At 47.5% G+C, this 144,179-nt stretch overlaps 1 protein-coding gene and 1 long non-coding RNA gene across 2 annotated transcripts; both read left to right on the top strand.

The window, feature by feature from the left end:
- The first annotated feature begins 45,151 nt into the window (after positions 1–45,151).
- On the top strand, positions 45,152–86,329 carry Gasp (Chitin binding Peritrophin-A domain-containing protein Gasp). The gene is made up of 4 exons (XM_077650710.1): positions 45,152–45,486; positions 80,209–80,418; positions 81,085–81,472; positions 85,261–86,329. Exons 1-4 carry the CDS (start codon positions 45,441–45,443, stop codon positions 85,364–85,366), a joined length of 750 nt encoding a protein of 249 aa, XP_077506836.1. The 5' UTR covers positions 45,152–45,440; the 3' UTR covers positions 85,367–86,329.
- Positions 86,330–133,970: 47,641 nt separating this feature from the next.
- LOC144104642 (uncharacterized) lies at positions 133,971–138,638 on the top strand. Its single transcript, XR_013308602.1, has 2 exons — positions 133,971–134,081; positions 138,499–138,638. It is a non-coding gene; the product is annotated as an uncharacterized LOC144104642 (long non-coding RNA).
- Positions 138,639–144,179: the final 5,541 nt, after the last annotated feature.

Below are 144,179 nucleotides of genomic sequence, written 5' to 3'. Positions count from 1 at the left end.
GTTGAAGGCATTTTTGTCGACTTGGTCAAAGCTTTCGTCACTGTACCACATCCACAACTCCTCCACAAATTTGACTCTATTCTATATAACCCTTCCCTATTTGCTTGGATATCCCGCTTCCTAACTCATCCTTCTCAGCCGGTGCATTTCAATTCATCTATCCCCCCCCCCCCCCGGTTAGTGTTTCATCCGGCGTTCCGCAATGTTCTGTATTATGCCCGCTTCTTTTCTTATTATATATTAATGGTCTGCCACGTTCCGTGTCCGTTAAAATTCGTATTTACGCCGATGACTGCGTCCTGTATCATAGCATTAACACACCACTTGACCATGAATTGCTTAATGACTCAATTGCTCATTTTTGTCGGTGGTGTAAGCAATGGAAATGAGCATCAATTTCTCTAAAGGCTTCCATGTCCTTTTCTAGACGCCCACCTCCTTCACTTCTCACGTACAATTTTCACTGTGGGGGTTTAGAAAGGGTAACAGCATTTAAATACCTCGGTCTTTATTTTTCTCATGACATCTCATGGTCGAATAATACTGATATCATATGTAACAAAGCTCTTAAACATCTCAGGTATCTCCATCGTACATCGCGCAAGGCGCCAAAGAATACCAAACCGCTGACATATAAAACATTTATCCGCCCCATTCTTGAATACGGCTGTATCATATCGAATCACCATAAGAAATGCGGTATTAAAAATTATAATTTGTTCAAAAGAGGTCAGTACGCTTCATCTTTAACAATCACGGCCGATCTTTTTCCCCTTCTTCCCATTATGCAGCATAAATTCTCAAAGCACTATCATCTCGCCACTGCCTAGAATGTTTGAAGTCATTATACAAATGCTTCATTCTCAGCGCCTTCCTTCACAAAAAAATTATTTGAACTTTAGCATACTTTCCATTACTAGAATTTTCCATAGCCTGAACCTTTCCCATTTCTTTTGACACACTGAGTTCAAACACAGCTTGTTTCCCCTGGCCATTGAACTCTGGAATTCACTGCCTGGAACCGTCTTTCAGCGATCGCTTGGTAGTGACATTTTTATTTATTTTTTCTCTATTTTCACACGTTTGTATTTTTCTACATGACTTTTTTTCTCTCCCTGCCCACTCCTGCTATAGGCTTATTAAGGCTGCAGTATGTATAAATAAATTAATCATACATATTTACAGTAGATGTCAATGGATGTGATTTGTTGATCGCAGGCCCCCTGCAGTAGTTTCACTTTCAAAGCTTCCACTGTCTCGTGCTTGACATGCTTCGGTTTAAAAGAAAGACGCACGCACCAATTGAATCGAGGAAACTATGCAACTCAGCAGGGAATATTCACTAACTTCAATTCAATTCTTTTATTTCTTGTTTTCAGAGGATGTTACTCGACAAAAAGGCGTGAGAACGGAGTCATGCTCCCTTACAAATTGGCATCCATACATACACGGCTATGGCGAAAATGTTTCCTAGGTCGGGAACAAAGATAAAACGCACAAATATTACCAACATTTTAAGAAGTTATGGAGGACAAAGCAAGAATCGAAAATAAAATTGAGTAGACATGAATAAACAGTTGTCATCGAAAACAAATTATTCAGGAACGACAAAATCATATTACACACTTCACGTAGGGAAACACGAGAAAAATAATTTAATCTTAGAAACAGTATTACAAAAAAAACGGCCGTGGCTTAACTTGGTTAAGCCTGGTGATTGCGAAGCAATAGTGTGTTATTTTCGGATCAGCTGGTAGTATGGCTGGTGGTAGTCTTGGGTTATGCTAGTGTTACGGCTTACAGTGAATCATCTAAGAGTAAGTCATCCGTCGAATCCGTGTATGCCGACAAACACTTCCCTCACCAGCGTGCCCATTACAAAATCTTCCAGCATCGATTGGCCGACGGTGCGGTAACACTCCATTTTCTCCGCGTCGTAAGATATGCCCATTCGGTGCTTGCAGTAGCGTTCGTTAAAGTACGGTAGCGTTACGCCGTAATAAATGTTGGGGTTATTGTCCCCGTCCAAAATGCGATACAGTTTGTTGTACGTCTCCTCGTCGTCTTCACGATGCATTAGCGGTAGCTTGTATGTTTCGGCCACGTTGTAGATGGCCAAGTTGTCTGCATAACACCCCCATCATTCGTCGGTCATCTTAAGTTTGCCCCACTTGTGCATCTGCGTGTCCGGCGTGTCGCTGGTTGCCCCGGGGTCCGGCGGTAGACCCATCTTGCATCTTACAATGTCGTTCTTGTAGCGCGGTACGCGCTCGTACGCGTCGCCTATAGAGACCTCGTCCAGGTAGCAAAACGCGTTTTTATTGTTTTTGTTGAACATGGTTCGAGTCGAGCCGCTGCTGCTGCTGTTCCGGGTTTCTTGAACACGCCTCTGCTGTTTAGTCGCGTTCCAGCGTTCTGAACTAGTAGAAGGAGACTCACTGTCGGGCAAACTCATAATTTCTTCCCTTGCTTCTGCTGTTTCCACAGAGGAGGTTGCACGTTGTCGCCGAGCTGCATACTGGGCACGCCGCTTAGAAAATCGTTCTTCTCGTTCTTCTTCCGTCTCCGTAGCTCGCTGATGCTTCCTCTTTGCATTCTGCCGAGCTGCCTTGTTCGTAGGCACCATTGTAACATGTGGCTGTATGACTGCCTTGGCGAGAGGAGCGGAGCTGTTTTATACAGCTGGTGTGACGTCACTCTGACCGTAGCGCCCCTGGTGAGAGGAACGGGAGTTAGGCCGCCGTTGGTGGCTACCGCCTCGCCTCGCGACGGCGTGAGATGGGGCCCGGTTTTTACACAGCTGGTGTGACGTCACACCGACCGTAGCGCCCCTGGTGAGAGGAGCGGGAGTTAGGCCGCCGTTGGTGGCTACCGCCTCGCCTCGCGACGGCGTGAGATGGGGCCCCGTTTTTACACAGCTGGTGTGACGTCACTCTAGGTCACGTGGTGTGACGTCACGCAGCGATGTCACGCGAAAGGTCAATGGTGCCTACCACCGCCTCGCCACGGAACGGGCTGAAGTGCGACCTAAAGTAGTATTGCTTCGCAATAAAAGGATCAAAAGTCTTTTGCTCCAACTGATTTAACAAAAAGCTGAGTGTGTATGATAATGATTCCTTGCAGTGGTCTTGGCAACAAGATTTCATCTTTTCCAGCTTTGCGATTTTCATTAAGACGTTATGACTGGTTTTGAAGCGACAGCTTCACTCTTTCTTGCGGCAACTTTCAAGGTCAACAACCTTTCACGTTGACCTTGAGGCAGGCTTCACACGCCTGACGTCATGCTATGCGAATGGCTACAGCTGGAGCCGAGCCTCCGCCATACCACGTGACATGACCACGTGATTAGCCGCATACAGCGCGCGCCTGTGCACTCTCGCTTCAGTCAGAGCCGTTGGGGGCTGGACTCTGTGGGGCGATGGAGGCCGGTCTTTCGCTCCTCTCATTAGGTACAACTGAATTAAACCCCAGCCATTTTCAACAGAGGACTTCAAGCATGCCAGTAACCCCTGTAACTATACATTTTGAAAATAAGAGCAATATCATACCGGAAAAAAAGATCATGTCAAGCATAATAGTAAGGAATATTTGCAATACATTCCAAAGGCTTTTCTTTTTTAGAAAGTGCAGATTAGACAAGTTTGTGACGCCAGTTATGCCCCAAACGTGGTAACAGTATTGGAGCAAGGACAACACTGGGGAATTGTGAAGCGTGATTTTCAGTTTTTCAGGAATAACGCTTTTTAATCTGCTTAAAACTCTAATGCAGAGACTACTTTAGAACAAAGATGTTCCATGTGTTTATTCTATGTAAAGCGCATGCAAAAGACGACACCAAGGATCGTTACATAATTAACAATTTTCAATGTATTTTTGCCTAGGCATATATTAGGTGCCTCGGAAATGCGCTTTTCTTTCGTTAAGTATAACACAATCTTTGTATTATTTTCAATTATTCCAATATTATTTACATCAACGCATGTCTGAATGTAGGCCAATATTTATTTGCACAAAGTTCGATGTTACGTTCGCAATTGTCTGTAAGAAAAACAGATGTATCATCCGCACAGGATACAAATTGTGCGTTGGTTGTGCGGTGGATTATGTCGTTTATATAAATATAAAAATCAGCCCGCCTACATTATTCCCTGGCGGTAACCAGGAGTTATTAGGTTGTGAAGATGACTTAACATCGTTTAGTGCTGTATATTGCGTCCAATACTTGAAATATGATTTCAGCACGGCTTTCGCGTTTCCACTGTTACCGTATTTGCGAAGCTTGTAAAGGAGAATTTTTTGATTGACTGAATCAAAGATTCAAAAGCCTTTGAGAAGTCTAAGTATATACCTGTTACCAACGTCTTCTTCATAAGAATTTCGATGAATATTTGTTCCTTAGTTAGAAGAGCTGTTTCAGTAGAGCGATGTGGCCTGAAACAATGCTGAAGGTCGTGCAGCAATTTATTGGGCCGAAGCTTTTCTTGCCTCATCGTTGTGCTCAAGACCTATCCGCAGGAAACGTGCACTTGAAGTGTCCGATCCACCTGGCTATCAAATAAAATGAAAGAAAAAGAAATTTCAACAAAGATGGGATTGGAGTCCACGAGAGTAGAGCCATAAGGATGAGCAGTCCATCGCCTTATCCACTCGACCACCTAGCTTTTTTCCTTATTGCCTGTTTTGACAGTTTACAACAGATAACAAACATATTGTTACGTACTCAGCAGGCACTGAGTAAGTCTGGGGGATCTATTTCAAAGGTTTAGTGACGGGGACGGAAAGCTCAACCCGGCCAGGCCGACCAGCTTCTTTTTCCTCTACGCTTCCGATTTCCTCCGCTTCGTCGTCGACATGAGGCACGTTGCACTTCTCCATCCGAAGACGAAGCCTCCCACGGCGAGCTAAGCAGTGTCTCGAGGGCTGAATCGTTTGAGCCGAGCAATATGCACCACCTGGGTCTTTCGTAAGCATGGGCCACTGTCAGTAAGGCGCGAGACGGCGCAGTTCAAATCACTGATGTGCTCAAGCCCAACAAAAGGGCCAGTGTAGGGGGACAGGAGCTTCTGACACAAACCACGCTTCTCGAGCGGCGTCCACAACCACACTCGATCGCCAGGGTCAAAGGAGATGTTGGGCTGGCGGCGGAGGTCGTAGCATTGTTCAGAGCGCTGTTGTGGGGCCAAAATGCGGAGGCGGGCAATTCGACTCTCTTCTTCAGCTGGGCAGACTGTGGCGGCGATGGAAGGCTCGTCGTGGGTAGAAAAAGGAAGGATGGTGTCGATTCACCGGCAGGAAACGCGAGCGTAAAGAAGGTAACAGGCTGTAACCAGTTGTTTCATGTTTTTCAGTGTTGTACGCATATGTAATAAAAGGGAAGATTCATCTCAGTTCTTATGGTCAGAATCGACGTACTATCAGCGTCAAATGAATCGCAGACAAGAGAATTTAAACGTGAACTGCAAAACTGGAAGATGTCGCACAAGCAAAGCAGCATACAAGAACGGCTGCTATTCGCATCGCGGACGGAAAGACCGCTCTTTGGAAGTGGTAATATGACACGCCTGTTTTTCCTCTCCAGCCGCAATTATTTTTGTTTCTTTCTGCTAGCGCCAGAGTTCCTTTCTTCGCGTTTGATTTGACGTTGATGGTACATTGCCACAAAAGCGGTGAGCGTGTGGTTTGTGCGTTCGACGAGACCGTTCGTTTGTGGATGATACGGTATCGAGTGACGAAAACTGCATTCGCAGCGACGAAGAAGTTCTTCAAAAACATCCGCAGTAAACTGACGCCCACGATCACTGATGATAACGTGAGGAGGTCCATGACGGAGAATAAGAAAGCGCAGAATAAAAGTAGACATATTGGAAGCAGTGGCTGACCGTATGGCGGCTGTTTGACAGTATCCTGTTAGGTGGTCAACACACCACGATAACCTAGCAGTTATAATTCTCAGACTGCGTAAAAGGGCCTAACAGGTCGGTGCCCACTTGCTCAAATGGTGTGGTCGGAGGTGTGACAGGGTGCAGCTGGCATGGCGAAAACGATGTAGGGAGCTTAAAACGCTCGTACTGCACACAGCTGGCTACGTATTGTTGAATTGTTTGATGCATTTTGGGCCAGTAAAACGTTCTTGTGTGCGGTGAAGGGTCCGGGAAACTCCCAAGTGGCCAGACGTGGCATCGTCGTGCTTCAGTTGGAGAACAAGGATGCGAAGGATTTCCGGCACGGCGAGAAAAAAACCGTGCACCGCCGGCCGTGAAATTCTTCTTGTAAAGCAAACCTGCTCGAATACAGAAACGGGCAAGAGGTGAATGACTGACTGCCGGCGTCGAAGAGCGCCGTTAACGTCGTGTCCTTACGCTGTTCAGTCTTCAACTGCTTAGCATCAGGAAACGTGGGTGATACAGAAGCGAGGTAGTCGTCGAAGTTGTCGCCATCACAACCAGTCGTCGGAAGCGACAAGCGCGAGAGACAGTCAGCGTCGGCGTGCTGACGACCGGTTTTGTACACGGCAGTGAAGATGAAATCTTATAGCCGCAAAGCCCAACGGGAGAGTCGGCCACATGGGTCAAGGAGGTTCACGAGCCAACAGAGCGAATGATGATCGGTGACGATGGCAAAAGCATTGCCGTACAGGTAGGAACGACACCGCTGAGCAGCAAAAACTACCGCGAGACACTCTTTTTCGGTAACTGTGTAGTTTCGTTCCGACTTGCTCAACAGCCGACTGGCATAAGCGATCACATGCTCATCTCCGCCGTGGCGCTTGATGAGCAAAGCGCCAACTCCAACACCACTGGCGTCGGTGTGAACTTCGGTGGGAGCAGACGGGCAGAAATTGCGCAGGATAGGGCTTGACGTCCGGAGAAATTTCAGATGGCGGAATGCAGGCTCAAAGTCAGGGGTCCACTGGAATGGCACGTCTTTTTGTGGGAGGCACGTGAGAGGCGAGGCGACGTCGGCAAACCGCGGAAAAAAACAGCGAAATTACGAGCATAGCCATAAAAAAACTGCGAAGTTCCTTGACAGATTTCGGCGCTGTGATGTTGGTGAGAATCTCAACTTTCTGAGGATCCGGCCGGATGCCGCCCTTATCAACCAAGCGACCGCGAGGACAATTATTTGGCGTTCGCCAAAGCGACACTTCATAGAGTTAAGGACCAGGCCCGCTCTTTCAATGCAGTCGAGGATGAAAGTGAGGCGGCTGTTATGTTCGCTAGATATCTTCCCAAAGATCACGTTACAATATGTTCTGCACTGCACTCTCATGTATCAAGAGCGGCCATGTGTTTCATTCACGTGAGGAAATCAAAACTGTTTCAAGCAACGCAACTCTCCCATCAAGTCGATAAATACATCTCCAAAACATAGCTGCTTGTACACTTCATGCCGCTTCGACAAAAAGAGGGTGTTTTACAAGGCATATGTCGTAACATGAAACCGGATATAGCGAACACATTGGATATTACGATGGTGTAGTATATAGTAACTTGAAACCGAAACGAACTCGAGAAGCATGCGGTGATTGTGTTTAGCTAGACAGCTTAACAGGACGGCACGAAGGTTATAGCTTCGATGCACGTAGGGGGACTTAAGTGCTCCCTTGAATTTTTTTGGTGTAGGTATACCATCCTTGTATGTAATAAATTCCCAATACTTTTTGAGAGTACTGGCGATATTGAAATAGGGCGGTGAATATGAAGGTTATTTCTTTCACCACGTTTAAATATAGGTACCCCTCTCGCTTTTTGCATTTTTTGCGAAATACACCAGTTGAAAGTATTAGAGTGTACACATGTGTTAAGACAGGGCAGATCACGTAAAGTACATACTTCACTGGGGCAACCTGAATTCCGTTCGAGTCTTTCGATTTGCCGTTTTTAATAACATTAATAGATGGATATACTTCGTCACACTCTGTTGGGCATAGAAAAAATGAGGATGCAGAAGAGTTCAGCTTTTTTTTTCAGATATCAGATCTCCAGATTCTCTCTTTAAAGATCATAGTGATGCAGTGCATGTATTTTTATATTTTTGAACATTGGACTTAGTTTACTGCGCAGTGAGGTGAACTCCGAATATTAATGGATCCTTTGTTGTTTATGAACTGCGCGTATAGATCATTTTTGAGGCTGAAAGTTTTTAGTAGCTAGTATGCCACCCACGGTTTATGTGTGCCGCGTGGCCTCTTTATTTTCTTTAAAGGGAAATATAAGTGATAGGTGTGATTAAAATTGTCGATGGAATGTTAATAGGCCGTTTCTGCACAAACAGTATCGTAGACGGTTGTCCAGGTTTGTTGGCTGATTGCATTGCGCTCAAGATGATGCATGTTTTTTCAACCAATATAAATATGCCGACATGATCGCTTATGTCGATGTAAACTGTGTCTTTAGTACCCAGTTAAGTTTGATATGAATATATCTAATAAATAAGTAGTCTTTTATGTTACACGCGTCGGTTTTAAGATCACTTTGGTAACCCCATAAGATGTAATCAATAACTGAATTTCTTTTTGAGCGTAAGCTGGTACCAACATCTTCACATCAATGTCTTCACTCCATATTAGGTCCAGTGCTTCCTCTATCATCAGGCAGAAAAATTTGTCTAAGAAAGAATTGAACTTCATCATGTCTCCCGACTGTGGTCTATACACAACAGAGAAAATACGTCCTTTATTGCGCAAACTCAAAACCTCATAACCAGGTGTCACTGTGCTAAATTCTTCAATGCTCTCGCACTGGATACTTTCCTTGACAAGGAGCCCAACGCCACCACCTCGCTTATCTTGCTGACTTTGGAAAATAACGCTTAACCATAGGGATGTAACATGCACTATTATTGTCTGTACCACATTTCCGTGAGCATAATAACATCAAAAGAAGCACGCATAGCTTAAAGAAGAATTGTCATATCATCTTCTTTGTTATCGAAGGAACGAACGTCAAGATGAAAAAACGACAAATTAGTCTTTCTGTTACTAGTTCCTTAACTTCACATGGGTTATGGCTCCATATTTAGTTTTTTGTTTGCTTTCCTAGGAGGTAAAACAAACATGTTTAAACAATCATAGCTAGGCCATCAGCGTGTGTTACACGAAGGACATTTTCTGTTTCAGGTTTACGCAGCAAGAGCTTTCCATTACTCGTCCAGATGTATTTCCAATCACATTCTTTCTTCTCAGCATTCCTTTTAGCAAAGAGGCGCTTCAAGCTCGGACAGAGGTGTTCTTTTACGTAAACAGTTCTATAAAGCTCAATCTCAAGTTCTAGAGACTTTATGTTACAATTTTTTGCTTTTTTAAAGAAGCAGTCACGTTTTGCCCTTCGTGCGAACTGAATGGCAGTGATTGGTAGCCTGTCTACATCTCGAGTTGGAATGCGGCTGCACACCTCAATGTCGCTGTCCTCATATCACGGTTCTTTAGTTATTTCCAGTGCATTTTCGCTCTGAGTTTCCTGACACCTTTTGCTTCAACGTTGAGGGACCTTGAGTACTGTTCATTCTGAACAAGTGAACTTTATGGTCCCGCATTTCAAAAGAAAGACATCAAGCTCTTCCTGCAACTCTGATAGTTTTTTTCAGTTCCACATTTTCTGCCTCAACTAGACTTACTGAGTTCCTCATTTCCTCATTAAAATGGTTCAGGAAAGTAAGACTAGATATTGCTTCCCTTATATCCCTTGTGAGATCACCCTCCATGCTTTTACGCAAGTCATGGAATTCGTGTTTGAGCTCACGCTTGAAGCCCTCGAACAGCTTATTTAATTCTTTAGACATCTCTGAGCTGCAACGTTCCAATAACACAACACCACAGAGGGCGATAAAAACTTGCGACCTGAGCTGTGTATGTAAGCGGTCAAAAACAGCCAAGCAGCCGGACTCTACGTAAAAGGACAGCACCAGCAGCAGCAACATATACGGCATAAATATTCAAATGCTAGGATTCACATAAGTGCTGGCCACCAACTTGCGCGGTAACTGAGTAAGCTCAGTCGATTTTGGATGCCGCAACTGCTGCTGGCAACTAAAGGGGGGTTCAAAAAACTGTGTATTTTGTTTGACCAAGATATTTTGATGAAATCAAATTTGAACAAATTATATATATATATATATATATATATATATATATATATATATATATATATATATATATATATATATATATATATATATATATATATATATATATATATATATATATATATATATATATATATATATATATATAATTCAGGGAAAAAGACTTCTTGGCACGGTCAGTAATAATAATAATAACTGGTTTTGGGGGGGAAAGGAAATGGCGCAGTATCTGTCTCATATATCGTTGGACACCTGAACCCCGCCGTAAGGGAAGGGATAAAGGAGGGAGTGCAAGAAGAAAGGAAGAAGAGGTGCCGTAGTGGAGGGCTCCGGAATAATTTCGACCACCTGGGGATCTTTAACGTGCACTGACATAGCACAGCACACGGGTGCCTTAGCGTTTTTCCTCCATAAAAACGCAGCCGCCGCGGTCGGGTTGGAACCCGGGAACTCCGGATCAGTAGTCGAGCGCCCTAACCACTGAGACACCGCGGCGGGTGCACGGTCAGTAATAGTGACTACACAGAGACCAACGTTTGAAACAATGTAATTTGACGTTTCAGCCGTGGAACGGCCTTCATCAGAATAGCAGAATAGGAACGGAGGACACAGAATATGACGGTGGGTGCACAAAAAACGTACAAACCTATAATGCACAGAAGATTAAAAACGTACCACACACGTGACTAAAACGCGATATGTAGGTACAGCAATGTGGCTCACAATGGCTGAACAGGAGGGGTACGTTGCGAAAATTAGTGCGTTAACAATCTTAGCTATAAAATGCGAGGACAGATGATTAAACGTGTCATGCTTACAGTGCAAAGATGAGAAACCAGAATTACTGGACAGCAAAACTTAAGAGGCGAGAAGTTGTACACATTAAAAACAATAAAATAACACACGGTAATTAAAAAACACAGGTCACGATAAAGCAGCATAAACGGTAACAGTATTAGCTTTTATTACATCCTGACAAAAAATTTACTCATGACGCTATCTGCCTGTTCTGTCGGAGCACAAAATAAAGAAGAAATAAGAAGCATACCCATGCGGCGATATAATAAGATGAACGTAGCGAAATTTTAGCTATACGATGCAGCAGCAAGTTAGACATACAGGTGCGATTAAACGCAAACGCGGGGTGCGATATACATGAAGAAAAAGCACAAACAGAATAGCACTTAACATCGTTGAATATCAGGGTGTTTGAACTGGTAGGGTGCTCAATTTCTCTTTGCTTTCGTTCAAACCAGAAGATACGGTATTAAAGTTATAGATAAGGAAAGACTCTCTAATTTCTCGGTTGTGATCAGATTTATATAATAATAATAATTGGTTTTTGGGGGAAAGGAAATGGCGCAGTATCTGTCTCGTATATCGTTGGACACCTGAACCGCGCCGTAAGGGAAGGGATAAAGGAGGGAGTGAAAGAAGAAAGGAAGAGAGAGGTGCCGTAGTGGAAGGCTCCGGAATAATTTCGACCACCTGTGGATCTTTAACGTGCGCTGACATCGCACAGCACAGATTTAAATGCAGATTCCAGAATAGTAGATGTAATATGATCAAATGAACGACCTGGGAGCTGAACATGTCTTGATAGGGGCAAGTTTGGAAGGGACTTAACATGGGCTCTGTGGTTATTGAAGCGTAATTTATAGGAGGTTTCTGTCTGGCCTACATATTGAAGGTTACATATGGTACACTGGAGCAGGTAAATGACGTTCGCACTATCACAGTTGAAGTCACCCTGAATTTTTAAATAGAAGTTAGAACCCGTACTGCTAACGCTCTGAGACGTAGTCATATGCGGACAAACTTAGCAGCGGCTCTTGTTGCCAGGGTGGCACCTGTGGGTTGCGGATCAGTAGTTTTTGAAGAAGTTAGTATGCCCTGTAGGTTTCTAGATCTTCTATAAACAGCCCTTGGTGGCTCTACGAATATTTCCTTCAGGCGAACACTTGGCATGATTTTCATTCATTATTACAGCGCAAAGACGGCCGTCTTTGCGCTGTAATAATGAATGGAGGTAACCAACTCGCCCAAAATGTTGTATTATGGAACTTGGCATGAGAATATTATGGTGTTTTTTTTGAGATTGCTGAAACTTTTGATGAGGGTGCATAATGAGTGAGGACAAGGTTGTTATTCGAGTAGGAAGTATCTTGTTTTTTTTTTAGCGAGTAGAATCCTTCGGTATTGTGTACCTGCGCGCCCTATGGCGTCATCGATCAGCTGAGGGGGTAATTTTGTTTAATGAGCGCGCTACGAAGTGTGGCGCAGTTGCTTTTGAAGTAAGATTGTTTCGAGCAGATACGTTTGAACCTAAGTTTTTAACTGCAGGGGATGCTGGTTTAAACATGTTTGACATGGCTAATATCAAAGTGCAAATATTGCTGGGGGTCAGTAGGTTTTCGGTACACCGTTGTATTCAATCTGTCTTCGTGAAGCGAAAAGGTGACGTCAAGAAAATTCACTAAACATCTAGAGTACGTATGGGAAAATGATATAGAATGATGCAGGTTGTTTAAATCGGCTATACACGAATGCAGCTCGGCTTCGCCATGGGGCCAAATAAGAAATATGTCACCAATGTAACGCCCATAGTAGAATGGTAATAATGACCGGCTTTTCAAAAATTTGGTTTCCAACAAACCCATAGATGTGTTTGCATAATTAGGGCCAATGCGCGTGCCCATAGAACTGCCACTAATTTGAACATAATGCTTTCCCTCAAACTCAAAGTTATAAAGTTCTAATATCAGTTTAACTAACATGGCCAGTGTACCACCGTCCACTATCTTTTCAATGCGAGCTTCATTGTAGACGGCCACGACTGCCCGAAAACCATCTGCATGCGGAATGTTCGTATAGAGGGAAGTGACGTCGAGGGTGACAAGCAAAGAACCCTGAGGAATGACAAGATCAACTATATCGGACAGGAAGTTGGTAGTGTCCTTTAAGTAGGAGGGAAATGTGGGCGGAATTCTTTTATATAGCGTATCGACGTAACGGGATAGATTTTTCGAAACAGTGCCGACAGCAGAAACGATGGGTCGACCCGGAATGTTTACTTTATGGATTTTTGGTAACAAGAAGAATCTACCAGCAACCGGGCTATGCGGAATGATTGAGCGAAAAACGTTTTCTGTAATTTGGTTATCATTACAAAGGTCTAGCAATGTATTCCTGAGAATTTCTTTGAACTGATTTGTAGGGTCATAGTCTAGAAGTCGTTAAAAAGAACTGTCTGTTAGCCGCCTGTGTGCCTCTGCGACATAATCACTCTTGTTCATTACAACCACAGCTCCACCCTTGTCAGCAGGCTTAATGATGATTTCATTACGAGATGATCACTGTTCCATTGCTTATGTTTCACGAACTGGTATGGTTTGGTATATGGGTGTTTAACGTCCCAAAGCGACTCAGGCTATGACAGACGCCGTAGTGAAGGGCTCCGGAAATTTCGACCACCTGGGGTTCTTTAACGTGCACTGACATCGCACAGTGCACGGGCCTCTAGAATTTCGCCTTCATTTAAATTCGACCGCCGTGGCCGGGATCGAACCCGCGTCTTTGGAACCAGCAGCCGAGCGCCATAACCACTCAGCCACCCCGGCGGCTGCGAACTGAAAGATTACGGTGGAAAGGTACCTTACTCTTTTACAGTTGTAAACTACCTTTTTGCACAGCGCCGATGTACAACTCAAGCCACTTTTCCCGCTTTGTTGGAGCTGCCCAGTGCTTGTACGACGGCAATGAATTTCGCGAGGCATTAGAATTAGGTTTGTCGTAAATTCTCGAAGGCGCAGGTTGCGGGCAAAATTGTCCAAATTTTTCAGCAGCTGGACCTCGCTGTAGCCACCTATAGAGGGGCAAAAACTAAGGCCACGGGGAAACACGTTGTTTTCTTCCAAGGTTAATTTGCTAACAGAGAGATTTATTACGCTCGAATTATATTGACTACTAAGTTCTTTGTTGATGGCGGTCACTTCTGAGAAAGCATAGGGGCAATCTGCGGCTGTTGAATGAGGACCGAATTCATAACCATTAAGTTGTTGCTCGGAAAAGAGCACTCCACGTTGTCACGAAGTTACTTTCTTGTTTTTAAGGCGCTAAGTTCATTTAGTTTTTTGGTTTCATATTTTTCTAATGCAGCTGATTCGACACAACCGAGTCCAAGGACATCATGTTCACAGAACGCGGCAGACCAACAATGCGACGTCCGCGGCGAATGTGAAGCTGGATGAGGATCTGTCTTCTAGGCCTTAACAATATATATATATATATATATATATATATATATATATATATATATATATATATATATATATATATATATATATATATACATTCGCCGATATATATACACATACACACACACACATATACACATTAGAATGGGAGTCGTGCCTGTGTTATCTCGACGACATCGTGATATTTTCACCCGACTTTGCCACTCATCTAACCCGGCTGAAGCACTTCTCAACATGCCTCACGGACGCCGGCCTTCAACTGAACTTAAGAAAGTGTCGATTTGCTGCTCGTGAGCTGGCAATTTTAGGCCACGTTGTGTCAAAAGAGGGCGTCCGCCCCGCCACCGCCAATCTTCGTGCTGTGACTGCGTTTTCAAAGCCTACTTGAAATAATGAATTGCGCAGCTTCCTAGGCCTCTGTTCCTATTTTCGACGCTTTATTCGCAACATTGCGGCCATTGCTGCCCCTTTAACACAGCTTCTCGGCAGAAATGTGGATTTTTGGAGTTGGTCGCCTGCCTGCGACGACGCCTACAACACCTTGCCAGTCTACTCACGGCACCACCCATCTTGCGTGACTTCGACCCGCAAGCCCCAACAGAAGTACACACGAACGCCAGTGGCATTGGCCTCGGGGCTGTGCTCGCCCAACGCAAGTCTGGATTCGAGGAATATGTTATTGCTTACGCCAGCCGCACCCTCACGAAATCTCAATCGAACTACTCCGTGACGGAAAAAGAGTGCTTGGCCATCGTCTGGCTTTTGGAAAGATTTGACCTTATCTCTATGGCCGTCCGTTTGACGTGGTCACCGACCACCATGCCCTATGTTGGCTTTCTTCGCTCAAAGGTCCCTCCGGTCGCCTGGCTCGATGGGCTCTCCGTCTCCAAGAGTATAACATACGTGTCTTATATCGGTCGTGCCGCAAGCATCAGGACGCTGATGCCCTGTCCCGCTTCCCGATACCGGCCGAGCTTGCCAGCCTCTCCGGTCTCGAATCCTCTGCGCCTTTGCTCACCACCTGCGACATGCCTTCTGAGCAGCGTAAAGATGAATGGATTGCCTCTATTCTTGACTTTCTCTCCGACCCATCTAAGCCTCCAGATTCCCGCGCCCTTCGTCGCCAAGCCTCACATTTTACAATTCGCGATGATCTACTCTATCGGCGCAACTATAACTCTGACGGGTGGAAATGGCTTCTCGTCATCCCCGACATCTCCGGTCCCAAATCTGCACCTGTTTCCACGCTGACCCGCAATGCGGCCACGCTGGAGTCTTCAAGACGTACAATCACATCCGTCTCCGGTACTTCTGGCGAGGCATGTATAATTTCATCCTGAAGTACGTTCGCTCCTGCCCGTCCAGCCAACGCCGTAAGCAACTGCCTCATCCCTCTGCTGGCAAGTTGCAGCCACTGCAGTGTCCTCCACGCCCCTTCGACCGTGTTGGCATCGATATATACGGCCCTCTGCAATACACCGCTGCTGGCAACCGCTGGGTCATTGTTGCCATTGACCACCTGACCCGGTATGCAGAAACCGCCACGCTCCCAGCTGCTACAGCTCGTGAAGTGGCGTCCTTCATATTGCAGCGCTTTATACTTCGCTACGGTGCTCCCCGCGAACTCCTCAAAGACAAAGGAAGCGTATTGTTGCCTGATGTGGTTAAAGCTCTACTCGCCGAGTGCAATATCAGTCATCGGACTTGTACAGCTTACCATCCGCAAACAAACGGTCTAACTGAACGATTTAATCGCACTCTGAGCGACATGCTGGCGATGTACGTTGCTGCCAACCACATGAACTGAGACCTCGTTCTACCCTATATTACGTACGCCTGCAACACTGCTACTCAGTCCACCACCGGTTTCTCTCCATTTTTTCTGCTCTACGGCCGACATCCATCCTCTCCCATCGACACAGTTCTTCCATACCGCCCTTCCTCATCTGGGTGTACAACGATTTCTGAAGCTGCCCAGCACGCCGAAGACTGCCGCCAGATTGTACGGTCGCTCATGGCAGACACAAAGGGGCGCCAGAAACACCGCCATGACGACGGTCAGCTTGATCCGGATTTCCCACCTAATTCACTTGTCTGGCTGTGGATTCCTTCCACTGCTTCCGGCCTCTCAAAGAAACTTCTTTCGCAATACCATGGCCCCTAGCGCGTCCTGGAGCGCACATCCTCCGTGAACTACCTTGTTGAGCCCCTCACACCGTCTTCCGATCTTCGCCGACGTGGTCGCGAGACCGTGCATGTCCAACGACTCAAGCCATACTATGACCCGGTTGTGTTGTCGGCACCCTGAGACCCCAGGATGGCTCCTTTTTTTCCCCGGGGCCATTGTGAGGAAGAAGAAGGGCATTATCCTATATTTACTGAGGAAAAGAAGAACAAGAGGTAGCCTCACTGCCATCGCTTAGACCGAGCGCCTGCTGACCTGAACAGACGAGAGACTCGGTCGCCGCCGTGGTTTCGCCACCGCCTCAGCATTAACCTAAGCCCCCGTTACAACACACACACACACACACACACACACACACACACACACACACACACACACACACACACACACACACACACACACACACACACACACACGCACGCACGCACGCACGCACACGCACACGCACACACACACACACACATACATACATACATACATACATACATACATACATACATACATACATACATACATACATACATACATACATACATACATACATACATACAGCTTCGAAGCAGTCGTCGCATTGTTGTTCTGCCGTCTTCTGTGCCCATGATGTCCCTGGACGTGTGTGTATATGTATGGTTTATTGTTTATGGGGGTTTAACATCCGAAAGCGACTCAGGCTTTAAGGGACGCTGTAGTGAAGGGCTCCGGAAATTTCGACCACCTGGGGTTCTTTAACGTGAACTGACATCTCAAATTACGTGGTCCTCTAGAACTTCGCCTTCATCGAAATTCAACTGCCGCGGCGGCTTTACACACACACACACACACACACACACACACACACACACACACACACACACACACACACACACACACACACACACACACACACACATATATATATATATATATATATATATATTTCTTTCCCTGGGCCTCCTCCTGCTGGCACTACTCCCTCTGTCATGGTTGAGCAGCTTCTCGAGTGACTCGAGCAGGCAATACTTCAGATCGGAGCCCGCGTCGAGCAGGGGGAACGCTCTGACCCTCCCCTTCAGCTGATCGAGCATATCCTGTGTATTGAGCACTCACTGACTACCCCCATTGAACTTCTCACGTCACGCACTGAAGCAGGCTCGGTGGAATCTTTTTGCTTCCGAAAGTATTACCCTCGCTTCGTCCCGAGCAGCCAGCTAGCTCGCTGAAGATGGCAGGCACTAATTCGAGCGTCGCTACATTTCCTGTGACCTCTTGTGAATGGGGCTTGGTGCTTCGGTTGTGGAACCGCCAGCGCTTTCGCCAGAAGAAAAAATAGCCTGCCTAAGTATCTTTCTGCCTGTGTTATACAGTCCGAGGGATTTCTTTTCTAGGAATCCCGGTGCTACCCCCGCCCCCTGCAAGGCTATGTAACGTACTGTGCCCACGCCCTCCCTGAGAGACACCATCTTGTGATCCGTAAATGGCATGTTGGAGTCGAGCTCATTCTCAACGACCAGGGTGCTCCTCACGCGGTCATTTCTACACTCTCATTCAGACCCATCATATAGGCCCCCAACACTGGCCCCCTCGTCCCAATTTGAATAGGTAACAGCGTAGACCGCGACACCTACCCAGATCTCACCCTGTCTCGGGAAACCCACCCTTGTGTGTGGACGAACCTGCAGTAGCAAAACGGCAGTGACCGCTGCATTATCCTCTACTACCCTCAAAACTCGCGATTTCTGTACAAGGGTACGCTCGATTATGCTCACCAACTGACCGGCGTTCCGCGAGCACACTGCTGTTCCACCAGCCGATTCCCTGCACATAGTGATGCAAGACATTACACAGAGGCTCCATGCGCATACTAAGACAGTTAGGGATATACCGGAGGCTCCACAAATGGACCCCCACCTCCTCCTTCTCTCCTGGTAGGCGAGGCAATTGCTAAACAAGCGCTGGACCTATAGCAGCGACACAACAGGCGGCTGCAAAGGCATATCACCCTTCTTGCAACTGCGGCTTTTCGATATGCAAACCAATTTGTTAGTAACAATTGGCATTCCCGCTGCGACAAGGTTAACGGCACGCTAGGGCACTTCCCACACGTGGCACCTTCTGCATTTCATACATTCGGGCCATGCTAAAGCAGACCGTCTCCATCCCAGTCCTGCCTCCCTCACGATCGGTCTCTTGCACAACTTGCAAACCGCAACCTCCCTCCCCCTGATACCCCGAAGTGCGTTTACTACTCAGGCAGTCCCAACTCCTCCGCCCCCCCCCCCACCCCTTCCCCATCTCAGACAAACTCCACGGCCAACCCAACCCGGTTCGTTCTTCCATTCACATCACGGGACTCTCTCCAGGACAGGGGTAACTCTACTATCTAATAGCCATCAAAATAATGAAACAGACTGTTTTATACCGGTGCTCATTTAGGGCAGAAACGTGATGGCTAACGAAAACGGTTCAACTTAAATTAAGGACAGCACAGCGAGCTATGGAAAGAAAAATGATAGGTGTAACGCCAAGAGACAGGAAAAGTTCAGAGTGGGTCAGGGACCAAACACGGGTTGATGACATCCTTTTCGAAATTAAGAGGAAGAAATGTGCTTGGGCAACGCATGTAATCCGACGGCAAGACAACCGATGGTCATTAAGAGTAACGGACTGGAATCCAAGAGAAGGCAAGCATAGCAGGGGCGGCAGGAAGTTAGGTAGGGGGATGAGGTTAAGAGGTTTGCAGGAATAGGATGTAGCAAAGGCATTTGTCTTGCTATGGGCGTTGTCAGGCTGAAGATAATGACACTATACGCGCTCAACAACTGATGAAATCAGGTCATGTATATCCTGGCACGCCTTACGAATCGCCTTCGGGAAGCGGACACTCTTCAGTTGGCCCTGATAAAAATGCTCTATACACTTTCCATAGACTTTTTGTAGGCTCTGCCCAATTGCAAAACCCAGCATCTTCCTGCGTGATACCAGTATGTTTTTCCGCTGGTTTTGGCTTGAGGCGCTAGCGCTCGGCAAGTTTTACTGCAGCAGCGATGTGAAGACAATGTTTGCTGTGGCACTATGGTGGAAAATGCTGGGATTCGGTTTACCACGCTGGATGTGCCACTGATATCCCTCATGAATGGGAGGAGCGCACTAGTCCCAGTATTATTTTGGAAATCGCCAGCAGTCCTCAAACTTGGAGGTGAGGCATCAGCCAAATGAAAGATATTATGCAAGTAAACGCTGCTTTCCTGAAATTCATTGCGCACCTGAATAGCGTATGAAGACAAGTTCGTTTTTTTTCGATTGTTTAGAAGAACAAGTCGATAACTTTCCGCTAGCGTGACCGACGTAGCACTGGCCATCACATCAGTCGTTGTCTAACATCGTATAACAAAAATGAAAAGAATAATGCAGGCTATCGTCAGAAATTTATAAAAAACTATGGTTGACGACCCTGAGACAAGTAGTTATCGCCGAAATATGCATAACTAGCTACAACGCAGGCTTTCAACTAGGCCTATGAAGTAGTTAGCGAACGCCGGCTATCTTTCCGCGTCGGTGAAGTGGAAGCAGCAGTTGGAAAAAAGTAAAACCAGGCAAAGAATAGACTACCGAACCATGAATTACTGCATAAAAAAGACATATAGCGCCTATTTTGCACAATGTCCAGCGTGATTGTTCGCTTCTGCACTCCTTCTTGCACTACACGTCAACAAGCCGAGCCCTCGATTGTTCCAGGCTTTCTGATGTGTTTACATATAAGGTTTACTTGGAATAAATTGTCCTCCTCGCTTTTCCTGTGGGCTGGCTGCGACGTTACGCCAAGCATTATGCCAGAAAGTTTTAAACCAGATAGATCGCTGTGAGTAGCGATAATTTTTATTTATTTATTTGTACATACTGCAGCCCCTACAGAGGCTACCGAAGGAGTGGACATATACATTCAAAAACTAAAGACATGGTAACGCAAAAATTAAAAACATCAAAGTTGAATACGTAGGGAACATTGCACAAATTGGGAGCATGGGTACAGTAAATAGAGATATTACGAATCAGTTCTGGCCTGTATAAATTTGTCTATAGGTAGGGAACGCACTGGACCGTTCAACGTATTCCAGTATTCGATGATGGGTGGAAAGAAACTGTATTTAAACACATTAGCGCGAGCAAAATAAGGTGAAAAATTAGGATTATCATATCTTCTAGTGGACGATGGTATGGCTCTCGTGATGTACCTGTCGCTTGAGAGTCGATAGTGCGAATTAAAGACACAGTGCACAAATTTTAACGATTCTAGTTGCCGACGACTAGCGAGGGTATGATTTGTAATGATTTCAGGGCAGAAGAGGGTGAAAAATCACTGCGATATTTATTACATATGAACACCTCACTTACATATGAACACCTCACTACATAAGAACACCTCACCTCACAATTAACACCTCCCTTTAATATATTTGCTGTTCGCATGCATGCGTAAAAGTTCTGCAAGGCAACAATCACATAACCAGTATTTTTTTTGTTCCTCCCATATACCTGCTGCTTCGGAGCCGATTATCCACTTATGTATACCATACCACGTTTCGAAACACAAACACTAAAAAGTGATGGCCGATTTGCGCAGTCAGGCCAAATGCGAATTAGGCGCGCTAGCAATTCCGTTTTTACTTTGGTTCCTGTGTTCATCTCCAGTGTTCACAGATGCGGAATTTCTCATTCTCGACATCCGTAGATCCCTGCGAGCCTTCCTAGCACTTCTGGCACAGTGGTGCAGCGGTCTAGTGATGCACCACTGCCCTTCTATGGAAGGTGCTGCCATCGGTGGGACTTGGCTTGCTTGGTTTGCGTTGTGATCCAGGTTGCTCTACTCGAGCAGCCTCTCACGAATAATTGATCTGCAGCTTGACACGTTGGACAGGCTGCTCACCTGCCAGCATGCAAATCACATCATATTTTTAGTCGCGTGAAAAGAACAAAACCAAAGGTGTTAACTCAGGCTAATATAATTCGTCGGAATGACAATAAATTTGCCGCCTTACGGCGACTGTTGCTGATGCTTGGAAATCAGAGCATTGTTGGCGATCACCCCTCTTTTCATCCAGTATTCTTAAATCCTGTGCTATTGAGTATCAATTGCGCATGCAGCTGCTCACGTAATTCAGCATATTATACACTATATGCTCTTAGGTGCACCATTTCATACAAAACGTCACACAACACTGTTTGAGTAAAAACGGTAGCAAACGTGAGAAGGACGATTGCCCATGTGCTAATTAAAATGATGCAGCAAAATGCCACGGGAAACGGCCGGCACAGATACCTTTCTTCATGATAATTCCTATAACGAAGTATATAAAAACATATTGAGGGGAAGAGGAATCAGGCGATCGCCGTGCGTCGAAGGCGGTAGCACATTAATTAAGCTTTCGACGCGTGAGTAGGATCCGTATAGCGTTGTCCAAAAACCAAGCAAGAAACTTCTGAAAGCAGGCGGCGGCGCCGAGAAGGGAGTAGGCGCCACCAAGCTAAATCTTCCTCCAAGATAAAGAAAACATGTTTTAACCAAGGCACCACGCGCTACGGACAATGAATTTATAGGAAACTCTAATGGAATGGAAAGTGTGTGTGCGCGTGTGTGTGTTCCGGCGTTTTGTGTTGTATACTCTGCGTGTTCCGCGGCGTTGTGTGCTATGCCCGAAGTGCGGCCTGTGGACACCCTTCGCGCCAAGGGCGTGCGTGCCATATTTGTAAGCTTTCTTTTTTTGCAGGGTTTAATTCGTGTGCATTGTAACAACCTTTTTCAAAGCCATATAGATACTCCTCTGGACTAACCATGTAGCACTGTGAAGAAGACTGGTCTCCTATCTAAAGGTCAGTTAACCTTTATGTTTTTAAGCGTGTGTCAGTCTAGATTATAAGCATATAACTTCTGGTTCATACTGCATATATATATATATATATATATATATATATATATATATATATATATATATATATATATATATATATATATATATATATATATATATATATATATATATATATATATATATATATATATATATATTGAAAGGGGGTTTAATAGCTCAGGCACCACCAGAACCAGGAAGGCAGAACCAGGCGCAGAACGAGGCCTTCTAGGCGTCCGCGGTTATTCTAGAGCCCGGCAGCAGCACGCGCTCAGCGATAGCACTGCCGCTACCTCGTTGTCACATCTTCGTCTTTACAATGGCCCCCGGGGATGAAAGGAGCCATCCTGGCGACTCAAGGCGTAGTGCAGATCAAGGGGTCATGGTAAGGCTTGAGGCGACTGACATGCACCGTTTCACGGCCACGACGGCGAAGGTCAGAGGAGGGTCAGAGGGTCAGAGGAGGCTCTAGAATAACCGCGGACGCCTAGAAGGCCTCGTTCTGCGCCCGGTAAACATGCTTGTGGAACAGCGCAAGGACCCCTGGATTACATCTCTCGTGCACCATCTGTCTGGGCCCCCTACGGCAGCTGCCTCTCGCTCACTTCGGCGACAAGCCCGCCACTTCACTCTGCATGACGGTCTCCTCTATCGTCGCAATTACATGCCCGACGGTCGAAAATGGCTCCTCGTCATCCCTCTCCAACTACGAGGTCTGCGCCTCTGTCCATGCCGACCCCCAGACTGCTCATGCTGGTGTTTTGAAAACCTACACTCGACTTCGGCACCGGTACTACTGGCGTGGAATGTACAGCTTTTTACGCAAGTACATTCACTCATGCATTGCGTGCCAACGCCGCAAGTCTCCGCCACAGCGCCTTTCTGGCCCATTGCAGCCATTACCTTGCCCTGCCCGTCCCTTTGATCGCGTCGGCATCGACCTTTACGGGCCCCTGCCCTCTACCCCTTCGGGTCACCGTTGGGTTATAGTCGCCATAGACCATCGCAAGCGCTATGCTGAAACGGCGGCTCTTCCGGCGGCTACAGCGCAGAACGAGGCCTTCTAGGCGTCCGCGGTTACCTCGTTGTCACATCTTCGTCTTTACAATATATATATATATATATATATATATATATATATATATATATATATATATATATATATATATATATATATATATATATATATATATATATATTAGCAGACAAGGCAAAGGAAATCAGGGGGCTCGTTTGAAAAATATATGAAGGAAGCCAAGTCACTGAAACCAATGTGCATAGGGGAATGTTTCTATTTATTGTTCTAATTTCTAGTGGCAATCAATGGGAGAATAATACTTCGATTACTCTTTCGATTAAAGAAAATTACTTATAAAGCAGTAAAAAAACAATCATACGGCCGGTGGGATCCAAACCCACGACCACCGGACATCGCGTCCGGTGCTCTACAAACTGAGCTACGGTGACGACTGTCCAATCTGCTGCTCTCGTGAGTATTTATATTTTGCGTGCAAGCGAACCTTGAGAGTATTCACCAGCGCCACCCTTGTCAAACCAGCCCCCTCATTTGCTTTGCCTTGTCTGCTAATAGCGTAACGAGGGTCCCGATTCTGGCAGTCTTGATGCGATAGGTAGCATAAGAGGGTCCTCGCACAGTTTCCGTTTTCGCCGTTAGATGACGTTTCACGTCACACTCGCGGTAATACAGGACGTGCTACATCCACCGCTATGGATGAGGGTGGCGCTGCTGAACACTCTCAAGGTTCGCTTACACGCAGTAAACATAAATACCCACGAAAGCAGCAGATTGGACAGCTGTCACCGTAGCTCAGTTGGCAGAGCACCGGACGCGATGTTCGGAGGTCGTTGGTTCCGATCCCACCGGTGGCATGGTTGTTTTTTTCTGCTGTTTTACAAGTAATTTTCTTTAAACGCAAGATTAATCGAAGTATTATTGTCCCGATGCACCAACACTACGAATTGAAAAAATAGAAACAATGATCTTGGTTTCGGTGCCTGTTGGCTTCCTACACACATTTATATATAGCAACCTGCCCACCGTATCAGGCGGCAGCCCATTTAATCGTGAGAGGCTGCTCGGGAACAGCAACCAGGGTCGCAACCCATGTCTGCACCAGCCATAGAAGGCCCCTGGCGCGTCGCCACACCGCTGCGCCACTGCGCCAGGAGTGGTAGCAAGACTACCAGGGATCTATGAAAGGGGAGAAGGGACAATTCCGCATATATCTACATTAACCCATCATGGCTATCCGAACAACAGCCGTCTGTGAACATTGGATCTGAGCTCCGGACCAAAGAGAAAACCAAACTGCTAGAGCACCTTATTCGCATTTAACCTAACTGCGGAAATTGACCTTTTTCTTTCTCGCGTTCAATATTTCGGGGAATTTTACATCATTACGAGGCAATCGACAGCCTTTCAGTACCTTCCTCCAACGCGCAACTGGTTCTTGGCCTCTATTCGGTGCTGATAGCCTCATCTAAGCAGAAAGCCTGATGCTTTTTTGTTCGAGTTCTATTTTTAGCATAGCAATGCGTCGTTACAGTTAAACTTTAGATGGCGCAGCGCTATCGGGATTCTTCTTTTTAAATCCGGCAGTCGAGTGCAAGCCAGCAACTATCACTTATCTGGCTCACTTCTGTGATTTTAAGGTTATATAGCATGCAATAGCAAAACGTACCATTCTTTTCCTACTTCTATCCATCTCAACATGGATTCTAAAGTTGGTTTATCCACTGTTTGACAACTCACTGAAACGGTTCGTAATTTCTGTTTCTCTTTGGATGCCCGCGAAAATATTGACATCATCTGCATAGATTTTGCTCACGAATTCTAGTAGGCCCCAAATTGTAAATTGCTTTTTTTAAATTCCGCAATGCAGGTAATCTGATATTGCTAACTGAATTGAAGCCTATTTCAGTGATCGTGTACAATCGTCCGTTTTGGGAACTGTATGTCGAATTCATTAGATGTTTTGTCTGGTGGGACCACAAGGAACAGTGCTGGGACCGTTACTGCCTTTATTATGTTTTTTTCATTTAGTTTGACAGAACTGGGTGTACAATACAGGACCGAATATAACACATGAGTGCAAAGCACTGCCAAGGTCCACGAGGCAAAAGGCGTTTAATGCACGCCTGGCGACGCCTCGTCTCCGGATTATTGCATCAGGACAGACAAGTGGCCGGTCGCGCCAAGGACAAGAACGAATAATGAGGCAGCAATAACTGTACAGCTACAAAACAATTAGGAAAGATGCAGTACAAGAATCATTGAGGAGGTAGAATACAATACAAGGGCACAACACAAGGTACAGTACAATACCAGACAAAGAACAAATCAAAACAGCATACATCTCAACATGGGTAGTTCATTATGTTTTATCTAATAAAAATTTTAACTTGTCTTTTAAAACTGTTTACTGAGTTGAAACTGCAAACTGTTTCAACTATTCCGTGAAACATGTTTAAAAGTGCAGGGATTTTACAATTAATCGACTGCTTCCCATAAGATGTTCTGATCAGGTTATATCAATGATATCCCTGGCGTTGTTGAATCGCCTGTAAACATAAAACTTTTCGCCGGACGATTCTTTTATTTCCTCCGAGTGGCTGACACACGTGATTAAAGTAAAATCAGCCGATGACTGCAAGGCTGATGTGACTTATGCGCTGAGGGTTCGTGGAATTACTAAAAACGACGTTTGCTCATACCACAAGAAGCAAAATGCGGTTTCTTTAACTATAAAATTGGTGAAATCTCTGTGTCCAGTGTGTGTAGCTCTAAGTATTCAGGAGTGATAATTCAGCATGATCTGCGCTGGCGCACCCATGTGGAGGAGGTCTGCTCTAAAGGATACAGGAAACTGCGCTATTTGAGAAAAAAAAATCAGCATGTACCATCGAATTTGAAGTTAATTGCCTATAATACATTTATTGGCCCGGTTTTAGAGTATGCCTCCATTATTTGGAGCCCTCGCCAAGGGTACTTACGAGAGAAACTCTAAAAAGGTCAAAAAACCGCAGTGCGTTTTTGTTGGTTCGTGTTATCGGAGGACCGATTCCGTATCAAACATGCTGAAATTTTTCGATCTGCAGCGGTTAGAAACAAGACGAGAAAAACAACTGCTGAAATTAATTTTTTTCGGATAACTAGGAATAAAATAAGAATCAAAAAGAACATACACAAGCGAAACAAAAGACGTGATATTCCAGTTCTTTTTTTAGTTTATTTTTATTGCGCCCTAAAATTTGCTAACGAAATTGGTAGGATAATATTATCAGACTTTTTTCACAGTACCAACCAATGTTGATCATTATATTAAGCGGCAATTTTTCCCACTAGAACTTTATTCAAGAACTGCTTTCCGCGCAGCGGAAAGGTGTCGGCGATTGTATTTTTTTTTTATTAGAAAATTAGGCGACAATTTCAAGAATGCCTTTCATAATAACCTGACGCATCAGAACTTCACACGCAAGCCTCTTCGGGCGATCACTTCTTGATCACGCCGAACCATGGAGGCCAGGACGCTGTCAATGAACGTTCAGCCCAGGGTCCCCACTCTTGCAGCAGCTTCTCGACTTTGTACTAGGGGCTGCTGGCATTTTTGTCGCTCTAGACGACGTAAGACGTTCATCCAGTTATATAAAATTGAAATAACAGCGGTGGGATGCTTTGACAATTTCACAAGGTCCACCGTCTTCTTCTTCACCCAATCTTTCACAAGCGCCAAAAAGTGCTCCAGGGTGCAATTGTTTTGAAATACACATTAAAATCACAGATTCTTGCGTGCCTATGGGAGCATCACCTTTTCAAGTGTGCCCTGATCAACCCCTTCGCTCGTGTACCCTGAATACACTCAGGGAGGAAAATTCCACGAACAGAGAATCAGGCCGTGTGCTATTAGGTTCCCACCACTGTGGTTTAACGTGGTAAGCTGACAGCAAGGTCCAATTGCGTTTGAGGCGACGTATGCAAGGTAATCCCATCTTACCCGCACGACAATACCTTTGATTCATCTACTTATATCACTCTTTTTCATTCGTGATCTATGCACAGCGGAGTGTTCCTTTACCTACCATCATCCTAGAAACCCATTTTTTTTCACAGAAAAAGGGAGGGGGGGGGGGTAGCTGGGCTCCTACCGACATTTTTTCTATTTAATACAATTTGATTACCATCGGTCGTCGTCTGAGCGACAGAAATGCCAGCAGCGCCTAGTACATTGCACGTGGACGTCTCACAGTCCATGCTGTTACAGTAGAGCCAACAAGGTCAAACTTCTGTAACGTCATTAACGGTCATTCTAGAGTTTTAGGCTCACGTGAACAATGTTTTCTCCACAACTTGGTTGATCCTTCTGGCAGTCTCGTGGAAGATCTGCAAACCAACCCTCCTCTAAGCCTGTATCTCTTCATAAATTATCATGGCGAAGACTGCGCCACTCTGAAATGCAGTGCCATCACATAGTTCCTGCCGCACACCTCACACTCCGCTCATTGCTTATAAAAATGTCCAGTAATGCGTGTAACCGCAAAATATGTCCCCTGAAAGTCACAGTTCTTTAAAAAATTCATTTAGACACTCTATAGAATATCCATAAAGTTCTATTTATAAACCCTAGAACACTCAAGACGAAAACACGATACAAATCCTATAGGAGGTCTATGCACAATCTATAGATTTAGAGCCATACACTTTTAACAGACCTTTTGTCTGGAGACAGTCTATAGACTATGAATGGACAAAAAGAAATATCTGTAGGAAGGAAATAATGTCTATAAGAAGCCTATATACTGTCTACAGACATTTTGGTAAGGAGCTTAAATATAACAAAATAGAACACAAGGAAAATGAACGCAGTGAGAAGCACCCATGTAGGGACAAAAATGAAAAACGAACGTAAAGCAAACAATTACACCTCCAAAACTCCAGACGGCAGAACAGAGCGTCATTGCATCATACATTAATCAGAAATAGCAGCTTGGTATTTTATGTCTGTGATATTTTGAATTCGTGCAAAAAAATTGGAATATCGTATCCTTTTCCCTCACTACTATAAATTCTCCTGTCTCTAAAACACGGCACGCGTTTCAACCACAGTGCCACAATACAGCCTTATCATGCACGCACAGATGGCTCCTGACATTCTTTTTTCCTCCTTGTTTTAGTTTGTGGAATGACCTTCTAGACTGCGCTGCAGCAACACAAAAGGTCACTTTGAATCTTTTTTAGACTCTGGGCAGAAACAAGTAAGAATTTCTTGTACCTTCATTAGCATGCTCTCACGCTTGTTTTTTTAAATCGTTGCTGATTCCATGTTCTTGTTTTGACCATATTTTGCAATGATGTAATGTCGGTGTCTGAAATTTTTCTTTTGGTTATTTTTTTGAAAAAGAAACCTTTCCTGTAATAGCCCTCCGTTGAGGGGGCTAGAGTATTCGCATAAAAATATATATAATTAAATAAACTGGTTGGCGTACGATTTTCTTTAGCAAATTCTATTTAAAACCTCCGAATTGCGAATGCGTCCGACTTATTTATTTAGTTGATACTGCAGATGATATTACAGCCCCAAACAATGAGAAACAAACTAAAATGAACAACTAAAAAAAGCATGCAGCATCTCATGTGCTGTCAGTCGTCGTGTAGATGAATTCGACTCTGTTATGGTACGCGTGAAGAAGGAAAATTTAAAGGTGTCAGTTCGAGCAAAGTATGGAGCAAATGAACCGGAATAGTGGCAACGTCCTGAGGCTTCTCGGTAAAATAATGCATAGGGTGCAGTAGCAAGCGCCAATTTGTTATATATGAGGAAGGAAAGGAATTCACCAGGAATATTTTTGCTTCATGCCTCAAGGCGTTGGATACTGTTAGATTTGATTGGCAAAGATGGAGAAATAAATTTTACGGTTTTATTTTGAACTCTTTCAAATTTTTATATTAATTTTAGTATGCGAATTCCACGCGACGAGTGCATACTAGAGGTTATGCCTGATTACAGGGACATCAATGGAAGGGGCGTCTTTTCGGATTGGGATTTTTCATCGCAACGCCACTAGGCTTGGCGGCAGTGGAATGAGGCCGATGACCATCTCTCTTCTGTTCTTCGCCCAGGTTCTGCTGCTTTGGTCTGCTCCGGCGCACGCCAGCGATGAGCTCACGGCGAAGCGAGACCAACCAGCCTACTACAATCTCGACAAGTTTCACCAACGTGCGGCTTTTCCCGCTGAGTTGCCGGTGGTCCACGAATTTACTTGGACAGCGCAAGGGTCAGGGACATCAATGGAAGGAGCGTCTTTTTCCGGGACTTTCGAATCCCAGGCATGACGTCACTCTCAATCTCAGAAGAAAAATGTGCGTTTGCTAACATAAATGCTCAAAGCCTGCGTTTGTCTCTTTCTCAGTTTCGCCTTTCGTGCGCTGTGCCTTCATTTAGTACCATGTACCGACTAGCCCAGACAAACACCTTATTGCAGCTCGTTAATAAAACAGGACTGCTTTGAAATAGCTTCACTCCAATATGATCCTCACGTCGCCGTAATAACAGAACCTTGGCTTCGCAGTGAAATATTACACGACGAAGTTTTTCCTCCCACTTATCAGGTATTCCGATACGACAGTGCCGTTTTTTTTTTCGGGGAGGGGAGGAGGGGGGGGGGAGGTGTGGCTGTGCTTATTAAGAATTCAATAGATGCTTTCATTCTAGGCGATGTCGCTGACCTTGAATGCTTGTGCCTAAACCGACATTCTTGGGTTATAGCTTTGCTCTGTATGCAATCTACAGGGCTCCTGATTCCTCACCAAGCTTCTTAAGCAAACTGCAAATGCATATGCCAATATATCAAAAGAGCTGAACTCTTCTAATTGGTGATTTCATTTTACCTGGCGTGAACTGGGAACTGTTTTAAACATATTTGCATCTTAACCAACGCATCCGTGTCATGTTTGATTTAATGCTAGCGCATGATTTGATTCAAGTTGTGGATAAGCCAACACGCGTATATGGTTCGAAGAGTTCTGTTCTAGATTTGGTTTTTATAAAACGTGATATCGCGGAATATTCTGTACAAGTTTGGCAGGGGCTCTCTGATCATTATTGAGTAGATGTTAGCTTTCCTCTTTTATCGCCTAAGAAACGTCGAAATTGTTCGATTAAATCTTTCTTAGAATACTCCCGTGCCAATGACGACTGCATATATAGAAAGCTGTCGGACTGAATTTGGGGAGACTGACCCTGCCTCCTGTGGGACCGTTTTAAGCGCATGTGTCATTACTGCACTGAAACCTTTGTGTAGAACAATCGAAATAAAGTAAGCAAACAGACGCCATGCATGACGTGTGACTTCATACATCAGAAGCGCAAAATAAAACGATTTAAAAAGCAGCGAGCGCAACCTGGCATATTCAAGAAATTAGAGAAGAATCTTTCACATTCATCCCAAGATTCCAAAAACCACTAATTTTAGCCCGTCTCTACCAAATTTATAAAGAACGCACCAGAAGAAATCTGGAATTACATAAGCGCAAAAAAGGCTGTTGTGTCACAGATATCAGTCAACAGTTCCATAATGACAGACCAGAGAGCCATTGCGCAGCATGTTAGAACCTATTTTCAAAACATCTTTTAAAATTCCACTTCATGTTCCCCTACAGTCGCACAGTTTCATGACACCGAAGTGAATGTTTATTCTTATGCTGAGATATTTTCTATGTTACTGAGCTTGAAAACCAAAAAAAGGACGTAGCCCTGATAACATTCCAAACATTTTTCTGCGAAGGTATGCCGAATCATTGCAAAGTTCTTGTATGCAGTGTTTCAAGCATCCTTTGCGAACTGAGAAATTGCCAGGTGCCTGGAGGACCACCCAAATAGTCCATGTACCTAACAAGGGAGACCGCTTAATGCTATGAAAATACTGCCCAATCTTCCTTATTTATTTTTGCTGTAAACTAATTGAACACGTTATTGCCGATCGCATAAATGAATTCCTAAATCGGCACTAATTTTTATCCAAATTTCAGCATCTTTTTCGTAAAGGACATTCAACAGTAACCCAATTGATAACAATTGTTCTCTCTCTTGCATTGACCTTAAACACTAATGGCCAAATTGACCTAATATTCTTAGATTTTAGCTAGGCTTTCGACAAATTCCCTCATGATAAATTAGTTCTAAAGCTTAAATCTAGTGGTCTTCCTGAGATATTAGTTCCCTAATTTCAGAATATTTAACTAATCGTAAGCACTATGTCTCTCTTGATGGAGAGGAATCGGACGCTTTTGCAGTCACTTCTGGAGTGCCTGAAGGGAGTGTACTTAGACCTTTATTATTTTTGCTGTATATTAATGACATCATCTGCACAACTTTTCCTGGCGTAGAGATTTATTTATTTGCGGATCATTGCTTGCTGTACCGAGACATTACATGTTCAAATCACCAGATTAAACTAAATGCCTCTCTTACCTATATGCTTTAATGGTGCCAGAAATGAGACATGGCTCTAAAAAAAAAAAACTTCCTTCGCGTGACACGTGAAAAAATATTTTTGACCATAGGTATCATCTTGGGCAAACTCCTCTACGTGAAACTCCCAGCTTTAGATACCTAGGTGTAACGTTAACTAACAATCTCTCCTGGAATTCACGTGTGGAAAATATCTGCTCGTCCGCCTTTGGCAAACTATGTTTCGCAAACTATGAAATATGCATGCGTAGTGTTGAATCCTTGTTATAATACCAATATTAAGAAAGTTGAAAGAATCGAAAGAAAAGCCGTAAGATTTATTTATTCTAAATTTTCACCGTTTGATTCTTCGCCTGAGCTAATGAAATGTAACTGCATCCAACCTCTTGAGGCAAAAAGAAGAAACACCTGACAAAAATTTCTTTCCTTGCACATAAATAACAAATTGGGACTTGATCCTGCACCCTACTTATCATTTTTAGCTACACGCATCACACGTCACCATCATCCCGGTTCACTTACCCCGTACTTTGCTAAACTGACCCTTTTAAATTTTGCTTTTTCCCGCGTACCATCAGCGAGTGCAATTCACCGACACGATGAATGTCAGCACATAGTCATTCTGCATGGCTTTTTTATCTTTAGTTTTTCTTTTTTACTTGCAGCCCTTGTATCTGTAATATCTAACATGTATTTGTTCTGCTTGAATCTGTAACATGATATGCAGTCAGAAATAAATAAATAAAAATAAGCTAGAAGTTAAGCCAGAGCGAGGGCTTTGAAAAGCTGATTGCGCAAAAAAACATAGCTTGCAAAATCCGGACGTGCCGATATTTTCTACATGCGAATTTTAGGACATATCTTCAAGTAATGTTGTACCCATTCATTTATAGCTAGAGACTTCATACAATGCTGATTGTCCAAGGTGATACCTGTGATCAAGCAGAATTTTTTTACGTGTCACGCAAATAAAGTTTGTTTTCTCTTTGCTTAGGTCCTTGCCCCATTCCTTGCACCATGCAAGGATGTTAGAGCGATATCTAGGTGAATCTGGTGATCGGAATATGTAATGTCATGATACAGCACGCAATTATCTGCAAACAAACAAATCTTTGGCTCAGGAAGGTTTGTGTCAACAATACCTTTATTGTACACTGTAAATTATAAAAAGTATACGCCCCATTATTTTAATTTATTTATTTACATATACTTCAGTCATACAGACCAAGCAATGGAGGGGGAGGGCAAAATTCAAAATGCAAAATACAATCACACACTACGCAAATCTAGCATTCCTAGGCAACAAACAATGGAAAGAAACAGAGTGGGTTGATAACACTAGCTTGACAGAGAGGCTAATACACTTTTCAAACGCAGGGGCATCACGAGCCGAAAAGACATTTTCTTGATGTGAATTCCATGCTGTGATTATTCGCGGAACTGGGTTTTTGAATGTATTTATGCGTGCAACGTGTGGGGTAAGGTTATGGTTGTGGCTATTGCGTGTCTGTCATGTAGATCAGGAAAATAGATAAGAAGCAGGATTAACATTAAACTGGCCGAAGTATAGTGAGTGCAGAAATGTAAATCTTTCAAGTGCTCTCCTTTTTTCCAAAGCAGATATGTTCTTGATAGACAACAGAAAGGAAGGCGAGATAGAGCTATCAGAGCTATGATAAGCGTTAAAGATGAAACAGACGGCTTTTATTTGAAACATTTTAGATTTTTTATATCTTTTTTAGGAACGGATCCCATGCGCGAGAAGCCTTCTGAAGTTTCTGACGAATTAGGGTGTTGAAAACAAACTTTTTAAGCTCATACGGAAGGTTTTTTAATTTGAATTTTAGAAGGCCAACACTTCTAGAAGCAGACGAGCAAATGTTGTTAATGTGATAGGACCGTGAAAGGCGACTTGTGATGGATACTGCAAGATATTTCTATTCGCTCACCTGTACCAGTGGAAGATCCTTTATTGTGTAATTAAAACTTTTGGTGCCTTTTTATTAGTAACCTGAAGAAGAACAGATTTGTGGCTGTCTATTTCCATGGACCAAAGGGTGCACTACTCTAGAACAAAATTCGGGTTTGATTACAGGCATTCTTTGTACGTAGCGCTGCTAAAGTTTTTGAAAACAATTGAGTCGTCTGCAAATAGTCTAATATAGACTTCGGACGTATTTGCGAAGTTAACAAAATCATTGATATAAATGAGGAATAAAACAGGCCCAAGTACGCTACCCTGAGGTATACCTGATGCAAAGGATGAAATACCTGAACTAGATTTTTTTACATCAACGAACTGTATTCTGTTGGAGAAGATAGGTTTGAATCCATTCGAGAAGTGCTATTGGAAGACCAATATTCTGAAGTTTAAAGATGAGCTTACTGTGAATGCACGATCAAACACCTTGATAAAATAAAAAAATGGCATCAACCAGTCTAGCATTATCGATCTCTGAAGCAAATTCATTACAGTATTGAAGAGCTGAGTAACAGTAGATAAACCTTTTCTAAAACCATGCTGAAAAGGAGGCATAATGTTAATACTTTCCAGAAATGACATAATGTACTAAATACAACATGCGGCATAAGCTTGCGGGTAAAACCATGTTGAAAGGGAGACAGAATGTTATTTTCCAGAAATGACATAAGGTAATTTGATGAAACATGCTGCATAAGCTTGCAGGTACAGAAAGTCAGTGATATGGGACGAGAATTGTTAACATTCAAACGATCACCTTTCTTAAAAATGGGAGCTATACAAAATTCTACGACGAAAATTTTGAGTATTGAAATACTGCAAGCGATTATTATGGAAATATTGAAAGTAATGGTCCATCCTTCCGATGCGAAGCAGAATCTTTCTTTAGCAGTGTTCCCATAACAGGCATTATTGAGCAGTTTAGACTGCCATAGTAAACCAATGGGTCATCATTTTGGCGACAGCAAAAAGTTAATAGCAAAAAATTTCAAGCCTGCCGATGGGAGATCTACGAATATATTGATTGTTGCATTAAAATCTTCCTGTGTACGGAAAATTGCGTCCATAAACTGGTTCCCGTTCAAAAATGCTTTTGTCCAGATTTGTTGGGTATGTTGGCACTCCGGAAATGATTACAAGAGCGTCTGATTCTTCTCCAACAATTGAAACATATTGCTTCCAGATAGTCTGAAATCAAGAAAACTAATATTTCAGGAAGACCTACATATTTAACCTTTAGCTTTTATTAATCCTTAAGGACTTCGTCAAAACCTTTGCTACAATCTAAGAATAAGGATCAACTTGGCCACAACTGTCTACGGTGAATGAAACCGAATGAACCTAAGATTCAAATTGGCCTGTTTAATACCCTTTAATAATAATAATAATAATAATAATAATAATAATATTAATAATAATAATAATAATAATAATAATAATAATAATAATAATAATAATAATAATAATAATAATAATAATAATAATATAATAATAATAATAATAATAATATTAATAATAATAATAATAATAATAATAATAATAATATAGCTCTATCCGTCAGTATTTTACACAGTCATTTCGAGCCCGCTAAAGCAATTAAAGTTTGCTTGTACCGAGACTGGGCAGTCAAGTTAGAAACACTGCTTACAGAAAAAAGAAATCATGACCAAAGTACCTCCTCTCGGCAAAGAAACGAAAAGCCCTTATAGAATGCAAAATATATACTAATTATATTACTCATTATGTACACTCACATGTATAGTACGCTACAAAAATGCACTCATAAATTCACTCACGCTTGGTTCTACACTAAAGCAAGATGAACTCATACATACATTCACTGATTATAGCATTAAAAAAACATCATATTTACATCGAACAGTCAATCTGAACCAAAAACAGATGTGTTGGAAAGCCTGTTCTAAATATTGCTGCGTACGGGTCCACATCATATTAAGTATTTAGTTAGAGATACAATTTTCCCATTAATGAGTGTAGAAATTTTTTCACGTGTTTGATGCTATTTACCTCGTTTCCAATCTTGAGCTTCTAAAAACAGGGAGGAATATAGAAGTGACGAGTTTTTTTCAGGATTTCGTGAAAATTCGGGGAATGTTAAATTTTTTTTTTTGATCAGAGGGGCCGCACTTTAATGTTCTGAGTTCCAAACGCTTCGGCAAACTAAAGTTTACATAATATGTCGAACCAGCATTGTTCGCGATCTTCGATCTTATTAAATTGGTTCTTTACTGAGAGGTGTTTTTCGCCGTGGAATTTAGTGCTGTATGCAAGGTGTGCTGCCATTCTTTGTAATATTCGATTGAATATGATGAATTTATAAGCTGACGCGAAACCATAAATTGTGAGACCGTTACGCAAAACAGATTCCGCCAAGCTTTTTTAGACCATTTTCCGAACGGAAGGATTGAAAGCAGATCTTAAGGCATGAAAATGTGCATTTTCTAAGATAGTGTGTCATCAAAAGTAAGACCAAAGTATTTCACGCTGCATGAGAGATTCTCTTTGGGTCAAGCAGAGTATAGGCACTCACTGGAACATAGATGCCCTGGCCGTGTTTCACTAATTACTTTATATGGCCTGTGAAAGCAAAGTAAGCTCGTTTTTCTCTTTTTTAACAAAAATTTGTTATTTCGATACCAGTTTAACAGGCATTCTATATCATTTTGCAAAGTTTTGGCAGCTTCGTCATAAGTTTTTCGGGGCAAAGCAAGGACTATATCATCTGCATGTCGGTACAATTTTTATTATTTTAACGGAAGCTTGCTTAAGTCAATAACATAAATGTTAAAAAATAGCGGACCTAAGGTTAACTTTTGCGGTACGCCGTTGTTCACCGTTAGTAGGTCTCTAAAAGTTTTTTTTTTTTTTTTCATCTCGGATTCACTGTGTTTGATCGGAAAAATAATTCTTGAGGAAACCTTTGTATGGGCCACTAAAACGAAGAACATCTAATTTAGCTAACAATATATGTCATGGTCAGTTATGTCGAATTGCTTTTGAAGGTCGACGGATACAGTCAATACAATATTATTATCAATCTCCATAGTAATTAGGTCATTAAAGTTGTCTGGGATATCGCTTTTGCTTAAACCGCTTCGGAAAACAAATTAACCAGCATGCACGAGTTTATATTTATTGAAAAACGAAATCAAACTTTGACAGACTACTTTTTCTAATATGCAGGCTAGGGAAGAGAATATGACAATTTCTTTATATTCAATTATACACTTTTTGGATTCTTTCTCGTGACCTGGCATAACCATATTCACTTTCATCCTGTTTGGGAGGATAGTGTCTGTAACCAAGGTTTGATTTATAATGTGTAGCAGTGCACATTTAAGGTACTCAAAGTTATTTATAGCAACTTTTATTCTTATCCTGTAAGATCCAGCTGATCTGGTTGGCGGGAAGAACGTGATCAAATACCACAGTTCACTCTCTGTGAGCGTTGGTATATATGCCGACTGAACGTTGGCTACGGGGTGACTAAGCCGTACATGGGCTGTGCTGTTTTTATTTTGAACGTTAGAATTGTTCAGAGTTCCCCAAGGAACGCGACAACCACGTCGCTAGTCATGGCCTTCCCACCGAAGACGAGGAATTTCGTGCATTGACCAGAGCCGGAGCGAACGGAATCTGGGAAGATATTGGCTAATATGCTAAGATAAGTGGCCTCTACAAAGCAGTGTAGAGCGTTGCGCGACTACCCAAGCTGTCTCCTTATGTGTCAATAGGCCCCTGCTTTTCCCTTCCTTAAAAACCCGATTCCCCAACAAGCGAGCGTGAGCCTCTCTTTAAAAATAAACAGCTCATTAATTCATTCATTTTGAAGATTTGTTACTGCTTCTACAAAATACTTATTGAACCCATTGGCAACAGCAAGATTGGAATAGCCGGGAAGTGCTTCTTGCAGTACAGTGTCAAAATTCTTTTTAGGAGCTCTGCCTACAGCTGCACGCCTGCCTATAACTACACATGGTTCCCTCACAACCTGGCGACAATCTGCAAACTTCTTCAACTGGAACTTTTTTGGCTACTCTTATCTTAGCAGTTATCTTGTTTCTAATTATTCTATACTATTCCCTTAAAGATGAGCCATTGGGGTTGCTGTCACATATATTTAGTAGCTTACTTTTTAAATGAGATGATTCCATAATATCTTTATTTATCCAAGGACTAGAAGCATCTCAACGTTTAAGTGTAACATTGCTTTGTTACATTTCATGGCTATACCTAAACTTTTGAACAAGTACCTCATAGGTATCTAAATGGTTATACACCAAGAGAGAATTCCAATTAATACTTCTAAAATGCCTATTTACGCTAGTGTCACTGAGTATATACTTTTCGCCGGGGAGACCTATACGTTGCTCATTTTCTCCCAGTGCCACCAGCGCCACGTAGTGGTCTGTTACCTTTTCCTGAATAACGCAAATTAAAGTGTTTGACTATTTAACTTAGTATTAATATGATCGATGCTGGTTCTTGTTACCCGGTTACCAAGAATCTCATCACGTGTGGTAGTTTGTATTTGTGCTTGAGGACCATTGGCAATGTTGTTAAATGTTCAGTAAGAGATGGCTTAGAATACAGAGAAATATCAATAACAAAATCTTGCGAAAATACAGAATCTCTACTCAAATATGAACAAAATCGATTGCAAATTTAATAATTCAATCATGCGATTAGCAATAACGTGGTCAATTAATTTACATTATGATGAAATCAGGGATACTGAGCGACAGTTTACCATTAATCGCTCACCTTAGGTAATCTGACCATGTACCATGTAGCAGGCTTTTTGTTTTCTTTTTATTGCCGAATACTTTTTTAACTCGGCCTCCGTGGAACGCTTTGACGCATCGTTCCTCTGATCACGTCTTTCCGTCTGCAGTGCATTCTCCGTACTGGAGCGTCTTAGCTATATCTTCCTAAGCATGTTACGAATTCGCACCATGGATCTCATACAAGTCCATTTCAACCTCGACTAAACGCATGGATTTCCACTCACTCTGGGCTGCTCTGCCCAAAACCAGGATTGCTATGTGCTAATGCACTTCAACATGGTGAGCGCCTAGGTGCCTTCGCCCTTGCCAGTTTGTTGCCGCCAGAGGCTTCCACTCTCGCTGGTTGTTGGCGCTGGTTCTTGGTAAGACTAGCGAATGCTGCGTTATGTCGTAGCTATGGTGGTTCTTAATGACGGTAGGCTGAAGCACTTCTTGTGTTTTTCGCCAGTGGCTCGAAAACAGTACGAGACAAAGGTTCCACCAGAAGGTATAAGAAGCAATATTTAGGGGGGAAATGAGATAAACGTAGGATATGAAAGTACAGTTAACCTTTCAAATGCACTAGGGCTCACTTATTGACACTGTCAACAGAGAAATTGAAGCCCAGACCGCCATGGGTGCCTTCCTCGTATCGAGTCCTTCTGACCTATCATTGCGGCTATCATTAGAGTCGAGACTGACCTTCCAGAGCCGTCTGGCGTCATAATCACGCCAGCGAACAATGAGAAGGGGCTGTCACTTTCCATTCCCCACCCCGCACTCTAGAAGTTCGCCATTATTGGCCATGGCCAATGGAGTCTGGCGCAGTCTCGAACGCAGGAGACGCAAGAACTAGTCAACGAAACCAATAATAACTTTATAGCTTTTTTCGCATCACGAATACATGATGCCGGAGGCCTGCAGAAGTTGACATAATGGCAGCTTGAAAAAGCGGTCCAACACCGTGCGCCTGCAGTCGTCAGTCGAGAAATTGAATAGACGGCTCGCCGCTGGCAGCGGGCAGTTATATGCTTGGGTATCGGGACCGAGGTCTTCACCGCATGACGATGAACTCTGCAGACGACGGAGGGAAGCCTTCGGGAGGGTTGGTAAACTTGAAGGTTTATTTACATATTTACAAGAGAAGCCGGGAGACCAAAAGTAAGAGATGAAGTGCTACATATTTACGACAGAAGCAGGGAGACCCAAAAGTCAGAGATGAAGTGCTACATATTTACAACAGAAACAGGGAGACCCAAAAGTCAGAGATGGAGTGCCGTGAAACCAGCCAAATCGCGGCTAAAATACAGTGCATATTCCCTAGGCACCTAGCTAGGCAAACCGGTGGCTGATCAAGCGTCCAATGGGCAGACACTCTCTTCATAGTCTCTTCCCTAACCCCGTGACCGCTCCGCCCCCACAAACACGTGCACAGGCGATAAAGAATCCTGGCGCCTTGAGGTCCTGGAATCCTGTTTCCGACCGGTTGAGCAGGTGCATAAGGTCGTTAGCTTAGCAGGCGGTGACCCCCTCCGTGGGAAAGAGGCGTCCTAGAATGGGGTTTCCGACGGGTTGATCATGTGCATAAGGTCGTTGGCTTTGTAGGCGGTGATCCTCTCCGTGTAAAGATGCGTCCTGACGCCCCCGGGCATTCCAGAGGCTAAGATGAATCAGCCGTGTCCGCCCCCGCTTTGTCTGGCCGCGCAAGTGCAAGCGAGCGAGGCGGGTCCGGTGCCTTTGTTCGGGTCTTTCTGCCGGTCCACGTGAGGGCGCAGTTCCGGAGAAACGCCGCATTCCATACTCCGGACGAAGGGATGAGAGGCTTTTCGTCACAGCTCACCGTCGCCAGGAGCCGTTCCTAATCCTCTTCTCAGGACGACAGCACCTTTGGGTCAAACATAGTTCGATGGCGCCTGCCGGGCTCGTCTGTTCCCGCTGTCGGGGCCTCCGATCACAACAATCCGTCCGCCGCCAAGAAGACGCCACGAAGTGGTTGCAGCTGGTCGGTGCACCACGAATGGGCGTCAGAGTCCCAGTCGGCCTCGTAGTAGTCAGTCCACTTGACCTGCACAGCTGGCAAGGGTCCTCAACGAAGCATTAGCGATCCGATCTGAGCTCAGCGCCTACCTCCGGCTAGGCAGCACGCGGCCAGCCTCAGAACATTGCCAGGTCTTTAATACAGAGCCGTATGGCTGCAAATTTTGGATGGCTTAACCCTCGCCAACAGCTCATGCCCGGAAGTCTGCTGAACCAAAACTAGTTCCTCTTTGTTTTTCCCTTTTTCGCAAAGGACATGCGTCTGAAATTTGGTAAGAAACTTTTTTTTCGGCAATGAGGTAGGTACGGAGAAGCAAGAAATAAAAACAAAACAAAAACCAAAAATGATACGGTAGCTTTTTTCGAGCATTAGGGCAATTTACGCCAGATTATGCAGGAAAGCTACGACTGAGACCGTCGGCATTCCCGTTTTCCCCGCCCTTTTCGGTAGCGGTACCCCGACTGAGTTACTGGTAGAGGACCGACTACGTCCCCCACCAAACGACGGAAGGGTTCGCTAATCACGGGCACTAGCTTCATCGGAGCCTTCCTTAAATCCCCTGGCTTTCCGACACGCTGACAGGTGTCGCAGGACTTTACAAACTGCTTGACATCCCTGACGCAGCCAGGCCAATAAAACTCCTGTAGAAGCCTAGCTTAAGTTTTCTACACTCCAAGGTGGCAAGACCAACCCCCCCCATGGCACAATTTAAGGATGCCTGCGCGGTATTTCTGCGCCACCACGAGCTGATCGAACTGGATCCCCTTTGAGTCCTTGTACTCGGCGTCGCATCTGTTCCTGCAGCGAGCCTCTCCGCTCGTCTCAGAAGCATCGCCTCCTGGGTTTGCCCCTGCCCGACCCATCGTGGGAGAGCCTTCGTTCTTTCTACGATTTACTTCCGCTGCAATCTCGCGAGCCTTTGCACGAATGAGCGCCTGGACGGTTCGATCGCCGAAACTACGACCCCCTTCTTGGAGCATCTGCTCCGACCGATTTGAAAAGAGGTACGGAAATTTTTCCGGCAGATTCTGTGATAGCGCTGCCTCCGTTTCCAGAACTCCAAACGGGCCCTCTATTCTAACTCGTGCGATCGGCAAGCACGCCCTATTCTCTTCGGCCACCTGCCTAATCCCTGCACATTCCCCAGTAAAATCAGCTGCGTTCACGTACGTGGGGTGGATTACGTCCATGGTGGCCGCGGAGCCCCTCAGAACCCGGCACGGTTTTCCATTAACCTGCATGTCTTTCAGGTATGGCTCTAGCAGGCGCATGTTCTCATCGCCCGCCTCCACCAAGGAGAGAACGATTTCCTGCTTCCTGCAAGCGTGGGCGAAGTGACCGGGCTCGTGACAACGGAAACACACTGGTTTCTTTCTGGCTTCAAAGGCCTTATCCCTCTCTTTTTCGGTCGCCCCCTTTGTGGGGGTGCTTGATTCTGCTTTGTGGCCCTCGTTCCGCTCCCAGTTGCGGCTTGCTGCCCCTCCTGTCTGGATCCGTGGAAATTTTTTTTCTACTTTGGGGCTTACGGGGGCACGCGCACCCTCTGCTACGCGCTTGGCATAGAACTCTTCGGCCAGCTCTGCTGCACTTTCTAGGGTTTTATTTCCCGGCCTGTCCTGCACCCACATGCGCATTTCTTCCCTCAAAGAGCCAAAAAACTGCTCCAGGCAGATCACCTCTATTACTTTATCGTGAGTTCTGTAAGCCTGTTCTCCCTTTAGCCATTCCTTCAGGTCTGCCTTAAGGCTATGCGCAAAATCCGGAAATGACTGATTAGGCTGTTTTCTGGCTTCCCTGAAGTGGCGCCGAAAGGCCTCTGCAGACAGGCGATACTTTTTTAGGAGTGCTGCTTTTACTTTAGTATAGTCTGCCGCCTCTTCTTTTGCCAGACGAGCGAGTACTTGGGCCGCCTCACATGGAAGAATGGTCAGAAGTTTCTGCGGCCAAGACTCGGTCGGGAACTCGCAACTTTCACATGCCCGCTCAAAGTTCACGAGAAAGAGCCCTATGTCCTCTCCAAGTTTGTACGGTTGCAAGAGGTCCTTTTTTTTATTTTTGATGCTGCCTGGCTTGCCACTGTGTTCGGCACCTCTAGCATAGTGCGTTCTGCCTGTGCAGCCTGAGCTATCTGTAGATCAAGCCGTTTTTTCTCGATCTCTCTTTCATGCTCTCGTTCCTGCTCTTCGCGCTTCCTTTCGTGCTCCCTTTTCTATTCTTCGCGCTTTCTTTCGTGCTCTTCGCGCTTCCTTTTTTCTTCATCCTCTCGCTTCTTTGGTTCACCCTCTCGCTTCTTTTGTTCCCTTTCCTTCTCCAACTCCTCCTTAATTAGCTCCCAACATTCTACTATCTCCTCCTCGTCCGCACCGGAATCCTCAATTGCCCTAATCAATTCAGGTTTTCTACGGATCGACCCACAATCAATGCCCAATTCCCCGCATACGAGAACTAGGTCTGGTTTGCGCAGCTTCTTCCAGTCCATGACTATTTAAGCAACGGCAAGTCACTACTCACGTGGTCAGAGGAGCCCCGGCTGCCTCTTATACCAACCTTCGATTACCTAGGCTGACAATCTTCCAAAGTTATAAAACCTGGCAATGCTCCAAGAGAAAGACCGCGCACTTACCATACCAGAGTCAGGACGAGGCGCAGACCATCCCACCGCTGCCAACCAGTTGATATGCTTGGATATCGGGACCGAGGTCTTCACCGCATGACGATGAACTCTGCAGACGACGGAGGGAAGCCTTCAGGAGGGTTGGTAAACTTTAAGGTTTATTTACATATTTACAAGAGAAGCCGGGAGACCTAAAGTCAGAGATGAAGTGCTACATATTTACAACAGAAGCAGGGAGACCCAAAAGTCAGAGATGGAGTGCCGTGAAACCAGCCAAATCGCGGCTTAAATACAGTGGATATTCCCTAGGCACCTAGCTAGGGAAACCGGTGGCGGATCAAGCATCCAATGGGCAGACATCTCTTCATAGTCTCTTCCCTAACCTCGTGACCGCTCCGCCCCCACAAACACGTGCACAGGCGATAAGGAATCCTGGCGCCTTGAGGTCCTGGAATCCTGTTTCGACCGGTTGAGCAGGTGCATAAGGTGTTGGCTTAGCAGGCGGTGACCCCCTCCGTGGGAAAGAGGCGTCCTGGAATGTGGTTTCCGACGGGTTGATCATGTGCATAAGGTCGTTGGCTTTGTAGGCGGTGATCCTCTCCGTGTAAAGATGCGTCCTGACGCCCCCGGGCATTCCAGAGGGTAAGATGAATTATCCGTGTCCGCCCCCGCTTTGTCTGGCCGCGCAAGTGCAAGCGAGTGAGGCGGGTCCGGTGCCTTTGTTCGGGTCTTTCTGCCGGTCCACGTGAGGGCGCAGTTCGGGAGAAACGCCGCATTACATACTCCGGACGAAGGGATGAGAGGCCTTTCGTCACAGCTCACCATCGCCAGGAGCCGTTCCTAATCCTCTTCTCAGGACGACAGCACCTTTGGGTCAAACATAGTTCGATGGCGCCTGCCGGGCTCGTCTGTTCCCGCTTTCGGGGCCTCCCATCACAACAGCAAGGAGAAAAGGCCGTACGCGGAAAGCACGCTGTCTTCAGGCACCTAACATTTTCCTCCGTTGTGTCGTGCACTAAGCCCTGTAAACTTCAGCCACCCATACACATAGACATGGAAGCAGGTGGTCTTCCCGCAGAGAGCGCGCTAGCCCTTCACGAGGGTGACGCCTGGAGGAGGGCTTACTAAAAGAGGCCTGTGCTGCAGTCTTCTCGCCAATATCCCCAATGCTACAATATTAAAATAAAACGAGGACCATTCAATCGTCTCCCGCATCATAAGCGGTTGAATTTCTCTAGCTGTTACATTGGTCGTAGCCGACGGTAATGTTGGGCTGCGTTTTTTCATTAGTTCGCGTTACACCGCGAGAGCCGTCACTTCTCTGAAGTTGGTCGCCCGCTGAATGCTGCTCCGAGAAGGCCCTGCGAGAGCAGCCTTACCACACAGCGTGCAAAACGACTAATTGCGCGCATGCCTTCCGCTCTGCTAAGGGCAAATCGCAGCCGGTCGCGCAGAAGGGCCTGACCGGTAAAAATCTTTTTTGCCGTCCTCATCGAAAACTCTAGCCTCGGCTGATTCCGTCCGAATTCCAAGGCACGGCCGGGCGCCAGCAGTGGAGTCAAGGCAGCGTTATGTCGCGGACTGAGGTTGAACGGATAAGCGTTGAGACTGTCCGGGGGCACTTGTAAGGTGGCTTGAAATAAGCCGATGCAATCACGCGCAGCTCGTCCCATCGTTAGGCCTTCCTCTGGCAGACACCGTCCCGCATCTCCAGGCGATGCGTCATCGTTGCGGCGGCGTCGCTCCACGCACCGCGGTTGTGCGTTCCGCGCATCCGCGCCAGCACGTGTCCCCAAGGTGGTGGCGGCGGCATTTGACGAGGGGGGCGAATGCGTGTTCCGTTGGCCAAAGGCCGTAGGCGTCCGCCGACGCGCTATCGCGGGGCCTGATCGCGCGCTGCTGCTGCCTCTGCCGCCGCGTTGCTGCGACAACGCTGGCTGCTGCTTTGGGCGCCGGTTGGCATTCCTGGGGAGCGGGAAAAACGAGCGTGTGGGGGCGAACGTGACCGGCCCCTCGAGGCGTCCTGGTTTTGAGGCTAAGTCGGAAAGTGAACCGGTATGAAAAGGCGGCCAACGCCGCGGCGCCCAGTTCACTTACGCTCAGACGACCGGTGACCTGCTGCCATGCTGCTCTCGCTCCTCTGCGCTCTCCTCGCGGCGGCCTCATACGGTGAGTCGGCGCCATTGGCGGTACGGCTGCGGATAGTGGCATCTCACGAAAGTGCTATGCGGGCCAGCTTTCCCGAAGGGTTGCATCGGCCGCCTCTTTGTGCTAACTGAAATGCGAGCTCGAGTTGCTTCAGTCGTTCTCACACCAGTATGCTGTTTGTGTTGCTGACATTTCTGCCTAGTTAAGGTTAAAATATAATCGGGGCCCTCTGAAACCCTTTGCCCATTTCAATGCGGGGCGTGCTTCTTGCCGGGCTCATCCAGTGGTCTGAAATACTGTGCGGGGTCATGTCGAGTCACGCCCGACCGTGCAAAATTCGCTCTTTGAAGGTTGGCTGGGGTAAATGTTCGATGGCAAGCCAGGCGTCTCTGAGAGGGACGGGATGCCACCAGGAGACGCCTGGTAGCCCGTCTTACGCAACTGGTCGCGAAGCTGCATGTCTTCTGCTCCCTTGCTGGTGTGCTTGAAACCGAGGATGCATCTGGCATTCAAGGACTCGGGATGCTAGACGACGTCAGCCTTGAAGGCTTGTGTGATCTTCAGAGCGTAAATTTCCTGCGAGCCCAGCCGAACCGGTTTCATCATGTTCCGCCTAGCTGGTGATGCGGCAAAGCCTCGTTTGTCCGGCCTAACAGCAACCAGAGCTTAACAGCTTGGCAAAGATGGCGTGTGGGCGCCGCATTGGGACGTGATCGTCATTTGTGAGTGTTCGTGGCCGTTTTTTTTTTCTTAACACGACAGCGTTAACGGTCCCGTTCAGCGTAAGAGCTGGCGCCGTTGTGGCGCACGTCGGGATTGGTCAAGAGGATCGTGACGTCACAACCACATGACCTCGCGCTGCTAATTAAAAATACCACAGCGATAACATGCTACAACAGTGATGACATTACTACACAATTCCTCATTAGTCTACAGTGTAGTAACGTCATTCTAGCACAAGTACGCAGTGTATCTGAAAGAAGAAAAGCGCCTGCGCTGAAAAGAAAAAATGGTCGAGCCGAGACTCTAACCGCGGCCCCTTCGTTCGTGAACAGGACGCCCTACCCGTCAACAACGTCCGTGTTAGCGCAGTGTTATGCGAGGAGTACCGCAGGCCACTGAAGGGACCCATTGACGCTGCACGTCACACCCTTAAGGCGGAGTTCACCGAAGTTTTTTTTTTTTCTAGTGCATTTGCTTCCTCGAGTTTGAGTGCAGAGCTTGCAACGAATTCATTCAGGCCCAAGAATATTCTTGTAGAGCATTAAGTGCTTAACCTCACATCATAACCCCGCTGCACTATAGATTCAATCTGTGGAAACTGGCGTTACAAGACGGACTGAAAAGCATACGTCTGTTCTTTTGCCTGCGCTAGCTTTCCTGGTATGTACTGCATCGGAAAAAACGCACGCGTCTACCCCTGTGCGCCTCTCAAGATTTGAAAGCTTGTCCAAAGCTCTCAATTTGACCAGAAATCTTCAGAGAGATCTGCTTCAACCCTGAGCGCATGAAAAAGGCGTTATTAAGCAGTGTGCAGTGCATTAAGTCAAGCGGGTTGCCTAGTACGCTCATAGTTCAGATATAACCAAGTTTTGTTATCAAAATACACTCACACAAGTTTTAAATTCATTTTAACCCAATTTAGGCTATACTCGCTGCATTAATATGCAACCGACTCTCGAAGCATAGAAGGAGTTGTGCCCGAGGAGCTGTTTCGTTGCGAAATTGTCAGCAGAATTATCCGCTTTCTGCGGTCGAAAAACGCAGACACGACCAGTTCCGAGGCTTGCCCATCCAACGTTCGTAGTTTCTTGCAGGCATGTCGCTGCATAAATTGTTTTCTCGATATCTCCACGCACGTGCTGGCGAGCATTGCCTAAGTACTCGTGACATGAAATGAATTTGATCGCACAGCAAGCTAGCTCACGTTTCATTACTGACTGCACTTTGTTAACTTAATGAGATCTCGACGCTCCAGTTATTTTGGACATCGTCTTTATTGCTTCTGATTTACAGCTTCCAAAGTGGTTCCAAAAAGTTTATCGCTGTCATCATCACTAAAGTACTGGAGACAGGACGTGCAAAAAAAAAGAAACCATTCCTTAAGTGTACCACGTTGGAGGTCTCCGGATGGCCTTCTCTCCTGGGCAAGGATGTTTGAAAATCGTTGGGGTACCCCTCTTCCACCCCATCCAGCGCAGTGCCGCTTCCCGGCAGGCCACTTACTACAAAAGCAGAAAAGGTGCCACTGCTAAATGCGTAGTACGGCGGCACGCCATGGCCTTACGGGGCCCCATCTGCTCGAAAGACTCATTCGAAGGCTAGCATTTTTTTGCGCCTTCTTCGAGAGCATTAATGTCCAAGAGCCACACAACTGCTTTCAGCCTCCTTTTCACGTCTTACCTTGCAAATGTTTGATTTTTGTTCTTTTAAAAATGTGCCACTTTTTGAAGCCTTAAAAGTGTACTTCACTACTTCTTTACTTGGTTTATTTCACGCAGAAATAATCACCAGAACCATGAGCTTTTTTTCTCGTGAAATAAGCCTTTGATCATTGGTGAATTTTAAATCACTAAGTATCACCCGCAAAACTACATCAGTTGTCAATATAGGGTGTCGTTTATTTACGGTGACGTCATTCCAATCAGCTGAGGACTGCGCGTGGCTGAGTCTCCCGTTATCTGACGTTCGTCGTTGTGCCAGGTCTCCCGTTTACCTGCGCTCAGTGTTCGTCTCTTCGAATAGTGTTGACCTAGCATTCGTAAGCAGAATATGATCTGGGACAATATTTTCCAACGCTTCTTTTGCGCGACAGCGTAAAGCTCACGCTTTGCAGAAAATCCGGCAGCGGTGTTGTGGCAGTTGTTGTGAGCGCAAAATCCGCATTGAATTTTCATACGTCATACTTTTCTACTTTACGAAATACTTTTTTTTTCGCTACGTCGTACATTTAGAGACGAATTTGAAATGGGATTATAAAACATCTCAAAAATGGTGCTTAGACGGTGGCAGCACGACATTAGCGTCATTAGAGCATGCAAGTATATAAAGAAAATAAATTGCGCTGAAATGAAAACTAGGAAAATTAGTCGGGAATCGAACCGCGCACCCTTTAGTTGCGAGTCGCTACCGCTAGGCGCCGCTGGCAAGATGTTGAGGCTTGGTCAAAGCGGGGCTTTAAAAGGACGTCTTATGGTCTTTTACAAAATGATTGTAGAGGGGGAAAAAGTTTTCATGACAGGATAAGCAAGAGGAACCACTCACAGGCCCCAATAACCCTGTCGCGCCATACCCTAATTAATTTCTTGTTTATTTTTATTTATTCACTTTACTGCCGCGCTGCAATTTGCCTTCAATAACGGAGCCTCCTAATGGCTGCCGCCACTGATGTCAGACGTGAAAGCAAATACAGGCACTGAACTGAGAAATGAGTGGGTAAAAGAATGGGGTCTGCGGAGAAGCATAAGTGTGCTAGTGCGTCCTCATAGGCGCATTGGCAACGGCCAAACCGAGGAGGCTCGCATCACCTTCGTTCTTACCGCATGTTTGCGCCACCGACTGCTTAAACAAACAGGTACTTGTCAGCACCCTGGTCTTCTAGAGAAATACTGCCTGTAGCGGTTAGCTGCAAAGATTGTTGCTGCCCGGATCGCACAAGTATATCGCCCCAAAGCCATTCTTCGCTCTCGGCCATCATCGCTTTTTCTCAAAATGCGTCTCGGTATGTGACTATTCGCGGGAAGGCTTACGCTACAATCCGATCGCGCCAAGCCGGGCCAGTGCGCGATTGCAGCGATCAATCCCTTGCACGCCCATCGGCCGCCTGCTCGCAGCAGCTGCTGGTTGAGGGGTCCGAATGGCCGCATTCGAGGGGCGCGCCCCTTACACGCCCTCCCGGCAGCCTTGCTGGTTAAGCTCCGCACACATCCCACGGGTCTGCGGTGCGTGTCAGCCGGAACTAGCGCTGGCAGCCAGCCGCGTATCGTGCATGCGGCCGCTGGCTTCATTGTTTCATGTCAGAAGTGCGCCCGATAATTGGCGAACTGTGAGGCCAAGCAGTGCTTGTCACGGCCGCCCGTGAAGCGACTATCAGGTCTCGTTAAGGGAGTGGCCACACTCCGAAAATTCCGCTAATCTCTATGATGGCTGGTCGACTTGGGTTATACAAGCGCTGTGCTTTATATTCAAACAGCCTTAAGCGAGAGTTGAGCGATTGATACCTTGGTTTATTATTTTGCTCAGCAGAAGCGTTGCGGCGGTTTTTCTTGAGAAATGTTTTAACCTTCTCCCCAAACAAGACAAGTGTGACCGAAACTGACCTTGCGCCCTCAGCGCCGATGCTTTCACCTATGTGTCCTCTCTTCTTTTCCCTTCTATCTAGGAGTTAGCCTGAATGTAAATCACCTCAAAGTGCAGCCAAGGACAGGAACGCTTCACTGCCTCCTACATTTTAAAATTACCTTTGCTCAGGGAGCTGTGAAAACAGCTCAACCTGAGGCCGAGTCGTATTTTAAAAACAAAACTGAAGTACTTCCTTAGGGATGAACCATAAGACGCATGACACCGTTAGCACCCAGTCGCTCGATTTTGCACGCTTACCTGTGCCGTTTCGAGGCCACTGCTATTTTTGATCGTTTGTGCGATGGCACTCTGAGGGCCAGATGTTCAATTTTCTTCTGCTGCGCGAGCACCGCATTCAGTGCTATTTAAATGCCAGAAGCGTTGTTTTTCTCTTTCCTTCTTCTCTGAGGCTGCTGTGTCCATTTTTGTGCCGAGGATGCGGGTCCAGACGTAAGAAATGCCATCCACGAGGGCACGTGAGCATCGCGTAAGGGTATACACGAAACTGCAGGAGATGGGACGATTAGGGCGCCTGTTCGAAACGAACGCAAAGACGGAAAAAAATGTCTCAGCGACTTTTGGGTCATTGGGATTTTGCGCATGATTCGACGAAGACAGTATGTATTTTTTTTTCATTTATGTTTCCGGCCTTCCTATATTGGGCGGAAGCTTGGAAGCTAACGACAGCACTCGACATTAAATTCAGGAGAGCGCAACGAGCTATAGAAATGAAAACCATAGGCGTAATGTTGACATGAACCAATAGGGCAACGCGAGTTAGGGGCGAAATGAGTGGTAACGATGTCATCGCTAAAAATGTACGGGTGTTAATAGAAATGTAGTGAAAAGAGAATATAAACGGTGGTTGATTCCAAGACGCAGCAAGAGTACAACAGGGGGGGGGGGGGGGGGGAAGGGGGGGTATCTGCAGCTAACGCTGGAGGCCAGTGGAGGAGGATTTTGTCCTGCACTGCAAAATTGGGATGATGACTCACGCGCCCGCTGCGTTTGCGCTTCGCTGCCCTGGCTTCCATCAAAGCTTCGCAGTGACAAAAGTGGCTCGTTCGCTGGAATCGCAGCACTCTGCCGCCAACTCGGCGCTGCAACTCCTTCAACTCTGGTGCATTAATTCTCCCTTTGTCAGAGTTTGCACGTTGTCATTGGCTACGTCCTATTAGCGCCGATCGAGAGTCTCGCAGTACTACATATCGCGACCTGCTTTCATTCACGTCATCTGGCGAAGTTGACTGCAGTGCTGAGAGCAGCGATGAGTGCCAGTAGTTGAAGCTGTCACTCGATCTCGACCCGACAAAGGCGATTTCAGCTCGCGCTATAAGGCTGAGTTGTGGCCGGTGCGCTATTCGAAATTGTTCGACATCAATGGCGCGTCTGGCCTATCATGTTTCGAGCCGAGTGCCGACAACCACTCGATTCGAGATTCGAATGTTTCGAATATTCGCACCTGTCTTCCCGTGTGCGCGACCCTTGACACGTGGCTCCCTCTGGTCTGTGTTATGGTGACTTACAAAGGCATAGTTGGAGCACTTCGGGAGCAACGCTTTCTGCTCTTTTCGGAGCAACTGTATTCCAAACGCAGATCTCAGCCACGGATTGCGTCTTCCAATCGTTGACAGGGAGCATTGGCCGAGCCGAGATTGCTCCATGGAGCAGTCGGGACTGCTCCGCCGAACTCGGCGGAGTCGACCGGAAGTTTGCGTGACGCTTTTTCAGCGGCGCCCTCCATTTCCGGCGGCTTGTCGCGTCCTCTCCGCGCTCCGTAGCAGACGATCAGCATCTCTCGACGGTATGGACTCGAAAGTGAATCGCGCACTGGAGCTTGATCTGCTTGACGACAGTGAGTCGGAAAGTAGTAGCAATAGCTTATCATAAACTTCAGGCGTCACCTCCATCTCAAAAGGCAGCGGGAGTAATCTTCACCTCTTGCAGCTACGCGCGAAAAGCAGGCGACGCGCGAGCGAAAAGCGCGGGCAAGCGCAAGGAATGACGGATACTTCCTCCAGCAGTTGGCGAGCGCCACATACATGCTCTGGCTAGAGCAAGTTGACTCTAGGCTCCGTTCCGATACTCTAGACGTCTAACAAGGCGTCTAGTGTGATGTCTAGGAAGCCGTCTACATGTCCATATATTGGAACTTGTCTACTGCTCACGCCGCCTCGCGGCATAATAATGTAACTAGAACTTATGAACAGTTGTACTACTATTTTTCACAAACTGAGCAATAACGATAATTAAAAGCGTGTTTTCAACAAGTTTACACATTTCTTCTGCAATGACTTTGCGCGTAAACCGGACTGGTGAATGTGCCTATCGGTCAGTCTACTTGCAGCAGACGGGGCCGCTCTCCGAAGACGACGCTAAAGAGATATGCGATTATTCTTTTATTATTGATGCTAAACTGTACATGCTCCTCAAATGTGCTCGTCCAGACGGTCCTGTAAATATATGAAAGAATACGAAAGACTGTAATCAATATGCGCGAAATGCGATACGGCTAATATGCACTGCAACAGGAAAACACATGCGTGCAATTAAACCAGCTGTCTGCCGTGCGTGGTACTCGGAGACGGCGAGAAACCCAAATACAGCAGCGAGCTTTAATCCTGCAAAGACTAAAATCAATTCGCAGCATGCCGGCGTGTTTGTTCCGAGACTGTAGAGATAAAATGAATGTACGCGAAAGAGTTGATTCAACTAATACAGCAACAGAAAAACACATTTGTTAACCGTCACGCCAGCCGTCTTAACGCCCGTCGATGAACCCAACGACAACGACGAGTATTCATCCCTAAAATCGAGGTGCTAATTAACATCCGGCATCGTCAGATTCCGGATCACGTAAACAGGCCTGCAGCGTCCGCTGCTGTAGCAAAGCTCTAAACTGCACAATTTTCTCCAGCGTGATTCACTGCTAGGAATCGCACGTCCACGAAGATTAATTAGCCACTAGTTTGCATACCAAATAACGTAATGAAATGACTCACATCTTTCCTTTCCTATACTCCGGGTACAGTCCGACGCCCGCAAGAGCACGACTGGCTCACCCGCGTACATCAACTCCGCCGTCTTTAGACAGCAAGTTAGCCTGCATCGATGTAGACTTCGGCAAAGCAGTCATCTTAGACGGCTTCGTGAGAAATGGAACGTGTCCCAAGATGGCGGCTGTCTGGCTAGACGTCTAAGTAGCCGTCTGCTCGGAGGTATTGAAACGCACCCCCCAATGGCATTTTCAGGTCGCGCGCTCTCCACCGGATTGATTCAGGCGCTCTGTCACAGAGTGTGCAAGCCGCTCCGTGATAGCGATTGGAATTCACCATTATTCCCAAAGCGGCGTTGGCTCGTGCGTGGATGGCTCCTCACAAGCGTCATCTGCCCCCCAGCGACATGCCTGCGCATTTCCCGAACGCGGCCGCAGGGCACGCTGCGAACCAGATTTTTCGCAGGTTTTTGGCGAGTTCACCATGACCGCTTCGTTGTTCGCGGAGGTTTCGTGCTGTTCGCATACCCCCACGTTTGTGTAAAATTCATCGCTTTAATTCCGGATGATATCAGCATACTCTTCCCAGTACCACTATTCACTGGCTGACTCCATTGTTTCGACATCGTTCTTTGACATTAATAGATTTTGTAGCAGCTGTTGAGAGCAGACGATCCTGTTTTTGTGTGATGCATTTATTACTCCTGGCACACTACTTAAATGTATGAACCTCCCGTTCCAGGCTTCGCTGGTGTAGATTTTTTTTTCCTGTTATGCAAAAATTTGAAGTGCCTCGTGCCTGATTAGTTACCTTAAATTTGATTAAGCTCGTTGTGCCTTAGGCGGTCCGGGCAGTGCAAACTTTTTTTTTTCTTTTGCTCCCTGCCACGTCAAGAAAGCATGTCCATGTATCAAGAAATAAGTGAACTGACTTACAAGCGCTGCTTACACGTGAACTATTTTGAAAGCGCCCTCACAACGCAGGGTAGATTCACACTATCCTTACAGCGCTACGGCAGGGATATATGACATCGCAGGGGTGGCCTAGTGGGTTGGGCGCCCGTCTCGGCTGCGGGAGGTGGTCGGTTCGAAACCCACCGCCGGACACCCACCGGTAAAAATGGGTACAAGCGTCCCCCGGCCTGGTGCCCGGCTTTCATTAGGGGTGATCGCTTAGAATAACACACAGGGGAAAAAAACGTCCCGATGAGCGGCTAAGTCATGTCCTCCTTCACAAGTTTTGCACTGGACGCTGTTTTCGTGCTTTCTCTTACATCGAATAGGAGCTTATGTTCTTCAGTGGAGACCACCCTTTAGCACGGAATGGTGTTGACTTTGGCATATTTCTTGAGCTGTGTTCTGGAAACAAAGCACTGTCTCCAGGCTGTTGCTTGTTTTTATCGCTGCAGCTTCAGAGTGGACCCGCACAGATCAAGCGTATAATAAAGCACTTCTCGGTCTACATCGCTTAGCAGCGCGTTGTCAACTCTCCCTGCTTCCTAGTGGCATTAACAGCGGCCTTTGGTTGTGCCTTTCTCGCTGGTTGGACAGAATCAGGGATATGAGAGCTTGCCTGCAACTGCAGCGAGATATCGGGCGGCATCGGCGACGTGCCTGTCGAGTGCTGTGCCGGTGTCCACCCCTCCCTTCGCAAGCGGAGCCTGACTTTACCGAACTGCGCGCTGCCGGCATGGATTGTGGTCACCCCTAGGAGCCACGGTCTCTCCTGTTTCGTTTTGTTTTCTCATTTTGAAACTTCATCTAGGTATACTTCAGCTGGATTGTTGCATACGTTAGTTTGCTCTTCCTTACCCTGTGGGTGCGTTACGAAGGTTCAGTATTTTATTCCTGGGCAGTAGGCAGCAGACAATGCTCGCTGTAGAAATGAACCAAAAAAATGGCAAAGAGCGCCTCTCGCCATTCTTTAGACCCCAAAAGTAAACAAAACGTTATGTAAACGATTAAGTCTCATACTGCGTGCAGAACGGAAATAATCGCTCAGGTGACTAAAGGTCAATGTTTTTCTCACCACCCACCCCATTGTTTTCATGCGTAGAAATTTACCGGTGCTCCCGGCAACGAGGTCCCACTGTTGGAATATAATGACGCGGTGTTATGTGTATATGAAAAAAAAAAACACGAAAAAAATGGTTCAAAGGCAGTTCTAGGTCAAATACCGTGAAAGCGCGGGGAACTTGACTTCAGGTAGACTTTCCATTCCCGGTGCCTCCTGGCAGCCACTGGTTTCTAGTGGGTACAAACTTTCCCCTGGCCTGCTACTTGGCTTCCCTGGGGTTAAATGCTTGGAAAATCGGTCTCTGACGCCGCTTCGAATAGACAAAAAAAAGCATATGGGGTCAGAGCTGCTCTCGCGTCATTAGAACTACGTGATCACTTTCAGGCATATTGCAAACCATTTAATTTATTCTCCATTCTTTTTCTAAAACTTGCTGCCGGCCAAATGGTATTCACCATTAGGTCCTGTGCTCCACCTGCGGTCTTAGCTGTTTGCATGTAGAAAGAAATAGCGCGGTTTTTGTTCGCTCCGTCGATTTCGTAGTCGCCTATCTTACGGACGTTGTCGGCTCGCCGTGGCGTCAATAAATCGTGGAAGCGTTCATGATCAACTGTGTTCCGAAAAGTCGCCAGATTCAGGCAACAAAACAGCGACGTAGAGCGCATAATAGATTGGCTGCCCTGCCCAGGGCTGCGGTACTGCTCGTGTATTCGTATTTGCGCGAATGCCAGTGTCGAAGAATCTAGTCCTTCGGGAAGCGCGGGAGCCCTGTCATTTGAGCGCTGGTTCATTACTCAAGGTCGCATGAGAACCGTTCTTTGTCTGTTCTCAATTTACTGCCTACAGCTGCAACGATCCCTTTCCTAATGCCACTCGGAGCTCAGGAAAGCCCGATTGATGACACACATATTTTTATTTATTTATTTCACCTACTTTCCGGGCACGAAGGCATTACAGAAAGGAGCGACAAGTACAGAAAACAGCGCTTAATTATACAAAAATAGGTTAACAAACGGCAGAAAATACACAAGTCTTGAAATTGTGAGCCTCAGAAATGGCACTGATGGACGGAGGAAGGTGGCTCTAGCCTACGCTGGTCTTGGCAATAAAATAATCAAGACATATTTTCGTTCTAGAGAACGGAACACTAACTTTAAACATGTGTTCCGAGTGCGGTGAAATGTACGAAGGGTGAACAAAAAGATGGTCCATTAATAGGGGGCTATGACGATAAATTCTGTGGAGAAGACACAGTCGAAAATATTCACGGCGCGCAGAAAGGTCCGGTAAGGTAAATGTATTTTTCATTGAATTATTTATGGCGTAACGGCAATAGTTGGATAAGATGGAACGTGCTGCGCCATTTTTAATCAATGCTAGTGTGTTTATCAGTGTGATTTTACTGGAATCGCAGACTCCGGATGCATATTCCAGTTTTGGCCGTACTAATGTTTTTAAAGGGTTAGCTTTATCGGCAGAAGCGCAGGAGAGAAATTTAGGGCGCAAGTATCCACGAAGCAGGTGAGCGTTATTAGTGACGTGTTCGATGTGCGCATGCAATGAAGTTGTGGGAGATATGGACACCCAGGTATTTGCACCAGTTGACGGATTCAAGGGAAGTGTTGTGAAGAAAGTAAGTACGCGTGATGTCAGCGGTGTTAATGCGACGCGGAACACGCGTTGTTTACATCTGTTAACGTTTAGTCGCGTGAACCATTTATCGCACCAGTTGGTTACGCTTGTAAGATTGTCTTGAAGCTTTTTAGGATCAGCGTGGTTAGCTATTTTGCGGTAAATAACGCAGTCATCTTTTATACGCCTGATAGATGAACCAGAAATGCATTTAGGAATGTCGTTAATGTCAATCAGGTTCATGTAAATAGGAAACCGGACCCAAGTTGCAACTTTCTCTCTCAGATTGAAGGGAAGAGTGGATGACGTGCCTACTTCACAGACAGGTTGCGCTCAGCCCACTGGAATGTGGAAGGGCGGCTGCAGTGAACAATGCACCGACGGGGTGAGTAGCCGACCGGCCCGTTTTTAGCCCCGCTGCTCTCCGGCGGCCGGTACCCGACTGCAGGTCTCGTTTCGTGGCCCCTTGTCAGCGCCGTCAGGAGGGGAACGAGACCTCGCCGACCGCTTTCTCCTTCGGGGTCAGCGCCGATCTCGTCAGCCGGCACGTTTCCGCCGTGGGGCCAGCCAGCTCAAACGGCAGCCGTTCGAAGCTGGGTCACGAGCGTGAGGAGTGAGCGAAGGGACTTGGCGCGGTCGGTGTCTGGCTCAACAGCGCTGCGAGGTCCGCGGCAAATTCCCGCTCCAACCATCCCGAGGGTCTTTTGGCTGCAAGAACGTGTGACAACCAGTATACCCGCGCACACGCTTGCCTGTGGTCATTTGGGGCGACATCGGAGGCAAGGTTTCCCATCGAGATGTTCGTAAAGTACAGCTTCATAACATTGAAGCTCTCCTTCAGTTGCAAAATATCACTTTCGAGGCGGTATGCGAGACAAAATGAAACGAACATAGCTGGAAAACGAGAGCTGCAGAGCACGCAGGCCGAGGGCACGAATTGCTGGTGCACGCCAGAGTGGGGAACAGGCGCAGCATAGTCCACATCCGTGAATTCTTTATTTACATGTGCGTCAAGAAAAAACGGCAGTCTAGCCTGCTAGAGTGTTTGCAGAGCCATTTGTATTGTATTCGTGAACGAAAGGCAATAACAACGTTGGCGCGTCTTTAACGGACGCTTCATCTGTTCAGTGCTGACCTGGGCAGCTTTGCACAGCTGAAGGACGTCTGCGCAGGCACGCTGCGAGATGAAAAGTGTTGCCTACCACGCACCGTGTCTGCCCATAAATGAAAACTATGCGAAACATGGTCGGCTTGGTTTTGCTTCATTCTGCCTTCTGCCCTTTCAAAAGAACGCCATCCGCCGGCCTTCAGCCGGAACAGTAGTGCTTGAGCAGCACGCATGGGTTTTTGGGGCACCGAGCGAGAAGTGCTCACAGAGAACTGGAATGGAGGCGCCTTGATCGCATGCTCATAATTTCTGAGATCTCTCCGGGCACTGAAGTGTTACGTGCGCAGTGTGTCGCCCATTTTTCGGCTGGCCTCTTCGTAGATCAACAATTTATTCATTTATATCTTGTTTAAGCCTCCTCGGTGTAGCGGGGGCATCGAATATAGGATCGTCATGCAAATAAGGAAACACGTAGTGTTGAGTACGAAAGGTGGCAGTACCATTTTCAAAATAGAAAAAAAAACTAAATAGTAGACGAGGGTAAGGATGTGGTGGGGCAGCACAGGAAGCACAGAAGTGCCTCTGCCTGCTCAGCTTATTTGCGTAATGAGTAGCAGCACTTTTTCCCAATTCCGGCATTCGTCGGAGCTGTCAATCGTTGGCACTTGCTTACCGTCGTGCTCAAAAGATGACTTACCATTTCATGTTGAACTCATTCACAAGGTAATGCAGCACATGCAAGAAGAATGAAGCAATGTGGGGAGCGCCAGAATGGGGAAAGCCATTTCGCGTTGGATTTCTTGTGTTTTCTTCAAAAGAAGAAAAACCTGAGCAAATGTACGTGAAATGCTCGAGGCAAAGCGATGGTGCGCATGTCTCGGTAGAATACGATAGCTTCCCTCTTTCTTGATTTGGAATTTCGTGGCAGCTCTGACATTTCATCGGCCCTTCCTGCCCGACAATACCCGAGGCAAGTGTATGTTCCCTCTCTACTAGTCGTTATCTACTTTCCGAATTTGAATCTCGAAAAAGATGAGACCGGAATGGCAGCTTTCGGCTTCACTCTACCCGTGACTCCACTCACAATTCCCTGCTGAAGGCGCATGATCGGGGGCACGAAGCATGGTTTGTTTTACACCGAGGCATCCATTCGAGGCATCCATTCGATGCACAGGCCCACATCCGTGTCGAGCTAAGAACGATAAGGAATGGTATGGCGCAGGACAGCGACAGAAATGAATAAGTGCAGACATCTGGGGTCAGGGCGAATTGCCGCTACAGCCTTTCCTGAAGCGTGCGCAGGAATGCTATCAACACCGCCTGCGAGACGGGTTTCGTTTTCGAGGTATGCGCCCAGCATGCTGTTGTCGCGTCGTCACCATGCAGCGTTAGTGCGGACGAGTATGCACGAGGGTTTGCCACCAGCAGTGCTCCCACCCGTGGGTGTAACCAGAAACGCGGCAGTTTTCTACTGCGGTAGCGCTGGCTTAAGACAGTCCGCGGCCTCCGAAGCGCTGCATGGAACTGGCGGGCAGTAGCCGCTGGCCCAGTTATCGCTCTCGGCTGCCCCTCAGCGTGACCCCCGAGCGTCTGCCACTGCGGCGGGGAATCCACTTGCAGCCGTGTCTATTTATGGCGCGCCCAGCGGCGGTAGTGCGCACGTCGATTTATGGCCAGGTGGGAGCGCCCAGCGGGGGATGTTTCAAGGGCCGGCCGCGCCTGGCGCGTCTTCGATAGCAGTCGACGTCGTTAACATTCGATCCCGGCAAGAGATTCGCGCCAAAGGTCGCTGCTGATCGCGGGGTTCAGTGTTTGTTAGCGCGGTGCATGATCTAGTGTACAACGCGGTGTCGGTGGAGTCGGCCCCTGCAGAAACAGCGATGCGGTTAGTTGACGCTTGCATGTTCATTTTGAGCGGACTGACCTATAGCCGGGCCGAAGGAGCAGGATGGCCCATTTACACGTGTTCTATTTCTTCCTTGCGTCCGACTGCTAACAGTTTGTACGTTGTCTGCAGGTGTGGACTTGTCCTCGCGGTGGGCGGATCGGCTATATTGCCTTTGCTGTTGCAGTGTTTGTCATTGTCGTGCATCGAAACGATACTCATAAGCAGGCCAGCAAGCGCATGCACTTACGGCGTGTTTTCATGTTCCTTTTCCTTGAATTCCTTAGAGAGCATTACTTTTCCGCGAGTGAGCTTGGGTAATGAGGCGCTGTATCGCTGAATCGAGCGATGTGCTCCACGAGCGTTGTAAGGCGCTATTGTTTCGGGTACAAAGCGTGCTTTTGCAGGAAGAGTCACGTGGCTTGTGCAAGCGCGCATCGGTCTTATATGCTCGTCCCGTGACCTTCTATCTAGAGGGAATAGCATATCGAAATGGAGGTGCTGATGGCGTTGCTTTTCGGAAACAATTTAGATTACGTTTTGGATGCGTCCACTGGCCCTTTAAGGGGGCACGTATGGCGGAGCAGTGTATACGTTATTGTTATAGCCCTTCCCCTGCCTCGATATTGCGAAATATCTAAGTGTGCGAAATGAAAGGAATAAGGCAGTTGACTGCCTTCTTTGTTAATGAGGCAGATTCAAGTCGATCTAAGCACCAATTCTTGTTGAGGAATTGGAGCAATGCAAGTCTAAACGGCGCAACCTTTTCGCAGAGTTTTTTTTTTCTTCCAAACACGGGGGCGGGCACGCTAGGCCGGTGTGGTCTTTGTCACCGCCAACCGTGGGCCTCCATCGCGCGCTGCCCAGAAAGGGGTCTCCGTATACTGTGACATTCCGTGTATGCTACGAGGATCCACGTTCGACGGCGCGGCGTAGACGGAGACCCGTGACAGCGGCATCATCAATTACCCAGCCATGCTCTTTGAGTGACGACCAGAAAAACCGGACCCGCCGCCGCCCCGGGGAAACAGGCTTTATCCTCCCCAATTTCCGGGCCACTGGGACAACATTCTTTCCCTCCCCCCCCCCCCCCCTTTTGTCGTGGGCTATCGCCGGGAAGGCACCCACAGCTTCCCAGAAGGGCCGTGACGGACACCTGTCATGGCGGACAGGCAGTACTCGCCAAGAATGTGGAAAGACAGGCGCTAGTGAATTAGCTCCGAAGAGAGAGCCTGTGTATACTCTCACTTGAGAGAGAGTGGTGGCGTTTTTGTTGTTTATTTAGTTTGTATTGTTAACAGACTCTGGGTTCGAGGCTAAGCCCAACCCAAGGGGGTTGTCCCCATCTCGCATGTTATTTTGGATTGGAGAATTGATGCTTTGGGCGGGCCACTGGAAATGACCGCCCTTAGTCCTTTGTTAATCAAGTGCTTAAAAGCACATGTAAACGGATGCAGTCCAGTCTGAGCTGGGGCTCCATGCTTAGCATGTAATGTGATGCTACTTAGGCACTAACCTGCCCGGTCGATGAGTAAAGAAGTGCAAAGTTTGTTCTGTTGTAAAATTATGCTCTGCTGTCATCATCTACAAGCTCGCCTCCTGTTCATCTTCCAAGCCGAACGACACTAGAGGAAGGGTTTGTGAACCATCCTCGAAGAAACGGACGACTATTGAAATTCTACTGCAAGCACGCTCAGGACGACATCGTTCGCCAAGAGGGCCTTCAGCGCCGAAGCCCGTCGGCGTGCAGCTTCTGCCAGCAACCGCTCGAGCCCAACTCCGGAGCCACTCCATCGCCCCCATGAAGTCGTCGGCACGTAAGCTCGGACGCCCCAGCCTCTGATGTATAATCTTACTCATGTGTAATTATTGAATATACCTGTTTGTTTAAACTGAGCCACACGGTGTCTCTTTGCCTCTCCGTCCCGTGTGGACCTGCGCATTATGGGGGTCATCACACTGGTGTCAGAAGTGGGGTCTCAAAAGCAAATGTCCTCTGAATGCTGTGACATTCATGACTTCAAAATTGTAATCAAAAGGGAATCACGGGACTGATTGTGGGACTTTTACCCCCATTTGAGAGGCTTGAGGCACTGGAGGGCTTGAAAAAAAAAATGACTGTATCTGAGGGAGCTCCCACTCCACAGCCGTCGCTCGGAGCAAGCATGCTGGCATTAGGAAGCGTCATTCCGACGTTTACGGGAGATAAGACAGGGGTTCCAATCTGCGATTTCTTTTCCATGCTAGAAGAGATTGGGAAAATGGGGGGATGGTCCGATGCTCAAATGCTGGGAATGGCGAGGTGTAAGATGGCAGGAGCTGCTCATGATTTTGCCTGGCGAGACGAAAAAGTAAAATCCACAAAATCATTTGCGGAATTTAAGAAGCTCGCGTTTGAGCATTTCGACACTGAACCACGTCACGTGCGGGTACAGAGGTTCCGTGACGCCGGACAGATGGTAGGGGAGGACGTGCGAACATTTGCGTCGCGGCTTCAGCGCCTAGCACGCGATACGTTAAGCAGGGAGGAGGAAGGAGACCAGTTAAGGAAGAAATACGCGGAGGATAAAGCCTGTTTCCCCGGGGCGGCGGCGGGTCCGGTTTTTCTGGTCGTCACTCAAAGAGCATGGCTGGGTAATTGATGATGCCGCTGTCACGGGTCTCCGTCTACGCCGCGCCGTCGAACGTGGATCCTCGTAGCAGACACGGAATGTCACAATACTGTGCTGGGCCACCAGCGTGTAATAGCCGAGCTCAGGACGCGCGGCCATCGCAACTGGTGCTCAATGGCCGCGACAGTGAAAACGTCGGGCACCGTTGTTTCCAGGCTGTATTTTTCTTCCTCGAGCGCAGTTGCATGGCTTCTTTTTTCCGTCTTTCCTTCACCGGCGGGCCATTTCAAGGACCATCGTCCCGGCCTCCAAGAGAGCGGCCGCAAGGAGACTCTTGTTTCCATGATAATCAGAGTGCCGAATGCGATTGGTGCGCCTTTTCTTCGGCAAGCGTGGTTGGCCTGCAGGCATTCTTAAAATATAGAAAAATATAATCTTTCCTCTACTCCTGTTCGTCGCTGCGATCAGCCGCAGCTAGAAGCGGCAGAATAGTTTGCAGTTAAGTGACGTCAGGGATCCATACATCGAATTCTCGGAGACTAGCATACACTATATCGCTTCCTTAGTAGCTCGCGACCGTGACCTCGGCAATCGTGGCAGCCCAGCTGACGGTAGCTAAGGCGCCGGCCGATCAGCAACAGCTCTGAGGTGCGATTGTTTATGAGAGTTGAGTGCTCGCCCCACCTGAACCTTTCATATAACGCTGCCGCAGTGTACCTATACAGAGCCCAGCCATGAAAGTGCATGAGAACATTGAAATATTTTCTCCAACTTGGGATAGTGGAGCTCGCGTGTGGCTAGGCCACATTTTGTGAGCACGAAAAACAAAAAAAAAACTCGAGAGAACAGTTGAGCTCCACCCCAAGGGTATGACGTGATAGCGTTAATGGGTCCCTTCAGCGGACTGGGCTTCTGTTTGGGCCTCACTTAGCAGACGCGGACATTGTTCCTTCTTTCACCACCACATAATTATTAACCTACCCTTAAGAATACAGTGCAATAGCAACAGAGACCGCTCCTTCACAAGTACTTCTTTTCCCTCGCCTAGGTTCTGCGTACATGACTGTATGTGCGGGATTAGTCATTCTCTATTTACAATCATAGATCGTGCAGAGTACTCATATCAATTCTGGTGCAGTGATGCAGCGGCTAAGCGATGCGCCGCGACTTTGGCAGGTGGCTGTTCCAAACACAGCCACTGATGCAGCTTGTAAGAGTCAGGTTGCTCTGCCTGAGCAACCTCTCGCGACCAGTCATTAATTTAACTGTCATCTTCCACGGTGGGCAGTTTACTTACAATCCGGTGTGCAGGTTGCTGCCTGCTACGGTGGGCAGGTTGTGTGACGTCATTAGGCCACGTGACCTAGGTGGTAGGTGGGGCCACCTGCTTTTCTTGACACGTCGGAGGTGCCGCTGAACGGGGCCCTAAACGCTGTGGCGTTAATAGCGCATAAGTTTTCTTCTCTGAACTGTCGGTACGCTCAGGCGGAGCAGTTTATGAGGGTGTGACGTCCAAAAGTGACTCAGGCTATTGGAGACGGCGCATTGAAGGGCGCCGGAAATTTCGACCACCTGGGTTTCTTTAACGTGCATTGACATCGCACTGTACACGGGCCTCTAGCATTTCGCCTCCATCGAAATGCGACCGCGAATCCAGGATCAAACCCGCGTCTTTCGGGTCAGCAGCCGACAGCCATAACAACTGAGCTACCGCGGTTGCCTCTCAAGTGGAACAATTACCCGCAGCTAACCAGGTGCGCTTAACTCATGATGATTTCAGGGGTAAATACATTGAGCTGAACACCGCTTCGACTATAGCCTGGGCATCTAAGTGACAGAACATAAGCCCACTTTGCAGCGCATTCTTCATGGTACTCTTTGAAATCACAACTCGGGTACGTAGACGACTGGGCAGCAGTCTGGTTATCAGCCCGCTCAGAGTCAACGGATAAAAACTGAATGGAGGTAACGAGGGCATAGTCGGAGAACTTATCTTGACTTCTTTGGGACTGCAGACCTAAATACAGCGTCTTTCCCTCTAGCGCTCCGAGGGTCTCATATATAATCGGCATAAACGCGCATAGAAAGCGAGGCGTGTCAAGCGATACGACTTTTTTTTCTTACCAACTGCGCGGTAGGCTTCGATCTGGCGCGTGGGAACGAGACCACGGAGGAGAGGCGAGCCGCTAGGCATCTTTACTTTTTCTGCCACTTGGCTGTGTGGCCACGCAAATTCCCTTCTGATGGAAGAAGACTCGCGTAGCTCAGTGTTAGTTGCTGCGTGCGAACGTTCCTCTCTCACGCGCTCTTCGGCCTGCTAACATTCCTTGCGGTGTCATTGATACCTAAGCCTGCAGTGGCTTGAGATGCTAGAGGCACTGGACATCCTGTCGTTGATCATTGTTTTCGCCCAATACCGACCTTACAAATCAAACGAAAGGAAAATTGGGTGAGGCCAACTATGTGCGCCTTGCTGCCGGCGTAGGCAAGCACACGGCGGAAAACGGGGCCTCTTGCCAGCAAGGTGCAGTGCACAAAAAGTTGCTTGAGCCGGTGCCCGCCTTTGGAAAGCTCTTGCGTCGTGTTTTTCTCTGCTCTTTGTTAACGGTTGTGTTAACAAAACTTCTCGGGCACAAACTTTACCCCTGCCTCGAGGCTAACCACTATCTGCAACCCAAGCGCGCGCCGATCGCCACCAGTTCTCGAAGGACAGTATTGTGCCTTTGAGGCAGAATGTTGGCGGTTAAACTTTCCGTTCTGCGGTCCTTTGCCTATGTTTGGAGTGCTCTTTGTGTGTGCTTCGTTTGGAAGTAATAGTTTTGTTTCGGTGCACGTTCGTACGGCGTTCCGGCTCAGCGCCCCTTACCAAAGAAAGTAAATTGGCCGCCCTAGTTGCGCGCAATGCTTCCTACACCAATTTCATGTTCTTCAAGTAAACAAAGTTAATGCACCCCTTAATGCACGCGGGGCCTGAGATTTCGGTCGTACCGAAGGCGCCACGGGTGAAAGTGATTCGCGTCCAACAACCGGACGCGAATTCCGGGGGCAGCGGGAAGCTCGGCTGCTCCGCCGCTTCGAGGCAATGACCGAGAACCAGAAACATTACCAGGAATTCTGTGCAAACACTCCTTTGGCTCCGACCTGGCTTTTACCATTCAAAAGTAGCAACTTGGCATCATCCGTGGCATAAGAAATAAAGAAAAAAATGACCGAATGGATGCAGAGCAGAACGTGACAAGCCACTGTAGCTTGGCAGCACTGGCTGAACACTGCCCTGCATTCCTTGTAATGAGGAACCTGTTCGATTACGTTTTGTGCGAAATCAATGGGCGTGCGCTATCGTATTCCGACTGCCGGAGGACTTTTCCCGGGGCTGTTTCTTTTCATGGGGCGACCATTTCGGGGCGCAGCTAAAGACGTCGACACGATGGACCGTTCGGCGTCGGGGTTCGCGCGCTTCTTCGAGAGGCGTAGCCGGAAGCGCTTCGCGGAAGGCGTTTCCCACGGTAAAAGCGACAAGGCGAGCAGTTCACCCAAGCACCGAAAACACAAGACAACGGGCGCAGACGTCACAGGGAGTCTCAATAATTTGGGCACTGCCTGCCTCGCCGAGTAACAGGAAGAGCGCGTTCGAAGGCTCGTCTCTCTGGAGCCTCGACAAAGCAGTTGGTGTGAACCACTCTTTTGGACCTGTCCACTTCTATGGGGAAAGCGGGAATGTTAAGCGGATTAGCCCTTCGGGTGCAAATGAAGGTATCAATGGCATCTGCATTTATATCACGGAATCTGACTGCCAGCAACGCAGTCAGCCGTTCACAAAAGAAGACATAGGGGCGAACGTGCGACAAGTGCGGCTTGTCTTGGTTAGGGAAAGGCAACATTTCCTTTCCATTGTTAATTTGGTACTGATGAGCTATGCATCACTAATTCGTGGCGCACCGTACCGTACTTTACGGATCGAGGAGATGCGCTCTTAAAGGCTGAAGTGACAGAACCACTGCAGTTTAACGGATTTTGCTATTCATTTTGTTGCTAAGTTCTGTTCAGCGGAACACTGTCCATTCTAAACAGGAAGCGTTGTCGTGACTTCCGGGCCCTATAATCAAAGGTGGAATATTGCAGAGGGGTAAACCCGAGGGCATGGAAATTGGCACTACCTTTGGGAATCGCGTCACGACCGCTGCAACGAAGGACACCGTCGGAGCCTTATTGCTATGTAGCTACACGACTATGCAGTACATGACCAGCGATAGTTTATGTTTTATTTAAAACGGTGATTCAATAGGAAGAGGTAAGGATTTACAGAAAGAAGAGGTAGCCTTCAAACTATTCTCGACGACTTCAAAACCAAAGTCCCGGTTGAGATGTCAGCGTTGGCACCGGCGAGCAACACGTTACGACTAATGCAGGTCTTGCCACCGACACTGCCGACATTAGATAAGTTGCTTCCGCGATTCGCAATATATTACGGTACAATCCTTCCTCGTTCCTCAATTCAAAGCGGGTCGGTTTTATTGAACTCTGTCCAGTCGGCAAGGCATATCAAGGGACGTAATTCTGGACACGGACAAGCATTGCAGGAGATGCTAGTCGTTCGCGGCTAAACGTCTGTACACCGCTTTTAGTCGACTGCATGAGAGCATTCCTATGTGGCTGGAAAGCACTGTCACCGCAGAGGCAGGCTCCAGGTGCGAATTTGTTCCGACGCGCCTTCTTATAGGCTTCCGCGATCTGAGCACTGTAGGCTAAGGCTGTGAGGGCTCGTACAAAACAAAAGGAAGGTGCGGAAATGTTCGCAGTTGCACAGTCCAGGAATAATGCATTAGATGTCAGGTAAAAGAAACTGCACTACTCACGATGTTCAAGAAATGAAAAATTTCAGTCGTAGCTTTCACTGATCTACACCCGAGCCGCAAAGCTGGAGACAGAAGCGTTTCAGTGTTTATAGGTTACAGTCGAGAGGCGCAATAGCTGTAGGTAGCCAGCCACATTTGGGCGACACGTTTCTCCCGAGATCAAGAAGACCGCCGCATTTTGCGAGAACGTCTCCTCAGTGGCTACGCGTCGGAGGTCGCCACCTCACGCGCCGCAGTACCGTGGCGGCGGCGGTGGGGGAAGGGGGTACATCGGCCGGTTCTCGGTTTCTTGTCCCGGTTCGCTCCACGCGAATTCTAGCGGACCATGCTGCGCGCCCAAACGCAGCAGATCGAAGGCTGCGGAAAATACGGGTCCCGTTCAAAGCCAAATGGGCCGCGTGTTCGTGTCTGCGGCGAATTTTTTCCCTCTCCCGCGCGGTAGCGGCGGAAGACCGGTCGTCACCATGTCGCAGCGGGTCACACGACGGGTGCGCGCGTCTCGTGCGGGCGCCTGGCCGACATTCGCTGCTTGCCTGCGAGGCGATGAATTATTGAGGACAGCGGCGCGCGTCAGCTCGTGCCGCCCGAGCAGGAAGCAGCGGTAGCTGGCGGAGGACTCCAAGTGGAACGGGAAACTAACACGCCCCCCCCCCCCCCCCCCCGCACACACACACACACGTGGCTTGCGCTAATCGGGGACGGACGTCGGTTAATCAATGCGATCCTGCCCTGCGTCTGTTGAAAGCTCGCACGCGTGCACTGCCCTGCGAGCGACGCGGCGAAACGCGCCATCCACGCACGAACCAGGAGGGCACGCGTGATCTTGCGAAAAGTCTACGTCTTACCTCGGCGCCCGAAACAAACCGAGTGGTCTAACAGTTGTTTTGTCGTCGCCGCTTGACTTTCCATTCAGGGCCGCATGCAGTTTTCACTGCTCACGTTAAAACGGAAAATGCTACGCCCCGAAAGGATCTCGTCATTCATTTCAGTGACAAATTTTGCATTGCTCGAAATGAGAAGTCTTGTCATGACAGGCAAGTATCAATTCGTCTCTATTATCCTTTACTTAACATACTACCTCTAAACATCTGTATTAAGTACTGTGCACTGACAATAATTCACAAGCCGATTCAGAATGTCTTTGCATGACCGTCAGTGAAAACGAACAGCACCAGTAAGTGCTCACTGCGATCAACAGCAAACGACAACTTCTGCTGCACGAAATATAAGAACAAATTACGAATAATTTTTGTTTTGCTTTGTAGCTACACATTTGGTGAAGAAGTTGCCATATAGGAGTCCATCATCAACATCTTTCTTTTCATATCGCCTTGCGGAAGAAGGCTTTCATTTTGCTTCAAGACTACAATAACTAACCATCGCGGTTTAGTAGTCGCCAACTTGTACTTTCTTTTACCGCTTCCCGTTATTCACTGAAATTTGCGTTCATATTATGCGTAAGCTGTAGTTTGGAAGCGTTTTTTATAGTTGAAGTGTAGCTTGCTGGGCGAGTTTGTGATCCATAATAATAGAGCAGCGCGTAACAAAATAGGACAACAGGAGGAACACAGAACGACACGAGCGCTGTAAACAGTTTGTTTCTTGCCGTTGCTACACATAAATACATGAACCACAGCAAGAAATGGAAAGAGCGATCAGGTCAGCTTATACAAGCCATCCAGCTCAGCCTTTCGCTGGTTGCCATCGCTTTAGATAAGTGAGCGCTTTTGCTGAAAGTGCCAGTTATGCCACGCTCACACACTTGTTGCCTGCGCGTGAAATATTCAAAGCCTCAATAATCTCTCTAACAAGCTTATCATTGTGGAGGTTGATAATATGGCTCCTTTCAAAAAGGGGCATGCACGGCTTTGGACGGCCCCGTTTCTTATACTCGATCTTGCAGTAGCTACAGTGCTCGCTCAGGTGGCCCAATTTTCTCTCATTAACATTGTAGTTATGTTATTAACATTGTAGTCATTAGCATTTGTCATTAGCATTGTCATTAACAGTCATGAACATTGTAGTCATTAACATTGTTGTCCTGTTTTTTACGCGCTGCTTTATTATTATTATTATTATTAGTATTAGTATTATTATTTTGTGTAGCTGAAACTGACAGAATATCTGAAGTCTACTCAAAGAACCCCATCCACATCTCCCGCTCGAGCTCTGGGGCCGTATTCTATAAGGTGTCCGTTTACCGTTGTCCACTTCATGTCCATTTGGACCTCTGCCAGTGGTCACTCGCATGTAGCGGCGGCTTTAAAGCGTCTATGCCAAGCGACCCCGCCATTGGGTGGTTGGTGACCAGACCTTACCTTCGGCTGAAATTGCATGCAGTATGCAGCCAATGGTGAGGTGCATGGCAGCGCTGTCAACAGCAGGCGGCCAGTTCTGACCACTGGCTGCATTGGCTGCGATATACAACCAATGGTGAGGTCTGGTCGGCAGCTGATCAATTCCCGGAGTCTCTTCTATATAAAACATGCATGTATATATTATCTCTCGTTAAAGAATAACTGAATGTATGTTCTAACGTAACCCGCATGCGTTGTGCTGACGACGAGTAGCCCGTACCAACTAGGCGTTGCTATATATATATATATATATATATATATATGACCGGGCGGTAGTGTTCTGCTCCCCCTGTACGCCTGTGGAATTTTCAAGTCCATATATCACTTCATTCGATGGAAGAAGACTAATTTCTGGCGCTGTTAGCTTTTCGCAGTTATCAGCGAATTGCGATCGCTTGAAACAGACTAAAGCCATGCCGGCCAGGGTTGCCTGTGTTTGTACTTTTTGCCATTTGTTTTCCTCCTGCCATTACGGTTCCCTTTTTTTTATCGCTGTTGGTCCTAAATGCACTATTAGCCGGTTTCCATAGACGTGATAAGACGTTCCGGAACGCGTTCATAAGTGTTCATTGTGAACGTTATAGAATAAAATTAGCCTCTGGAATCGCGATCGACTACGAATGGCGTACATTGGGCATGCTGTACCGTAGGTTTACTCATATACTAGCCGCCACCGAGCCATGACAATCGGGTAAGAGAGCGCGAAGATACAGACAGACCTGAAACAAATGAACTGAAGCAAAGAGGGCGTGATTAGTATGCTTCGTTGTGCCCATTGGTTGAAATGTTTTCCTGAACGCATAGAAAATGCAGGAGTAACGTAAGAAGAAGCAAGAACTAAATGCCACCAGTAAATGCGTCCTATCGAAGTTCACTGCTCAAAGTAGAAAGCAACGCCGATATAGTTCCAATCGAAGGATAAGAGGGAGCCAGGAATAAACCCACAACGCTTTTTTTGGAAGGCCCTCGCCCCAGCGCAAAGCTTTGCGGGAAATGGACTCTCCCGGTCTGCGTCACGGATGACGATTCGGAGGAGGGGCAAAAGGCGTGGCCTAATTGGCCTGGTTGGCGAAACATTCCAGCGTGCTGTAGTAATTTAGGTATCTTGTAGTCACAATTTGCTGTGTTCTTTTCAAAGCTGTTGAGTTGTGTGGTGAAGTGTCCTAGTCGATCGAAAAAGACTAGCGACACACAATCATTCTCTGGATTTTCGAATAGCGAAAAGCAGCCCACAGTTCGTTTTGGAGCCGGGAACAGTGACGGATTTCAAGCGCTGTCAGGATCTGCAGCGTACACTTCATTGTAAGCAGGTTACAACCATACTCGTTCGCTCAACTAGTAGTGAATGATTAAGCGAGCATTTAGTCGGCTTTATTGTCCTCCCGAACTAATCGCACTGGGATCATGACCGATGCTTGCGTCAGTTCAGTGCGCTTCTCAATATTAGTGTGCTCTGCACGCTATCTCGCATATAGCTGTTTCTGCATATGTGAATTGCATACGTTATTCCGCACGACACTTTTTCTTATCAGGCAAACCGTAAACTAATCTGTACAAACTTGAAATATGCAGACCTGAGATAGAAATCGACCAATAAAGCACTGGGCTTGTGCGTACGCTGCTGTCTTCGCTCACGAGCTCCCACACTTCACGGCGCTCGACAGCCGTTTTTTTTTTTATGAAGCAGCCTTTATAAAGCGGCACCCGGGGCCAAAATCTGAAAAGTACCTCTTGCCATTGTGCCCTTCCGTTTCAAGACTGTGCGCTTCAAGCGGTTGTAAGCTTTCAGCGCCAGCGCAGTGTGAGGGCCAGGCTTGTTCTATATGCACACGGAATTACGTCTGGAGTGTACGTTTGCCGACACTTTGGATAATTTTTGCAGTTACCAATCGCTTATGGGTCCAAGTAGTCACGAACGCCGCATTCTTGGGCCTTGTCTAAACATGGAATTTCAGGTGCGAATTAGTTCGTCAAAAAAATCTTTGTGTGCTATGTACGTTGACATGTAGAATATGTTTAATCTTCTTCTTTGCTAGCGATTTTCTCGAGTACGAATGTCGGTTCAACATTGTATAATGTGTTTCACTTGATTTTGTAGTTTCATTATTGTATACCTGTTAATACGTTAACCAACTGCCTTTTTTTTTATATAAGCCTTGCTGTCAAGCCGCTGCCAAGCTAAAGGGGGCTGCGGCTTTGTCAAGCTGTATCTTGCAGCTTTTTCTGCGCCTCCGCTGTCTGTGCCTTTTCGAGGCAGAAATAAAATTTGATTTGATTTGAATTGTCAGACACCTTACGACGTTGCACGCCGCAGGAGAGACCCGACACGCAAGTTCCATTTTGTCACAGAAGCCGGCTTTCTTTCGGTGCGCCAACTGACGTCACATGGTTTAGAAACAGGGAGAGGTCTCTTCAGAACACGAAAAAGGAAATGGCAGCGCTCGCGAAAAGAAATCGTGGGATGGGGCCAACTGCCAAAAATACATCATGAAAATAGGTGAAGGCGATTCCGAACCGCATGCTGAGTGAGCCGAGGTGGCGAATAGCATGCAGCGAACGTGCAGATTTAGGTGAAACGACTCCTAAGAAGGGCAGTGGCGCGCAGTGCACCCGGAAATGGCCTCGTCCGCGCTCGGAAATTTCGCATTTTCCAAAGGGAAACTCGCCTGACGCGGGGCGAGTGACCGCAGCCACCCGTCGCTGCGAGAATCGTTCTCAGACGCCCGACGCAGCGCTTCATGTGGATGCATATTGCCGCTTCGCCTAAATCGAGTTCTTAACGAACGCGTCCACTACCTGCATCTGCCTTCTTTCGATCGTCATGTGGTGCCAGTTTTGCGGGGGCCAGGATCACATAAAATGTGCCTTACTGAGAAACTCATTCAGCGACGCAGGAAGGGGCCGACTAGGAAGCGCAGCGCAAGCGGTGAGACACTACAAACTGGCAGCAGTTTGTGTCATCATAGTTAGTTATGATTAGCCTCCTGGCGAGATCGGTGCGAGCCCAATGTTCGACTAACTCAGCCAGAGTGAGCCCGCCTGGACTCATTCTCGCGAAATTGTGCTTAGCAGTCGGTGCGAGCGAAAACGCTCGCGACTTCTCGCTCCGCGGCGGCCAGAGCGACGAAATGACTAGTAGTTGGAAATTCATCGCCTCGCCGCTTGTGGCAGAATTCTCCCAGTCGTTTGAACGTGAAACAGACTTCAGGCGACGAGCCTATACGATGCCAATGTGATTATCGTTCTACCAGGCCATGGCGTTGGGCGAGGTGGCTGTCACGACACATGATGTGCGTCTGTTACTGTCCTACCCTAGTATTAGCGCTTTGCTTCATAATACGTAGTTATTGACATTATCAGATGGCTGGTGCCCTTTTTACAAAAGTGACGGGCTTCCTTGCTTCGCGCATAAATTTCCGGCCACAGTGTGTTCACTGCGCGCTGTGCTGCTTTGGATTTTGCCTACACAGCGCAGAAGCGCTATACAGCAAAAAAAAAAAGGCTCGCTACGCCCTTGTAAGAAGGCGCAAAAACAGATGCAACATTTTGGAACTTCTTTCTTTTCGCTACTGCATTTCACAGCGCACACATAGGGCGTTCTCGTCGCTGACCTGCGTATTGATCAGCCTCATGCCTCGTGCAACGGAGGGAGTGTGAAAGGTCAGAGCGCTTTTTTCCGCTTACAGCCGCCTTTGCTGCGTCCGAAACGAGCGGCATGCCGAAGTCGCGCATCTCTTCTGCGAAGCCCTCATGCGTCGCTTGTGTGTCAAAAGTCGGTCACAACTACCAGCGAGTCGTTCACTTACGGCTGCAGATATCCCCGCATGAAGCGCCTAATCTCCCTATCTGGTGCAGTTGGCGTGATGGAAGCGCAAGCCGCCACCATTCCTTGAATCGAGCGCCGAGCACACATTTCTCCACTCTTTCAAGTGCACTGGTTATGTGCCGCTGGTGGTCTGTTTGCTGCCTCCCGGCAGCGTTATCCTCCGTAGCGACGACAGCTTTCAGGCAGCTGTGGGCGACGGCGGTCGAGAGCTTCTTCGTCGGCCATGATGGCACTAACAGAAATACAGTCGAACCACCTGCTCGCCTTGCCTCTAATCGGCCTCGCGATGGCTGTAGCACCCACTATCTCCTTTTTATTAAGCTTCCTGGTGACGCTAGTCAGGCTCCACAATCGGGCGCTCCTTAGTTGTGCCCTGCATGGTTGTGCCTCATCTCAGCCATCTGCTTCTCTCTAGCTTGAGCCTATCTTAGGACGCGCTGTAGGTCGGGCACGCCAGCTGTGTGGTCGGGTTACAGTGAAGCTCGGCTCACGGTGGGGTCCGCAAAAACCGCTCTCACCGTGAAAAAAAATCACTCGCCGCAGAACACGGCGAGTGCTCAGCTGTGGCAAGGTGAGCCTGCTCACCAGTCACCAATCACGTTTACATCACCGCGCAGCAACCACTGGCCGCGTCAAGCTTCGCAGAGTAACGCCAAACATAGAAAAAAGCCGGGCCGTGCTCGCCACCTCCCTATTTCTTGCTCCTCCACGCCATCCCAGACGCGCGTTTGACGCCATCTTCGGTGCTTGCGGGAGAGAGAAACAGAAGAGGTACGGGGATAAGTCGCTACTTCACAATTTGCAACGGTTCAACAACGCCGACTGGCGGAGTGTTTTCGCACCCTACAGGCTAGCACGGATAATGACTTCCGTGTCTGATGTGTCTCCGATGGGATCCTGTTTTTGTTTCGCCGCTGGTTTTGTGCGTTTGGCATTTGTTTGCTTCGTGGAGACGGCCATGAGCAACCGGCAGCCTGGTGCCTGCGTTCGAGGATGTTCCGGCGCATAATTGCAGTTTGATGTGGCTAACGACCACCATAGGTAACGTTAAAAGATCCACGTATTACAAAAAAAAAGAGTGTGCGCAACATGTCTAACACTCACTTGTTTTCTTCTATAGAGAACAATATTTTCTACATTATAGTATTGCCGCGATTGAAAAAAATGTCTTGATAATGTCTGTTGCGGTCATTTTGTTTACAGACAGCAGCTTTCAGAGAATTTATTTCGCCCTCACGAGCTAGGTGCGGAAATGCCTGTAGTCGCAGCAATTATTTATGGCAAATTTGGGCACCCCTTCCGCACCGATTACAAACTTATTTCTCCGCAAGACAACCTGCCGTTAATTGTTAATCAGTAATTTAACAGCCCCAAACTTAATCAGCTTGGAAGCATTTTTGCCCCTGCAGATTTTGCTGCTTGATTTTTTTGAAATTCATTATTGAGGCCATTGTAATCACTTGGTACGCACATTTCTGCATTGGAGTTTTTTTTCTATACCGCTGATTGTCCACCCCCTGTTGGATTTGTTATTTAATTTGCTTTTCGTATTCACTTTTATAATCTCTACTTATGATTTCAGATCTTTTTATTACTCCAAAACTTTATACTTGTCATAGCGTAACCAAATTTTACGCGTGCATATCTGTGGTGGTGGTGGTAGTGGTTTTATTAAAAATAATAGTAAAAAGGAAGGAAAAGATTTTTGTTACCCCCGGCATCTGCCATCGATACTGAAGCACCTGAGCTGGGGCAGCGGAAATAAAGGATAGCAGGCAGAATGGAGAAATGAAATGAAAGAGGTGAGGGGACAGGAAGGGAGGATAGCGGGAGAAGTAATATGTACAAACTATTTATACAATAAGAAATGTGTCCAGGTTGTGCGCGTGATTAGTTCATTTCAGAGGAATTAAATCACACACGCGCACAGCACGGTGTTGGTTACAACTGGAGAGGGGCGTCCAGTTATTAATCGTTCAAGGTAGAACTCGCGGAGCGTTCGGTCACTGCGTGTAACTACCTGACGGAGAACAGACGGGACGTCAAGCCCGTGTGTTCGAGGAATGCACAGAGGCTCACCAAAGTACGCTCACGAGTGCGCGCACTGCCCTGCGGCCACAATAGCGTCTTGCATATCTGTACGCATTTTCAATTTTAAGTGTGTTTATATTTACGTTCTCAATGCAGATTATGATATGACTTGCCTTGTGTATTGGGCCCTTGGCCTCGTCAAGCCCAGAACAGAAACTTTTAGTCTAGGTGAGTTATAAAAAGCTTAATTGAAATTTAAAATCTTGGCCTCACGTGAGCCAAAGAAAGTGCGCACCGTCCAACTAGGCATCCGCATAGTTGCGTGAAGACATTAAAATTGTCGCAAGGCGCAAATGCCACCCCGAGGGAGCTAGATAGCTAAAGTGCGCTGCGTGCTCGGTTGCTCCTCTTCTTTTCTCCTGTGCGTCTGCGCACATCACTTACTTGGAATTTAAGGCGGATAACGCCTTAGAGGAACTATTTTGCCATTAGGCCTCGCTTAACATCCAAGGAAGGCAGCCGTGTGAGTGGGTGCGAGGTTACTAACGAGACCGAAAAATGTGCCGTCATGCGGTAACCACATCTCCGGTGACAACTGAACAGTTCCCGCTACCGGGAAAGTAACTGCGGTGAGCTAAGAAAAGGCGAAGCCAGAAACAAAAGAGCTTAACCCCGTCGCAGCTGCGTCATTTGCGTTCACACCCAGGATCGCTTCTCCTGCATCACTCATCGTAATGCGTGAAACGAGTGTGACGGTTACCGTGAACGTGGGTGCTCTGATGCACTTAACGTTCTCCGTGTGTGCATCATGCCCAGCAATTCTGAATAAAAGCATTTTGGAGCAGAATACTGTTGATGAAAGCAATTTTTTCATGTCATGTAAGATTTCACTATAAAAATCGGTATATCCGCAGATCACCAGACGGCACTCCTGAATTTTGTTTCTATTAACGATTTTGCTGTGGTCAAAAGCGTTCCAAATTGGTTTGCTTTCATAGCCTTAACTGTTCGAGGCGATCGATGGAAACACTTTAAAAGAAATATTTTGCAACATATCCGAAGAATGGACCATTACCTGAAATATTTCCGTAAGAGTAACTTACATTTTTCCAGTTTTCAAAACATTTGTCCCAGAATGTTGGACATGATTTTGCGATGTGCATGCCGCTTCGCAAACAACCTGCGTTTAATTTTAAACCTGGGAAGCCGCCGTGGTGGCTCAGTGGTTATGGCACTCGGCTGCTGACCCTGAAGATCGGGGTTCGATCCCGGCTGCGGCGGAGGAATTTCTATGGAGGCGAAATTCTGGAGGGCCGTGTACTGTGCAATGTCAGTGCACGTTAATGGACCCCATGCGGTAGAAATTTCCGGAGCTCTTCACTACGGCGTCCCTCATAGCGCAAGTCGCTTTGGGACGTTAAACTCCCATAAACCAAACCTTTTCGACCTTAGACTAGATTGGACTGTGTGCGCCGCGTTCTTCCTTTGACTGAGTGAAGGATATTCCTGCCGTGTGCAGGTTGCTGTTCGCATGAACATATGCCTTTCTCCTGTGTGCGGACATCCTACATTGGCGGACATCCTTGGTGCTTTCATTAGCATCTTCCCGTTTCTCCTTGCTTTTCTTTCGTTGTCTCCACAGTGAAAAAGGCAGCGAACGGAGATCAGTTTTTAGTTGTGGAGACTAGTGGAGCTTGATTTTTTTGTATGTGTGTGTGTCGATCTGTGTTCAGCTCGTCTTTTGCAATTTTATTTTCGTACGTTGCACCACCATGCAAGCTGCAAATGACGTACACATGGCAGAAATGCTCGTATTATGAGTGTGAACTGTTCGGAAACACAAAAATCGTATTGACGATGATAGTACATGTTCTGCAGTGAAAACAGTTCGGGAGTATCTACCTAGGTGGCTGGTTGCAGGCTTCATTTTTTTTTTGTCGCCTCAAGCAAACTTTCCCCGAATTGAGATTTCACATTGCAAGCAATGGTGTATTATGGTCTCTCTCACGTATTTTTATCTAGAGGGCCTTGGTGTTTTAATTAGGTCTGAATCTTAGGAGAAAGTCACTTTTTGCGACTTTGGAAGCAATTTTCTTGAAAAGTACTTCGTTTAGAAGGATGATTGTTTGGGCCATTGGGTAATTCACATGATGATCCATAGCGGAAAAAGCAGAGGCAAGACAACAAAAGCGCTAACCTCCACTGAACGCTTTATTGGCGTTCAGAGGATTAACGAAAGGTTTACGAACTCTGTTTAGCAGTTTTAATTATTTCTAGCATAAGCTCCAGCTAACCCTTCAAATCAGGAAACGGTTATTCTTCCTGAAACGTTAACGACTTTTATATATAAAAAAAACTCAAAACGTCTTCTATTTCGCCTTTTTAGTGAACCAAGAAAACGCGGCAAGTTCTTGCATTGTTTCATGAATCAAGTCAGCGGAAAGATGAACGCAAGTAAAATATTGTAAAAGAAGATTTGTCATTGTACCCTGCTTCACATGATTTAATTTTTTTTTATTTCCAACCAACTTTTGCTTTCTCACGGGAACTTCAAGGAGCGCTCACGTGAGCGAAAATTGTGTTTATAGAAAAATACATGGTTTAAACTGAATTCGCATAATCAGCAAACAGCCCAATTTCTTTCAAAAGAGTCGGCGTTGGTCGCTTTTGCGGTCTGGGACGTTTCACGTCGAATGAACGACCCTTGCATGCAAAAGATGTTGCGCCGGCTCGCGCGAGCCGCCATCGTACCGTTAGCCTGGGTGGTGGTGAACCGGTTTGGCCCAAGACGAAACGGGTGCGTACGCACACGCTGAGCACCGGCTGCCCTCTATTTCACCACGTTTCGAACGGGCTTTTCCGTGGGAGCCCGAGCAAGTTCCCCAGGGCGCGCTTCAGTGCTCAAGCCAATAGTGCTACGAAATCTCACGAGCAGCGCATTTCTTCTTCCGACCCGCGAAGTTGGGCCGGCATTGGCGTTCTTGAGGCTCAAAATAGATGCGCAACGCGAGCGTTGCAATATAAACACGCAGAAAAGCGGGCGTGCGTTCCGCATCGATTGAAGTGCAGTGTCTGTTTGTTTTGCCTCTATCAACGCTACGCTGGCTAACGGGGTTTTTCGGCACTGTGCGTGATATCGGCGCGAGGCACCGCATGCGGTGACGTTCATGTTGTCCCGGTGAGTTTGTTTTCAAGCTCTCACTTTTTTTTACGGAGACCAGCAGGGCTGAGAACTAAAAAATGATCGTCAAAAGAAGGATTCTACTAGAATCTTTCCAGAGGATTACAAAACAACTTTGTCGCTCTGCCAAAAAAAAAAAAAATCAGGAGTGTGCGCAAGTGCCCATGGCAACACAGTTAGTTCCCTTGATGTGTTATTTTCGGCACGTAAGCGGAAACTAACTTGTCAAAGCGAATTAATCTGTTGTTCTCCGCCCCTGAACATATACGGAATCCATCATGTGCAGTTCCGGCCACAATATTACGGAGCACGCTTTAGCCATCAAACTCTTAACAAGTCTTACCTGACGGAACTCAGGAGGTAACTTGCACATAATGTTAACACATGCCGCTGGTGCGCTCACACATAAACACAAGGAACCATCATATCTTTCATACGGGACACGTGAGAAATTTTGTAACGTAGAAGCGTGCTCCGTATTATTTTGATGGGTTTATACGTCTCCCGCTCCAGAGAATTCCAAGGGGAAGCTGGTCACAAGGAAATCTCATTCGAAGCCAGACAGAGATGTTTATGAAATCTTTAGCGGTGTACGCTTAATTTTGAAGTTTAAAAGAAAGCGGATGGTTAAAAAATTCAAGCGACTTCCTAACACCATGCGTGCTATCAGACAGGACGCTTCATTTGCTCATCATGGAACGCGTGCTAATTGTCACATGTGAAAGGCACAGAGTAAAAAGCCCCGGAAGGAAAGCCACATAGATCCCTTAGGAGAACAAGTTTCTGTGCTGATCTATAGCGGAGTTCGCAGGGTTCTTTTTTTTTTTTGAAGGAGCCAGAAAATTTGCTAACCCCCTGTTCCAAAGACATATTTTTTATCGGTGTCTACGAATCATAGTGCCTGCAGTAAGTTTTCTCGTTCTTGTGGCAGACTGAGGCCGCTTGAAAGTGGCCGCCTCAGAAGGCAACGTGGCGTAACTCTGTCTTATGCAACCAAACGTCACCAGCCTAGCCGTAACCCTAGTGTTCTGCGCTGCTTCCCAATTTCAAATTGCTTTGCGCAGGTTAGACATGTGCAACATAATATCAGCCTTGTTGTCGTGATGTCTCCAAGTCCTTACCGCATGTATTGAGCTGAGAGCGAATAGCACGCGTTTTATGCATGCCCCTGGAGGACAAACGCTGTCCAACGTAGCAGTGAGAAAAAGGCAGCGACTGCGACCAACACGCAACGGATATTGATTAACTGTTGATGCGTTACTAACTATCGTGCGCTTTCCCTTATATCTTCGGCGAGAGCGCACCTATTCTTCAAATGTCTGTGGGCAACTCCTTGCAGTACCCGTCTCTTCTCTATTCTGGACGGCCGTTGGAGTGCCGATCCTGCCCTGCGCCCATCATTTTCGGGCGTTAAAAAGAATGCAAGGACTCGTCATCGGAAAACTCTACGTCGTGGTAGCATGCGCTCAGACCTTTGAAATTAAACGGGCTTGTTCGTGAGAGCGAAACGTCAAGTGAACGAGTCCGTAATGTTTCTTAGATCTTTGTGACAAAAAAAAGGAAAACGTTTGGTGTTTGCACTAGCTCTTGGGCATCATTCTTTTCAGAAACGTTCGGGAAGCTGTAGACGGAGGAAGATAATTCTAGTGGGTGGTGTGAGCAGACAGTTCCCTGATACGCCTTAAGTCTTAGAACAAAAACGACCTTGTAGGTTAGGGCGGGCAGAGCATTGGTGCGACCAGGTTTTTAACGAGTAAGTGGAAAAGAGCGGGCAGAGCAGAATAGCAAGGGCAGTGAATACCTGTCAGTGACAGAGGAGAGATTGAATCACTGAGCCTTGCATTTAGCTTGATGCGGTGCCCTGTGTTCTTATAGCGCTGTCTTCTTCCCTTGCACCTGCAGCGGCTGGCCAGAAAGCCGATGACTTCCAGTGCCCGGACCAGTTCGGCTTCTACCCTCACCACAAGAGCTGCGATAAGTACTACGCCTGCAGTAACGGCACAGCCTCCCTCAAGACATGCGGCAACGGGCTCGTCTTTGATGACGTCGATCCGCTGAGGGAGAACTGCGCCTACCCGTTCTCTGTCAACTGCGGTGACCGCACGGACCTCGGTAAGGGACATGCAGGTAGCTCCGATCTGAAACTGAACAGCCAGATTGCACATTTTGTTCCTATTTCTGCACTCAAGTAAAGTGTCATTCCCGCTGGGGAAAAGCGCTTATTACTCGGACTTGCATTGACTCAACATACAGAGGTTCTAAACGCGGCGACATCGCGCCGTAGCTCCAAGGCAACAAGTGGGCATAACTGGGCCACGTGCACTGTTAACCATCAAGTGCTGTACCTGATTTTATTACCTTTTGTCTATTTTCCTGCGGCGCCTTGCTGGAGCGCTTTCAAGCCTGACGCGGGCTGTAGAGGGTGCGCACGCCGCACACAGCTAAAGAAAACCGAAATGAGTATACGGCAGCTCAGTTGTCCGGCAGCTACCGCTTATTGTTTCGGAGCTGGTAATCAGAGCAGATAAGAAAAACAAAACTTTCAGGAAAGGAAAGAATCCATCGTTTTTTTGTTTTTTCAAGCGCGCACTACCGAAGATCAAGCAGTGGTCATTCCGTCCCTACTCTGCGGCTAATACTCACACCATATCGTCATATCAAAAGTTTGCATCTGGCAACTACAGCGCAAGTTCTGTGGTAGGAGCTTATAGTGCAGGCTGTCTAGGCACCCCTAACAGCACGTCTTCTATAGCTAGGTTCGGCCTTTCTGGTGCGCAGAGCCGCCGATCAGCACGCCCAACTGCCCCCGCCTGTACGGAATCTTCCCCGACAACCACAACTGCCGCGTCTTTTTCTCCTGCTGGAACGGCGAGAGTTCGCGGTACGAGTGCCCACCGGGGCTGGCCTACGACAACGACCAGCGCGTGTGCGTGTGGGCCGACCTGGTGGACCGCTGCGACCAGCGTGAGGTCGCCGAGGGATTCGTGTGCCCGGACCCCGCCGAAGTGGACCAGCCCGGAGTGTTCACGCGCCACGCCCACCCGACTGACTGCCGCAAGTTCTACGTGTGCATCGAGGGACAGGCCAGGCCTTATGGATGCAGCCTGGGCACCGTCTTCAATGTCGACTCGCTCCAGTGCGACGACCCCGAGAACGTCCAGGGATGGTAAGTAACGCGGCTTTATCGTTTGTTGAAGGCATGCTCCCAATTTCACAGGGCCTCGTGCCGTGTGCCGCAACAATCTTGCGCGGAAACTGGGTTTCGCTTTCTGCGTTGTCTGTAGGCGCGCCTTTTTTCTCCCCTTATGCGTCGTCTTACGTGGGCCGTTCAGTTCTGCCATGGACTCTTGCGAAAACTGACCGTTGAGCATGCTTGCTAATGCCTTTCAGTGGAAAAATTTATGCCTGCTTAGGCAAGCAGAGCTCGTCCGTAGACGACCGGTTTCAGTCAGTGGGCTTTTGTCCCTTTATAGCGAAGCTATATGTGTTACCTTACGCATATTGATGTTTCAACGATGGCAACCAGGAAAACAGCGAAGTAGCAGACACATGACTGAATAAACGGTGAAGTGGGGCCATATATTCAAACTGGCACGCTGAAAAGACATCCCTCTGCAATCTCGGTTTACGGCGGATCCCATGAGGTGCATTTATGATGGGAAGCTTCATCCTTGTCCTTCAGCGCTGCTGAAAGTGTCCACGTTACTCGGTGCCAAAGTTGTTGGAAGCGTGTGTCGGCACATAACAACAGAATGCACGAAATACGATGGTAACCTACATGGACGTTACCTCATCTTCTCTGTCGTGTGCTGTCTTTCCGCATAGCATCCGGTTGACTGCTTTCGCCGGTTTCTTAATAAGAGCAAATGCTGATTCCAGTTGAGCTTCTATGAACTGCTCACCCGTAGGAACGAGGAAGTGGGACGAACGTTGGCGTTCTCCATGTTATTTTGGAGGAACTGAAAATGCCATAGCATATAGTCACATAGCGGTAACAACAATCCGTTCGGGCCTACGAAATGAGGTGAATTTGTGGCCTCAAAAACAAGGCGACAATCAAATTTCAGCGGCTTGCGGTTGCAAGCATCATATATCGTAGTAGGTAATCCCGCGTTCCGGACCATTCGCGAAACAATAATTTCTCTGGCGAAAGCATTCCCCCAGCAATGTGAAACGAAAAGGAATGCTGTGTACACCGACGAAAAATGTGCTAAACGGAATTTTGCGGCACTTATTGCGTCATTAGTGTTAACAGGACTTCACACTTGATGCGGGCGCTGCTCAGCCTTGGACTGTTAATGACAATATCTTTATTGCCCGTTGTGAACGCTGTGCAATACAAACTTTGTACAGAGCGGCGGGGCATGACTTAATCCTACAAATGCGTACTCTGTCGTTTTGCCGTCTTTCTCTGTGGTAACATTTGCAATACCTACATGCTCGTTTCACCAGCTGTCAGCAGGCTGGTGGAAAAAGCGCATTAGAAATCAGAAGAGGGAGAAGAGCATGACCGTTGTTGTGCATACGCGAGCAGCCTCAGCGTTGGATACGCAATCACTGCACTGCCTCCATGCGGACCATTTTTCCTGGCCAAAACGTCTGGTTGTTCGAAGCGGGTACAGTGAATGAACGCCGTGAATGAGCGTCTGGGCTGCCGAGACACGACAATCTAACGTGGCGGCACCACAACGGCCATTCTTCCCCTAAGCCGTCCCGAGATGAGACGTGCGCGACTGGTTCAGCAGCCATGCGGATTTCTCGGAACGAAGGGCCTTCGGTCGGTTGTGCCGCCACGAGTTCACCTTCGCGTTTCAAGACGGGGGAGCCACTTAGCGTGCAGTGCACGTCCCGAGACGCTTACAAACTGGCTTCGATTTCGACCAGACATTCCGCGACAGCGCGCAGGAGGATGAGGACGCTTGCGGGGCCTTGTCGATACAACCCATCGGTTGCGCAACGGACTTGAGAAGCGGCAAAGAGGGGGGCGCGAGTCGGTGCTGAAGGCAGGGCGCTCTCCGATCGAGCGCGTAATCTGTGGCACGCGCTGAAACAAGGCGAAGACATTTCTTGGGCGTGTTCCAGGAGAGAGCGGATTCTCTCGCATAGTCATCCTGGTCCCGTGCCAACAGCCAGCTGCGGCAACGGGAGACCGCTTCGAACCCGTTACGCCATTACGTCACGCGAAACGCCGCCAGGATATATATGTACGAAGAAAGGACACTTGTCGGGCGGGTTATCCCGGGCCAGTATTTCTTGTTTTCACTAGCCTCTTTCGCTTTCGTTTTTCTCGGCCATGGTGGCTCCGATTTGCGATGCCGGTCAGGTCGCCTTCGAGAAGCACGCCTGGTCGCTTTGAAGATGTGTGCCCTGTTTTTTCTGCGCCCAGCCTATATGTCTCGGGCCTGCTTGCCTGCCTGGCTTCATGGTTGCCTGACATCTTGGAATTGAGGAGTTTTTCATATTTCGCTGGCTACGAAACAGCTGCTGACCGGTTTAACGTGGGCAAAAGTTCCTGGTCCGTACATCTTACGGAGACTGCATAATTGAGCCGACAGCTGTGTTTTCTGGGCGCTCCTCTTTCTCCCAGTTTTCTCTCCGCTTAGAATGCATATGTGTTTTACACAAGACAGAAGACCGCAGACAAATAAACAACTTGCACAGGGCGCAATTAATTTCACTTTAAAATATGCACACCGAGGTAAAATGCAAATCACGAAGGAAAAGCAAACAAGACTCGTTTAAACCGAGCTAAACGAACTGCAAGATAAAGGACGAAGAGACCGCAAGACCCCTACCGACCGAAATTAAGTGACAGGAATACGGCGTCTGCTAGGGTGGGTCGCCATAATGCCTTGCATGCTGGACACAAGTTCCTTTTCCATCACCTGGAAATAGAGCTGTGTCGTGTTCACTTGGTCTGGTCCTCTGTTGTCTTCGATTTATAAGCTTGTGTCCGCAAAGCTACAACGCGCCTTGCTCGGTACCATGTTAGATCGCGATACGCGTGGAAACAAAATAGTCACTGAGCGATCTGAAATTCCGTCTATTGCATGCTGTAGTGTATAGCACTTTATGTGATATGAACCGCCGTTTCTTAAACATCACTTCACAAGTTTATCCCATAGTAGGTGGTCGCTGGTATCTCCTTGTGATATTTATAACAAAGCATTAAATAGTCTCGTGTATCAACCGGTTTCAGACCGCCCCCTTTTTTTAAATTTCATAAATAATATTGCAGTTAATACGTCCACGAATTCATTGCGCACACTTCACGACCTCAGATTATAGGGCGAAACGTGGTTAAACGTCCGTCTCGCAATTTTCCGCACAGCATTCCGTACGGCAAATTGAGCAGCCCTTTAGAAAAGCACTGTTATTGGAGTTGAAGGAATGGTGTTGCGAGCCAAGCTTAAATTATGTCGTCGGGGTATCATTATTTTCTCACTTCTCGTTTCCTTTGGCTCCAATCTTTACACGAGAGAGACCATTTGCGGGAAGGATTCGCTTCCGAAGTGTCAGTTGCAACGAAGTGTGCCCAGTGGGGAGCACAGGATTAGAAACACGTTAAGGGCAAGTCGATCAAGTTTTTGTTCTCAGTATAAAATCTATTTCTTTTGGCGTTCTGCGACATTATTGACGTTTGCTGGCCGGCATTCGATTCACGCTCGTGATGTGCATCCGTTTCAGAAGTGAATGGAAGTGTATTCTAGCTTCGGAGATCCGCAACAAAAACACAGAATTGCTTTTCAAAGCGGCTGATGACAGCGACAGCCGTGTTTTATGTTTTGGCCCTTTATAATAACGGCTCCGTTTTCAGTGAGACTGCCCCTTTGCGGTTAGAACGCACTAATCTACGAACGCAGGCCGTTTCTCTTCCCTTTACGTCTTCTTCGCCGTTGCCTGTTTCGCGAGGTTGCCGTCGTCGCTAACGGTGTGCTTGCTCTCTGTGTGCAGTGAAAACTACTACGGCGACCTGGACGTGAAGACGCTGAAGAAGGCCCAGACGCACAAGAAGGGAGGCCGCCAGTCGGCGTCCTCTGACGAGGCGTCCTCTTCATAGTGAACTCCACCCGGCTGTCACCCCCTGCTGCTCCTGTTCCGTGTATGCAACGCGCCCACCCCGTCCGCATTCTTGGCTACACAGCGTGCTGGCTGCTCCTCCCACCGGCTATTAGGGTCATTGCCCCGCCTTAGCGTGTATTTTCAAAAGGGCCTGAACATTTTACGAGTCTAGTTAGGCGCGGCGAACCTTGTGCTGCCGTGTGCAGGGTCTTGTATGCTCGGTGTTTCCGCGGGACATCCGAGTTTCACTGGCGCTCGAGTATGCGTTCCTATCGGGCAGGAACATTGTTGTGTCCAGGGTTTCCGTGCTTATTTTGTTGCCCAGGCCAAGTAAGTGGAGACAGAAAGCGAGGAAGGTAGTTATTGTTTAGGCGTCATGCATGTCTCGCCTTTACGGCCAGCACTTATGAGCTGCATACCAAGGAGACGTTCGTTTTCTGCCAAACTTGTGACCGTCTTGAAGGCGTATTTCACTTCATTTGAATGCCCACTGGACTCTGCCTCAGTTAAGGACTGCCCGAGAAAATGGCAGTAGCATGGGTTTAAACTCTCGTTAAGACTTCCAAGGTGCGTGCTGAATGTTCATGTACGCGAGAATTCGCAGACGGGCCTCAGGATTTGTACTCTTGCCCTCGGTAACATTGCACACGAAGGGTAATTGCGTCTGGACTCGGGAGAAAAACATTCCGCGATAAACATTTTCCGTTCTTGGGGTTTCATGCATCTGTTATTAGGTTTTGAGACCTGTGGGAGAGGAGCTTCCAGCATGCCCTCTTTCCCAGAGTGCATTCACAGATGATGCCCTATTCAAAATAAAAAAAAGAATAAAGGAAACTTGCCATGAGGGCATCACGTTAAGTAGCCGAAGCATCGCAATACTGAGCACATAAGGTCGCTCGCTTTCGGCTGTGTTTCGGAACCTTTCCCGCTTTCCAAAATAAAAAAAACGTAAACACCTTAATGTCTGTGTGCTTTTTAATCCACAAACACAACTTTATACTGAAAAACACTGCGCCTGTAGAGGGCAAGATACATTCTACGTGCATCACGATTGAACACAGCAGCCATCGTTCAAGACACCAGCATCATCGGTGGGGTGCGCCAGCGCCGCAGTCTCCAATAAGTGGTTCAACTGCGGCGTGATATATACGCAGTGATTTCACTCGAGAGTGCAACTTGCGTTGAGTACGAACTGGCGTAGTAATGTATATCGCCATACGCTCCGACCTTCGCAGCCCCGTTGGCAAAAGGAAGATTTAACAGGAGGCGAAAAGTGGCGTTTACTTTTCCATGAAACTACATAAAGAAAGATTCTACGCGTAGCATGCTTCTAGCTATTATTGGCTGCATGCACCTTCGAATCTCGAATCGTGGCGAAAACAGCGTGAAAATTAGGTTTTCTTTAGGTAGGAACAAAAGCGTTTGGGAGCCGAAAGTTGGCTGCCAGCGATTTCCCTGGGATTGCCCCTCATGCGCATTTGAAAATCGGTCGCGCCATCTCGCGACAGCCGACGGCGCGTAACGGAACGGCTACACGCATAACAGTGACAGATGAGCTTCCTCTCTCAGGTATAAATGCCTCTCACATTTTTTTTTTTGTCCGTAGGGTTTCATAGGCGTGGCTTAAATATTGCGTTTACCATGGGCAATGAGATATTATAGGATGGAGCCTATGACGAGGTCGTGAAAAATACCCCGCAAGACCTTACTCCATTACTCACCGCTGCCCTAATTTACAATATATCGGCGAACTCTGGGAGTTTTATGTAGTGTAATGTCCCCTCTTTAAAGAAATATAAAGTATTTTACATTTCAACGTAGGGAACCTTTTCCTACGCTGTTTTTCTATTCATCATTCTCAGTACTGGCAAGGAACGCGTGGCGCCCTCTGTCAGTCTGTTTGGCTATGCGCGCGTCTACGCTTTGGTTGGTTGCTTTGGGGACGTTGAGTCATGCCGTATGAGCGCGCAGTTTAATCAAGTGGCCCCATCAGAGCGACGCTGCTAAAAAAAAAAAACGCGCGGGCCCACTATGGGATATACATAGATATACGTTTTTATGTGCCGGATTTTAAAAAAAATTCCTATGCGCAAAATACTAGCCTAATACAGGCCAAACACCGCTTAAAAGGTAGAAAGTTATTGCCTAAATTCTTTGAGATCTAAATAAACATCGGTACTTGCCTGTATTTTGGGGAATTAGCGAGAAACTGTTTTCGGCTACGAGTACTGCTTTTGCAGACGCAAGCCAAGCAGCCGGTCTCACAGGCTACGCCATCTGCCGGACGGCGCGGCAAACGACGTTTCGGCTCGGTGGATGCGAGTAGCACGCTCTCTTCGAAGATGGGGTTCGTCTCCCCGCCGGAATTAATATCACAGGAAACATCACTGCTTCTGCTACTAAATACCGCAGTGAAAATGTGACACCAACAGCCCTGCACACAATAATAACTAATAAGCCGTCGCTTGTGAGTTACATGTTCATCCGGCAGATGGTGCAGTCTGTGAGACCGGCTTCTTGGCTCACATATGCAAAAACTGCACTCGTAGCCAAAAGCAGTTTCTCGCTATTTCCACAAAATACAGGCAAGTACCGATGTTTAATTTAAATATGAAACAACTTAGGCAATAATATTCTACCCTGTGAGCGGTGTTTGCTCTTGACTAGGCCAGAATTTTGCGCATTGGAATTTTTTTAACGTCCGGCACTTAAAAACGTAAGTCCCTGTACAGAGGAGGTTATAAACAGGAGACTCTTTTACTTGACAGCTAAATTTATTATTGCAAGCTCATACTCTTACCGCAAGATCGATGGTGGAATTAAGAGCGTTTCAACATTACCAAGCAACAAAATTTCCAGGTATTTCTGTTCAAATACTGAGATGCGTGACTCCCTGACGCTCATACTTAGAGCTCGGTCAACGATACTTGTATATGGTTCTTGCATCATCACCTGCAGATATTAACAACATATATTTATCATTGCATTTTAGCGCGCATGTTTTAGCCTCAAAAGCAGACACCTCTTCGAAAGTTTCGGCGATGTGGTGAAAGTGCACCACGAATGTATTGAAGGGAATACTGTAAGTACCCCAGCAATCTAGGCGGCAAACCTGGTGCTGCGTATCATGCTTGTTTCAGTACGCAATTGTCCGCAGTAGCTAATTTGTCTAATGTAACAGTTCGTACCCAGGTATTTCAAAGCATTTCTTCTAGGTTGGTAAAGTGCCTCTGATGATTCGATAGTTGGCCGTTGATAATAAGGGATTTGCTATTGCCGTAGTGTCTACTAATTCCGTCAGTAATATCAAAGATGTATGTAGAGAATGATGTATGTGGACGATGTAGACAATTTCATCGGACGGCATGTTGCGAACTATTCTGACAAGTTTGCCATCTGGTCGGTAGGAAACTATGCCTTTACCCAAAGCAGCAATCCAGAGTGAAATCCTAGTACAATGTTGTTGATTATGATTTTAGTTTGAGTGGCAAATGAATGCCAAGCAAATTAGTTTTTGTAGGGTAACGTGAGGTTTCAAAACTGGCTCAGTTTCTTCTTCAAGGCGGCTGGGCGCTCCACCCCGGCCACTGAAGAAATGTGCCGGTCGCTCGATTCATTAGCGACTGGACGCTACCTGCACGCGGCCTTGAATATGCAGCGAATTGACACGGGTTCTAAATATCTGCAACAGCGCCTAGGCACACGCGCACGAGCAGCTCGAACTTGTTACTTTTTGCATTTTGTAAATAGTGTGCAAAGCTCTCCACCTCCTTTCCGTCCGCCGCTATCCTCTCCCTGTTCCTTAAATGCCGCCAGCCGCAGCTTCGGTGCTTGAGATATTAGATACTAATCGCCGCGACCGGCAACATATTTAGCTTCCTATTTGTATTTTTTGAAGTAAACCACTACTACTACTTCTTGGTATGACTGCGGGCTGGCTGCAGAGGATTTTCAAGCCCACACATGGTCGACCGCGGTTTACGGAACATAAACAGTGAGAATAAAAAGAAGGGACGGTTCCCAGGGAACGATTAACATTCGCCCGCGTCTGTGAAATGTGCCATGACTCAAGTAGGAGCCTCCCGCACAGGTTTGATTTGGTCTTCATCACAATGGTTCTTTCGAAGTCAATCCGAAATGCTCGGTCACCCCACTTTTCTCTCTGTTCATTTGCCTGACATAAGCTTTGTGCTGCTTCACCCTTTCCGTCAAATTGCTGGTTTCTCCAACCTACGACGCCAAGCACTCGGAACAGGGGATTTTGCATACCACGCCTTGGGCTTTTCCTTTGGGATAACAAATCCTTGGGGCGGTGGAGAAGGCGTTCGATAATGGCGGCCGCCGTGTGTGTAGGTTGCACTCTTTCTTTTTGAGCATACTAGGCAAGGTTTCGCTGACGCCTTCAACGTATGGATTGCACACGCGTGTTTGCCCTTGGCGGGTCCTTGTCGTATAGGCGTAGAATAGTTTTCATTGCGTCTTTTTTGGCTTTCGATGACACATCGAGTGAAGAAACTTGCGTATCCATTTCTTAGGAATGGTTTCTTTTGCCTATGGCAAGTTTTATCGCTCAAGGGCAGCCTTGCATCAAACAGCGCCATGGAGCAAAGTGTTTCACATGGTTAGGTGAAACACCATTTTCCAAGCATTTCTCTTCAAAGAAACGAGCACCAGGCCACGTTAGAACGTGTACCAAATGGAAACCGTTGGGTACCCGGCGGCGCTGATTTGAAAATTAATAAGCAAGATTTGGGAATTGCGTTGAACCGAAACTGGATTGAATTTCACCGTACCCTTCGGACAGAACTCTCTGAAAGTTTTCCTCCTAAAAAGCCTATGACAACAAGGCACACGATTCGCAGCATTAAATGGATGACGAGGGGGGAGGGAGGCACGATAATGTGAAGCGCCAAGAATTTGAGCGGGTGTGTCGGTAGGACGAGATTTGTAATATTTTCCAAGAGCTACGCTGGCGATCGGTTACGGGGAGTCAGGGGAGGGGAGAGAAAAGGGCGGTAGGGGGAGGGGGGTGGCTCATGCTGTTCCGGCGAGCGTGCTGGGAGCACCGCGTGTTTTGCGCCACTGCAAGGATTAAACTCGACGATTCCGCACGCACGCGCACCCAGCCATGCACACACAAATGCAATGAAGAGCGTCGACGTATAATCGTGTGAATGCAAGCACAATTCCTATGTAAGCGCATCTAACTTACTGTATGCGACGGAAACTCGCACGAAATTGGATACACGAAAATGGTGTCATTCAATCATTTACACGCAGAACAAGCTACCACCATGACACAGTATGAGCGCAGGAAACACACGCCGTGTCCCAGCGGTCTGCTTAAAAGGAACAGCATCGAACTGCCGTTCGTAAGTGGTGCGCGGAATATTTTCTTTTTTGACCGTTGCGAAGAAATGAAACAAACACGGTGACTGAGGTTGCACAGAGGTGCGAAATGCCGTGAACTAGCAGCGAGTACTGGTCCACGTGTGCAGTCTCCGCAACGTCAGGTTCTCACGAATGCTTATACGGTCGCCAGTACTGTTCAGACATCCACTGCATGATAGGGACAGCATCTTGTAACACCTGTCCTGCTATAGATAGGCAGTCTTTTCTCTGTGCTTGAGGTTTTCGTGCTTTAACTGGGCTTCAAGCTTATGACACGTGTTTCTGATTAGCCGATATGACAATGCTCCAGCTGCTTCTGAAAACGTTTCTGATCTGCATACATTAGATGTAGACAGAAAAAATTTTGACCTAGAAATAAATTATGTTCATACAAGAAATCATTCGTACGCTATAGAACGTGTAATAACCGCAAACAGGGACTTATTAACTAGGCGTTTAGGTTGTCTAAATTGTCCACAACTCAAAGTAATATGTTTGTCGTGACAGTCAAGCTTCCATTTTTCGTTTGATGCACTTTCCACCTAACGGCAGTCCAGGCGCTCAATTGTTCGTGATACAGGTTCTCTCGTCCCGTATATATACATTTACCTCATTCTTCACACATGATGTTGTTAATGACAACAACTGCCAGGCCTCTAGGGCGCTGCGGCTTGGTTATCGTAGCAACAGCTTGTATTTATCAGCCGTAACTGGCATCGTCGTCTCGATGTTTTGCGGAGCGTATGGAATGTTCCGCCATTTGTTGTGTGGTATGCAGACTTGCAGTTCTTTTTAACAAATCATCACTCAAAGTCGGACGGAGACGGGTTGCGTACGCAGCATTATCCGCGGTCCAGGTTCTTTCTTTTTCTTGCACCCCAGCAAAAAATGGAGCTAATAGGGGTCGCACAATTAGCTGGCCTTGAACAAGCTGGGTGATAAATAAAAAAAAGAAGATGCAGAATAACAGGCGGTACCCCGAGAAGCTGGGCTTGAGCGTAGGACTCACTAAGTGGACAATGGTTGAAGATTACTGGCGTCTCTCTTTCAGACGAGGGAGGAGTAATATAAAAGGAGAAGGAGGAGCTCAACTTATGGGGCGCGTAGGGTTGGCTTTGTGAGCTAGCGGCACATGAGCCACTATTCTGGCCATAAGTCACCACTCTCGGATGAAAAAATCTCGTGTGATGAATGTGACTGATGCGGAGGGGAATATGTTAGCATGCGCGCTCCGATTTCGTGGGCACACTGACTCGGGGCGCCCTCGAGCAAGTCCCCGCGTCCTCTTTCATTTGAAGTGTATCACGGAACGATGACAGTTGATGGAGACTATATCCAGAGCACATCGCTAGAGCCTGGCAGTTTAACACGCAGGGAGAACGGCTGTGGCTTAAGTGCTTGTTCCTCACCGTGGCGAACCTTCAGCACTGGATCGTCGCAGCAATCAATATCTGTGGGCCCTGGTCAAGGCAAAAACAGGCACAGTTGCGCCGATTGTTTCCTGGCTGTCGGCTAGACATTATGGCTGCTCAAGAGACTAAGATAGAAAGTACATTGCATACAGAGGTGGCCCTGCGGCGATTCTTTACAGATAACAATGTATGTGTGTCCCACTCTTTGGGCCTTTCGGTGGGTTGCTTTCTGTTCTTCAAAAATAGTCCCCATGTTTTATGTGCCAGGTTGACACAGAAGGACGCCAGACATGTGATTTTTGGCTGCATATAGGGTCGGGGAAGTTCATCTAAGTGTATGCTTCCAACAATCGGGCGAAACGAGCAGTTTTCTTTCGGGATATTTGAAATCTTCTAGGCGGTGATCGGTATGGGTGACCCACTCGACCGTAGAGGGCATAGCGAAATCGCCAAAAAGAGCAGAGTATTTTATCAGCTATCACTGAGAGGGCAGGCTTAATTGATGCCAGATTTTCCCCCACATAGCATCAATTAGAGAGTCCTCACATTCATGTCGGGATGGGATTAAAATTTCCGCAGATCTCCTTAAAAGGCGAATTTCGTGCGTTGTCATGCCTGTTTCTTTTTCCGATCATACCATGGTCATTGCGCGGATTGGAAAATGCGCCCGTCCCACGTTTCAGCCCCTGTGGGCACTATGCTGGCTTAATACTTAATTGCTAAACGAGGCTGACTTTAAGCAGCGAGTCAGAATATCTATGAAATATTCCTTGCACATAAGAGTTCTATTATTTGCCTCTTGGGAAAGATTTAAGCAAGAAGTTCTAGGCTTGGCTTTTGAGACTGGCTCCGTGAGGCCTTACCTTATATGTGGTGAAGAGAAACGATTGTTTCAGAGCCTCTATGGTTATACACGAACATGAATGAGAGGCTGCATGCTTGTACACAGAGGAAATTGCCACTCTAAAGTGTCGTTTCCAAAAGTTCGATGCAGAAACTTTTCGGGCGGCCCATGTATGATCCCGCAGCAATCGCACTTTGCACTCTGAGGAGCCAACTAGAACGGCCTTCTTTGATGAGCGTCGGCACGTGGCTGCCAAGCGAGTCTCTGAGCTCTACTATGGTGGTGCACTGGTCACAAGTACAGACGCAATACTTACGGAGTTTGCAAATCACTACAGCTGTCTTCCTGCTGCCACTACAAGCACTGTTGGTGATGTTCATGTAGCACGCTGGGTGTCAAGGAGTGCGCGGTAATATGTGGTCCTTTAACATTGGGTAAACTGGACGCAATTGATCGATTACCACTTCCGAAAGCCACGGGACCTGACTGCCTTTAAGCGGGATTTTACAAGACATTTAAATCTCTTTATCCCCTCTCCTACTCCAAATTGTTCCCGTCTGAAAAGTCGTCGCTGTCAACCGCGTAAAATATGGCCAAATTCACCACAGAAGGGGCACTTGCTGAAGAGCTGTGGGTGGGGTGCATCCGTTAGTAGCAGGACGAAACGCTCGCTCCTGGGTGACGCCTCCGCCATTGAGCCTTGACAGAGAGGCGATTAAAATATGAACGGCCTATCGGTAACGGAGATTCAGTGCTCGAGCGGACAGCCCTGACCCGGCTGTTTTCAGTTTTTAGTACATTTGCATCCATATGTGTACAGATGGCAGCGAAAAAAACAAGAAGCCACAAGGATTCTTCTTGACTGGGACCTGCACCTTCTACAGAGATGTCACTACATTAATTTCGTGTATTTACTCTCAGGGCCGATAGTCGTTACAGAGAGTTGTGGGCGAATAACGAAATATATGTGTAGTAGAGAAGATGAAATAATATGATTGTACACAGCAGACTTCAAGGCTTCGGGTGCAGTGATGGACACGACGGAGGCGGGAAGGTGGTTCCAGTCCGTGCAAGCCTTTGGAAAAATGAATCAGAATAATGATGAGTACTGCTAATTTGAAACGCCAACTTTTAAACGGTGGTATGCTATGCAAAAATTACATTAATTCAAAGCGATTGAACTGAGGATTCACCAGCGGAATATATTTTCTGGAAAAGACATGAACAAGAAATACGGGAGCATAAGCAAATATCAGGGAAATTCAATGCGTTATTTATGCTTTCTTTAATCTTTACTCCCTTCCTAATACAAGGAAAAGGGACCCCAAACGACAAGCTGCAAATCAGCAGCTCTAATATGTCTGAGGTACCACACACAGGCATGGTAGGCAGCAGCACGTAGTCCGCCACGAGACAAATCAACACATAGACGGGATGCAACTTAGCCAAAGCGCGTACTGCTAAGGATATGATAAAATGACACAAAATTATTCTTACGGCTGCAGTGAAGAGAAAAAAAATTGTCGATGTATACTTCTACGTATTTATCTCTACAACATGCATTTTAAACTCTTTGGGGCGTAAGGTGTGTGCATAGTACCGTATGGTTTGTATTTGTTTAAATTGGTTGGCATAAGAAAGTGTTGTATCTGATATGCATAGCTTGTCCTACTAATAGAGACCGCTCATTGTTTTCTAGACCTTATAGAAATAACTTTCTCTTTCAGTGAAAGCTTCGCTAGGGATTTCAGAAATTCACTCACTATGGGGAATGAAAACGTAAGATAGTACATTAGCTGATACTTGTGCAGAATTTTAACTGATAAAATGTTATATTCAAGAAAGAAAGGGCGGGTGTGGGCTGTGAAACAGATTCCAGCTACATGCATTGTCGCCTTTTTCAGTAACACAAATAATTTATTGCGGTTTGTTTTTGATGTTATTCCCCAAGCCAGGTGACATTAGTTCAAGTAGGAGTGAAATGACGCATGATAAACGGGTAGTTTTAAGCGTGTGGGAAACTGTAATCTGCATCTTGAAAGAAAGCCAACTGACCAGGATAGTTTTTTTACGATGTAATTAGATGCTCACTCCGCCTCATGGTGCAGTCGAAGACAACGCCAAGGGACCTATGCTGTTCATCTAGGTGCATGCAATTATCACCAAGGATAAGGGGATAGGTCAATTTAATATTGTTGGATATGTAGTTTACAGGTCGAAACAGTACAGCGCTAGACTTGCGAGTATTTATTGTTGACTCATTCACGGTAAACCTTTCATGCAATACGCTGAGAGTAAGGTTACACTTTTTTATGAATTTTAGGGAAGAGCAATCATTGAAAGATATGCTAGTGTCGTCAGCATAAAAAATATAATCGGGTTCATCATCTATTTGAATTAGATCATTAATATCAACATTAAATAGGGGCCGAAAAGACTCCCTTGAGGTACGCCACAATGAATGGTTGTATCACAGGATTTAGCACCATCAATAAATACAACTTGCTTCCGCTGGCTTAAATAAGACGATATTAGCTCAAGGCAATGATCCTCGATTACCATGAGCTTCCAATTTGTATAATAGAATGTTATATTTTAGGATGTTGAACGCCGTGGTGAAATCTATAAAAAGTCCTAGTGTTCGTTTTTTTTTTTCATTTTAATGTTATGCAATATAATTCTTTTTTTGCAAGAGTAAAGTGGACTCGGTCGATATTCCCTTCCGAAAACCTAACTGCGATAAAGATATTATGAACGTTTATGAAAGAATGCAGTCGCTCTTTTCAATATTATTTTTTCAAGCTCTTTCGAGAACACAGGTAAAACAGAAGTGGGACGATAGTTGGCTAATTCATTTATTCTTCACCTTTAAAAATTACCGATACTTCAGCCATTTCCATTCTTTGGGGCAATATCGCCGACGAAAGCGATAAGTTGAAATATAAACATAGCACGAAGCTGTAACATCTGCTAAAAATTTGACAGGTCTTATTTGCTAGCTGTAATTATCAGTGCTGGAGGTTGACTTATGGTTCAATTTAATAGTGAACACTTCATTACCATATGTACACTGAAAGGATATCCACTCACTAACTCTGATTGAAGCAGAAATGAGATCTTGGGTTGGGCACCCTGACTGCATAAATCTTATAAAAAAGCATTAAACTTCTCAGCCACGTAAGTTCCCAATGTCGGCTGTCCATCAATCATTAGCTCTCCTAAGGCAGTATCTCCTCTTTTAGTGAGAAATGTGTCGTTGAAAACTTTCCAAAAATATTTTGGGTTATTGCTGCTGTTCTTAACTAGTAAGCGATTCTGGAACATCAGCTTGGCCCTTTTAAGTTATTTATTTAGCTGATTGCGATATGATTTGAAAGCTTCCAGATCTAAAGCATCCGGAGCAGGCATAAAGCGTTCGAAAGTTTTTCTTTTTTGTTTCATTTTTCGTGAATAGGTGTATCCAATGCTTTCGAATTTTGGTTTAGAGACCTTTGTTTTCCTTTGAAAACATTTGGTGTATATACCCTTAGAGATGGTAATAAACTCATATGCATTGTATGGATTTGAAGATGCGAGAACGGGCAGATAAGTCTTTTGCATGCACGCATTCACGAAATTCACAAAGTGAATCGTCATTGATACCATCAGGGCGCCAGATCCGTCACTATAGACACAGGCGCGTGTGAAAGTAAAGAGCGAATCGTTACGGCCACCGCCAATGAGCCGAGCCGCGGCGAAACTAATCCTTTATTTTGTGTGCCTGCCGCACCGAGGAGGCCGGCGCAACAAACATAAACATCCGGTGGCTGTGCAGTGGATAGGTTCACGCCGGCGCCGGAATCGGATCCAGGACAGATACAGTGGTAGGAGAAGAGATAGTGATCGGAACTATTGAAAATTCCACATGACAAAGACCCAAATATTGCACAATGGTCACTGAGATCGCATATTATAGTTCCAGCAGAGTTCACTGACGACAACAATATAGTAATCAATAGTGCGACTACATGAAGAGAAAATCCTTGCAGGTGTGGAAATCAAATTTACAAAACCATTAGAAGAAACAATAGATTCAAAGTGTGAGCTAACACTCGAAGCATCAGATATGTCAATAATAAGGCCCCCTTCAGCAATAGTACATTTTTCTAAACAAAAGGATTCTAGAAGGTAGTCAAAGAAGATCAGAAATTTGTTCAGTTTTCAGATGGGGGACAATACACAAGTGATACCATTTTGTCATTATTTTCGCTGACAGAATTTTAGAATTGGCTCAAATCTAGCAGGAAATTTACCTTAAAAACACATTTTGCATAGATCACTACGCGACCCCCTCGATATGGTCGACTTAGGTAGAAGCATTCATAGCCAAGAAGTTTCATTAGGCCGGTTTCATACACAGTTCAGGTGTCGGTTCATAAAAGAACATCAAAACTATGATGAATGCTTTGAACAAAAAAGTAGAAACCGTCATCAAACATTAAACACTGAACGAACGTTGAGATGGAAAGCAGAAAACTTCATTGTGATTCTGGATAAATAATACCAAACTTAACGAGGAAGAAGTTCGAAGTAGTGCGTTCAGAGTTTTTTTTCGCCGTCAAAGCAGTGAGACCAGCTTCAGATTGAATGACAATAGCATAATCTTCCTGCTTCTTCCTGATAAGCTCCTTGCCATCAGCGATACACTGGCTAAGCGTGAGTAATTAGAAAGTATAAAACGAGCAGAGCAATTTTGGATGGATTCGTGGGCTTCTATGAGTGATTTGGTGTGGGAATCCCAGGCAGAACAGGCATACTCTTGTTTCGGGAGGTCAAGAGACTTAAAAAGTAGTTTTATGGACACAGATGTAAGAAAAAAATTGCGGCGAAAAAACCAAGTCTTCGCTCGCGGATTTCCTGAATAACTCTGCTTTAACTTCTGTATCTGATTTTAAGTATCTTGGCGTATATATTAACACAACATATCATGGCAAACGCACATTATTGAACATTAATTTGTTCAATTTGGTTTTGCCATTATATGTTGGCGGTAATATATACACCAAGAGACTTATAATCAGATACACTGAAATTAAAGGAGAGTTAATATGGAAGTCCGTGCATGAAGACTGGTTAAGTGTGCGCGTTATTCTCATCGCTTTGCACTTAACAACGTTCAGTTTCATAGACCAGATGTGGCACCAAGTAGAGATGTCAAGATACGATTGAAGAGTGACTGTATCAGAAATATTTGGCATTTGGCTATATGCACAGTAAAAAATTTCACACCCTTTAAGGGAGCATAATTGCATGCACACCCTTACACCTTACAAATTAGGAGTTTCTATTACACATGCTCCCATATTGCACCCAAGAATTTTAGAAGTTTGCATGAACGGGTGCATGTGGCCCTAATACTCCTTTTGGTGCCGTCGAGGTGCAAGAGTGTTCCTTTCAAAACTGTAAAGGTGGCTTCGCCTCAGTGCTGCATGTCCAACTAAATGAGGAAGAAAGTAAGCAAAAAGAAAACAGATAATATAGCCCTAGCTCGCGTGCTTTACGGAAAAAAGTATGCTAGCGTGGTTCCTCTGACCACATCACATGCACATGTGAAGCAGTAACATGCATGTTCGGCATTTTATCCTCGTTTTAACTAATCCATCAACGCGATTGTTAAGGCAATATTCCACATGGCGGTAAAACATAACTAATTATGAAAGCAGTACAAACGCGCTGATGGTGGCGATAGTATGCCCTCGTTTGGATTTCACTTTGAGGCCTGGTTTAAGTCTTCGCAGCAGAGAACATGCATGTAGCGACAGGAAAAAATTGGTTCTCTTGCAGCCTAAAAAAATGTGAGTGATTGATTTTATTACAAATGCCAATAAAATTGTTGGAATAATACCTATGCCTTGAATGTGGGGGCTCATTGGTTCTTTTGATAATAACGTGATCATGTACTGAACCCATATCAAGGCAAAGCACTTACGACTGCATCGTAGTGAATAGAGAAATCACTACTTTAACGTCTTGCGACAATATGTTTCATTCGGAGTACTGTCTGCGCCAAATCATTCTGCTTTACACACCAATCACGCAGAAGAAAAAGGATCAAAGTTAACTATTTCTTGAAGCAACCACTGTTTCAACTGAAAGAAAAGCAGTTGTGGAGGCCTGAAGTTAAGTCCACAGAAGAGCTTGAGAAAGTATAAGTGCAAAGGGGGCAAAACAAAATTTTTTTTGCCTCAACGTGCGTAGCTCCCCAAGACTGAACGAGTAGCAGGAGGTGCCTTTGCAATCCATTAAAAGTAAATCCAGTGGTATGGGGCGTATCATTTCCGAAAGCTAAACCTGGGCTATCGGAGACGCTGTAGTGGAAAGCTCCATACTATTTTCGGCAATCCGCGGCCCCTTAACATGCACTTGCATTGTACAACACACGAGCATTTTAGACATTAAGATCTTTCAGCTCCCGTTCTGGGAAAACTCGCGAACATCGTCTATGCACCGCAGCGCAGCGGGCATAGAACATGAGCTACAACTGCTAGAACCTGAGCGAACATTTCCGTCCGCCCGCTGAATTCGGAACCGGCGCACTGCGAGTGGAAGCACGCTGTGCGGGCCGTGAGGGCGTCAAGGGGAGCCGAAGGTCTACCTGACCGCAGAAACACATGTCGAGCGTTTCGATGGTTTCGATCCGACCCTGCAGTGCGCATTCTGCCCTCTTTGATATGTGTTGCTATCAATCATTTAATTTTATGAAGAGCAATGCTGCAGGGCTAGGGGCATTATGCCTATCCAACATATAACACAACACTCTCCAGCCCCTTTCCCGCCTCTTTGAACAACCTCACCACGAGTGCCCTGTCACCGTCCCTGCGCGGACCTTCGAAGATAGCTCGGGTTACAAGCGCAGCGCGTAAGCCGAGCGGTCTTCCCGCTCGACAGCCGCGGCGCCAGGACGACGCGCGTTCTTACGGGAGGCTGAGAAGACGCGTACGCCCCGGCTTGCAGTAAACGGCAAACAGATAAGACGCATCCATGAAAGAGTACCTAACACCGCCACTCAGGCCACGCTACAGATCCATGTTACGCGTGTTCGCACGAACGCTGCCGTACGACAGCACTAGACCTGTCCCGTGTCAACTACACTGCCGCCGAATACGTCGAACTAATGAAGGAACCCCACCCGAAAGCAACGTCCCAACTTCTTCGGGAGCATTCCAGGATATCTGTTCGGGAGGGAGCCGTCCTAGAATTTGCTTTGCTTTGCCTGCCATACATTTCATGCTCCCCTGCTCTTTCGACGACGACATGGTTACAATTTTTTTTATATATTTTGCCGCCATCGAAATGCAGTTGATGGAGCGAAAGTAAAAAAAAAAATCGGAAAGGGGGCCAATTATTGGTAACATTTCAATCCGAAGAAGTATAGCATGTTTTATCGCTTTTTATTTTTCATAAGTGGCAACTGTTAGCAAACGCTGTGTATGTTGCTCCGATGCTGCAAAAGTATTCCAGCTCCCGTACACATTGTTAGTGAAAACTGAAATCGAAACTGGATTTCTGCCGCTAGGCGGCCACCGGTACCGTCGCCCCTTTGCTGACTTTTTTTTCTCAGCCTGTTCATCATGGCTAGAGATGGGCAAGACGGCTCACTTCAGTGACCAGCTCGGAACGGCTACGCTCACTGAAATGAACCGGCTCATTTGAACGGCTCACCGGCTCACTTAAATCTGTAAGGGTGATCGGGTCGCTCATGAGCGAGTGACTTGTGGTTCTTTCCTTTCCACTCCTTCTCTCCCCAAGTGCGGCGCAGTGACCTTTTTTCTTTTCCTTCCGCATGCTGCCGGCTCACCCGTCTGGACCGGCTCCTTCCAGCACGTCTCTAGTTCTTTTTTTCTCTCCCTTGCTACCGCCCCATCCGTCTAGCCTGGCTCCCTCGCTCACTCTAACACCCTCTCCATCGTGACGTGGCGTGTGGCGAGCACTTACCCTCCTTTCACTCCCACTTCCCCGAACAGCGCAGGGACCATCCCCTCCTGACTTTTGAACCGCTCTTTCGGAAGAACGAGTGGTTATGTAAAAGTGAGCGGAGGTTTTTTTGGAGAGCCGGTTCTCTCGTTCAGTGAGCCGTGCCGACCCGTTCAGTGAGAGCCGTTCTTCTGGAGAGCCGGTTTTCTCGTTCAGTGATCCGTACCGACCCGTTCAGTGAGAGCCGTTCTTTTGGCGAGCCGGTTCTCTCTTTCAGTGGAGCCCTGCCGACCCGTTGAGTGAGCCGTTTTTTTGGAGAGCCGGTTCTCTCGTTCAGTGAGCCGTGCCGACCCGTTCAGTGAGAGCCGTTCTTCTGGAGAGCCGGTTCTCTCGTTCAGTGATCCGTACCGACCTGTTCAGTGAGAGCCGTTCGTTTGGAGAGCCGGTTCTCTCGTTCAATGGAGCCCTGCCGACCCGTTGAGTGGGCCGTTCTTTTGGAGAGCCGGTTCTCTCGTTCAGTGAGCCGTGCCCAACCGTTCAGACTTTAGCTAGAGGCTCCGTGCAGTGGCTAGTAATTCTGCAAGCACCTATGCTTTAACACGTGGGTCGATAAGTACTGTCTTGTAGTGTGTGTTCTCTGTGTAGAATTTTCTTAGTTGCAGTTAGTTCAACCGTCTTTGTGACTCTATTCTGTAACTCAGTTTGCCTTTGTACATTTATGCAAATATATTTCCTGTCTTCGGCATTTGCATTCGTCAATCGCCCAATCTTCAAGCACTGCCTGGAGAGGCCCTGTTTCCCTCCGAAGAAAGGAAAAGACCATGCATAAATTTACTACACGGCTGTTTTATTAATGAATATATCGTTTTTTTTTCAATGAAAGCCAAACAACTAGTCGGCATAATACAGGTTACACTGTAACCTCTTATATGAAGTCCAGTTATTTCGCTTTCAAAAAAAACGACATATGCATTAGTAAAATATTAGTGTCATAGGTATTTTTACTACTACCTTCGAAGTGTTGCACCAGCTCACGATGCACAGTCGGTGGAAGTCGTGAGACATCGCTCGAACAGCGGCTGTCAATGAACGGCGCCATCCTTTGCCAATGATTTGTCAGAAGAGACGTTCTGAGCGAAACAGCGCTTGCAGACAGCGGTCGAGAACAAGGAAGACACAACAGCGCGGGACAACACATAGAGCGCTCTGCGAGCGCTCTTTTGCTCGGAATGTATCGCAACCAACTCGCCCAGCAATACACACTTTGCCAGAAGACCCGGCCCTGACTGAACAGGTCGGCACACTTCACCGAACGAGGGAGAACGGGCTCTCCAAAAGAACGGCTCTCCCTGAACGGGTCGGCACGGCTCACTGAACGAGAGAACCGGCTCTCCAAAAGAACCGGCTCTCCCTGCCGACCCGTTCAATGAGAGCGAGCCGGTTCTTTTGGAGAGCCGTTCTTTTGGAGAGCCGGTTCACTCGTTCAGTGAACCGTGGCGACCTGTTCAGTGAGAGCCGTTCTTTTGGAGAGCCGGTTCTCTCTCGTTCAGTGAGCCGTGGCGACCTGTTCAGTGAGAGCCGTTCTTTTGGAGAGCCGGTTCTCTCTCGTTCAGTGAGCCGTGCCAAACCTTTCAGTCAGAGCCTAATAGATGGCGCGCAAATGGCGCCCGGCAGAAGAACGAGCTCCGACGAAGCGGTTCGGCACGGCTCACTGAACGGGCTCTCCAAAAGAGCCGCCGCTCACTTTTACTGAGCCACGGCTGATCACTTGCTCTTTTAAAAGAGTGGCTCAAAAGATCCGGCTCGCTCCTGGGCGGCCCATCTCTAGTCATGATGTCGTGGTGTCGTGGTATGCGGCGCTTCAGCCCATTACGAGAACGTGTTTTTGACCACGTTTTTCGAGGTACTGTAGTGAACTTTAGTGTTTTTAGTTGTTAACGTAGTGCTTTAGTGTGCATTTATAGCTGGAAAAGTGCTTAGGTTCGTTCATTGCTGTACAAGTACTGTATATGGCGTATCAGGACAGAAGCAGCCGCTCTTCCGAATACGTTTCCTTGTTCTAGCGTGGCAGAAAGGGCGGCGCTCGCTCATATTGTAAAGACTTGAAGTCAGAAAGCACGGGCGAAGTTATTATGTGCGCGTGTTCATGCGGCAGAATGTATTTGCAATGTAGCAAGCGTTGTCCTGAAGTCGGCGTTAGTGAAAAAGACGAGCGTCGCCTTGATGTAGAGACGTAGAGCAGCTCAGAACTACCACGAACTTTCCTCGAATGGTAAGCAGTCCTTTTTCTTCATGCATGCTGGTTCCCATTTTACAAAGGAAATGTTATGGAAGAGGGGTCACAGGCCTTGACGTTTCTAAGTACCTAAGTGCCAAGATCTGCAGTGCGGCAGGCCGCTCTTTCCTTATATCCTAGGAAGAGAAGCTGCGCTGAACATTGCTCGCCGAGAATCATTGTGCACATCACGAAACAAATGTTGCAGAGTACTGCCGCATGCTGCTTAAGAGCTCTACTATGTGTGCTCTGTCAAATTTAAGGCCGTTTAACGCCATTTCATCAAATTCCTTGCCCTACAGTTTATTCGTGCGTGGTAATTTTTGCAGCTATGCGTAGGAACTGTACCGTATCTTTGCGTAAAATGCATTGCGTAAGCGTGACGTTTGAGATAAACTTTTAATTTTGTCTGCTGCATAGCCGTTGACGTCCGGTCATTTTGTGCATCAGGCTCGTTGGAAATTTGTTGACGCTGCCATTTATTTAGGCTTTTAGTTGTTTTTAGAACGGAACCCAGATTAAAAAATCATCTGCTGTTCATGCTAAGTATATTTAGCTTGCTTTTTCATGTTCTTAAACGTTCATTGTTTGGCCAGATTGACCTAACAAATAAATTTTGGTGGTCTGTAGTTATGATAGTATTAAATGGATGTCTGCGGGGGAACATCCGCATGGGAGCCCACTGCTTTCACCTTGTTACCACTGGGAAATATTCATGTGTAGTATGGAAGCACAGGTTTCCTTATTCTGGGTGCAAGCTTCTTTTATGTTGTATGTTAGGTTCTCTTTTGGGCCACTTTCCCTTTTTTTCTTCATCAAGCGACGTCATGAAACAGCGTACATAGCCTAACCATGCCCTCATTTATTTGTACATCCTTGCTAATTCGTAGTCAGCACAGGATTATTGCAAACCAATTTGTGTGTTGTTTAACGGACTTTTTCTGAACCCCTGCATTACACGAATAAGTGGCAAATATGTGGATGATTTTTTTTATATTCCCATAATACACAACAAAAATCTTTTCCAATATAATGTGCTGGCGCATGATGGCCTCGGTTGCCTATGTTTTATAAAACCCAACAGAACAACAAAAAAGCAAAGAAGCTGATAAAATGTTTCTCAGATGAAAAAAATGTAAGGCATGTCAGCAAAAAAAATCTATTTTTGAATCATATTCCGCCATCTGATGGAAGGTGACGTCGTCCTTACGCCAAGCGCAGAAGAAATGTAGCGGAAACGTACTTGGCTACTCGCTTAACTGCGACTTCTGTAATTTACATGCTCACAATTACCGATATGCACCGCAGTACAACTTTCTACAGCACGTTTCTAAGACAACACCGCATTCACTACAGGCGCGTTTGTTCGTTCCAAACCAACGAGCTGGCTTGGAGGAGTGGTTAGTACGCTTTTCTCGCACTTCGGAGGCACTGGTTGATGCCCCAATATCCCAGCCAACCAAGCCATATCCAGTGGATATTCGTATAATATTCTCAACGAGATATCAGATGTCCATATCATGTTCACAAATGCTCATATTACGTCCATGTGATGTCCATACAACTGTAATTTTGATCACAGTGGATGTCCATATAATGCTCACATTATGCCCACATGTGGCGTTTAATGGACATTTAGAGGATGTTCACCAGATATTCATCCGATCCATTTTCATGTTGGGGGCTTGATGATGTGCCATACATTTTGTGCATTGCACAGCTTACTACAACACTTCTAGAAACTAAAGTGCAGTCTTGTCAAACTGAGATTTCTCGCATGAATCACGTAATAGAATCACTGGAAAAAAAGATAGATGATCTTGAGAACAGAAGCAGGAGATCAAACTTAATTGTTTATGGACTACCAGAAGATGAAGAAGAATGAACCGAAACTCTGGAGCAGGCTGTCAACAAAAGTATCATTCAAGATACCCTAAAGCTCGATCCAGTTGCCTTTGAACGTATTCACCGGTTAGGCAGGCCGCAGGCTAATAAGAATAGACCGGTAATTTTTAAACTCCTGGATGCCCGTAACAAGTCAGCAATACTGAAGCAAGGTTTTAAACTTAAAGACACGAAATATGCCATTGGGGAAGATTTCTCTCCGAGAATTCGAGAAATCAGAAAAAAACTGTGGAACAGTGCCAAAGAAAATCGACAAAAAGGGGACAAAGTTTCGCTTGCCTTCGACAAAATATTTATAAACAGCTGCGCCTTTGTTTGGGATCATGAAACGAACGACAAAGTTCCGCTGAAAAAAAACGAAGAGCAGGAGGAGACAGTCGAAAAAAGGAGCCCACCAACGACACGGGGAAGAGCACGATTAAAGCACTGACCATCATAAATGTAAACGCAAGGAGCATAGTAAACAAAGTAGAATCTTTAGAAAACCTATTAATTGATCGGGAACCTGATATTGTCGCCGTCATGGAGACTTGGCTTTCACCAGAAATTTCGAGTCATGAAATCGCACCACCCAACTACTCAGTCATTCGGAAAGACCGAGACTCCCGTGGCGGTGGTGTGGCTCTCTTGATAAAGAAAACCCTGCCGTTTGTTATGCTCCCAGATGTGTCGGATGCTGAAAGCGTATTCTGCAGACTTCTCTGCAACAATACTACAGTCGGTGTAGGCTGTTTGTATAGGAGTCCCTCTTCAGGAGATGAGTGCATTTCTGTCATTCATGACTTCCTTCAACAATATGCTTGCAGCACTAGAATCATTCTCATGGGTGACTTTAACCTTCCGGACGTGGACTGGATAACTATGCAATACACATCATCATCTTCAGAAGCTCTTTTTGACTTAATGCTCTCCTTTAATCTCCACCAAATTATCCTAGAACCAACGCGCAAGCAAGGATCAGCAAACAATATACTCGATCTTATACTAATCAGTGATCACTTTCCAATACACCAAGCGCAGACAGAAATCATCGAAGGCATCTCTGATCACAACATACCATTATGTTTGTTACCTCTAGACTGCTCAATACAAAAACGATCCGATGTAAAGACAACACTGAACTTCGATAAGGCTGATAATGCCAGCATATTAACCTACCTCGCACATGAATTTGAAGCATTCAGTGAAATGGTCTCCGACCCCTCAATCAATATTAACAGGGTTTGGCTTCATTTTAAGACTATGGTTTCACACTGCATAACTAATCATGTTCCACTAAAAACTAAGCGTCCACAAAGAAACAGTCCATGGGTAACAAGGGATGTTATCCACGCTAAACGTCATGTGAAAAGGTTGCGTACTTCTATCAAAAATCATGGTTCATGTCCTTCTAAAACTACATAACTAGCGTGCGCAATCGCGAAGTTCAGAGAGATAGGCAAACGGGCCAAGAAACACTACTTTAATGTAACACTGCCTAACTTTCTGACAAACAACCCGCTTAGATTTTGGAACCATTTCCGTCCAACTAAGAACCCGTTATCCGACTTGTCTCCAGAAGATAGAGCTAACAATGCTAATGCGTACAACACGTTTTTTCACTCAAGTCTCACAAAAGATGACGGTAATCTCCCGGACTTTTACGGCAATCAAACATCACGCATTGACCCTTTAATCATATCAGATGCCGGCATTTTTAATCTATTACTCATGGTTGACCCTAAAAAATCACCCGGACCAGACAATATCCCAAACGATTTCTTGAAACGATACGCAGAATGGTGCAGCAGATACTTGGGTCTAATATTTCGTAAATCTCTCGAGTCATCAACTTTACCGGACGACTGGAAGAAGGCAAAGATTATACCAATACACAAAACAGGAGACACCACATTACCGTCGAACTATAGACCAATATCTCTCACCAGCACGGCTTGCAAGATGCTCGAGCATATCATCCTTCAACACCTAACAAACTTCCTTGATACACACAATCTGTTATCTCCAAACCAACATGGATTCCGTCATGGGCTATCAACCGTCACACAGCTTACAGAGGTTGTGCATGACTTTGCATTCGCCATCAATAACTGTAGCCAGACTGACATTATATTATTGGACTTTTCTAAAGCATTCGTTCGCGTCTGCCACAACAAATTAATAGCAAAGTTACGGGGTGCCGTCGGGGATGGGGAAATTTTAGATTGGATTTCAGATTACTTATCAAACCGGACACAATTCGTACTGTTTCAGAACATGGAATCTGCGACAGTACCCGTCATATCAGGTGTACTTCAAGGATCCGTGTTGGGGCCACTGTTATTTTTAATTTTCATCAACGACATAACCAACAATATCGATTCTAACATCAAACTCTTCGCCGATGACTGCATTATCTATAAAACAATTAACAGCTACGAAGACCACATTTCACTCAGCGATTCGTTGAACAAAATAACCGAATGGTGCAAAACATGGCAAATGACGGTAAACACGACTAAATCTGTTTGCATGACGGTAACAAGAAAAAGGCAACCTTATGATTTTCCGTACTTTGTTAATGGCAGAATACTGACGAAAGTTCACCAGCATAAGTACTTAGGCATCACACTAACTTCTGACCTCAGATGGGACGCGCACATTGCTAGCATAACCTCGAAAGCATTACGCAAACTATTTTTTCTTCGAAGATGTCTGCGGCTTGCACCCACATCGACAAAGCTTCTCGCATATACTACTTTCGTTCGACCAGTTTTAGAATACGCTAACACAGTTTGGTTCCCCCATTCAGTGACTAATGTAACAAAACTAGAAAAAGTACAGCGTAAAGCATTGCGGTTTATACACAACAAATATAAGCGCACAGATTCACCAACTAACCTCGCGGCTATTTCGGGTTTAGAGACGCTATCATCAAGAGCGCAACAAGCACGACTAAAATTTTTATTTCACCTGATGCACAACTACTACAAGATAGACGTATCAAAATACATATCTTTCTCGCAATCACGCCCGTCGAGGCATAAACACGCAGCCGCGATAACAGAATACTCATGCCATAACGACACGTTCATGTATTCGTACTTTCCCCTCGTGATCAGAGAATGGAATCGCCTTGATCCCTCAATCATAACTTCAACCACATTATCTCAGTTCACGTCACGGATAGAATCATTATCAATTAACGAATAAAGCAGTTTCACTGACATACTCAACCGCCTCTCATCACTTCATTAGATTGTTAATTAATTGTGAAGAAAGTCTTATTTTTTCCGCTGCTGTGTTCCCATGTGCTCTAATTGAATTCCTTATTGCAATGCTCTACCCGACTCCTAGACATGTATTTTTCTTTTTCCTTGCTAATGTTTACCTTTTCTTGTATTTTTCTTGTTCCTTTCTGTTCACGTGTGTTTGATTTGTATTCCAAAGTGCACAGCTCAAATTTTTTATCATGTTTGTCATTTTTGTTCGCCCACCTGCTATGGTACCTGATGGGACTGGCAGTATTGTAAATAAATAAATAAGTAAATAAAAAACAGATATGATGCAAGAAAACTTGTTGCTGGGCGAGTTGGTGACACATGTTTGAAAAAAAAAAGTAGCGCAAAAGAGACGAGCACGGGAGAGAGACCTTGTGTTTCCCTCCCGTGCTCGTCTCTTTTACGCTACATCTTTTTTTTTTAAACATGATGCAAGATATGACAGAGATCGAGTTACAAAGCAAAAACCAACAGTTGCTCATTACACAGGAAACTTCCATATTTTGCACATGATCTTGGAATAACATTTCGAATAACAGGTCCATTACGAGAAAAATTACACACTGGGCTCTGAATAATGCAATTACACAAACAAGTCACAAAGAAGTGTCATTTTTTGGAATGCTTGTTACTTGAAATTTCATTTCCAGTTCGTGCAAGATAGAACATTCATGTGTAGGGAAGTCTTTAGTTCGAGCTCTCTGTGAGTGTTATTTTTCACCATACTCATTCTGTTCGTGTAACCTGTACAGCGCATAAAATAAACTAGCTTAATCAAAGAGCCGCAGTTCTCGTTTCTAAAGAATATTCCACCTCGAGGAAATACGCGGGCAAGGAATATGCACAGGCACAGGCTTCGAGTACGGAAGAACATCAAGGAATAAAATCACTTGTTGTGCCCTCAGCCATATTTTATTGCCCAGTAGCCATAATGATCAGCATCTGTTGCCGTCCATTCTTTTACTTCAGGTCCTCGGAGACCTGTGAATATAACAGTGCATTGTGTTTAACAGTAGTGATGACACAGATGGAGATATGGACAAAAAAAATCAGTGCACAAAAATAAGCAAAATTAAGCTAATGTTTCACCTAACTGACTTAGTATATGCCTCGATGCCAGCGCCGGGTGGAGCCACTGAAGCGACGCCGTCATATTGAATCAGAACTGGCCTCTCCCATGTACCGCGAAATGCTCGACTGGTAGCCCAGTGTAGCTCTCGCTGCAAAAGGCCTTTCAAGTTAAAGCACTTTGAAGCGCGCTGAGAGCATGAACGGCGCCGTTACAAAGGATTCGCTCGGCGTTCGCACGGGGAGTCAGACGTGCTGGTCGTCGGCTTCGGCGATTTTCAGCCGGAGCAGCGGAAGTTTCCGCCTGACCCTAGCAAGATCATCCCCAACGTGCACCGAAAGCTGCCGGGAACATCTGGACACCAGTTTTTTCCAAGGTGGGCCCGGTTAAACCCCCTTTTCGGGCAACACATGGCTCGATCGGGCCGGTGGCGCTGCTAGGCCTAACGGCCGAACCGGTACCCGGCACATCGGGGCCTCTGGCCACTGACGCCAGTATGGCTGCTACGCAAATCTCCTGCCGAGGCTACGACCCCGAGAACATGCACTGGACAACGGTTCACCCAGCGGAAACCGGAGGCCCAGATTCGGCAAGATTTCGCAGCGCCGCGTTGAACGCCGCAGTGCTGCGCCGAGCGCAAGACCAAGCCTTAAAGCCGGCGTCCGTAGACGCGGCCGGCGTTCACGCCGGAAACCAGCAGTCACCCGCCCCGCGCGCGGCGGGCCGCAGTCGGCGACTGCTCACGAAGTGGAAACCGCCTGTTATTCCCAAGCCTGCTCCAGACGACTACGTCGTCGTCATCAAGCCCCGGACCCGCGTCTCGTTGTACGAGACTTTCCAGGAGACCGGCTACGGCCGGGCGTTCACGGCTCTCCTGGGCGCGCAACCCGCAACAGATCTTACCATAATACCGGTAAGAGAACAAAACCTCATTATTGTTCACACTGCGAAACCTGAGCTAGCCGACCGTATCATCGGCGAATTTGAACTTAATGGACCCGACGGGAAGGTCCCCCTTGTGGGGCACCTGCGCCAAGACGACAAGGACGTCTGCTACGGCGTCATTACCGTCCGTGACTCTGAAACTACGGACTCGCTCCGTACTAGGCTCCAATGGCGCTTCGGCACCATCGTGGAAGTGCGAAAATTTGGGACATCCAACAAAGCGAGACTGACTTTCGCCGGAACAGAGAAGCCACGTTTCGTGCACTACGACTCGGAGCTTGTACAAGTTAGGCCTTACCAGCGAACCATTCCAGCCTGCCGGCATTGCGGTGTGGTCGGCCACCGCGTGGACGCCTGCCCCGGCCAGAGGCTGGACCGGTGCGGCCTGTGCGGACAGCAGGCTCTACTCGTTGAGGGGGAGCGGGCCCCTCACCAGTGCAACCCAAAGTGTTCAGTGTGCGGCGCGGCCCATGCCACGAGGGGCCCAGCGTGTACTGCTAAATATCGCGCTATCCAGCCCACGCAGGCCGAGCGCGGGCGTAAATCGAAGCGAAACCGACGCAAGCGTGGCAAGCGTCGCCCGGACAAGCTGAAGGCCAAGGCTGCCGACCAAGCCATGGACCAGCCTGTGAATTCCTCTACTGGGCGCCAAGGGAAACCTCCAGCTGCGCCACCGCCGCCTCAAGCCGGTGCAGCGAAGCCCCTCGGACCTCCACAAAACGGCGGCTCCAAGACGTGGGCAACCGTTGTCAAGCAACACTCCCAGGTGAGCGGCGCCGGCAGGGCAGCTTCTCCCTTCGCTCCCCCTTCCCAATCCCAATAACGGCCAATCTCTGCCGAACAAAAAGAAATATCTGCTCTCCGCGAGCAGGTTGCAAATTTTCAAAAGCGCCTCGCAATAGCGGAGGCCCGCCAAAATTCCCCCAACCACACCTCTGCCTCACCCGCAGCAGAGGCAATGGAAAGCGACGCAACCCCTTCAGGACAGGCTGCGCATGCCCTCACGGCACTCGAGGCGAGAGTGAGCGCGCTCGAAACTCAAGTTAACAACAGAATATCCGCATTGGAAACGCAAATCAATGCCACACTTACGGCGGCACTCAACAAAATTAGCCACCTTGCGGCATCTATCCCGAACCTCATAACCGCTCAGTTCGCTCAACTCACCCGCGCTCCCAAGCGCGCTGGCCCGCTCAAAACCTCCGCAGGCCGGCAGCTCAAAGCGTCTAGGCGTCGAATCGCCGGAGAAGAAGAAGAGGTCCCCTGTGCCATCCTCAGTATAAAGAACGCTCCTCTCTTTGGAGCCACTGGCTCTCAAGCCTCCTCTCTCCAAACTCACAACTCTACCCTTGATCATGGCGGGCGCCCCTAGAAATAGGAAGCATCCGCGAAGCAATTCGATCCCTATTCAAATTGTACAGTGGAACTGTCGCGGATTCAAGGCACGCACCAAGCGAGCCGATCTACGCCTTTTCCTTACAACGTTCCCAGAATTACCTGCTGTGGTGGCCCTTCAGGAGCCAGGAAATGGCGCCACCCTTGCCAGTTACACGGTGTACCAGCAGGATGCGCATAGCTGCCTCTGCGTACATAAAAATTACACGGCCTCCCAGGTTGACCTGGATCTTAGCGCTACTTTCTCCTATGTAATGGTGACGATCCTTTCGCTACGCAAACAGGACCCCCCATTGCACATACTCAACATTAACTGTCCCCCAAAGCTACCAAATGTTACATTCGCAGATATCTTCAGCCGGGCTTTGAAGGTCGCGAATCGGGATCCCCTCATAATCGTTGGGGACTTTAATGCTCCCAGCACCTTATGGGGGTACACACGTGAAGAGAAACGCGGACGCAAGTTGGCGGAGCTTGTTTCCACACTGGGCCTTACTCTTCACACGGATCCCACGCAACCCACTCGTATAGGTAACTCCGTTACACGCGATACGTGTCCGGACCTCACCTTTACGAAAAATATTCGCTATGCAGATTGGAGGAACACCGAGGAATCCCTCGGTAGTGACCACTGCATAATTACCACTACAATCCATACCAAGCCACTCACAAGACCACAGGCCAATGCAAAACTACCCGACTGGACCAAATTTAGGAACAGTTACACCAATCCTCAATCGATAATGGACCAAGGATACTCAACGTGGTCCCAACACCTAGTATCCCACTTGAAATCAGTCGAGCAAAATGTTCAACTCTCAGAGGCGAGCCCGGCGGTGGATAACCACCTCCTCCACCTCTGGGAGGCACGACACAGCCTAGTCCGCCGCTGGCGTCGTCAAAAACACAATCGGAAACTCAAAATTCGAATTGCGGATATCACCCAACAGGCGGCACAATACGCGGCCCAACTCGCCGACTCCAATTGGGTGCACCGATGCAACACTGCAGCTCGGCAAATGTCGAGTCGGAGTACGTGGCGCCTCTACCGCGCTCTTATTGATCCGGCACAAACCCGTTCTGAGACACAAAAACAGCTTCAAAGGGCTATACATAACTTCACTGGAGACACGGCCAAACTGGCCGATGCGCTCCGCGACCAATATTTGAGTATACACCAGGATCCCCGTGGTCAGGCGTACTCGTATGCAGGTTCCGAGAACGCGGATTTGGATCAACCGTTCCAGCTCCATGACCTAAAAGCGGCCCTGGCTAAAATGAAGCGAGGTACAGCACCAGGCCGGGACAAGGTGACGGTAAAGCTTATTGCCAACCTCCCAGATCCCGCCTACGAAACTCTCCTCGATTACTTCAACACTATCTGGATTGGAGGCACACCACTCCCCATAGATTGGAAAACGGCACTAGTAACTTTCATTCCCAAGCCAGGTAAAGCCATTAACACCGACAACCTCCGGCCCATCTCCCTCACTTCGTGTGTGGGGAAGCTGATGGAGACTATGGTCCGCGACAGATTGTCGGCTTTCCTGGAACAACAAAACATTTTCGCAGACACCATGTACGGTTTCCGCCCACACCGGTCCGCACAAGATGTCCTGTTGCAACTTCACAAGGAGATTCTCGACCCCGTCGAGCACCCCAGCAATGATAAAGTAGTCGTCGCACTTGACCTGCGGGAGGCTTTCGACAATGTGACCCACGATATCATCCTATCCCACTTGTCGCAAACACATTGTGGGCGCAATACTTTCAATTATATCAAACAATTCCTTACAGATCGCCAATCCTATATCCGGCTACAAGACACAGAATATGGCCCATATCAACTTGGTACACGAGGGACCCCACAGGGAGCTGTCCTCTCGCCATTACTATTTAATCTGGCCATGATGAAGCTCCCTACCCAGCTGGCGGAGGTCGCCGGTGTGCAGCACGCTCTGTATGCGGACGACATCACCCTCTGGGCAACACAACAATCGGTTGGAGACATCGAGACCAACCTGCAACAAGCGGCAGCTATAGTGGACGAATACGCTCGTCGCTGTGGTCTTGAATGCTCCCCGAGCAAATCTGAATTTGTGCACATACGCCCCAACTCAAAGTGCACAACCAAAATTGCCCTTTCCCTACTTAGCGGACCGATACCTGAACACGCGGAGATCCGGGTACTGGGGCTTTTCATTCATCATAGGCGCAAGATAGACACTACCCTAAACAAGTTACGTAAGGTGGGGGACCAGGTGGGTCGGATGCTCCGCCGGGTGTCCAATAAAAGGGGGGGACTACGATGCAAAGATGCCCTGCGGCTGGCCAATGCATTCGTGACCAGCCGGATTTTATATTCGGCTCCCTACCTCCACCTACGCAACTGCGATGAGAATGCCTTAGAGGTAGTTCTCCGCAAGATTTATAAGAGAGCGCTCGACCTCCCCATAACGACGTCCAACAAGCGTCTCCTCGGTCTGGGGATGACCAACACCTTTGGGGAGTTACGAGAAGCTCATCTTAACAATCAATACTTGCGCCTAAGCAAAACACCTGCGGGGAGCCGCCTTCTAACCCGCTTACACATTTCCTACGCAACACATACAGAAGAACGGGTCCGCATCCCTGAAGCCTGGCGCTTTGCACTCCAGGTGCGACCCCTTCCGAAGAACATGACTGCAGACACCCATGATGGTCGCCGTCTCGCGCGGGCGGAGGCTATTTCTCAACAATATGGCCACAAGCAAGGTGTCTTCTATGTGGATGCGGCCGGCCCGCAACATGGGGGTTGGTACACGGCGGCCGTCATCCACCAAAACACTACAGTTCAGGGCCTTACTTTCCGTGCCCCAAACATTACATTTGCGGAAGAGATCGCCATTGCACTGGCCGCCGCAGATCCAGAGTCCCGAGTCATTATTACGGATTCCAGGGGCGCCTGCCGCAATATTGAGCAAGGGTACATTCCAGACCGTGCTTTCAAAATTCTCCACGCATGCGATTACACAGGGTTTCCGACCCATCGTACCATCGTGTGGGCTCCGGCTCATGCGGGTCTTGAGGGGAACGAGGCAGCCGACGCTGCCGCCCGCGCGCTTACTCACCGGGCGTCGCCTCATCCGCAGCCTGATCCGGAATTCAATTTCAATCCGGCCATCACCTTTAAAGAGATCACCTCTCTTTATCAAAATTTTCATGGTCTCTATCCCCCTCCCTGTAAAGGCCTCACCAGGGTGGAGGAGCGCTGGCTTCTCCGCCTCTATACCAATACTGTACTGTGCCCGGCAGTACTTAAGCACTTTAATTCTTCTTTCTCGGGCGCGTGCCCACACTGTGAGGAGGAGTTTTCGGACACCTACCACATGGTGTGGGCATGCCCTTCCAATCCTGCCTACCCACCCCACCTCCACCCCACTCGAGAGGCCTGGGAAGCTGCCCTGCGCGGCTGCTCCGAACTCCATGCCCAACAGGCATTGGTAGCTAGAGCCCGAGCCGCTGCGGAAGCTACAGGGATCCCGGACTAGGGCTCCCTCCTAGTGTTTGTAAGGGACGGGCCCTTCCGGCTCGCCCCATCGACCTCTCACTGTAAATAGAAATAAAAGTTTTCCTCCTCCTCCTCCTCCGTTACAAACGCTACCGCCGCTGATCCCGTGTGATTAAATATGGCGGCGCCGTTGAAGTTGTCGCCACCCCGGCGGCGCTGGCATCGAGGAACCCTAGCTTGGCGCGCACCAAGCGCCATCATTCGGCAAACACAGAAGACCGCCTCCTCGCAATGTACGGCGCTTCCCGGACAGATGACGCTCCACTCGCCCGCGGCAAACGGGCGATGACGCTTCGTGAACTCCCAGGCAGTGCTGCAACACGCTGTCGCGTTCCACTCTTAAAAGCGAAGCTTAAGCGCCCTCCAATTTTTTTAATTATAAATAGCCACTAACAACGACTAAACTAATTTACATAGTAAAAGAGGGCTCTAGGGTCTGTGAAGTGTGCCGGGAATGCGGTCGAACCAAAGACCGCAATCGGTAGACCGATTATGCACGTAAGCGTAGAGATGCCAAAACAGATAGATGTGAAGCCGAGCCGGCAGTCGTCTGTGGAGAGTCTAAACAAACCTGCCACTCCAGACTTGTCGCCTGCTAATGCAATCAGCATTCACTGTCTTTTAGAGTGCACTGCACGCACGAATGCTTAGGTGAGTGCTTTGATGAGCACCAGAAAGTTCCAAAGCGCAGCTCAAGCATTGCTGGCGACATCTTCTCTATTGATGATGCGACTGAAGGAAGAATGAAAAAAGTGCAGAGGTCTGTCTGCTGGCACAAGCTCAGTCGCAATCACGGCCAAGTACAGACGGAGGAACCTGGAAGACACAGAGACACCACTTTTTTGGCATTTGTTTTAGTCGCTGAAGAGAGAACGAGCTTGTTCCACTACGGCCAGTTGATTCTCAAAGCGGCCCGAGCTCACATAGGCACTCCAGGAGGTTGGGGTGGGTAAGGAAAGCGAGGGAATTCTATGGCGACTGGTCATGTTTTTAGAAAAGGCTATATGTTTGCGTAGAGTCGAGGACAGTCAGGGTAAGCTGGGTATGTTGGTCGGGGAGGATGTAGGGAGCACGGGGCGGGGGTGTGTATATCTTTAGCTGTATTTTGCGGTGCATGTGCAGTGAATGTGTTGGTAGCGCTCAGTGGGGAGAAGGCGATGTCTGGAGAGCCTCCCTCATCGTTGTACGTCATAGGTGTTTATGTTTCGTTTGTCCTCAAGGCTATCTTCCCATGGCGGTTAGAATGCCAGGGTGTTTCAGGTCTTATGAGTGCGAGGTCGCGGGCCAGGCGGTGGACAAGCTCGTTACCGGAAATTCCAGCGTGGCCAGGGACCCGCCGGAGCATAACAGAGTAAGGTCATAATGTAATCTTGCACGGTGTGCGGATTGTATCTAAGGGTGGAGGGTATATGTCCATCATTGTGCGCCTTTATGTCCGCCATGCAGTCTATGTAAAGTGTATAACCATGGGGTTTGGTGTGATGGCAGCGAGGTCTTGAAAAATTAGTGGTTTTTGAGGAAAGTAAATGACCCAGAAACTGTGTGCCTACTCGATGGACACCTCATCCGAGCCGCAAGGCAAAGGAGGAAGGTGGGAGTCAAAGAAGAGAGAGATTAGCTTTAGTTTTAGTGGGATTAACGTCCCAAAGCGACTCGGGCTATGAGGGACGCCGCAGTGGAGGGCTCCAGAAAATTTCGCCTTCCTAGGGTTCTTTAATGTGCACTGACACCATACAGCGCACGGACGCCTTTTGCGTTTCGGTCGGGTTCGCACCCGACCGCGGCGGCCGCGGTTCAATGAAGGCGAAATACAAAAGGCGACCGTGTGCTGTGCGATTTCAGTGCACGTTAAAGACCCCCAGGCGGTCGAAATTGTCCCGAAGACCTAATAAGTATATATAAACACACAACTCACAGCCCCCGATCTAACTTCGTTCTAAGAGGCTGGAACCAAGCCCACTTTGCAGGGGTGCGAGGTTTACAAGAGTCAAAACGAAGGTAAAGCGGCTGTCCTTGTCACCAAATCCGTCACCGCCATCAGGCACGATACTATCGCCGACACAGACATAGAGCACGTGCTTGTAGAAATCATTCTCCGAAAAAGCGGCAGCGAGAGAGCACGTTCGTACTTAAAGGGACACTGAGGAGAACGCTATCAATTTTTTTTTGTTGGCAAAATCTGATAGCTCGGCAATTCATGGCTTTGTTGCGGCTTGTCCGGGAGCGAAGTATGCACTTATTTCAAGGAAATTTGGATTCGAAGTTGAAAAAGTTTTTCTCGCCGCTCCGATTCAAACTCAAGAACTCTTATGACGTGACGGAGAACTCTTATGACGTCACAGGATGGAGTGACGTGAAACTTGACGTAAACGAAGACTGATTTCTGGCGGCTACCGGTGCGCTATAGCAGGTGCCGAAATGAAAGCTACCGGCACCCCACGTTCAAGGCATCTATCGAGGGTCGCTATCGTCGCTTTGTTTACGTTCGCACCGGCGTCTTGCCAGCGTTGCGATTGATCCCGAACCCGACGACGTAGTTCTCGCAAATACTCCGGCCTGCATTTCAGCGACCTCAGCCACAGAGAGCGTGCGATGCTTTTGAGGGAGCACGGTTAGGTTAGGCGCCGGCGGGTCGCCTCCCCCTTCCGCCGTGAGCAGCCGCTCCCAGTGCGGGGAGTCGCAAGGGGACAGGACAAGGTCAGCGCGTTGTGCCCATCGGAGGCTGGCCGGGGCTTTGGGGCCAACGGATTGTGATTCCTAGAACGGCGCGGTTGCACGGTGCAGCAGGCGGCGTCGAGGTCTCTCACGGTTGCAAGGGCCAAATTACTTTTTTATTTTTTTTTTGCCACAAAAAAAACAAACGAATGGGTGCTCAAGGGCGGTCGCGTTTAAAGTTAGCGGCTTGAAACTAAAGCCGACGCACGACGCTTCAACGGCTTCCGCTAGATCCAATGGGTCCACTGGATCGGGCTCTCTCGCCCACTTGCATGTACCTTGAGATGTGTACTGTGAATGGATTAAATTAGCCGAGAGCTCGAACAGAACAGCTCCGCCCAACTGCCGAAGCTATTGAATTACGACACAAAGCGCACCTCGCCCCGGATCCGAACTTGTCTGGCCGGGCCGGCGGCGGCTGGCGCACTCAGCGCGAAATAGAGACATGCTCCAAGTCCCCGCCAGTGCGGTTAGAGTGCGCTGAGGCCGCCGAGCGCGTCGGCGGCCAAGCGCAGTTGGAGTAGGCCGGTCGCTGTGCAGCGCTCGCGCGCGCGTTACGCCGGAGCATAAACGCGCCTTAACAGAGCCTGCGCTTAACCGCTAACCAACGTATTCGGTGGCGGCATCTATAGGAGCCACTGAAACCCCCCGCCCACTCACTGAATAAAAATAAAATCCTGTCACGAGGCTCGGAATCGAACCAGGGTATTTGGCGTTTCAGGCGGTGACGCTAACACTGCGCCACGACGGCTCAATGTGTAACCGTCAATAAAAGCGCATCTAGTGAATGCACTCTTCCGATGTAGAAATCTCCGCCCTTTCGCTACATATCTGCTGACCTAACAGCGCTAGGCCATCAGCAATTTTTCTGAACTGCCTTGTACCTTGTCTCCCGTCCTTAAACGATTTCCGTTAAGTAGTTTGAGGTTGACTGGCACAGCCGGAAATGTTTCGCCGGGCGAGCGTGCGTAGACAAGTACGAACTGCCTTGTAAGATCACCGACCTTCGTGCCATCATAGTTTTTCATCGACCGTGGCGATCATCTGACCAGCCTTAACAGGCTCCTTCAAAGTTCAATTAGCACTTGAAGCGGCACTTGGAGTTCCTCTGCTGTTCAGTGCTTGTATATCGAGGCGCGTCAAAAACAAAACCATGGGGCACGCAAAGCTCATACCATAAAAAATAGACTCTCTCCTGGCCGCCTGTGGCGCCGCCAAGCATCGGTTTTCTTTGCTTCCAACATTCAGGTTGTCCTTTGTCTGCCTTCCTTGTGTGATAAAACTGCACTATCGGTTTTAAAACAAAACTTACTTCAATATTGAACAGCGCAACCTTCCTTTGACAGCCTCAGAGATTCGCGCCACCATGTAGGAAGGAAATTTCCTCCAAGGTGGCGTCTCATGTCCTATGACGTCGCCACGCTTGTACTTGCGAGATTGGCCTGTGGCGGCGATACCTGTATTTTGGTTCTTGCTATTTTCTACCTTACAAGAGCTTTGCTTTCAGTAAGAGGGGCGTTTTTGTGATCAGGAGCTGGTATTCTATCGATACAAGCCAACTTCAATTTCTCCTCAGGGTCCCTTTAACGTGTACAGCCGGCCGAGACAAAGAAAAGACAAATTCTTCGAACTATTTCACCGAGCTCACAAGGTGGCCAAAGAAAATGCACTCATCGTAGGACATTTCAACGCCATGGACAGGAGTTTGCGATACCAGAAACAAGACATCAAGGGAAGAACATTAAAGGAGGTAGCGGAATACTTTGGCTGCAGTCTATTCACAGATCCCGCGACCCCCATGAGAATCGGGAAGAGTGTGAGCACGGACACTTGCCCAGATTTCAGCTTCGTAAGGAACAGCAGGGAGTCACAGTGGGAAAACACGATAGAAAACCTAGGCAGCGATCACTTCATCCTCCGGACAAAAATTGCATCGGGCAGGATAAGACGCCAGAAAGGACAAACAAAAATCAGACTGGAACGCGTTTCGCAGGGCGTACAACCAATCTGAATGCGGTATCCAATCGCTGGAGGAATGGAGCGACATGCTGAGAAAAACGCGAGAAAAAAAGTATCAGAAGAAACACAACAACGCCTGAAGTACACGGGCACTTCCTCAGACTATGAGAAGCCAGACGTCGTTTCACCAACAGATGGCAGAAGTAAAAACTTTACAGGAAACTAAAATTGAAGAAAGCAGAAGTCAAGGCATAATCTGGAGAATACTCGACGCAACTCGCGAGACAAAATTGAGAATAACTCAGCGACTCACTTAGGGTAACTATAGGCGCAGCCAGAACCTGGCATATTCTAAGAGCACGAATTGATCGGACCAAAATCAAATTAGAAAACAATAAAGCTATCCACAGGTTCATACACTCCTTGGGGGATCTGACACCACCTTCCTAGAGAAGGCACGAGCGAAATTTTTCGGTGATCACAACTGTGGAAATATGGGGGGCAAGCCTTCCGCCCCCGAACTCCCACAACGCGGATGCAGCGCTTCCGCTCGCTAACAGCGGAGAGATTCGTGCTCGAGGGAACAAAGGGAAATGACGACAAAGCGTGAACACCCATATGCTATTTATTACATTTGCAAATAATACACAGAGCGGGCCAGATAGCTAGAAAACATCAATGAGGCATTCCTCGGTAATAGAAGGCTACGCAAGGACTTCCGACTTACCGGCTGGGGCAGGGGCACGACTTCGGAAATATCGGCGGCGAACATTTGTATGCGCCGACAATGGCGGCCAGGTTTTTCCGTGTGCGCCGCATTTTTTCGGCAAAGCTATCCCCGAGCATTTGCTGGGAAAGGTGACGAGAACGCGCGTTTGCTGCGCTCGCTTCGCTGCCTAGAACCAGAAGTCCAGCGGCCAGGCACGAAGGATCTCCGTACGCCTCCCGCAGAAGGTGACGAGAGCCCTGGGCTGCAACCTCTCGTGATGCTGGCCGGATTCCGAAGAGCCTCTCTCCGGTTTCGCAGAATTCCGCTTAACCTACGAGGTGGCAGTCCTGTCGCTGTTTCCGCTTCTCCCATGAGGGACACTACCCTGTTTGCCCAGCCGATGCTGTCCTGATGCGCGATAGTGAAGATGGCCGCGTTGAAATGGAGGGAGGGAACAGGTTCTGCACACAACCCCCCGCGATACCAAGGAATGTATCGGCGAGCCAAACACCTGACTCGACCGCCCCGTGACTGTGGAAGACGTTTACGCGGCCATAAGGAACACGACCAGAAACACGGCAGCAGGAGCAGACCAGAGTCGGCAACGCCCTGACCCGCAATCTGAATGACGACTTCATACAAGAGCTGGTAAACTTTCTTAACAAACACTGGGAGGCAGAGACGGTTCCCGAAGATTGGAAACACGCTGAAGTAATAATGATAACTAAACCTGGTAAAAAGCTCCAAATTGAAAATCTCAGGCCCACCAGTGAGCTCACGTCGTCCCTTGAAAAGTTTTACGATAGGGTCGTGACGCTAAGACTGCTAAATTAGATGGAAGATAACGACCGTGCACCCCATACTATGTTCAGCTTCAGAGCAAAACTCTCGACTCAAGACCTGCTCCTCCAAATAGAAGATGTACTCCGAAGCTTACCCCGAAAGGGCGAAAATGCCATAATGGCCCTGAACATCAAGAGGGCATTCGATAACGTCAGTCACGAAGCGATCCTTACGGGCCTAGACGACCTGCACTGCGGACGCAGAAGCCACGGCTACGTCAAAGCCTTCTTGTCCGATAGAACCGCCACCATTGGCATGGCAGATTTTCGATCGGACAAAATTCACACGCCAAAGAACGGAACACAAAGAAGGGAAGTGTCAGTCATCTCACCCATACTCTTCAACATATCTATGATAGGCCTAGCTCCAAAATTAGAGGTCTAAGGCATCAGGCACGCCATGTATGCCGACGACATTGCAGTCTGGACAAAAACGGGTTCCCCCGAGGAGAAGGAAGACAGGCTACAGGAAGCGGCCTCCTATGTAGGGTAATACTGCTGAGAAAGAGGACTCGCATGCTCGACGGAGAATTCGGAACTGCTGCGAGTCTGGAGAGGCAAGCAAAACCGGAGCGTCCCAACGAGTGAGGACCTGAAACTCAAAGTCTACCTGGAAGGAACGCCTGTACCGGAAAAGACAACAATACGGATTTTGGGCATGCGGGTTCAATCTAACCAACGCAGTACTCACACTTTAAGCTTGCTCAAAGCAAAAATGCTAAAAGTCGCAAGCATGATCACCTGCATCACCAACAGGTGACATGGCATGAGCGAAAAGGACGCACTAAAACTAGTCAGAAACACGACCGTTAGCCGAATGACATACAGAAAATCCTACCAGTGCCTGAACAAGAGCGAAATACAGCAAGCGGATGCCCTGCTACACAAAGCGTATAAGGCAGCGCTCTGCTTACCGCGCAACACTTCTACAGAAAAACTCATGGCGCTGGGATTACAAAACTTCTTCAAGGAGCAACGGGAGGCGCAGCTTGAGTCGCAAAAATTCAGACTGTTGCAGACAACGACTGGAAGAATGCTCCTACAGAGACCCGGATACCGCGAGCAGATGCGAAATATGGAGAGGGCACAAACGATCCCGACGAGCTTCGCAAATCCCTCAAGGAAGCGCCAATACCAAGAAACATGGACCCCAACCTTCACCGGGGCAGAAGAGAAGCGAGGGCCGAAGTTAACCAGAAAATATACGCTCCCTACGACGCGAACATGTATGCAGACGCGTCCACGAGAGGAGGAGACACCAAAATCGCAGTGGTCACGGCGGTCGTTTCGTCTCTACGCGAAGTGGCCAGCGCATCTATGCAAGACAGCACAGTAGCAGAGGCCGAGGAAATCGTCGTTTCTCTAGCGGTGGCGGAGGGCTATTGAACCGGGCGGTCGCTAAAAATACTCACGGACTCTCAAGCAGCCTGCAGAAGTTACATGAAGGGGGGGATAGGGTGTCACGCGCTCCATATACTCCTCGCAGTGAGCGACAGATTTAAAAACCATGAAAAAGAAAACGACAAGACCGCGCATAAAATTGTGTGTGTACCGGGACACACGACGGTGGGAAAGAACAAAGAGGCTGACAGGGTGGCTCGAGGATACACTACTTTAAGAGCATCCGACAAGACCGTGGAACTCGTGCCAGCACCCAAGTAATAATCGGCGATACTGCGAAACTATAGAGTCAGAAGAATCCGATATCCCCCGTCGCAAATATTTACTGGAAAACGTTTATTATCAGCACTGAACCCTAGTGGGTGCTGTACCAGATGGCTTCGAGCCCACTGCTCTCGGCGACCTTGTGAGACCACTCAGTGGCCGGGACTTGCGTCAACGGGTCGGAGCTAGCCAGTATAGCCTCTCACTGCTTTAGATAAGGGACTGGTAGTAGCTCCGCCGGTAGCGGCGTCTTTTTGCGGCTCCATAGATTGTGATCGTGTTAGGCTATGTGCCACATTCTTTGCAAGTCGAATTGTATTTCATTGGATACATCAGTGCTAGTATCGACTGGCTAAAGGCTCGCGTCTGGAGCCGACGCCGCGTTACCTCCTGGGGTTTGTCGAGATTTTTGTCTGGTGGCGGACAGATTCTCATTTCCAGTTTAAACTTATTGGTGTGGTCGTGAAAGGGAATGAATGCATCTCTCGTGAAATTTGGGGACTGAACCCGGCTCACTGCCCGGCTGACATAACTTCGAGGTATGCTGTGAGTCAACTCGTTTCCCCTGTTCCCCGAGTGTGCCGGTACCCATATTAGCTCCACCTCTCCTTGGTTCCAGTCTTGATGTCTTAGGATTCGTTCTGCCTCCTGGGAGATCATACCCCACGCTAAATTGTTTATAGCCACTTTGGAGTCGGTAATTATGGTGACTGTTTTGGTGCTGACCATTGGTTTGGCGATAGCCGCCTCTTCTATTGTCGCTGAGTTCTTTGTTTTGACTGAACCTACCGTTAATGTTTCACCCGAGTCGTTCACGCCCACGACCACAAAGGAGTCACCTCCGTATTCCGGCGCGTCTGAATAGGCTGTACATTGCCAGCCTTATAGCTTGACTTCAAGAGCTTTTTCTCTTGCTCTCCTTCTGCCTTCGTGAAAAGCAGGGTGCATGTTTTTTGGAATTGGTTTAATAGTGATAAATTTTCTCAATTCGGTCGGGAATTTGGCCTACCCTTTTCTTTTCGGCATTTTATCATGTAGTACGTTCCGTCCCGTCTTTCTGCCTTGTGGTGTGTATTTATTCGCGCCTCTAGTCAAAGATGTAGTCCTGGCTTCCTCAGGATCTTCCTTCCCGCGGGTGAGGTTGCAAGCCTGCTTAATTGCGCAAATATATGTGCCTCGCGTAGTTCCGTGGTGGTGTTGTAGATCCCCAGTTTAAGTGCTTCCGTAGTGGTGCAGTGGGGCAGCCCCAAGGCTGCTTGATCTGCCTGCCTTATGATTCCGTTTGTTTTGTTCTTTCCGTCAGCTCTAGCTTGAGGTAGAGAATGGCGTATACTATTCTGCTTATCACAAAGGCCTGAACCATTCGGCACATATCTTTCTCTTTGACTCCCTTTCTTTGTTAGCTATTCGCCTTATGAGCCTAGTTTTCATGTTAATTATCGACTTAAGTCTGTTTATTGTCTGTGTGTTCTTTCTATTGTCCTGCATTATCAGTCCTAGGACCCTGACTGTCCACTCTGGCTACCGGTGTTTCATTTACCTGTACGAGAATGTCTCCTCCGCTGGTATCGCGTTTGCTCGGCCCCCGGATCACCAGAATTCCTGATTTTGTTGGCGAGCATTTTAACCCTGCCTCTTCCTCGTATCCCTGGACAATATTGATCGCCTGTTGGAGATTTTGTTCTATTTTCCTACTGTTGCCTATGTGCGTCCATAATGTTACGTCGTCCGTATATAGCGTATGGTTTATCTCTTCGACAGCCTTCAAAAGTGGCGGTACCCGATCAAAACGGACGACAGAATTTTTTGTCGCGCATCTGTCGCGCGACACAATTTTGTGTCGCAAGACAAGCTGTCTTGTCGTGCCATGTGTCGTGCGACAAGCTTCGTGTCGTGGGTTCTTTCGCGCGACAAAGTTGTGTGTAGTGGGTTCTGCCGCACGACAGACATCTTTCCTGCATTTTGTCGTGCGAAGAAGGTCCCTGTCGCAGCATTTGTCGCGCGACAGGATTCTGTCGCAGGTACTGTCGCGCGACAGAGGGACTAGTGCCGCGCGACAGAGATTGCGTGCCTCAGCAAAGTTGCCTGTCGTGGGTTCAGTCGCGCGACAGACTTCTATCGCGCCTCTTTTCACGCGACAAAAGTACCTGTCGTGCGGCCTGTCGCGCGACACAAGAGCTTGTCGTGGGATATGCCGCGCGACAGATACCTGTCGTGGGATGAGTCGCGCGACAGATACCTGTCGTGGATTGTGCCGCGCGATAGATACCTATCGTGGGATGTGTCATACGACAGATTCCTGGTGAGGGTAATTATTTTACTGCAGAATTCTAGAAATACTGTCATGCGGTCGTGTGACAGCGATAGGATCAAATTGACAAAAGATGCTTCAAAGCGCGTTCACTGTGGCGAGTCGCGAAGAGGATGCGAGGTGCTCTGGTCTGTTGGTGACGGGCACCGAGCGAAATGAAGTGCTCATTCACATTGGCGAATCGAGTATTCAACTCGCTTCCCGCGACCTGGCTCTCTCACCGAACGAGAATTGGCTTAGAGGAGAGGCACTGCTCGAGCACTCACCTAATTCCCTTCTGTTCCCACACGACAATGTGATGAAAGTAGTGCATGCTCAAGAGTATAATGCGGCTTTGAAAGCCCAAAAAGCTGTATACACAAGCGACGAAGCCAGCGGTGCCTGCGTATCCGCACGCGCTTGCGGTGGCGGCATGTAGCTGCAGCCACGACAGCGCCTGCACACCAATCGGTGTGCGCAAGTCGAATGGCGCTACTGAAAGTCAGTGTCCTCTTGGCTTCTGTGACATGTTCAAGCCATGTAACATAATGTACCGCTACTACTACATGCGCAGAAAAAACCAAGGACACTTCTATGCGTCGCGGAAAAGAATGTCGTTAGTCGTCAATCAGGGAAAATTACTCGCCATAACCATCCGGCTACACAAAGGCAGCATGTGTGTACATGCTCGCAGTTCTCTGTATAAATGTTCAAGGCAACCCCGATATCATTTTTCCGCGCGTTTCAGTTTTAAGAGCGTCAGCTCTTACTACTTACGTTTGTCAAGGACACGTCTGTCTGCAGGGAAGGTCAAATTAGCCAAGACAGTTACCACACTATATCACATAGCAACAGCGGGCGCGTAGAGCCTCAGTTGTCACAGATACCTTCGATCCGTTTTACATATGCCAGTATAGCGGCTATCGAAGTGGAACCCCGGGGACCCCCATTTGCATCAAATTTGGGGGCCGCCCGTTTGACGCATAACGATCGAAGTGGTGTGATTTGACTTGTCATGTTCCTGAGGATAAAATAAATATTTAGATGAAGCCCAAAATATGTGTGGGATTCGCACCGACGACCTTTTCGCCCCCAAACTGTGCATTCCGGGGACTTCCAGACAGCCATAAGGCCTAATCGTTTATCGCAGAGGGTTCCGGATGCGGTCAAACAATTCATCTTGTTGTAATGCACACGTTTATAAAATTCGTTAAGTGATATATAAGGAGGAAACATACCGGATTTAGCGAAGGTGGCTGTAAATCGCAATAGTAGTGCAAAATTTTTTATGTAGATGACGCTGCTTGTATCTTAGAGCGAATGTTTCCGAAACGAAATGCCCTCAGATGTTTGTATTTTGTCTTCTCCACGTTTGCTGAGCACCCCGATCTAGGACCCCGATCTAAACACTTGAAGCTCTCGTAGCTAACGCTCTTAAGTCCAACGCTGATGCAGTGTTGGCGGAGAATTTTTTTTAGCAGCAGTGACGTGGTGCTTATCATAAAATAGCAAAGCAAAAAAAATACTTTACGATGTCGTTCATTGCCTTCACTGAACATTTCATGACGGTGACACGAAAGTGTCGCTAAATATAGACAGCAGCGTATGCAGCCGAAGGTGAAATGCGGCGGCCGGCGAGTTTGAACCGATTTGATTCTCGGTCGAAATGAGAATAAAGTCTTGGGACTGACATCAACCGCGCGCTTTAAAGAGTTTCACCTGCTTTGACACAGTCTAGCTCCTGTGCACCCGCGCTCGGTCCTCTAAACTACTCTGGTCCCAGTGTGACTGTGTGCTATGACAATCTGAGCGAAAAGGAGGATGTCTGGAGGTTTTGATGTGCACCCCGGCCATACAGTTGAGCGACATGATAACGTACGGGCGCGGCATGCCAGCCTGAATACAGGCCGCCAGCGTCAGAAAAATGCGACAGTAATGTTTGTTCAAGTCCATACTAAGCCGTCGGATGGAGTATCGTTGGCCAATATCGAGTCGTTGGTAGAAGCGATAACAGGAATACAAACAAATGTCTCCCCACGGCGCCTTTAATTGCTGCTGCTCAATTGCGGCTTTCCTGGCCTCAGCTAGCTCCGCTCCTGAAGGTGTCGCGGAAACCGAGCATATCTTTGTTTTACTATGAGACGAGGTTCACAGTAAAACGATGACGAGAGCAGCACCTCAGCGCTACCCAGTTTCGAAGTGCACTCAGCTGCTGCATCGATGCGAAACCGGCTAGGCTTAGCGACGACTAGGGCAGCCAGGGGGTAGCGCGTAGTTCATTGCCCGGCGCGCCCGCGGGCGGCGTCGTTCCCGAAAGCTCGCCTCGCTCACTCCCGCTGGCTCACTGATTGGCTCAACAGCTTGCGACCTTCACTCGGAAGGCTGGAAAATCGAGAAGCGAGCGACTGGCGCTGCGACTGAGCGATACTTGATGCCCACGTTTGCACTACTGGTGAACAACCTTTAACGCACATATGCTTGGGTTATCGGCTGCGTTGCGGCGAGTCTTAGTTAAGATCGTCCGCGACGCCATCGTCACCGTCCGTGACGCACAGGCTGAGAGCTTCAATTTCAGTACGTGCCGAAACAACTCGTATTTATCGTAACGATACGAACTCGAAAACACGCCTGCTTCGATGCGCTAGTGGGCTCTTGCTTGTTAAACTACACGCGATCAGGATGCGGCGAGTGCTAGCCGCTGTTGCATATTAGCTAAAGTGAGACGCAAGTATCGACGTAGTTTCGTAACGCAGTTGATATCAAAGCACTCCGCTTGTACTGGTCACCGATAAGCTGTTAAGTTTCATGATCTCCGGTGAGCGTGCCAGTGTCGCTCGCGCAAATTAATGCATAGCAGCTACTCTCCATCGTGCCAATTGCGTTCAACTTATCCGCGATATTCGCCAGCTTGAGATACGGCGCTTTTATTCGCTGTTTTTGTCGCAACTTAGTGATTTTATCTGGCATAAAACGAAATTGCATTGTGTCAACACCGTCGTCTGCTCCGTCGTCTGCTAGGCATCCGGGTCCCTTCAGGGGATCACAGGATCGCAGCTTCTACAAACCACATACCAGAAAAAGTAACTGAAAGCGCTTTAGTATTCTTAAATAATATAAAAATAATTTAAAAAAATTGCAATGTCTTTGTTGTGAAGTTAATATAAGTATTCATGGTTTAAAAAACTAATTTTTTTGTCGGTTGCAAATTTTCACCGACACGAAAGCGCAGCCGTCGGCGCCATTGCAGCGCAACCGATACGTTGTGTTTTGTATTATTTGCCTCTTTGAGGCATTGCTTGAATACTTGTACGGTGGACACGTGTGAAGAACTCATTCAATAGGAAGGTGAGCAGGAGTGTGTTTTGGAAGCGAACGACCAGGATTTCGGCCTGTCAACATTGGCGAGTTTCAACGGGTAAGCCATGAAGGAAGAGTGCTGCGACGTCTTTTCATCTGTTAGGGGAACGAAGACTCCTGCGCCGTTTTACTAAGCCTGGATGAATCGCATGGCCGGTGAGTCCCGCTCTGCGTTTCTTTGCTAATGATCTGTATTCACACGCGCTATTTGTATGCGGCTATATAGGGATGTGAGTGGAGGCAGTCCGCCTGCGGTTGCCGCAGCTACAATGCGGCGCCAAAAAAGCAGGGCCTATATCCTGCATGACAAGTGTTGTTCTCATTGTCTGTATGTGCATTTATTACTCGCGTGCCGTGGTAAATAAAAATGGCACCAGATATCACAACAGAGTTACGCTTTCGCTTGCTAGCGCTTCGACACTCGGTGCAAAAGCATGGATTTGCACTGCGTAGAAGACGATGAGCGAGAAGTGCCGCGCGGCGGAGCGCTCGCGCTTGGCCAGCTGCGATCAGACACCGCACTATTTTGCTCAGGGTTAGTACTCATCGGATTAGTGCTTGTGCCTGAATATGCGTCATACTAAATTTTGAGACAGTGATCGCATGCGAAAGGCTAGTTCATATTCATCGCCTTGTCATTTGTAAACTTGTCTGTGCTTCCCCAGTGGAACAGGATTTGAGGCAGTGTTATGTCAAAGTTAGATCAATCTTGCTTCTCCTGAGCTGTAAACTTTGATGCTTCCTCTCCTTCTGAGCACTGCGAGCTGTCGGAGATGCAACTGCACAATTATTTACGATTTCTACCTTTTTGCTATATCCCTCGCTTTTGCGGCCCGCATTCAAGTCGTTCGCCATTGTCGATGGTTTTTTTGTTACTTATTTTCGCTTTGTTATTTATTCTTGGTTGCGTGCCATCAGCTGTGGTGCCGGCGATTCTCCGAGCTCGGAACTCTTCCCAGGCACGGGATCCTACCCACAGACCTCCCTTCGCCGCACTCACGAGTGTTCTTTCGTATTTTTTGTTTCTCTTGCCATTACTTGCTTTGCCACTCGACAAATTTGTGCAGCTTTTAATTGTATGCAGATTTGTTAAATGCGCTAGCAATTTTTCTATGATGCCAAGCTGTGCTGTGAGGTATCAAGCTTCCTGCTAGTGAAGGCATGCTTTTTTCAATTCTCTCTTCTCATTTAACCAAGGCAGACTGGTTGCAACTTTCAATTTAATACCTAGACATTGGTGCAAGGCACCATGATAGGAATTAATGAAAACCTGCACATCCTATATTCAAATTGGTGTGCGGTATTTCAGCCAGCTCATCTTTCAGTGTGGTTATAACAGTCATTGTGACTCTTCTCAAAGAATGTATATGGGTGCATTACATAAAATCTGTTCATTTGTTTTGTCATGGGCTAGCTCATTGGTTTTTATTTACTTACATTACGTCTAAGTTTAGTTTTTAAAGCAGTAGATAATTTCCTCTCTTGTCATTCATGACATGGCTGCAGCCACTGACAGCTGTTGCTCTTGATGTATTTATTTCCAGTTGCCAGCGGCCAGCATCTATTGGGCCATGCGTGCTTCCTACCTTCGGCTGTGTCATCCCTCCTGATCCGTTCATGGTAGTTATTCTTTTTCAGTGATGCATATCTTAGCTGCCTATTTAGAAAAATATTTTCAATATAGGCTTGCAGCTAGGTTTAGAAATGCATGAAACTCTACATGCACTTCACAGCAGTGCCTCAGCTTATAATTACCGGAACTGTAGACTTGTACAAAATATAGTCGCCGATGTAGCTCTTGACGCAGCTGCTGTTAACATAAACGTGCTTTGACATTGCACACCTGTTGCCTGGTATGTATATGTGTCCTCGAAAAGGACCTATATGTTCATTTATCCCTTTAAAAACATTGTGCTCTACAATGATGGTTTACCAGTATTTCTGATACAGAGACCAAATTGTCAGTCAGTAATGTAACATTGCACGATGACACCAATCCTTGTATGATATAGCATCCTTGCAATGCACTGGGCAAGCTGCTGTCAGCACAGATTTATTGCTGGTTTATTGCCATAGCATATGGTTATACTGCACAGTTTGTACCTCTACCTTCTTAAAGCTTTATACTTTAAAAATTTAAAATTAGTTGAAGGAAAATTCAAGGAAATGTAACAGTAACTGTCTCACATTTTTGTGGACACTTGAACCGTGATATAAGGGAGGGATATAGAAGGGAAGTAATGAAGAGCTGATGCCCATGTTAGATGCCCCTCTTTAGTTAAACATACCTCGCAATTAACACATTTGGTGCAAAACAAACATGGGACTTGCACGTTCACAAGCACCCTCATGTCAGTAAAACAAAGTGCCAATGTTGCCGTACTTTAGAGCTTTGCTCCTAAAAGCGCAGCTGACTGCTGCTCAAAGTTGAGAGCAAAAATATGTCTAATTTTCCTCATGTGCAGTCTGCGGTGCTGGTGCCATTTGCAATGGTGATTGACATTGAGTTGCATGATGCTCAGTCTGTTCCTGTCATGTGAATGTGCTGTTAAAATTAGTGCAAAACAATGGTTCTCTAGTTCAGTTTAGGTAACTGTGTCCTGTGCCACATGCTACCACCCATTTTCCTCAAATTTCCTAATCTCATTTAGCCATCTGATTGCCACCCATTCATGCATTAACCTACTCTTGGAATCCTCCCAGTGTTTTAGTGTGGTATTGCTTATATCTTCTCTGCATTACACATGCATTGCACTTCCTCTTTTTTTGATTTAGTCAAGAGATCTCTGTTCCTGTTTCTTGCATAAGCATAAGAGGTGACTCAAGTGCACCATCTAGGCTTGTGATGCAATGTGTAGGGCGCTTCGTTTTTGGGTAAAACCTGGTTTCTCCCTACTGTTGCATCAAAAAAGATTCCTAAAGATCAGGTTCAACCCAATTTCTGTGCAAATGTGCCTGTAAGAAAGTGTGGTTTGAAGGTGCACAAAGGCAAAGAACTGCTGGAGTGTAGTTTAAGGGAGGAAACAGCGCAATGAAACACGGACACACGAAGAACGAACACACACGAGCGCTGACTCACAACTGAAATTTATTTTGAAGAAAAGATGCTTAAATAGGAGACATGCGAGGGTGCTGAACAGGGCTGCTGCAGCGATAGCCGCCAATCAGTGTGGTCGCGTCACAAAATTTCAAAAACGGCAACAAAAGAAGTAAGTGATAAAAAACGGTGTAAAGGGCCGCAAAAAGGTGGTCAGGTGACAGTAACAATAACAAGACCAATGGGGGGGGGAGCATTAAAACCATGAGGAACACAGATGTGAAAATACAGGTGAAACATAAAAATGAAAGATGTACAAGCTTTAAAAGCGTGCCCAAAAAGGGGGGGGGGGAGATAAAAGCGTTAAAATCTTAAGACGCAGTGAAGGATAATACAAGATAAAGGCACTACCAACAAGGGATCACAGAATCATTAGGCTATAGGTTGCACAAGAAAACTTAAGTGTTCATCAGGCCACCCAGAAAATTTAGCTCTTTTTCCGACGAGGAGAGGGATGCAGTGCTCACGCATTGTTCACCAGCTTGATGAATTTGGAGGGCTTCTAGGATTTCCCTCGTCAACCTATCTCATCCTCGGCCGATAGTGATGCAGCGATTGAAGTCAGGGGTGCAGATTCTTTCAGTGTCGTCTTCTGTGATTTTGCACTTCTTACAGTGCTTAGCCAGGTGCCCAAAAATCGCTATACTATTTACGTTGTTTTGATGTTCTTGTAGGCGGATATTGATGCACCTTCCCGTTTGACCGATGTACCTCTTCCCGCATGACACTGGGATGGAGTAAATTATTTCTAAATCACAGGGGACATGTTGATCAGAGTGTGCCACCCTACACCCTCGGGTTTCCGGCAGGTTATTCACTTTGGAACAGAGGGCGGAAAACTTGTTGGGAGCCGTCAAAACGACATCCACGCCGGCGCGCTGTGCGACTTTCTTTAGACGATGGCCGATGGTGTGAAGGTAGAGCATTGCCACAAAATTTCTGCGTTTATCGTTTGAAGCAGCAGGTCCGAGGTGTGGCCGGGGCTTCTTGATCATGGAGCCGGCTACTGATACAAGCAGATGCAAAGGGTAGCCTGCTGTCTACTGATACAAGCAGATGCAAAGGGTCGCCTGCTGTCAGCAGGCTACCCTTTGCGACCACACTGATTGGCGGTTATCGCTGCAGCAGCCCTGTTAAGCACCCTTGCATGTCTCCTATTTAAGCATCTTTTCTTCAAAATAAATTTCAGTTGTGAGTCAGCGCTCGTGTGTGTCCGTTCTTCGTGTGTCCGTGTTTCATTGCGCTGTTTCCTCCCTTAAATGTATTACCAACTAGCCCGGAACCTTGCTCTTCTGGAGTGTAGTGGATGTCACATAATTCTTCTGACAGATTTTTTAAACAATTTTGGTTATTTTATTTCTCTTTTAATGTTTGTTTGTCGGTTGCTTATAATTTTTGGATAAACTGAAAACTACATGTACTGACTGGTATTTCATTCCAATAATTATACCCATTATTATGAAGCTGTGTTGGAAGGTAGGTGTGCATTTAGTATGCGTGCTTTGAATTTCAGTGATTGTTTCTGCAATGCAAAATGGAGGACAGGTCTCTGCTGTGCGAGTTTTTTGCAATGGAGTGAAAGTAGCTGGAGCAGCATTTGCTACTGTGTCACCAAGCCAAAAGTTCTCCCACAGACCACTGAGCTTCTGAATACCTATGGCTTAAAGCTCGAAGCTCTGGTTGGCCTTCCCGAGGTTTTCTGCATTAACGAGTGCAAGCCCAAGGGCTCAGAGCTAACAAAGCATTTGAAACCATAGAGCTATACACAGTAGTGCTGGGACCGTGCAGCAAGTCAGTGTGAATTAGGTCGCGATAAACGTGGTTTACTGTAGAAAGCTTGTGTGAAAAAATAGTTGCACTCACAGAAACCGCTGTTTCTTTCTTAGTTGGTCATTGAAACAAAGCAATGCATGTAAAATTTTATATCTCACTGATCCCTCAATTTTATCCAGCTAAAGACCAAGTCACATGGAAGTTGTGCAAGCCACCAAGTTGCGTGTGATTTTTGCCAGGGACCTGGAGCAGGCTGGGAAATTAGTGGATGGTCAGTGGTATTCACTCAGTAAGGCAAGCTTTTTCTGTAAGTACAGTTTTTGGCATGGCATTGCTTAGGAACGCATGCACTAATCTGACTACTCTATGCCCGCCCATGCTTCAAGAATTATGAAGTTCATGAAAAAAATTGATTTCCTAAAAAAAATTTCCGCTTCTGTTATGTTTTTTCAGAAAAGTATTTGCCATTTAAAGGGCTGTGAGAACCTTAAAAATTATTATGTGCTTGTTTTGGCTTTTTTTTTCAAATTTCTTCCACATCTATGTTGGCCTGACCTTGTAGCTTGTCTGCATGAAATTGGCTGCTACCTACAGTTTGCTTTTTGTTGCTCCTTTATTGCCTGTCACAATCTTTACTTTGCGTGGCAGTGTCATGCAGTTTGGGAAGTAATCTGACCTTATTTCTGCATTGGCCTGTAGTGCAAGTTTTTGCATGTGGGGCATGTTTATGGTGTCCTTTCGTTTGCTGTAACTGCAGTTTGGCCATGAGGGTTAGAGGCTTAGTCCTTTTTTATTTTGATGCAGTGTCATATACTTCATGCATAAATTAATGAAGTAAGCACTATTTTTTGTAATAAATGAACATTCATTATAGCTGTGGCCATTATAAGTGCACTTGACTCTAAAATGACTTTCTTTCGGCCTTCAGTATTACATCTTAAAACCAGCCGGAAGACACAAAACAGGAGAAGAGATGAGCACAAGATGAGGCTGGTCTAACAACTGAAATTTTATTGAAGGAAAGTGGCAAAAGAAGACCTGCAAAGAAATTCAAGCATGCAAGACCCCAAAGCAGTGAGAGGGCAAAAAATAACCGAAAGGCACTGATGTACTAGTAAACCATCTAAAGAACTAATTCCTTACAGTGAAGGTTCACCGACGGTTTAGCCAGGCACTTGTTTTTAGCCTTACTGATGTAGTAAGCCTCAACTATGTCAGGACAGATTTATCACTTCCCAAAACCACTGATGTGCCGCAGAAATCAGGCGTGCAAAGAGAAAGGTCGTCCTCCGATTGCATTCACGAGTTTGAACGTGCAGTGTCAGGTGAAAAATCGCCTTCCTATCTATGCAGTGAAAGTATTCTCAGCCAGGCGCACATTCAGATATCTGCTTGTCTGCCCATAGTAGTTTCAGCTACGAGGCAGTGGAATGCAAAAAAACCTTTACTTTTGCAAGTGGTGAACATTTTTTATCTGCCACTGTGCATAGCGGACGATTACCCGTAGTTGTATCAAGCCTAGTTTGAACGAAGAAGCAAAGGGCTCCTACCTTACTTTTAGCGGTCAAGACAACAACAACATCATACTTTGGTGCAACTTTCTTGAAATGGTGCGAAATAGCGTGGATGTAAGGTATAGAGCCCGTCTTTTTGTGCTGCTCAACTACGTCAGCATCATGTGAACGGTGTTCCGTTCCCTCGAGAGAGTAAAAGCACACTCTGACAGGTGCGCAAGATGGGCAAGTGGGAACCCAGGTGCCATTGGCTTGGAAACCTGCTCCGAGAATGCATTCTAAGCACTGTGATGGCATGACTTTCATAAAGCGGTCGTGATGCATGTGATTGCCAACCTGTCCTTCACCAGCCTCGAGTGGTTCAACTCGTAGCTAAGAGGCTTCCTGATCTTGGGCTTTGGCGCCAACATATGTGGTCGTCCGCAAAGCACAGGTCTAAGTCAAGAAGCTACAACCGGTTATGCTTAGTGAAATTCAGACATAAAAGATAGGCTTTGACCACATGCCTAAAGATTTTTAAAACATCTTGTGCCAACTTATCTGAGCCCTCCTTGTGCAAAAAAATTAGGTAGCTATCAACATAATGAAATGCTACTATGCCGATGCCTTCCAAACAGGGCTTTGATGCAGTATCGACTCTGGACAGAAGAATGTCGCGGAGGAACAGTGCAACCTGGGACCCTCTTCATATGCCTGATTTCTGATGTAAATACCGCCTTGCCAACTCACAAAAGTGGAGTTCTGTGGAGTTCTAGTTTCTTGTGGACAGCAACCTGGGCAGGTGCTCTGCAGTGAGCATCGACATAGAGGGCCTGCACTATTCATTGTCACATGATAGACCTCTGAGGCATGTGCAAACTGCATCAGGGTGAACAATGAACATGCTTTTACAGATGATTGCGTGATTTCGGTTGCTGGCTTCTTGGGGCTGTTGTCCTTTTACTGCAAATCCGTATTTGTCAGTTGGCAGGGCGGTATTTACACGCAGGTCGTACCTTTGCTCAGCAACATTTTTTTGTCTAAAGTTGATAAGGCATTGGAGGCCTGTTTGGAAGACCTTGGCATAGTAGCATTTCGTTATGTTCATGACTGTAATTTTTCTGGACATAGAAGGCTCAGATAAGTTGGCACAAGATGTTTTAGGAGTCCTTAAGGCATGCGGTCAAGGCCTGTCTTTTACATCAGAATTGTCTAAGCAGAACCGTTAGCAGTTTCTTGATGCAGACTTGCGCTTTGTGGACGAATATGTTTGTCGGGGCTACAGCTAAAGATCGGGGAAGGCTCTTTTTAGCTACGAGTCGGACCACTCGTTGGGGAAGGATGGTGAAGAGGTGTATTTGTCGCTGGTAAAGGTCAGTAAAGATGGAAACACTTGATGGGTGTGCAATCGTGTGCATGACATCAGCTTTAGATAAGTCATGCCATCACTGCTGAGGACGAATTCTTGTAGCAGGTTTCCAAGCAGTTGGGTTCCCACTTGCCCATCTCAACAACCTGTCATAGTATGTTTTCACTCGCTCGAGGGTAAGGAGCAGATACTCCGATGATGCTGATACACCTTACCTCCACAGTATTTCACAGTCTCAAGAAAGTCGCGGGAAAGCGTAATGCTGCTGTTGTCTTAACAGCGAAGTGCAAGACAGGAGGCCTTTGCGCCGCCATTAAAAAGGCTTGATAAAACTGGGTACTTGTCCACAATGGACAGTGTCACAAAAAAAGGTTCTCCACTTGCAAAGTAATGGAGTATATTGCATTCCACTGCCTTATGGCTGCAACTAATATGGGCAGACGGGCAGATATCTGAATTTGCACCTGACTGAGCACTTTCACTCTATAGGGGGAAAGCAAATTCTAATCTGTCACTGCACGCTAAATCTTGTGAATGCAAATCTGAGGATGACCTGTCTCTTTGCATGCCTAATTTCCACGACACATCAGTGGTTTATGGAAGGGATAAATCTGCCGGTAGATAGTTGAGGCTTACTACATCGGTAAGGCTAAGGACACGTGTGGCTAAGCCATCGGAAAACCTTCACTGTAAGGAATTTGCTTTTTTAGATGATTCATTAGTATGCCAGTGACCTTTGATTGCACTTCGCTCTTTCACTGCTTTGGGTTATTGTGCACCCGTATCTCTTCGCGGTTCTTCTTTTGCGGCTTTCCTTCAATGATGCCACCGCGGTGGCTCAGTGTTTATGGCGCTCGGCTGCTGTCCCAAAAGACGCAGGTTCGATCCTGGCCGCGCCAGTCAAATTTCATTGGAGGCGAAATTTTAGAGGCCCGTGTACTGTGCGTTGTCAGTGCACGCTAAAGAACCCCAGGTGGTCGAAATTTCTGGAGCCATCCACTACGGCGTCCCTCATAGCCCGAGTCGCTTTGGGACGTTAAACCCTCACAAATCAAGTAATCAAAATCTTCAATTAAATTTTTGTTAGTCCCGCCTCTTGAGCTCATGTCTTCTTGTGTGTTCTGGCTGGTTTTAAGGTGAGTCAGTACCAACTCGGCCAGTCATAAGCCTTGTTCAGTATTACAACATTTTGAATAAAGTGAGTTTACTAGGCTATGTTGCCGGGGATCGTGTCCGCAGCAGTTGTGGGCAACTCAGAAGAGATAGCGTCATATGATTGGTTGTGTAATTGGCAGAGGATGATGTGAGGATGCTGCTCGAAAAGAAAATTTCATAATTGGATAATTATTTGCAGCCAAAAATGTCCAAAAAGTGGCTGGGCCAGAGAAAAAGTGCCGCAAACTTTGAAAACGCTGAAAGTAGGAGCTACAGCGTAGTGCCAAGTTTGAAAAACTGGAAGTATGGACAAAGCCAAAGCTTGGCGCCAAGTTTGAAAACTCGAAATGGGCAATCACGTGACCAGTGATAAGTTTCCTACACTTAACTAGGAGATAGGAAAAAGAATGATAAATTAGAGGCAACTAGGTAATTATTGAGAAGCGAAAGGCAATGAATGCGTGATTAGACTGGGCAAGTATTCAGTGAGTGGGCAGGAACAATCCATGGAGGAAAATTTGAAAACTCGAAATCGTTGCTTTGATGAAGTGAGGGTAAAATAAGAGTTAATTGATAACCAATCAAGTCAACGAGAAAACAACCATGGCGCCAAATTTGAAAGGCGACCAGTGTCGAGGAGGCGTCAACGCTTTCACTTTTTTTTTGCGCAGGTAGCAGCGGTGATCTCTATTTTTTGTTTTTTTCAGCCAAGACAAAAACCATTTTTCTTGGCTCATGGGCGATGTATCTAGGAACCTGCGGCCAGGACAACGCTGGACAGCATGCATCAGCAAGCTCGAAAAAAAAGCACGAAACAGTAAATAAATATTGATCATTTTCATTTCAATTCTAGTGGGTTTGTGCACGAATTACTCTGGAATGCACAAAGCTTGTGTTGACAGGCGACCATTAACAAGCTGTGCATTTTTGTGCATAGCGTACTCCAGAACACAAATCCTGTGTTAATTGACAGGTGACAGTAACGACTGTTACACAGTGTACGAGCACTACACAAGACACACTACAGAAGACAAGGCAAACTACAGAAGACAAGACAGACTACAGAAGACAAGACAGACTCCAGAAGACAAGACAGACGTTACACAGTGTACGAGCACTACACAAGACACACTACAGAAGACAAGGCAAACTACAGAAGACAAAACAGACTACAAAAGACAAGACAGACTCCAGAAGACAAGACAGACTACAGAAGTCAAGACAGACTACAAAAGAGAGGACAAACTACAAAAGACAGACCATAAAAGACAAGACAGACTACAGAAGACAGGACTACAAAAGACAAGACAGACTACAGAAGACAAGACAGACTACACAAGACATGCCCAAAATACGACAAGACTACAGACTACAGAAATTTTTGTCTTAGAATCCTGTAGTGCGTTTTGACTGGGTAGGTTCTTACCAGCTGAAAAACTCCAGACTTGATGTCTCCTATATTTACTTAAGCTCTTCTTTCGGTTAGAAAGTCCTTAGCGTAATCGTAGGTCCGCTTCCCAGGAGCACTCTCCCACAGATTAGTTAGCATGGCATCGTGTTTGCATTTATCAAAGGCTTGTGGGGACCTGCCCTGCAGCCCCCTGAGTTTGCTTTCCCGCGAGGCACCGTGCAGCGGCGGTCTCACCTGGAGGCTGACCGCATTCCCTTGTGAGTTACCTTAACTTGCAAGAGAGGGCGCCAGCGTCGCTGCGCGGGAGACTGCTGAAGCCCGCCCGCGGGAGATGGGGTCTCGTCGGCACCGGGCGGACGTGTCGCTCGCGGCTCCGCTCTTCGCCGGCGGGGCGAAGAAGCGACGGGGAGACAGGCTCCCGTACTCGTCCCGTCCGCCCTGCGGAGTTTATATCCCTTGCCCTAGCGCGGACGAACATTCGCTCGGAACCTTGCTGGTGAGTCGGACGACCTCGATTCATTAGCGTACCTTGTTGCTAGCTGGCGTTATTGTTTCTGTAGCAATAAATGCCTGTTTGTGTCAGCCAATGTGTCGTTCCTTTGTTCCCTCAGAGCAAGGCCCGCCGTGTTCGGCGAGGGCTCGGTAGCGCACGCGATCAAGGGGTGGGGTCCGGGCGGCTTTGAACCGTGTCAGCCGCGATTGAGTGGGGAGAACGTACTTATCTCCCCCAATCAAACCCCACATTTGGCAGCCCAACGTGGGGCCTGCTCTTGGAACATTGGACGACTGTCGGTTCGGTTCGGGGAACGCTCCTTGTCCGGACTTGACAAGTGCTAGGCCTAGAGTGAATTTTGATCGCTAGGACCTGCGGCATGCTTTCTTGAGTGCGAGTATTGCGCTGCAGCATGTTTGAACTTTTCGACATGCTCAGCACATTTTTTCCCTGGAGTTTCTTCGTGAGAATCACTTGGTCCGCATCGAGGGAGCGCGAGGCCTAGCGCCCGCGGAGTCGCCGAGCCCGAAGCGAGTGAGTACGGAAGCCGCGTGGGTGGTCCGAGTTTCTGTATATATTTTCTCTGTCTCTTTTTCGACTCTGGGAGTCGCGGCTCCGGGAGCCGGGTGGCCTGGGGCCGCGGGGGCCGCTACGAGCTCGCTGGTATTGCAGCTCGGCACCGTCCGATACGGTGGGCGCCGACCGCTCAGAAGCTGCTTTGTGCAGTGAGTGGGGTAGGACCACCCCACAAAGCTGACGTCTCCTCGCGGCTGCGCGCACATAACCCGTTTCGGGTCTTTGTTGTGGTCACGGTCGTTATCGGAGTGGTCGTTAGTCCTGAGACTTTTCAGAGCTGCCTGCACCACGTTAAAAAAGACGCGACCACCGGACCGTGTCGTTGAGAGGGGGCGCACTTTGCTGCCCGCCTGTTTTTTTTGTAACCTCGCAAGAACTGAGCAGTCTCGTTCAACTCAAGAAAGGGCTTTGCTCACTCGAAATTTGCGTTTGCACAGCCGCCGACACGTTTTGCTAGCGAGTTAGGCATTGTGCGACGAGACCCTTGCGGATGCCGTTTCCCCTCCCGTGACCTACTTTAAAGGCACGCCGAGAGCGTTTCGGCAATTTTCCAGATCCCGTGGAGCCACCCAGGCTTGCTGTCCGGTGCACATCGTCCCGCTGCCACCTGCTGCGACGGAGCGGCCTGTATCCTGTTCGCCGCATCCATCCGGGGCAGCTGTGGTGAGACCAGTCAGCAGTCACCTTCGGCTGCTGCTGCCCTAGTGACTACTGCAGTTTTCCCACCGGCCTTCGATTCGAGGGCCTGTGGACACGGTAGTCCGCGGGCCATACGAGTCGTCCCAGCTGAGACCTTCAAGCCGCCTTCGGAATACCGCGGAAGTCTGCGTGGACGCTGTCGGCGTGACCTCCGCTGCAAGACGTGCCTCATGGACATGAAGACCAGGAGACTCCTCCATAGCATGTACTTTCAGGCGCGTGGGTCTATTTAAGGTTGGGTGGATGTGGGGACCTGCCCTGCAGCCCCCTGAGTTTGCTTTCCCGCGAGGCACCGTGCAGCGGCGGTCTCACCTCGAAGCTGACCGCATTCCCCTGTGAGTTACCTTAACTGGCAAGAGAGGGCGCCAGCGTCGCTGCGCGGGAGACTGCTGAAGCCCACCCGCGGGAGATGGGGTCTCGTCGGCACCGGGCGGATGTGTCGCTGCGGCTCCGCTCTTCGCCGGCGGGGAGAAGAAGCGACGGGGAGACAGGCTCTCGTCCCGTCCGGCCTGCGGAGTATATATCATGCAAAAAAACAGCGCGAACAAACGGGGACTAGACGAAGAATACACAGGAACAAGCGCTTGTTCCTGTGTATTCTTCGTCTAGTCCCCGTTTGTTCGCGCTGTTTTTTTGCATTATGTATCACCAACTCGCCCGCTTATCTATCCTGCGGAGTATATATCCCTTGCCCTAGCGGGGGCGAACATTCGCTCGGAACCTTGCTGGTGAGTCGGACGACCTCGATTCATTAGCGTACCTTGTTGCTAGCTGGCGTTATTGTTTCTGTAGCAATAAATGCCTGTTTGTGTCAGCCAATGTGTTGTTCCTTTGTTCCCTCAGAGCAAGGCCCGCCGTGGTCGGCGAGCGCTCGGTAGCGTACGCGATCACGGGGTGGGGTCCGGGCGGCTTTGAACCGTGTTAGCCGCGATTGAGTGGGGAGAACGTACTTATCTCCCCCAATCAAACCCCACATCTGGCAGCCCAACGTGGGGCCTGCTCTTGGAACATTGGACGACTGTCGGTTCGGTTCGGGGAACGCTCCTTGTCCGGACTTGACAAGTGCTAGGCCTAGAGTGAATTTTGATCGCTAGGACCTGCGGCATGCTTTCTTGAGTGCGAGTATTGCGCTGCAGCATGTTTGAACTTTTCGACATGCTCAGCACATTTTTCACTGGAGTTTCTTCGTAAGAATCACTTGGCCCGCATCGAGGGAGCGCGAGGCCTAGCGCCCGCGGAGTCGCCGAGCCCGAAGCGAGTGAGTACGGAAGCCGCGCGGGTGGTCCGAGTTTCTGTATATATTTTCTCTGTCTCTTTTTCGACTCTGGGAGTCGCGGCTCCGGGAGCCGGGTGGCCTGGGGCCGCGGGGGCCGCCACGAGCTCGCTGGTATTGACGCTCGGCACCGTCCGATACGGTGGGCGCCGACCACTCAGAAGCTGCTTTGTGCAGTGAGCGGGGTAGGACCACCCCACAAAGCTGACGTCTGCTCGCGGCTGCGCGCACATAACCCGTTTCGGGTCTTTGTTGTGGTCACGGTCGTTGTCGGAGTGGTAGTTAGGCCTGAGGCTTTTCAGAGCGGCCTGCACCACGTTAAAAGAGACGCGACCACCGGACCGTGTCGTGGAGAGGGGGCGCACTTTGCTGCCCGCCTGTTTTTTTTTGTAACCTCGCAAGAACTGAGCAGTCTCGTTCAGCTCAAGAAAGGGCTTTGTTCACTCGAAATTTGCGTTTGCACAGCCGCCGACACGTTTTGCTAGCGAGTTAGGCATTGTGCGACGAGGCCCTTGCGGATGCGGATGCCGTTTCCCCTCCCGTGACCTACCTTAAAGGCACGCCGAGAGCGTTTCGGCAATTTTGCAGATCCCGTGGAGCCACCCAGGCTTGCTGTCCGGTGCACATCGTCCCGCTGCCACCTGCTGCGACGGAGCGGCCTGTATCCTGTTCGCCGCATCCATCCGGGGCAGCTGTGGTGAGACCAGTCAGCAGTCACCTCCGGCTGCTGCTGCCCTAGTGACTACTGCAGTTTTCCCCCCGGCCTTCGATTCGCGGGCTTGCGGACACGGTAGTCCGCGGGCCATACGAGTCGTCCCAGCGGAGACCTTCACGCCGCCTTTGGAATAACGCGGAAGTCTGCGTGGACGCTGTCGGCGTGACCTCCGCTTCAAGACGTGCCTCAAGGACATGAAGACCAGGAGACTCCTCCATAGCATGTATTTTCAGGCGCGTGGGTCTATTTAAGGTTGGGGGGATGTGGGGACCTGCCCTGCAGCCCCCTGAGTTTGCTTTCCCGCGAGGCACCGTGCAGCGGCGGTCTCACCTCGAGGCTGACCGCATTCCCTTGTGAGTTACCTTAACTGGCAAGGGAGGGCGCCAGCGTCGCAGCGCGGGAGACTGCTGAAGCCCGCTCGCGGGAGATGGGGTCTCGTCGGCACCGGGCGGACGTGTCGCTCGCGGCTCCGCTCTTCGCCGGCGGGGCGAAGAAGCGACGGGGAGACAGGCTCCCGTACTCGTCTCGTCCGGCCTGCGGAGTTTATATCCCTTGCCCTAGCGCGGGCGAACATTCGCTCGGAACCTTGCTGGTGAGTCGGACGACCTCGATTCATTAGCTTACCTTGTTGCTAGTTGGCGTTATTGTTTCTGTGGCAATAAATGCCTGTTTGTGTCAGGCAATGTGTTGTTCCCCCAGAGCAAGACCCGCCGTGGTCGGCGAGCGCTCGGTAGCGTACGCGATCACGGGGTGGGGTCCGGGCGGCTTTGAACCGTGTCAGCCGTGGTTGAGTGGGGAGATTGCACTTATCTCCCCAAGTCAACCTCCACAGGCTTTATGTATATCGAGGACCAGTATGGTTTTGGCGCCCCCTTTGTTGGGTGGGTCTATGATGTTTGTTTTGAGCTGGAGCATAACGTCCTGCGTGAATATCTTGCTCCTAAAGCCTACCATCGTTTCAGGAAATACCTCCCTTTCCTCCGCGTATTCCTGGAGTCTGTGTAATATTACATGCTCCATCAGCTTCCCCAGGCAAGACGTTAGTGATCTCGTCTGGAGGTTGCCCACTTCAAGTTTCTTCCCGGGTTTCTGAATAAAGTTCACATCAGCATGTTTCCTCTCCGAAGGTAGACTACCTCCTTTCAATCTTTCATTTAGGTAGTCTCTGACTGCTGTGACCGGGACTAGATCTAGGTTTCTTATCATTTTGTTGTTTACCGC

This window comes from Amblyomma americanum, chromosome 1 (assembly GCF_052857255.1).
Source record: "Amblyomma americanum isolate KBUSLIRL-KWMA chromosome 1, ASM5285725v1, whole genome shotgun sequence".
NCBI lineage: Eukaryota > Metazoa > Arthropoda > Arachnida > Ixodida > Ixodidae > Amblyomma > Amblyomma americanum.
Note: the sequence above shows the minus strand (reverse complement) of the source record. Positions and strands in the feature narration are given on the sequence as shown.

Bases quoted from the DNA above. Each gene is read 5' to 3' on its own strand.
- Gasp (XM_077650710.1), top strand. From the start codon at position 45,441: ATGCTGCTCTCGCTCCTCTGCGCTCTCCTCGCGGCGGCCTCATACG. The intron at 80,419-81,084 runs GTAAGGGACATG...TCTGGTGCGCAG, and splicing joins CGGTGACCGCACGGACCTCG to AGCCGCCGATCAGCACGCCC. The intron at 81,473-85,260 runs GTAAGTAACGCG...CTCTGTGTGCAG, and splicing joins CCCGAGAACGTCCAGGGATG to TGAAAACTACTACGGCGACC.